Here is a 144,179-nt window from a genome sequence, read left to right as displayed (position 1 = left end):
TCTGCAGATTAACATATTATCATGCCTGAAAAGCACAAGACGATCACAACTGGGGCGCATTAGAACACTGACGTCGCTGGTGAGACTGTCCAAATTCCATATCTTTGTTCTGATGGTGAGAAAGATGCGTCATTCACTGTCAAAAACACTAGACAGGGTTGTGTCAGATGGCTGGGCAGGTGCAGTCATAGTGTGGTGTAAAAGCAGAACAGAGCAGTAGATGAGCCAGAGGCAGGACTGTTTCAAACAGGGCCATGGCACTTCTGGCTACCCCGGAGAAACATACTTGACCTATATGGCGAGCTGGATTTTTCATCAAATGGAAGCTGAACTATAACATGCTAACAGTACATACCATCACAAAGAGTAGGCCTACTTTCATTGTATCCATGACAATAATTTATGGATACTTTCCTTGAGTAGGGATGTGACAAATGGACAATTTTGCCAAACGTAAAAAAATATATATTTTTTTAAAATGCTTTTTTTTTGGTTCTATTAAAACGTTAAGACAATATTTACATTGTCAATTTACAATGCAGAATGATGGTCCTATTACACAGTGCCTAAAGAAAGCATCCAGACCCCTTGACTTATTCCACAGTTACAGCCTAAATTCTAAATGGATTAAATAGATGTCTTCCCCTCACCCATCTACACACAAAACCCCAGAATGACGAAGTGAGAACATTTGAGATTTTTTTAGTGAAATATCTAAATTTACATAAGTATTCACACCCGAGTCAATACACCTTAGAATCCCCTCTGGCAGTGATTCCAGCTTTCAGTCTTTCTGGGTAAGATTTGCACACCTGGATTGTATAATACTTGCACAATTTTTTTTAAATTCTTCAAGCCCTTTTAAAAATTGGTTGTTGATTATTGCTAGACAGCCATTTAAGTCTTGCCATAGATGAGGGTTCCTCAACTGGTGGCCCACAGGCAAAATTTGTCCCGCGGGTAGTTTTATTTGGCACCCCAAGTTTAAGCAAATCAATAAAAAAAAACATGTAATTTTTTTTATAAAATCGGCTTGCGGCTGAATCTAGTTGATGATCCCTGCCATAGATTTTCATGCCGATTTAAGTCAAAACTGTAACTAGGCCACTCAGGAACATTCAATGTCATCTTGGTAAGCAACTCGTGTATATCTGGCCTTGTATTGTAAGTTAAAGTCCTGCTGAAAGGTGAATTTCTATCCCAGTGTCTGTTGGAAAGCAGTCTGAAATCGGTTTTCCTCTAGGATTGTCTGTGCAGTTTCTTTCCATCCTAAAAAAAAAAAAAACTCCCTTGTCCTTGCCGATGACAAGCATACCCATAACATGATTCAGCCACCACCATGCTTGAAAATATGAAGAGTGGTACTCAGTAATGGGTTTTGAATTTGCCCCTAACATTTGGTGTATTCAAAACAACTTCATTTTTTGCAGTTTTACTTTAGTGCCTTATCCCGTGGCAATTTCCTTCCTCTCCGAGAACTACGTTAGGATGGATGGTCTTTGTGGTTGAATCCGTGTTTGAAATTCACTGGTCGACTGAGAGACATTACAGATAATTGTATGTGTGTGTGGTACAGAGATAAGGTAGTCAAAAAAAACAAAAAAACATGTTAAACACTATTGCAGAGTGATGTGCAATAGACAATTACTAGGCAATTAGCAGGCAATGCCTACCACAATTGGTCAAAATCACATGATGCACACAGATGTCATTGGAAACACTTATCTTCCTCCATCGTTTTTATTACAAAACATAGCAATGCACCATTTTCACTCATGTTGATGTTGGGGTGGTGCTGGAGATTAATATGAAGTTTAGTGTTACGTTTCCCACATTTTTACTTAACTTATTTAGGCTTGCCATAACTAAGCGGTTGAATACTTGACTCAAGACAAAAAAACAGCTTTCATTTTTAATTATTTAGTTAATTTCTAAAAACATAATTCCACTTTTACATTATTCGGTATTGTGTGTAGGCCAGTGACACAATCAATTGAATGTGCAAACAAAATGTGGAAAAAGTCAAGGGGTGTGAATACTTTCTAAAAGCACTATGGATGACCTCTAGGGCCGGGGAACGAAGTTATATGTACCGTGACCCTTTACAGACAGAACGCAGCGACAGTAAAATGTCGATAGCGACAATTGATAACTTTTCAGAGAATTAAAATGGAGTGCCGTACAAGAGTCTGTACCTTTTCAGACAGTAGAACTCCGCTCCGGCATAGAACGTTTTGTCTTGTTTCCCTGAAAATGTTGCTGATTGATGTGCTGCTGTGTTTTTTTTTTTAACACCGTTTTTTTTCTGGTACGGTAGCTAGATGGGTTTTCTTTTCCTAGATGTCTTGGTAAGTCACAGAATTTAATTAACTTTAAAGTACTTTTTTTTTAGGACAGAGTCCCGCTTCAGAAGCAGCATTCCTTTACAGACAAGTAAAATGCCTGTTCATATCTCCTGAGGTAGAGTGTCAGCACTTAAAAAGCAGTAGTGTAGCGTAACCTAACAGACAAACATGCCGTAGCAGAGGGGCATTCAAGGGGCCACATTCCATTACATCTGAAACGGGTAATCGATACAAGCTACCAGTAGCCTTCTGTAATTTCATATTAGACAAAAACACACCAACCCGCTCAGCAACAAAGAGTACCCAGTGCTCACAAGACAGGCCCGAAAATAACCGTGTGGCGCAAACGTCGGTGCCATGAATAGGCTAGGATCTACACACAACAGACTGAAACCACACTTGCATCATTAGCAAAGAAAAAGAGCAGGCAGGCCAGTGCGAGGAAGAGACCAGCAGAACCGTGCGCATAAATCTTGGTCATCGGCATTGAGCAATGTCTTGTCTTGTATGCCTGGCAAATTCACCAGTAGCCTGAAGTTCGACCTCTTCCTCTCTGGTTTTATTTAAATGACACAACTTTCCCCATTATAGCCTATCGCCTAGTTAGGCTATAACACAGAAAATAATGTGTTAACTGCACTGTGATTTTAATTATGTAGGGGAGGGGGCTGTTTTCTGTTTATGGATTTTTCTTCATGTTAAGGATCCAACTTCGTTTAAACGTTTAAAAATGTTCACACCCTTACTTGAGAGATTGTATTATTTGCTTAAAGCTATTATTCCTCTAATAAAGGCATAGAAACTCGCTTCCTAGGAATTCCAAACTAAACGTTCCTCTTTTCAGTAACTGGTTTAAACACAGGAACAGACAAGCAGCAGGGCCCTCAACAAAGCATGCCACCCGCTGCCAGAAATTCCCAAATTTGTCATAACACTGCCTGGGAATTGGAATTGGGGGCGTGGGGGGTTGCTGAATTGAAAAATCGACAGGCCTGTTTTGCACGGACCAAAGCTTACTAACATCTGCCAGTTGTGCCTCCAAAGCTGGATTAAACTGCTGTGAGTTGGGGGGGGGGGGGGTTCTCTCTCACCGTAGCAACAGACTGATGAGTCATGGAAGGGTCAAACCCAGGGGCTGAAAGGCCTTCACCTTTTATTTTTTTAATTCATTTCACCCACAGAAGGGACGCAGCTTTTCTTTACTACCACGGCGTAACACATGTTGGCATGCAATGCCACAAATTAAAACGCACACAAGGCACACATTCAGATCAAGAGGGAAACAAAATCCACCGTTGTCGTAGAACAAAAAAAGCAGGAGCGTTTCTAAGTCATCCCCATAATCAGTGGCGGTTCTAGTTTGTATGGCTCCCTGGGTGAAACCCCCTTCAGCCATTTGGAAGCACACAAATAAATAATAACATTTTAAACTATATACAAAAATAAGACTCAAATATTTTTTTATTTTTTTTAAACGCTCTAACCACTAGGCTACCTGCCCCCCTAACCATAAGACACCACAAATACTCAATATATCACAAAAGATACAAAATATCAGCATAATATAGACGTCTTTAAGTAGCTGCATACCTTTATCTTTTGCGCGTTTCTCTTTTCCTCTTTTTCCAAACCTGATGGCTTAGACCTTTTCTTATCTGTTTGTGTCGATTTGGCACTTGAGCATCAATACATTACCCATCCCCCAACTCTGTCAACCAAGAGTCAAGACTAAACCAATTCACCTTGGTGGTGTGCAGACTGGTTTTAGATTATTCTTAAACGATTCCGCACAAACCAGAAGAAGAAAAAAAAATGCAACAATGTCTGAATATATAGTTTCACACAGTATTATCAATGAATTGTGGATTATTTGGTAGCATTTCATAGTGACTGATTTTACTAATTGCATTAGTACTGTACAAAGTTAGAGGCGCTCTATTTGATAGATTCCCCCACTCCCCCAAATTTGTGTACAAATCGGGCTTCCAGTGGGGAGACCTGAGGTCAACCTACATCCTACCCATCTCGTACTTCTTATGGCTTACTGCCCATAAGCCATGTAGGCTAGTCCACAGATATCAGAAACACTGCCTGTGTCCCCCCCAAAAAAACTGCTCCAAGTACAAACTCGAGCGTGCATCTCATCCCATAGGAGCTCCTATGGCAGGGATCATCAACTATACTGAACAAAAATATAAAAACGCAACATGCAACAATTTCTAAGATTTTGCTGAGTTACAGTTTATATAAGGAAATCTGTCAATTGAAATAAATTCATTAGGCCCTAATCTACAGATTTCACATGGCTGGGCAGGGTCACAGCAAAGGATGGGCCTGGGAGGGCATATGCCCACCCACTTGGGAGCCAGGCCCACTCACTGGTGAGCCAGGCCCAGACAATCAAAATGAGTTTCCCCACAAAAGGGCTTTATGAAAGACAGAAATACTTCTGTTTCATAAGCTGTCCGGGTGGCTGGTCTCAGATGATCCCGCTGGTGAAGAAGCTGCATGAGGAGGTCCTGGGCTGGCGTGGTTACACATGGTCTGAGGTTGCAAGGCCGGTTGGACGTACTCTGAAAACAGCTCTGGTGGACATTCCTTCAGTCAGCATGTCAAAACTTGAGGCATCTGTGGCATTGTGTTGCATGACAAAAAGGCCTGATTGTCCCCAGCACAAGGTGCACCTGTGTAATGATCATGCTGTTGAATCGGTTTCTTGATATGCCAAACCTGTCAGGTGGATGGATTATCTTAATGTGTAAAATGCTCACTAACTGGGATGTAAACAAATTTGTGTACAAAATGAGCTAAATAAGCTTTGGGATTATGGAACATATCTGGGAACTTTAATTTATTTTTTACTTTTATTGCTTACATTTGTATATGATCACGTGGCTATTATACGAGGAAACACTTGGGAACCGATTTCCCAAATTAAAATCACAGAGGGGATTTTCTGAAGTTTCCCCCTTTTCTGGTGTTTTCCATCAGAAAACATAGGGGGGGGTCCAAATAAACACACACACCACCCCGCGGGCCACCAGTTGGGGAACCTTATGGGATGCGGGCAGGTAAGGCCTGGGTGAAGTGTGTTCAGACCATAGAAAGACTAGAGAGCCCATCGATCTAGACAAAGGCCTCTTCTGTGACCGCATGGGCTGTGTGCCATTGAGGGCCATCTCCATTTTAAAGTAGTAATTTTAAAGTATTTCTTCTCAATCCATCGCTATGATTCTGAGCCAGAGTCAAATGTTGATACTAGGAAACCACTGTGCGCACAGCAACACTGCATGGCTGGCTGAGAGTGAACAGCACTGTGGTGGGAAGGGTTGGTGATTTCTAGATATACTGGGTAAACAGAACTCCCAGCTCACTGAATCCCCAGGAAGGTCCCCATTAATGTAACATCTCCCTGGAGACCAGCGTTTGGATAGGAGGGAAGGAAGAGACGCAGCCAGCAACATCCATGACTGGACTGAGATCTGACAGACTATGGCTTAAACTGGGGGGCTGACTGAGTGAGTATGGATGGATGACTCTTTCCTCCAGTATGACCAAGCTTATCTAGGACATATGATAACATGCAGCTGCCTGTATGAAAGTGGAAACCATTACTGGCTAGTCTATGCAGATATGCTATGATCTGGCATTGAAGCTTTGACCCCAATGACCCTCATTTGCATACTTACAGCGCATTCGGAAAGTATTCAGACCCCTCAACCTTTTCCACATTTTGTTACGTTACAGCCTTACTCTAAAATGTATTGGGAAAAATATATATTTCCTCCATCTACACACAATACCTCATAATGAAAAAGTAAACGGGTTTAGACATTTTTGGAATTAAAAAATATATATTTTTCATAGGTAGTCAGATCTTTTGCTATGAGACTCGAAATTGTCAGGAGCATCCTGTTTCCATTGATCATCCTTCAGATGTTTCTACAAATTGATTGGAGTCCACCTGTGGCAAATTCAATTGATAGTTTTTTTTAAATATTTTTTTTAATACATTTGCAACATTTTCTTAAAATCTGTTTTTGCTTTGTCATTACAGTGTGTAGATTAAAAGTGATTAAATATTTTTTTCCCCTCAGACGAAGGCTGTAAAAGGAACAAAATGTGGAAAAAGTCAAGGGTCTGAATACTTTCCAAATGCACTATGTGATTGTGAATTGACCCCTTTGTAAATGGGTGAGGCCAGAGCAAATCAGGTCCATGAAACGATGTAACACCATTGAGTAAAGGTAGAAACACTGACAGCACAGTGGTGGTTCAACTAAGGATGAAGTGAAACCCCATTAATTGCTATTATGATGACGATATAATTACAGGAGTAGTGGCTCCACACCCCTCATGAGCAGATCACTGCCAGGAAGGGCTTACGTCATCCCACTCGTGTGTCTTTGTCTGTGGGTCAGGGTTTGGCTTCATTTTTTTAATTGACTCCCATTCAACTCATGAGTTGAAATTTGAGTTGAACAAACCCCAGGAGGATGTAGAATTTGAGTGACCGGAAGTCGAATTTAATTATGTGCAATTCAAAGAAATTCAACTCACGAGTTTCATTGAATCTGACAGGTCAAACATCAAGATTCATCACTTTCCTCTGGAAACAATGTTCATATACTCTAAACCTTAGTGCTTAGAATACCCAATTATACAGAGCATTCAGAAAGTATTCAGGCCCTTTCCTTTTCCCACATTGTTACGTTACAGCCCGATTCTAAAATCGGATGAAATAAAAGTCCTCGTCAAGCTACACACAATACCCCATAATGATAAGCAAAAATAAGTTTAGAAAATGTTAATAAAAAATTAAAAAAAACACTATTTACATAAGTATTCAGATCCTGTTTCGAGTGATCGATTTGTAGAAACATCAAGGATGATTGCAGTCAACTTGTGGTAAATTCAATTGATTGGACATGATTTGGAAAGGCACACACCTGTCTATATAAGGTCCAACAGTTAACAGTGCATCAGAGCAAAAACCAAGCCATGAGGTCAAAGGAATTGTCTGTAGATCTTCGAAACAGGATTGCGTTGAGATACAGATTCGAGGAACGGTACCAAAAACGTCTGCACCATTGAAGGTCCAAGAACACAGTGGCCTCCATTCTTAAGTGACAGAAGTTTTGAACCACCAAGACTCTTCCTAGACCTGGCCACCCGGCCAAACTGAGCAATCGGGGCAGAAAGGCCTTGGTCAGGGAGGTGACCAAGAACCCAATGGTCACTCTGACAGAGTTTCTCTGTGGAGATGGGAGAACCTCCCAGAAGGACAAGCATCTCCGCAGCATTCCACCAATCAGGCCTTCATGGTAGAGTGGCCAGATGCAAGGCACTCATCAGGAAAAGGCACATGACAGCCCGCTTGGTTTGCCAAAAGGCACCTAAAGACTCTCAGACCATGAGAAACAAGATTCTCTGGTCTGATGAAACCAAGATTGAACTCTTTGGCCTGAATGCCAAGAGTCACGTCTGGAGGAAACCTGGCACCATCCCTACGGTGAAGCATAGTGGCGGCAGCATCATGCTGTGGGGATGTTTTTCCAGCAGAAGGGACCGGGAGAATAGTCAGGATCGAGGGAAAGATGAACAGAGCAAAGTACAGAGACATCCTTGACGAAACCTGCTCCAGAGCGCTCAGAACCTCAGACTGGAGCAAGGTTCACCTTCCAACAAGACAACGACCCTAAGCACACAGCCAAGACAACGCAGGTGTGGCTTCGGGACAAGTCTCTGAATGTCCTGAAGTGGCCCAGGCAGAGCCCAGACTTGAACCCGATCTAACATCTCTGGAGAAACCTGAAAATAGCTGTTTAGCAACTCCCCATCCAACCTGACAGAGCTTGAGAGGATCTGCAGAGAAAAATGGGAGAAACTCCCCAAATAAAGGTGTGCCAAGCTTGTAGCGTCATACCCAAGAAGACTCGAGGCTGTAATTGCTGCCAAAGGTGCTTCAAACTACTGAGTAAAGGGTCTGAATACTTATGTAAATCTGTATTTAAGTTTTTATTTTTAATAAATTCTACTAACCTGTTTTTGCCTATTCATTGATAGAAATAGCAGTCGATGGAAATACATTTAACTGTTCATACTTACCGTTCCATAGGTTAATTTGCATAATTTTGTAGAATTAATTTGGCACGTGTACTGTATATTTGTTATGCATCTTATTTATCACACTCAGCATACAGATAGAGCCTTCGTGTGGAAAATCTGCCAGACAGCACAAGAGCAGCAGCTGCATGTTGTGGTGATTTCAAGACAACTGGGAACTCTGAAACATACGAGGTCAAATCATGACGTCAGTGATCTTCTGGTCGGATGACCGTTCAAAAATGTTTTCCCCAGTCGGAGAAAACAAATTTGTGCCCAACATTTGAGAAAAAGAAGCGTGGTGTGTATGGACAGTTTCTGTGATCTTCATTTCTGTTCATGGGACCAACACTTTACATGTGGCGTTTACATATTTATTCATTCATTTGATTATAGAATAGAAGAGACATTTGAATGTCATTGAATTCAATTGTATTTCCTGTAATTCAAATTAGAATTACAATTCTGTATCCTATTTACTACAATTCAAATTCAAGAACTGAATTGGAATTTATGAGGCCTTCTCAATTCAATTGAGACTAACCCTGGTGTGTGTTTAGTCTAATGAAGGCATACCGTAGCCTCGATGCAGACATATCCTTGACCTCTCTCAAGTTCCAACGCCCCAGTAATTCAGCTGTGACACCGTACTCTGCCACGCCACTGTGCCCGTCTCCCCATCTGCCACCGTGCCCGTCTCCCCATCTGCCACGCCACCGTGCCTGCATGGCTCCTGCAGAATACCTCTGATACCGCCCAGTGGTGATTTTAGCATGTACATCTTGGTGGGGTAAACTCAACCAAATGTTTTAATGCATGCCAGCAAAGTTACTACTCAACATTGTATTATGCCTATGTGGTCTAAAAAGGAAGGAAAATACAATAACTGGTATCCCCTTTTACAGACAATATAACACACAGACAGTGCATTGCGCAAACAAAACGACCTTCACAATATCAACTGGAATAACTTGGGTCTACTACTGAACTTTTTGTTGAAACAAATATTTGAATGGGAAGACACTGTCTCTGGCAAACATGGTTACAGACCCAACAACATATAATATCCCCTCCTCGTGAAGAAAAGCACGAGGTAATTATAATACACGACGTAAGCAAAGACCTATATAAAGAAATATAACAATTGAGATGTACAAACTATTGCATAAGGGAACCATGAGCGGATAAGATGCAAGCCGTAATTTTGATTAAGACATTAATGAGCGTGTAGTCAATATAACTATTTGCTCAGCACTTTTGAAATGGACAGCGACAGAATTCAGAACATGGTTAATTCTTACAGTATTCTCCCTGTATACCAAGTCAGAACTGCAGGATAAATAACGAGGGCATATAAGCAGACAATGAAAGCTCTTACAATATTCAATGATAACATCTCTAAAACAAGTGATAGCCCAATGTTCTGATTTGGTGGTGCTAATGCAGCCTAAGTTCTGAGGGGAGAGGGACCAAATTCTTAGGGTGAGACACATGGGCTACTAACAACTTACTACACAACATACACATAGTTTTACTTTCTTGGCTACAGTATACATATCACATTTATGCAGTGTTACAGTATAGCTTCCATCCCTCTCCTCGCCCCAACCTTGAACCAGGGACCCTCTGCACACAACAACTGACACCCACGAAGCATCGTTACCCATCGCGCCACAAAAGCTGCGGCCCTTGCAGAGCATGGGGAACAACTACTTCAGGTCTCAGAGCGAGTGACATCACCCGATTGAAACGCTATTAGCGCGCACCACCGCTAACTAGCCATTTCACATCGGTTACAGCAGCAGTATACAAGATCGTTGTTGTGCTCACTTGAACGTGGCACGGTGCTCCTTCTTGTGGGCAAACCTTGCCATCAATCTTTGTCATCAAAGTCTGGCATTCTCTGGATTTATGGTGCTTTCCAGACAACTAGGAACTAAAAAAAACACGGAGTCGAATCGGTGATCTTCAGGTTGGAGCTCTAGAAAGAGGCCAGAGTTCCCGACTTGGAATTCCCAGTTGCATGACCATTAAAAATGTATTTTCCCAGTCCAAGCTCATTTAAGAATTCCCACTTGTCCTGAACGCACTGAAGTCAGATTTCCCAGTTATGAACACGGCAGCAGTCATGCTGGATTGACAGTATGGCCAATGCATTCAACCTTTTCTGGCCCATGGTGTTGCATGTGTAGGTTTATCCTTTTAAGCTTGGAAAAGAGACCCTTTCAGACAGATGTTTTAAATCCTTAAACCCAGACTTGGACCACACACACTCAATCTCCACCAAATAGCAAGTAAAACAGTGAATGCTTTGCGGCCACTGATTCTTTCCAAACCACTCATTGTTGAATTTGCAATTTCCGACTTGTAATGATTATGTCCAATGGCCGATGAGCACCGATATGTTTTATCTATAATTTCTCTTCATATGACAAGGATGAAAAGGATTTGCCAGTAGATTGTGAAGGTGATTCATGATGACCGATGTCTAGCTAGCTTGCTAGCTAAGATTGTGAAAGTATGATGTTGACATGATCAGTCCAATCAAAGCTAAGGTAGATACAACGTGATGTGATGTCATCGTTTGTGGCCAATGACCTTGAGCTTTCTTGGACAGGCACTTATGGCAGCACCCAAGGGGGCTTGAATTGCCTAGCTCACCCTGTAGATTCTGCGGTGACGTAGTGTCCCCATGAACAACAGAATACTGAGCCAATCACAGCGCAACTAAAGATGACCAAAGCCTACGCTCTGCATTTTCCCTGGCTGCCCCTCCACCAAAGATAGCACTGAGCTAGGCTGAAACACCTGCTTTTTGGAGCTGCCTTAAGGAGAATAAATCTAAATCAAATTTGATTTGTCACATACGCATGTTTGGAGTGTGTAGCAAAATGCTTGTATGCGGCTTTTAAAAAAATATTTATTTAACATTTATTTAACCAGGTAGGCCAGTTGAAAACAAGTTCTCATTTACAACTGCGACCTGGCCAAGATAAAGCAAAGCAGTGCGACATAAACAGAGTTACACATGGAATAAACTAAAGTACAGTCAATAACACAATAGAAAAATCTATATACAGTGTGTGCAAATGAAGTAAGGAGGTAAAGCAATAAATAGGCAAATAGTAGCGAAGTAATTACAATTTAGCAAATTAACACTGGAGTGATAGATGTGCAAGTAGAAATACTGGTGTGCAAAAGAGCAAAAAAGGTAAATAAAAACAATACGGGGATGAGGTAAGGTAGTTGGATGGGCTTTTTACAGATGGGCTGTGTACAGCTGCTGCTATCGGTAAGCTGCTCAGATAGCTGATGCTTAAAGTTTATGAGGGAGATATAAGTCTCCAACTTCAGCGATTTTAGGAATTTGTTCCAGTCATTGGCAGCAGAGAACTGGAAGGTAAGGCGGCCAAAGGAGGTATTGGCTTTGGAGATGACTAGTGAGATATACCTGCTGGAGCACGTGCTACGGGTGGGTGTTGTTATGGTGACCAGTGAGCTGAGATAAGGCGGAGCTTTACCTAGAAGAGACTTCTAGATGACCTGGAGCCAGTGGGTCTGACAACGAATATGTAGCGAGGGCCAGCCGACGAGAGTATACAGGTCACAGTGGTGGGTGGTATATGGGGCTTTGGTGACAAAACGGATGGCACTGTGATAGACTGCATCCAGTTTACCGAGTAGAGTGTTGGAGGCTGTTTTGTAAATGACATCGCCGAAGTTGAGGATCGGTAGGATAGTCAGTTTTACGAGGGTGTTGGCAGCGTGAGTGAAGGAGGCTTTTTTGCGAAATGGGAAGCCGATTCTAGATTTAATTTTGGATTGGAGATGGTTAATGTAAGTCTGGAAGGAGAGTTTACAGTCTAACCAGACACCGAGATATTTGTAGTTGTCCACATATTCTAAGTCAGAACCGTCCAGAGTAGTGATGCTAGTTAGCCGGGCAGCGATCGGTTGAAAAGCATGCATTAGTTTTACTAGTGTTTAAGAGCAATTGGAGGTCACAGAAGGAGTGTAGTATGGCATTGAAGCTCATTTGGAGGTTCGTTAGTACAGTGTCCAAAGAAGGGACAGATGTATACAGAATGGTGTCGTCTGCGTAGAGGTGGATCAAGGAATCACCCGCAGCAAGAGCGACATCATTGATATATACAGAGAAGAGTCGGCCCGAGAATTGAACCCTGTGATACCCCCATAGAAACTGCCAGAGATCTGGATAACAGGCCCTCCGATTTGATACACTGAACGCTATCTGAGAAGTAGTTGGTGAACCAGGCGAGGCAGTCATTTGAGAAACCAAGGCTGTTGAGTCTGCCGATAAGAATACGATGCTTGACAGAGTCAAAAGCCTTGGCCAGGTCGAAGACGGCTTGCACAGTACTGTCTTTTATCGATGGCGGTTATGATATCGTTTAGTACCTTGAGCGTGGCTGAGGTGCACCCGTGAACAGCTCAGAAACTGGATTGCACAGCGGAGAAGGTACGATGGGATTCGAAATGGTCAGTGATCTGTTTGTTAACTTGGCTTTCAAAGACTTTAGAAGGCAGGGCAGGATGGATATAGGTCTGTAAGAGTTTGGTCGAGTGTCTCCCCCTTTGAAGAGGGGGATGACCGCAGCAGCTTTCCAATCTTTCGGAATCTCGGACGATACGAAAGCGGTTTAACAGAGGTTGCATTCATTTTAGAAAGAGAGGGTCCATATTGTCTAGCCCAGCTGATTTGTACAGGTCCAGGTTTTGCAGCTCTTTCAGAACATCTGCTATCTGGATTTGGGTGAAGGAGAAGCTGGGGAGGCTTGGGCAAGTAGCTGCGGGGGGTGCGGAGCTGTTGGCCGGGGTAGCCAGGAGGAAAGCATGGCCAGCCGTAGAGAAATGCTTATTGAAATGCTCGATTATGGTGGATTTATCAGTGGTGACAGTGTTTCCTAGCCTCAGTGCAGTGGGCAGCTGCTCTTATTCTCCATGGACTTTACAGTGTTTATTGTAACGAGGATATACATACTCAAGGATATATATATAAAAAAAAAAAAATAACATTGTTTGCAAACTGATGTGACACTAATGACAAAATAGCATGCAAAACTGGCACTGCCTCAGAGAAATGGGAAGTAGGGGGAAGTTGCCCCAAGGAACTGATCTTGGTTAAATTTTGCATTCCCTCCCCCCAAATGGTTAAAGACTGGGGGAATGGGAAGCTGATCCTAGATCTGTACCTAGGGGAAACTTCAACCTGTAGAGGGAAGTGGAGAGAAGAATGAGGAACAAGAGAGCATCAAAGTCTATGTGCCTGAAAACACCGCAGGGGTGCACATACTTTATCATCATTATCATCCATTTTCTTTGTCAGCCCAGCATCGCAAGGGTGAGTGTTGCCGGGAGGTGGTGACAGCGAGAAGAGGAGAGGTAAGGTGCTAGCTGGGGGTCAAGCACAGTCAGTGCTTGCCTCAGTAGGGTAGGTTAACTAATGCACTTTACTGCAGTGGCTGCCAGAGCTCCATGTCAGGGGCTTCCAGCAGCTGTCCTGTCCAGGAGTGACAGGGTGGGACCAGGGCAGTGGCTGAAAGCTGGAGTTCACAAGGAAGATTGGAGTGAGAGAGAAGCACTCTGGACAAACAATACACCGGTTTCTAAACACAGATTAGGTGGTGAACTCACATTTAATCTAAAAAACAGATAGTCGCATTATTCCCACACACCTGCAACAAGATCTCAAATATGCGAGTGCTTTTCTGAAATGAGAAACTATCCTCGTTACAATAAACTAGCAAAATCTGCAAAAATGCATTTCAGGTAAAACTTCAACATTATTGAAACACCATGCGTGTATATCTGGAGTATTGACAGCCTTACTGCATCATTTCAAAAGCATAATGTGTAGGCTGAGCAGTCTTCCATGTTGGGCAGGATTACTTGAATAAGACCAGGGCTCTCTGTAAAACCCATCTCATTACCAAACAGGGCTTTTTAAACCATGCAGCTCTTTGAACTGCTCTGTCTAAATGTCTCCTACATTCTTCCAGCTCCTTACCCAGGCTCAGGTTGTGTGAAACCCGCTGGGGTATAGAGGACGGCTTAAATAAATAAGAGAATTAGAGCACGTTTAATACTGCCGACATGAAAGTCAACTTTGATTAGTTGAAGTACAATGTGCCTCGGATGAACATTTTCGGAGCATGTGTGTGCGAATGTAGCTTTTCTGTGTTTGTCCATGTGTGATTGCATCTATGTAAACCTGTGTGTGTGGGTCTTAGTAGCGGTTTAACTACTAAGTTTGTGTGCGCATGTAGCGTGTCTGTGTGTGGCCCCTTCAGCAAGGAATTTCGACTAGCTGGGATCAGTGTGGATGGGGGATGGCTGAGGCTCCAGTCATGCCTTCCTTTCCCCTCGCCTGCATCACGTGCTAGGGCACTCAGACGCCCACGGTGAGTTAATTATTCACAGTACACACATTCAGAAAGATACAATGCATTCAAATTGGTCACTCACAAGTCTGGCATAAGCTACCTCCCAAACAGAGAAGAGGGAGAAAAACAATAGTTAACTTTGGCAAACACTCATTTTTTAATTTTTTTATATTTTTTTAGAAAACACAATCGAAGAGCTTGATTGAGAGAAAATGTATACACTAGTGATGGGGGGGGGGTCAATACAGTTACATGTCGGGATATTATTCTTGACGATATAGCATATCGTTTCGCCACGTCGCTATACTGGGCGGTAACCAGATTGTCATATCGACCTTGTGCCATACCGGGATATTCAGTAATCGCTGCACTGAACACGAGGGGTGCTACTGCAATCCGTAGGTTAGCAATGCTAACAGGTACATCTAAAGTCCCATAGGAGAATGCTAACGAGCACGTCGGGAACATTTTATAGTCTCTGACCTAAAGTATTTGCAGGACAGACATCCCAGCTCATAAAGTTGTACAAGTAACTCAAAAATGCTACTCACAATTTGCTGGAAACACAAAACAAATTAGGCAGCAAGGATCTTGATTCAGGAGGGGATTCTCTGCTGTTACCAATCAAAATATTATTTTGGAAGGTGCTAACCACTTAGTCAACTAGCTACTAAATTATCAAACCAAATGCACAACTGCAGTGCATTTAGCACATTTTACACAGTTAACTTAATAGTAATAAGCTATCTAGCTGGCAAACATTTAATTGTGAATTCCATACTGTAACTAGATCACCTGGCTGCACAACTGTGTGCTTGTAAACAAAGTTTCATAATTTCACCTGTCACATCATTTTACATTAACCTGTTGGGTCTAGGGGGCAGCATTTGCACGTCTGGATAAAAAAAATGTACCCGATTTAATCTGGTTACTAATCCTACCCAGTAACTAGAATATGCATATACTTATTATATATGGATAGAAAACACTAAAGTTTCCAAAACTGTTTGAATGGTGTCTGTGAGTATAACAGAACTCATTTGGCAGGCAAAACCCTGAGACATTTTCTGACAGGAAGTGGATACCTGATGTGTTGTATTGACTTTAAACCTATCCCATTGAAAAACACAGGGGCTGAGGAATATTTTGGCACTTCCTATTGCTTCCACTAGATGTCACCAGCCTTTACAAAGTGTTTTGAGTCTTCTGGAGGGAGATCTGACCGAACAAGAGCCATGGAACGATGATGTCCCATTAGACACCTGGCGCGCGAGTTCATGTTGGGTACCCTCGTTCCAATACGTTATAAAAGAGTATGCATTCGTCCACCTTGAATATTATTCATGTTCTGGTTAAAAAGGCCCTAATGATTTATGCTATACAACGTTTGACATGTTTGAACGAACGGAAATATATTTTTTCCCCTCGTTCATGACGAGAAGTCCGGCTGGCTTACATCATGTGCTAACGAGACGGAGATTTTTGGACATAAATGATGAGCTTTTTTGAACAAAACTACATTCGTTATGGACCTGTGATACCTGGAAGTGACATCTGATGAAGAGAATCAAAGGTAATGGATTATTTACATAGTATTTTCGATTTTAGATCTCCCCAACATGACGTCTAGTCTGTATCGCAACGCGTATTTTTCTGGGCGCAGTGCTCAGATTATTGCAAAGTGTGATTTCCCAGTAAGGTTATTTTTAAATCTGGCAAGTTGATTGCGTTCAAGAGATGTAAATCTATAATTCTTTAAATGACAATATAATATTTTACCAATGTTTTCTAATTTTAATTATTTAATTTGTTACGCTGACTTGACTGCCGGTTATTGGAGGGAAACGATTTCCTCAACATCAATGCCATAGTAAAACGCTGTTTTTGGATATAAATATGAACTTGATAGAACTAAAAATGCATGCATTGTCTAACAATGTCCTAGGAGTGTCATCTGATGGAGATTGTAAAAGGTTAGTGCATCATTTTAGCTGGTTTTATGGTTTTGGTGACCCTGTCTTTGACTTGACAAAACATTACACACAACTCTTGTAAATGTACTGTCCTAACATACTCTAAATTTATGCTTTCGCCGTAAAACCTTTTTGAAATCGTAAAACGTGGTTAGATTAAGGAGATGTTTATCTTTCAAATGGTGTAAAATAGTTGTATTTTTGAAAAATTTGAATTTTGACATTTATTTGGATTCAAATTTGCCGCTCTTGAAATGCACCTGCTGTTGATGGAGTGCACCACGGGTGGCACGCTAGCGTCCCACCTAGCCCCAAGAGGTTAAGAATGCAATCTTTGCCTCTTAATGTATTGCAGAAGTTCACCGCAGGTATTTACTTAAAGTTGTGACTAATATTCACATTTCCAAAAAAAACGTACTAAATAACTGGTTAACGGTATATTGAAAAACCATCCCGTGGCCATTTCCAAATATGGTATACCGCCCAAGCCCATCTTGATCAAAACTGGTTCTCATGGCGCCCTTGTCCCTCTGCAGCAGACACAATTGAAGTCGGAAGTTTACATACACCTTAGCCAAATACATTTAAACCCAGTGTCACAATTCCTGACATTTAATCCTAGTAAACAGTCCATGTCTTAGGTCAGTTTAGGATCACCACTTTATTTTAAGAATGTGAAATGTCAAAATTGTAGAGAATGATGCATTTCAGCTTTTATTTTGTTCATCACACTCCCAGTGGGACAGAAGTTTACATACACTCAATTAGTATTTGGTACCATTGCCTTTAAATTGTTTAACTTGGGTCAAACATTTCGGTTAGCCTTCCACAAGCTTCCCACAATAAGTTGGGTGAATTTTGGCTCATTCCTCCTGACAGAGCTGGTGTAACTGAGTCAGGTTTGTAGGCCTCCTTGCTCGCACACGCTTTTTCAGTTCTGCCCACACATTTTCTATAGGATTGAGGTCAGGGCTTTGTGATGGCCACTCCAATACCTTGACTTTGTTGTCCTTAAGCCATTTGCCACAACTTTGGAAGTATGCTTGTGGTCATTGTCCATTTGGAAGACCTATTTGCAACTAAGCTTTAACTTCCTGACTGATAGAGAGGTTGCTTCAATATATCCACTTAATTTGTTCTTCATGGTGCCATCTATTTTGTGAAGGGCACCAGTCCGTCCTGCAGCAAAGCAACCCCACAACATGATGCTGCCACCCCCGTGCTTCACGGTTGGGATGGTGTTCTTCGGCTTGCAAGCCTCCTTTTTCCTCCAAACATAACGATGGCCATATTTCATCAGACCAGAGGACGTTTCTCCAAAAAGTACAATCTTTGTCCCCATGTGCAGTAGTCTGGCTTTTTTATGGCGGTTTTGGAGCAGTGGCTTCTTCCTTGCTGAGCGGCCTTTAAGGTTATGTCGATATAGGACTCGTTTTACTGTGGATATAGATACATTTGTACCTGTATCCTCCAGCATCTTCACAAGGTCCTTTGCTGTTGTTCTGGGATTGATTTGCACTTTTCGCACTAAAGTACGTTCATCTCTAGGAGACAGAACGCGTCTCCTTCCTGAGCGGTATGACAGCTGCGTGGTCCCATGGTGTTTATACTTGCATACTATTGTTTGTACAGATGAACGTGGTACCTTCAGGCATTTGGAAATTGCTCCCAAGGATGAACCAGACTTTGTCTACAATTTTTTTTCTGAGGTCCTGGCTGATTTCCCCATGTCGTCAAGCAAAGAGGCACTGAGTTTGAAGGTAGGCCTTGAAATACATCCACAGGTACACCGCCAGTTGACTGAATTAGCCTATCAGAAGCTTCTAAAGCCATGTCATTGACTGGAATTTTCCAAGTTGTTTAAAGGCACAGTCAACTTACTGTATGTAAACTTCTGACCCACTGGAATTGTGATACAGTGAAATAATGTGTCTGTAAACAATTGTTGGAAAAATGACTTGTGTCATGCACAAAGTAGACGTCCTAACCGACTTGCCAAAACTAGTTTGTTAACAAGAAATTTGTGGAGTGGTTGAAAAACAAGTTAATGACTCCAACCTAAGTGTAAACTTCAGACTTCAACTGTATATGGTGAGCAATATGTTTGGAACATCGAGTCGCAATACATATTGTATCGGCACATGGTATCGAGAGGTCCCTGGCAATTCCAAGCCTTACCTCAGCCTAGTGGTTAGAGCGTTGGGCCAGTAACCCAAAGGTTGCTGCATCGAATCCCCAAGCTGACAAGGTAAAAATCTGTCTGCCCCTGAGCAAGGCAGTTAACCCACTGTTCCCAGGGCGCCGAAGACATGGATGTTGATTAAGGCAGCCCCCCCACACCTCTCTGAATCAGAGGAGTTGGGCTAAATGCGTCAGACACATTTCAGTTGAATACATTCAGTTGTACAACTGACCAGGTATCCCCCTTTCCCTTTCTAAACAGTGTTGCTTTGTGTATTATGCTAGATAACATTTTAAGCATACAAATAACTGCAGCATTACACAAAAAAACTAAAAACAATGCCATAGCCCCTTTGGGGTCAACCCTTAGAAAATAACTTTGGCTACCCTCTCCGAACAACTTCCTAGGTACCCAAGGGAGATACCGTGTCATGGTGGGACACAGACCGTACGCAAAGGGTTAACTGCGCCGAGCAACACACTTTTGGTGCAAAATTGAGCAGACAATTGGAGCGTTCTTGCTATGTTGAAGGATGAAAAGATGTGCTTGGGGGCGGGGGAAGAGACGCTGGTGGGGCTCAATGGCTCCCTTTGTCAAGCCTGTAGCCAAACACACAAGAAGTATGGGTGCGCTCTAGTGTGCCCATCTCATTAGTTGACACTTGTTATTCATGGCGGCATGTAAGCTATATGACACATACACACGTGTTGTTACCAGCTCACAGTTTGCCATTGTGCATTCTAGTTGTCACTCAAAAATACCCCATTACCGTCACAATGCTTTAATGTTCGTGGGGCCCGCTATTTAATCTAGGCCTACGTCCCTTTAAATTCAGACAACAGCCTCTACAGAAGAGAGACTGGGATTATGCAAGTGCCTATCTGACAATCTGAACTGCAAAAGAAAATATTTAAAAAGATGATCTGAGATAACTGGGAGGCACAGCATGTAGCATAAAGAGCACTTGAGTAGTGTAAACATAGTCCTCTACATACTAAACACTGCTGTCACCACCACCGTAAAACATTCGTTTTATCTCCACCAGGGGCCCCCAGACTTATCAGAAGCCCTACGAGTCAGTGAGTGAGTGAGTGAGTGTGTGAGTGAGTGTGTGCACATAGGCTAATGTAAGAGGCACTGTTAGGTAAACGCGAATGAGTGATACCAAGAAAAGATTAAGAAAAACAGACAGGATGAAACTGAGCTATCATGAGTCAGTGTGTCATACTATGCTGGGTTCTGAGCCTGTGTGTCCCTCTGCTCACAACAAGGCCCAGTGTGTCTACAGCCTAAATGAGCGATGATGTACTCACAGCAGCTAGCGCCTCCCCCAAAACAAAAACAACGCATTCCACTGCTCACTCGATTATTCATTCACACTTCCTGCTCGCCGAGGCACTCCCAACAAAAAGGAATCGAGAAGAAAAACACGGACGTCAACATATCAGCGGCCCGGGCCCAGAACCTCCACACCAACAGACAAAGTCCCCCCCCGGGGAAACAAACCAGTGCTTTGTGTGGACTCAAGACAATGGGACTGACAGTCTGGGCAAAAGAGTTTAGTATCAGCTGGGCTCACTGCACTGTAGATGTAGAGACACATTGTTCTACTGTTGGCCACTGGAGGATAACTACTCAGGCTAATAAACTGGTGATGAGAACAGTCCATAGACTGACCGAGAGAGAAAGGGCTTACAGCACACTGAGATCACTGTATATGGAGAGGATGCATCAGTTCTATAAGGCTTTGAAAATACTAAGTAGGAGAGTGCAGATACAGAACACTAATGATGGTAGTACAGTCAAATGGAACCCAGAGAATCCACTGCCACAGAACACCACCTAACAAGAGGAGAGGTGGTGTTGGGTTTCTGCGAGACAGACTCTGGATGACTGTATGAAGCAGGCAGTCTTTAAGGCCAGCATTTGCATTTGTTTGTGGTCAGTACTAGTGGTGCCATCCTGGTCAATATGGTCCCTGGAGGGTGGGGGGTGATCAGTAGTCTGATGGAGGGCCCTCTAAGGAACTATCACGTGGCAATGCAGCAGCAGTACCAGAGCTCCGGTGGAGATCAAAGGTCCCAAAACAGCCAAAGAAATGTCAGGGCAGTATTTGAACACCTCCACCTCAGAGGCTCACGAGCAGCGGGTGAATTGCTTTTGAGGCTTTAAATAGGATCAGATGGGTTATACCAAAGAGAGTTCCACCACCTCTTAGGTTGGGATAACGAAAATATTTTCAGTGTTCGTGTTTTTACAACAAATAACGCACGTCTACTGTATGATAAATGTCTTGGTTTGTCTATTCATGGAGCAAAACCATGTTGGTGACTGGTATTGAATCTATAACGTTGCAAGCCTAAGGCAGGCAGGCAGGCAGATGTGGAGGCATTTTGTCAGAAAGCATCCTGTCAGGACATGACTCTCAGCCATCTAAGATCGGCAGGTCAGCGCACTTGACCGGTGAGGCTCCAGACCGACTTTAAATACCAAAACCAACACACAGAGAAAGAGAGCGTGAGAGAATGGTGTGACATTACGAGTGGCACATCAGTCCTATCACAGCGCACCAGCCTTGCACACAGACACTCTCGAGCCACCTCCCACCACTGCAGCTTCAATTATTCTGCTGCCTCCGCTCATTGTTTACCTTGGACGCTGGTGACTGCGTGCAGAGTGCAAGCGGGAGAGCTGAGAGACTCACCTCAGGAACACAAAAGAGCCTGTTTATGGTTGACACTACCCTGATAGGAGCAATGACCATCACCATCAGGCGTCATCTGTGTTTACCAGAAAGCAAGGCATGACCTTCTCTGTGGTCTTGCGTGCGTGTGTCACACAGAATGGCTGCTGATCCAGCAGCAGTATCTCCCTAGGGCTTGCAAGGCTCTTAGCTCCACGACAGTCTCCCTGGCTGGCTGTTTTTCCACCTAGAAATATAATTCTATGGTTTTCCACCGGACACCCTCGCTTAGCCTGCCTGGCTGCTCTGTGGTCAGAGATGAAGCGCTCTTCTCTCCCTAAGGACTGGGGATCAGTGGGGCTGAGTGCACCTACCTACCCTGCTCACTTCTGAGGCACCCAGGATCACTTCCTCCTCTGGGGGGGGGGGCTCCTGTTAATCCATCTCCGATGGGGGGACTGAAGGGGGAGCAGGATGTGAGACCAGCTGGTCATCAGCTCCGTCAAAGGAACCTGATGAATAGTGCTTCTGCATTAACAGAGACCTCGAAACAACGTTCTCCATTAGCTCATCACTTCTGGTTACCTCTCACCTAACACGGTCTTCTCAAAAGTGGGACTGAGCACTATGACGAGACAGATCCATAAAACAAAATTGCATCAGAGACGCAGACTAGAGGAAGTGTCCTTTGGTGTAGTTTCCCATGCTACTGAACCACTGCGCCACAGCTTCCTTGCAGAGAGAGAACAAGCAAAAAAGAGAACAGTGGCGTGACATGAAGGTAGAGCAGGGGGAACTAATGTGGTTTTTCAGAGAGAGGCCGGTGGCAGGTGTGATTTATCACCAGTCCTGGCCTAGTTCAGCCAGCAGAGTCGCAGGGGAGGCCCCTACCCTCCCAGAGAGATGGCTAGAATAGAGGAAGACAGTATACAAAGCAGTACAGCACTTTATGGAAACAGGGTCCGTACAGTGTGTATGTCCTAGATTCTGGCTGCAAACAACTTCCTATACCTGGCCAGACATTAGGCTACACTTTTTTAGTGCATAATTTGTGGGAAAAAATACATTTAAAAGTGGTGGCGAGTTTGTATTTTTGAGGGGAGCTCCTGTGGGCCATTAAATATGGGGCTTTCAAGGAGAAGGCTAGGTCACGAGTGGTCTCATTGAGGGCAGGTTCCTCCTGAAATATTAACAGGACGTTTTACACCTCCTTACAGGTTATTTTCTGGATAAAAAGGGGCTTAGGTGTGCCAGGGGGCGTGGCAATGAGCGGGGTTGGCTACATTTTTAGCAACATTTTTAGAGGCCCCCAGAGAAATGTTTGCATTTAAGCTAATTTCTTACGATTCTACATATTCTGATATGGAGCTGAGAAAAAAATATGTTGCCGTTTTAAAGCTAGTTTCCTGCAATTCTACACATTTTGCCAAGGATTATGCCGTGTTCTTTTGCTCCAACATAAAGACAATTATTATTATTATTTTAATATATGTCAACCATCTTTTCTAATTATAGGGTAGTCTACATTGCTACTGTACCCATAGGAGCAAAGCAGGAAGTGTACCCATCATACTTTATATCTATACCGAACAACAAAAAAATTAAAACGCAACAATTAACAATTTTACGGAGTTACAGTTCATAAGCAAATCAGTCAATTTAAATAAATACATTAGGCCGTAATCTATGGATTTCACATGACTGGGTAGGGGTGCAGCCATGGGTGGCCAGGCCCAGCCAATCAGATTGAGTTTCCCCCCCATAAAAAGGGCTTTAAAGACAGAAATGCTCCTTAGTTTCATCAGCTGTCCGGGTGGCTTGTCTCAGACGATCCCGCAGGTGAAGAAGCCAGATGTGGAGGTCCTGGGCTGGCGTAGTTACACATGGTCTGCGGTTGTGAGGACGGTTGGACATACTGCCAAATTCTCTAAAAATACATTGGAGGTGGCTTATGGTAGAGAAATTAACATTCAAAACGTCTAGTAACAGCTCTGGTGGACGTTCCTGCAGTCAGCATGCCAATTGCATGCTCCCACAAAATTGGAGACATCTGTGGCATTGTGTTATGACAAAAGTTCACATTTTAGTTACCTTTTATTTTCCCCAGCAGAAGGTGCACCTGTGTAATGTCCATGCAGTTTAAATCAGCTTCTTGATATGCCACACCATCCACAGGTGGATGGATTAAGTTCACTTTAAAAAATTGTGGGTAAAACTTAACTTAATTATATTTGGTGACTTAGACGAAAAAACTAAAAAATTGCCAGCCCGACCAAGGATTACAATGAAAGAAAAATCCCTGCATTAGGTTAAAGAGTGGGACAGGGGGTGAATGTGTTATTTGGATCTCACATCTCCAAACAAAAACACAATGCTGACTTGTGAAAGAGAGACCGCTTAAAACAAATGATTCATCTATAAATACAAAAATGGAAGCGGTTACAGGGCATTCAGTATTAGCAACGCGGTCCCAAATTGCCCTTTCCTTTGGACTACAATTATGACCCAAGGCTGAACAAACATACACAAGAGACTGGAGAGAGAAAAATAAACACTCCAATATCATCTGTCCATTTGTGCTCAAAAAGAGTGAACGGAATTAAAGAGGTCCCAGAGGAAACTCTCGCTCGGGCGTATTAGCCTGGTTGGCCTGTGCTTGTGTACGGGAGGGCAGACAGAAGGGGGGGAACTGAGGGCCGTCTTCACGGCCGGGTGAAGCCCTTAGCACAAATAATATAATCATCAATTATTTTGCTCTTTATTTTAGCCAGCTTACATATAAAACATTATTAGTTCATCGAAAATTGTGAATAACTCCCCACAGATTAATGAGAAGGGTGTGCTTGACAGGATGCACATAACTCTGCAATGTTGGGTTGTATTAGAGAGTCTCAAATCATTTCCCACAGTCTGTGCCTGTATTTAATTTTCATGCTAGTGAGGGCCCGAGAATCCACTCTTACATAGGGACGTGGTTGCAAAGGGCATCAGTGTCTTAACAGCTCGATTTGCCAAGGCAGGATACTCTGAGCGCAGCCCTATCCAGAAATCTGGCGGTGGCTTCTGATTAAATTCAATTTTCAGAACTGCTTGTTGCAATTTCAATGAGGATCTCTTGTTCAGATATCGGTAAGTGGACTGGAGGCAGGGCATGAAAGGGATAACTAATACAGTTGTTTATGTCGTCCGTTTCAGGAAAGTACCCGTGTAATTGTGCACCCAGCTCACTCAGGTGCGTCGCAATATCACATTTGACATTGTCTAATGTAAGCTTGAGTTCATTAGCACACAAAAAAAAAAATCATACAATGATGGAAAGATCTGTGTTGTCATCCTTGTTAATGCAGACAGAGAAGAGCTCCAACTTCTTAATCCTACATTCAGATCATTCAGGCGAGAAAAAACATCACCCAGATAGGCCAGTTGTGTGAGAAACTCATCATGCAAGTGGTCAGACAAATTAAAATTATGGTCAGTAAAGAAAACTAAGCTCGTCTCTCAATTTAAAAAAAATTCAATACTTTGCCCCTTGATAACCAGCACACCAGTATGTTGTAAAAGCGTTACATGGTCACTGCCCATATCATTGCATAGTGCAGAAAATACACAAGAGTTCAGGGGTAGTTCTATAACAAATGTAACAATTTTCACTGTAGCGCCCAAAACGTCTTTCAAGCCGTCAGGGATTCCCTTGGCAGCAAGAGCCTCTCGGTGAATGCTGCAGTGTACCCAAGTGGCGTCGGGAGCAACTGCTTGCACGCGCGTTACCACTCCACTATGTCTCCCTGTCATGGCTTTTGAGCCATCAGTACAGATACCAACCCATCTTGACCATCAAAGCCCATTTGACGTCACAATGCTGTCCAGTACTTTAAAAATATCCTCTCCTGTTGTCCTGGTTTGCAGAAGAGGATGTCTTCCTTAATTGACCCCCCATAAACGTAACGGATATATAGCAGGAGCTGTGCCAGGCCCGCCACGTCTGTTGACTCATCCAGCTGTAACGCATAGAATTTACTGGCTTGTATGCGAATCAGTAATTGTTTCAAAACATCCCCTGCCATGTCACTGATGCGTCGTGAAATAGTGTTGTTTGATGACGGCATTGTCTATGTTTATTTTGGCCTTTTCCCCCAGCATTGTCCCAGCCATATCCTTGGCAGCTGGAAGAATTCAGTCCTCCACAATAGTATGGGGCTCACCATATAAGACGCTTCTCGCCCCTTCTTAATGGTATCTGTTGCTTTTATACATGTCTTACTACCCGAAAGTAGTCTTAATTCTCTCAAAAAACTCCCGCGGCAATTTTTCAAATTGGCATGTTTTGTTTCTGAATGTCTGCGCAAGAGTGAAGGTTTCATTGAGTTTTGAGATTCTGCACATACACACTGTGGCTGAGGAAAGGCACTACCCCCAATATAAGTGAACCCCAAATCAATGTTGTTCTCATATTTGCACCTCTTCGATGGTCCAACGTCCCTGTCTGTTGTTCGGTGCTTTCCTGGGTAAGGGGGCAGTAGCTCTTCGGCTGCATCAGATTCACAACTGTCAGCGTCCATGCTAGCTGGGCTAACAACAAATGTAGAATTACTGATGCTAGCATTGGATGTGCTCGTGGAAGCAGTACTACCAGTAGAGCTGATAGTAGCAGTATTACTTACTAGTAGAGCTGGTATGTGTCTCCATGGACGCGGGCCTTACTTTTTAAAAACATTTATCTATTTTCAAGCAAATGAAACGCACAGCAGCTACGTTTGGCTTCATACGGACCATTAGTGGAATTCCCGCGAGAGTGTAACGGTTAATGTGATTGGATGTTAATTATTTGACAAGGCTACCTGTATTTGACATACTGTTGTTATTTTGCTGAACACTAGATAGTTTAATTCTATTTTTGGCAGTTAAATGAGGCTACTCAGGTGAGAGAAAAAACCTCACCCAAATGTATAGCACCGTTGGAAAATATAAATGGACTGTTTGAAAATGTGAATTCACATTTTTATTTGGCATACCCCTGACGGTATTGTGCGTACCCCAGTTTGGGAATACCTGCTCTACACAGTTCAAATAAAATACTTTGGTCTTCAAATCTTTAGATTTGGTCTAGTTGATGGACAGCTTAAGGTCAGGCAACAGCCTACATACACCATGATGTATCACCTTGCTAAAGTTGGCTACTTAGCTCCCTCCCTAATAAATGTAGGCCAACTGGTTACTGTTCTGCACTAATCCCCTGAACCAGGATAAATGTGTCGAAACATGATTCTTAGCTCAGCATTTCCACACACACCTGCAAATGTCCTCAAAACAACCCACAGTTTAGATTTATCCTAGAGACATGAAACCGCACTGAGAATGAGAGTAGGTATGGTCCCCTACAGAAGACCACGTGTAACCACGCCAGTACAGGACGTCCACATCCGGCTTCTTCACCTGCAGGATCCTCTGAGGGGGAGGGTGGGGGGGATGACTATTTCTGTCTGTTATAAATCCCTTTTGATTGCCTGGGCCTGGCTCCCAAGTGGGCGGGCCTATGCCTTCCCATGCCCACACATGGCAGCACCCCTGCCCAGTCATGTGAAATCCATAGATTAGGGGCGAATGAATTATTTCCAAAATCCTGATATGAACTGTAACTCAGTAAAATCAATGAAAATTGTTGTATTTCTTATTTTTGTTCAGTATAGAATTAGAACGGCCATCCCAATTCAAGTAAATTATGGCATAATGAGCGGACTGGCAGCCATTGCGACTGTACCCATGCGAGCAAAACATGAAGTAAAAGGAGGAAGTGTACCCATCAATATGTGCTGTGATTTGTTGATTCAACTCAACTGACATTACAAAAAAAATTATTCCATTGCATGACCCACATCAGTTAACATAATGTGAACATTCTACATTACCATGGAAATTACTGCATCACAATACCAGGCAGCCAATGCGAGTTTAACCATGAGTTTACCAGTCAAACTGCCAGGGTTAGAGGTTCCAATCCCATTGTATTCATCGTTTGCTACAACACCTTCCTTGTTTCGGAAAGGGGCAACAAAGTTCCATCACGTTGTTAGGAACCCATGTTAAATCGCAGAAACAGACTCAACCGCACGAATGCCCGGCCATTCCATCTTCAGTCAACGGTTCGTTTAAAAATAAATACAAATATTGTTTTAAACGGTTATGGTGGTTCTTCGATTTTCATGCCCATGAGTGTTCATCCATAAGCATCAGTTACATGGTTACACAGTAATTGTGCCAGGCCTAGATGTGAGTGACACTTGTGTTGATAACGCAGATTTACCTTAAACTGCAGCCACCTCATTAACTAACCAGCTCCTCAGATCTCTACCTGCAGTTGGTTTTCACGTGTTTGTTTACTAGCAGGATACCGAGGGTAACTGATCCAAAAACAGTAATAATACAGGGAGAGACCTTCAAACCTGTTCTGCAGACATCATCCACCACACACACCACACACACCATCCACCACACCCACCAAGCATTTGAACCAGTCATTACGTACAGGACAAAGGGAGACCAATGGAAGACCAAGCAGATATATTCTAGACGCAATGTAGCACTAGCAAGCCTGCAGCGCCGATTGCATTCTGACAAATGCATCTTTGTTTCAAACCAGAAACGCAGGGAACTGGGAAAGTGCAGCTGCAAGTGTAGCTGTAAATTCTGACGGGGGCCACTGGGCCAAGTTACTGACAAGTTTATTGGGAGATGCTTTTGACAGTGACCTTGCCTTTCTTCATTAAAAAAAAACACAAAAATACTATGTCCTCGTGTGCTTTACTGAAGGCCTGCCCTGTTCTGCGGCCAACCTTCGATTTGTGCAAATGTCTGTTTCTGACTGGTGTGTTTTGAGTGTAAATGCCAAGCCAAGGGCAGGACAGAACATAGAGGGCTGGGACAAAAGGCAGTGATATTGGATATGAGTGGCTAGGTAGAGGGTGTCAGGAGAGGCTGAATGGGCTACTATGTAACCTGTCACAAGACTTCAAGACTGTTAAAAGATACTTCCACCGGCCTCCTCAGCTTGATCCTCCAGAGCGGGCTGGGGAGCACCCACATCCATTTCCTGACAAGTGCCTGGGCCGGCGCATTCGCGAAATGCGTCGCTGGAGCAAGAGGGAACCGCAGATAAAGCTTTTCCCAACAAGGACCTTGATCCATGAGCGATCCATCTCTAGTCAGTTACAGATCTAGGAGAGACGTAGCCCTCTGCTTCTCAGAGACACACTTGATGGAGATGGAAATGGGTCCGTTTCAGCACTCCTCCGTGTCGTCGTCACTGGCATTACGAGGCAGTGGTATTTGTGAAAACCACCGAGGAACCCTACTTAGCAGCAACACAAAAGACGCATTAAGGAATAGCGAGGATTAGGCATTGCGTTATGAGAAAACAAAGCTTGATGTTAAGAGCTCAGAACATACTGGGCGTGAGGGGAAATTCCTGACCGCGTGCTCTCTCCAAGGGTCCTTTTGGGTTCTGTTCTGTGTAGTAGTACAGAGCTTCTTTTTTTGGCCAGCCTTACAGGTAAGCCGGTTCTGTTTGAGATGATAGGGTTGCTCAATTTCGTTCTTCCAGTGCAATACAACGGCTCAGTAATATTTCTAAAGGAAACAAACTTATAAGGAAAAACAACCTGGACCGGAGCCATTCGACAAAATGAGTCCCACAGCACAGAAAAGGTGAATAGCCAAGCCGACACAGTAAAAAATCTGTCAACGTACCCTTGACCAAAGCCCTTAACCTCATTTGCTCCAGGTGTGCCGTGCTACTATTGCTGACCATGTAAACCAACACATTTCACTGCACCTATCCGATGTATGGGACAATAAAACATTTGTATGTACTTTTTTTTTACCATGCAAGGCTAACCAGATATAGGCAATACAGCACACATAAGCCAGGGTCGCCAGGTGGAGCTCAAGTAACCCGCAGTGAACCTAAGACCCTGTCAGAGCATCTGACTCTCCATCTGTTCACACTTAAATCCCCCCCTCCCCAAACCCAATGAAGCAAATCTATCCCTCTACATCCCCCCCAGCCCAACCCCCATTATAGTACTAATTTGCCTTCGTCGCATACATTAAATTTACCTTCTTGACTGAATGGTGAAAATGAATGCCTCATGGGTTGTGTGTGCCAGGTGTCATTGAGCATTGCTCAAGCAGACTTCGGTACAGATATTGGGTCCGTGTAGTGGTGATGGCCTTAGGCCAGCCTGCAGCTCACTGCTCTCCACAGTGAAACTTTGTGAAGGTGGTGCGAGATTATTATTTTCAATGACACCTGGCACACACGGTGGCGCATTAGATGGAGAAGACCGAGTCGTTCCAAGTCATTTTCATTGAACCTTTATTTAACTAGGCAAGTCAGTTAAGAACAAATTCTTATTTACAACGACTGCCTACCCCGGCCAAACCCTAACGACGATGGGCATATTGTGCACCGCCCTACGGAACTCCCAATCACGGCCGGTTGTGATACAGCCTGGAATCGAACCAGGGTCTGTAGTGACGCCTCTAGCACTGAGAAGCAGTGTCTTAGACCGCAGCGCCACTCGGGAGCCCAATGTCAGCAAGCCATGACACCCACCATCTCAGATTGTTCCGAAATAGTTTCTGTAGTTAGAAACATAAGATTAGCATTCCTATAACATTATTTGGCTGAAATTTTATTAAGCTAATTGACTGCATCCAAATTGGCCCTTTAATTTATAGGCTTAACATAATATTAAGTAAATACAGCCCCCTACATCCGACCATTTGAACAAAACGTATTCCGACCATTGAGTAACGCTTGAGGAATCCAATAAAAGGTAAAAAAATCCCACCGCAGTACACAATATACAACCAGCATACAGTATCAGTTCTCTATGTCTGTAATATGGAGTGGAGGCTTGGAGTACTGCTGTTTTTGCAACTTCCACAACCTTTTATAAAATGTTGCTGTTTATTAAATGAAACACGTTATCATCTTTGCAACTTTGGGTAGAAAACAAATTACTTTTACTCATGATAAAAATACATTATGCTGTCATTCTCACAAGTTAAGCCTGTCCTCAATGAACGCAATTCCGTTTGCCCTCTTTTAGCAACCTAACGCTTCAGCCCAACTCACATTGAATAGTCAAACAAATGACAACTCTGAGGGCTATTCATATGGTGCAATTCTCATATGAAGACTATTCCTACAAGCCCAAAACTGAGATGGAGAATTGGGCTAGTTTTTCAATAAAACGATTAGAAAACATCTCTATATGTAGTTACCATTAAACCCAACACCATTAACATTGCAAAACACTATATCGTGTGTGTTCGGGACTTTTACAATTAGAAACCATAACATGGAAACCATTAGAACTGCTGTTGCCTAATGGTTTGCTTGTTCACCAGGAAATGGACCAATTAATACAGACCTTTTTGGAAGGGAATAAACCACAGAGGGGACGTTTCCTGATTAAGCCTAAAAGAAGTAACAGATGATATGCCCTGATTATTATTTTTGAGACATCTGAATAACAAACAAGCACGCCAGGCAACAGGGGCAAAATACGCCCCAGAAGGGCCAGTCCTACTGTCCATTTGTTAACAAAAAAAATTGGTGCTGTAGAGAGCTAGAAAACCCATAAATAGCTGTCGTCGCAGGACACGGAGAGGCCAAATGAGAACAGGGGATCATTTTATGTTTGAACGTTCTTTTATAGCTGGGTTTTCTCCACATTCATGACCCTGAATGGACCTTTGATGGCCCCCTCTCTCCGAAGCCCTCCTAGGACTGCAGGCAAGGGGACCATATGCTTTGTGTCTGTACGCAACACGGCCACAGACATGCGCTAGAGCTGCTCTGTCACACCATATTTGTCTCTCGGCTTAAGCCGGCGCTGTGACCAGGGGTCTATCGGTGTGCGTTAGCGGTCCTGATTGTATGCCTTCTGCCAGCCTCACGGCCCCCTGCACCACCAGGCTCATGGTGGCTGGGCTGAGTCAAGCAGGCCAGGCAATGCACCCTTGGGTACAGCCTACCCCAGCAGCTTCGATCTGTGTCAGGAAACCCCAGTCTGCATCTAGCCAGCCTAACTAGCAGCCAGATTAAATATTAAAACAACTAGATGTCTGTGTGCTTTTGTGAGTCTTAGAGCTATACTGAGCTGCTCCCCCAAACCACTCCCTCCTTGTCCGTCTTAGTCCCTCCTCCAGTGAACATAACCGCATGTTTAGTAACAGTCGTCCCTTGGCAAAGTCGGCACAAACAACCACACACACGCTCTCTCATCAACGTTACGTCTGGGTACAAACTAAAAGACAAAGCGTGAGTGACACTAAGACCGCGAGGTCTAGGGTGACAAACCAGATTGTAAGCACAATCCAGTAAAATCATTGCTAAAACAGAATGGCCTGGGACTCAGAGCATGACTCAAGTGGGCTCAACAGAATGGCCTACAACTTAGGCCTACAAGTGACTATTTACACTGTTGTTCAAACTCTTGCTAGGGATTTTGCATACTTCTGTTGTCTTACTGTAGCTCCTTATGACCTGGGATTGTGGACAGACACTACTGGTGCCTGTGCAACTTGCTACTCTCCTCACCACCACTGTGCAACATTAGCCATGTCAGAGCCTGACTCAGAACTTCTGAGCAGAAGCCAATGACTAAAAAGAATGGACAAAGCCGTCCATCACAAGATACCATTCGTTCCTGTGAAGACTCAATAGTGCATTGAAGCCAAATGAAGTCGATTAAGATGGCGTCTCATGGAGACATAACATGAGCAGTTTGAGCTAGTCCAGGAAGTGACGTTGCAAGCTCTCAGTGATACCCCCTCTCAATAAGTAACTCAAGTTGAAGGCCGACCGGGCTTCTGCATGCTGCCATTAGCGACTAAATTATCCTTAGAACTTCTTCTGTGTGCGATTTTAAAATACATTGGTTCAAGGACATGCATCTGGTGTATTAGAAGAATATTGACATTTCCCCATTCACTATAATGGGGGATCCTATTTTCTGCAAACAATGCCTGCAGTACCACGGTTGGCCTTGAATTTCTGTAGTTTCAATGAGAGGGGGAAGTTGTTATCCCCATGGCAGCAGCACATCTCACTCACTCGTCGCTCGTCCAGGTCTCACTTCACCAGCCCGGCAGCACACTAAAAACTATGGGTGACAGGGCTTTCAGTTGCAGGGCTCCAGAACGCACTTCCAGACCAGTGGAGGCTGCTGAGGGGGGCTCATAATAATGGCTGGAACTGAGTAAATGGAATGGCATCCCATGTGTTTGATGTTGATACCTTTCCACCTATTCCGCTCCAGCCATTACCACGTGCCTGTCCCCCCCAATTAAGGTGCCACCAACCTCCTGTGTTCCAGACACTATTAGGGCTGCAGAGTCTGTCCTCCAGCTCAAGACCGTGCTTTTCAGAAAAGCTTTCAAAGACCTCTGCTAATTCTGTTCTCATGTCCCCTGGATCTGGCGACACCTGTATATAGCTTTGATTGTTGTCTGTGTTCTGGATTGTATTTATTTTTTGGTGTGACTTGGGTCTGATAAACGTGCTTCACAACTTAAATGCATTATAATTAGTATTAAGTCTAGAGGGCCATTATCTTCCACAGCCATTCCCTTATACTGGAGCAGGACAATGAACACAGCTGCAAATTGAGACGAGAGTCAGGCAATTTGTTCCGCCCCAGTGCTCTGGTGTAAATGAGTATGTTGCATGGCCAGATAACCATCCAGCTCCCCTAAAATAAACAAGGGACATGCAAGCAAAGCCTTGGTGATTTCTCATGTAGGAGGAGTGTGGGTGGGTGGAGGAGGGAGACTCATTCCACAAACGCCTCCTCCCTCTGTGTTACCAATCGGTCCATGCTAACCGGTTTCCTTAGGACAAGTTGAAATGTAAAATGGTTAGGGCTATGGTAAGGGTTTAGGGTAAGGACATCCCAAGGATTCCGGATAGCACTGACCGTTTCCAATCCCACTGGACCATGCAGTTATTGCAGGCAACATAGTGAGGTGCCAGCCAGCTCCTTTCATCTGCTGAGTCCGTCTACACATTTGATATCATGCAGCACGCCCACTCCACTGCAGCATGAGCCTCCTCTGCCTGTGACTCCAACAGCAAGCATCCAAAGGCAGGCCCCGTTTCTCCTCTGATTCCTACTCTCTGCTGTCATCAATGTTAATCTGAGCAGAGAACAGGAAGCCTCCTATCCCAGTTGCTTTGATTCCCATTGCCAATGGTTATCCAATGCAAGAATAGGACATACAGGTAACATCATACCTTTCTGTGTACACCGTTGTAACCCCCCCAGAATATTAAAGTAGCTACAACATTCACCTAAGACAGTGTTAGGAATATGAACGAATGACATTTAAACCACTTTCCAAATAAACAATGTCCTTCCTGCATTAGTTAGTTACTATGCTCAATTGATTAAATACTGATGAAGTTGACATGTTTACAGATGCGTGACAGGCAGACAATCAAAACATCAGCCACCTGTCCCTTGGGAGTTTCTCATGGTTGCATGCCTTGATTTGACCGTGCATGATAATGATTTGGACGGCCAATATAGGCCACAATGTGTGCTTAATTATAACCACTGGTTGCTTACCTTGGGTAAATCTCTGAGTTGGTTGGCGTCGAGGAGAAGCTCTTCCAGACTGCGGCTGTAGCGGAATATCTCGTCGGGGACATTTTGCAAATTGCAATGTCGCTTGTCCACCGACTCGACGTGGCGGTTACAGCGCCACAAAGGGATACACTTCAGCATGTCCGGCTGCCGTATTGATTTGGTTGCCGGTGCTACTCAACAATCCGCATCGGAGAGAGAAACGGGGATCGGTTGTGGGGGTGGAGGGAGAGGGAAAAATATCGACAGTGACAGATAAGAGTGGACGTCGAAATCCCGCTGCTCCCACGTCGATCCAAAGAGGCCAAAAATCCGGTTAACACCAGGGACAGAATTAATTCCGATCGTCAATTGATATCCCAACTCCAGTCCTTTTCGTTGGCTCTCAGCGACTCAAATCAAACTAAAATGTGATTGAGACATTCACATATAATAACTTCAGCCATCTTCCTTGATTGTTAGCTTAAAGTAAATTCTCATTAAAATACCACCATACTGATAATCTAAAAGAAACTACTAAATGAAATTAACGTTTTTAATTTCCTTACTTGTGTGACAATATTAAAGCAGCTCAGTCAGCGTTAGCTAACACTAGCCCATTTGTTATTCGATACAAGGAGGCTGGCCTGTCCAGCAAGAAAGCCAACTAACTAGGCAAATAGTATTTGGTTCCCCGTTACAAAATGTGTGTTCTGCTGCTTAATGCGAATAGTCTCGTGTAAACACACCGAACGACCTCTCGAAGTTTCGTACGGAGACGGGACTCGTTTGTGTCGCGAGCTAGTCGCTAACATTAGCCACCTTTGTGATCTCTCGTGCCTCTTTAGGCTACGGAAACAAACTGCAATATAAACGACCGTAGGACTTCAAAACAGACAACTGGCAGTCTTTCAATAACTATCTGCACTGAAAATAATAACCAGAAGTCATATGAGGCGTTTAAACCAACAAATGTTGAACCCACAATATCAGCAACAGGATTATGTTCACTAAACCGGAGGTACCGCCGCTTTGTGGCAAGCTGCGCTCGTCTGGAGGGCCACGCAGGAGTCTGGGGGGATGCGGGAAACCTGTGTGGGTCTTCGGGCTTTTGTCTCAGTCTTCATTTAGCGAACAAACATAAGCTATTTGACCAAACACCGGTCTGAAGGAAACCTCTGTAGTTAAATAATCCGCTGGGGAGTTTCCTCACTCTCCGGCCGGGTGTGTGGTGCTGTTGTAAAAATGTGGTGGGGAGTGCTAACCACGACCTTCCAGCTCTTCCCAGTGGCTCCTCCTTATTGTTGTTGTGGCTGGGTGTGCACGATTTACACCCCCTTTCAACTGACACCTCCCAAAGGTGCAAAGACGCACTTTCTACGCCGCTCATCTCATGGCGCACACATGTCTACCAAGTGCATACTCAACATTTACTTCATAGTAATAGACATCAAACTAGAGATAATATTGCACTATTTTTTTATAATTGTGGATTATTGGTTTTTGGAGGACAACTACCGCCCTCCACGCGGGTATGACTGCATACGCCGGCCAGTGCGAACACACATATACAGGAAAATAAAATCAAGTGCATCCATTCATTCCTTCTCCCTCCCTCGGCAAGCACCCATGACTGCACATAGGTAATAGCGACCCCAAGGGGCTAGGAGGTCTTAATTGTGCCTTTTAGAAGATGGTTGCCTTTAGGTTCGTGGCGAAAGTGCTCTGCTTTTGTTGCTTATCAAATTACCCCATCTAGCGGTAATGAAAGCGAAGTAGACTTAAACTCTGCCGAATTCAGCAAATGCGTAGGCCTATCGTAGATTGTCAAGAGTGGGACCGCTGACAGGTAGACATGTGACCTCATTCATGCTTGCTGAGGAACACTCAACTCAGTTCTCTTATATGGAGGTGGAGTTGAGTATTGACAACTGTCCGCACGATTTGCTAGTAACATTGAAACCCCATCAGTCGATACTTGTAAAAATGTCAATTCTGAAAATGCTTACCTGTACCCATGTTTGTCTTGTACAACTACGATCCTTCAGCAGGGTGATACAATTCATACTTTTAATACAACTTTTATATACTGAATGCTTCACAAGGTGAAATAAAAGATCGCAGAAATGTTCCATATGCATAAAAAGCTTATTTCTCTAAAATGTTGTGCACACATTTGTTTACATCCCTGTTAGTGGCCATTTCTCATTTGCCAAGATAACCCTGAGAGCTGTGGCATATCAAGAAACTGATTAACCTGCATGATCATTACACAGGTGTACCTTGTGCTTGGTGACAAAAGGCCACTAAAATTCACAGGACCTCCACATCCAGCTTCTTCACCTGCGGGATCGTCTGAGACCAGCGACTGGGACAGCAGATGAAACAGAAATATTTCTGTCTGTAATAAGCCCTTTTGTGGGGAAAAACTCATTCCGATTGGCTGGGCCCGGTTCCCCAGTGGGTGGGCCTCGCTCCCAAGTCAGTGGGCCTATGCCCTCCAAGGCCCACCCATGGCTGCACCCCTGCCCAGTCATGTAAAAGCCATAGATTAGGGCCTAATGAATTTATTTCAATTGACTGATTTCCTTATATGAACTGTAACTGAATAAAATCATTGAAATTGTTCCATGTTCCGTTTATACTTGTGTTCAGTATAGAATACAACCAACTTTTTCCTAATTTGTCTCGCTCATCTGGAGAAGGAGTGGCCTTGACATATTACAAACTGAGATTCAATTGGCACAAGCACACTTGTGCTGAGTTGAGCAACACAAATTAGGAAGTCTGTTTTCGATCAAAGTTTTGATTGAAAATATGAATTTCAGCAACCCGCGGTTCTACAGGACAAACATTGGTACAGGTAGAAGTTTGGTGACTCAATTACCAACACATATTCATGCAACACTTGCAAAGATATTGTATAATTAAGCCTATTATAGGCTACAACCAGTCAATTATTCAACCTTGTAAAAAAAGCATCCAGAATCTAAAGTTTTATAAAATAAGCTTTATGAAACTGGGAATTCCACAATCAGAAACATTTTAACAAAATAACAGATCTCATTCAAATGTGTTCAGTATCCATTTTCAATGCATCTAATTGATTGAAACTCAATTTATAAAAACGTGAAAAAAAATTGTCCCAAACCCCAGTGATGATAAAAAAAATAAAAATAAGATTAGTGGTCTTCACAGCCAAGGTCAATAATTGCTGTCAGACCGTTTTGAAATAGCTACTGTATATTAAATCATTTTAGTTAACTGAAATGACTGTTCTATTGAAATGTCAAGAAATGTATTAGTATTTGAAATTTGATTTTTCCTTCCCAAACCCATAAGAAATTCACAACAGACATTCACATAGTTGAAGAATTTATTTTTGGGGGTAAATGGGAACCAATAGCTCTAAAACGATTTTAAAGAGTCCAGACAACTTAAAAATGGGGGTAACCTAATGACTTCTCAATTTGATAACAAAAAAAACTGCAAATAATACAAAAGAAATCAAGTCTTCACAGTAGGTGACAAAACAAAATTCATGAGGTGCAAATATTATTTTCTTAACCAATCCCTCAAAAGAGACCATTAATAATATTAACATCAATAAAAAAAAAAATACAATTTAAAAAGAGGCCCAAATCTCTAGCAGCAGTGATAGTGGCTGAAGTGAGTTTGAGCAACGGGTATGGGATGGGTTTGGGCAACCATTTCAGACAGTTTATGCGGAGAGGTCGCTACTGTTAAAGCGCTCTTGGTCGTAGACCTCCGCGATGACCTTGCGACCCCCAAACCAGCGGTCGTTGAGTGCCTGGATGGCCTTGTTCATCTCCGAGACCATGGAGAACTCCACAAAGATCTTGACGATGATCTCAGCATCCTCCTCCTCCCCCTGCTTCTCCTGGTAGATGATGACCCGGTTGACGGCACCAAACTTGCCGCACTCCTCTGTCACCTCGCCCTCCAGGTCGTCATCGATGTCCTCTGGCCCCACCATATTCCGTAACACCATCACCGTAGACTGGGGAGGGGAAGACAAGTCAATATGTATTCCTACCTAAATCGTATTAGATTAAAATAATATCTACTTTTCAGTGAAAGTACCACAACTTTTGTACATTTTGAACAATTAAACAAGGCAAATACAGTGCATTCGGAAAGTATTGAGACGTTAACTTTCCAAATGTTGTTACATTACAGCCTTATTCTAAAATGGATAAAATAAAAGTCCTCCATCTATACACAATAACCCATAATGACGAAGCAAAAAAAGAAATGTCACATTTACATAAGTATTCAGACCCTTTACTCAGTACTTTCTTGAAGCACCATTGGCAGTGATTACAGCCTCGAGTCTTCTTGGGTACGACGCTACAAGCTTGGCACACCTGTATTTGGGGAGTTTCTCCCCTTTTTCTCTGCAGATGTGTGGTGCCAGGACAACAACCTCACCCCCAATGTGATCAAGACAAAGGAGATGATTGTGGACTACAGGAAAAGGAGGACCGAGCACACCCCAATTCTCATTGACAGGGCTGTAGTGGAACAGGTTGAGAGCGTCAACTTCCTTGGTGTCCATATTAACAAACTATTTTATATTTCACCTTTATTTAACCAGGTAGGCCAGTTGAAAACAAGTTCTCATTTACAACTGCGACCTGGCCAAGATAAAGCAAAGCAGTGCGGCAAACAGAGATACACATGGGAAAAAAACGTACAGTCAATAACGCAATAGAAAAGGTCTGTATACAGTGTGTGCAAATGGCGTGAGGTGGTAAGGTAATAAATAGGCCATAGTAGCGAAGTAATTACAATTCAGCAAATGAACACTGGAGTGATAGATGTGCAAGTAGAAATACTGGTGTGCAAAAGAGCAAAACAAGTAAATAAAAACAATACGGCGATGAGGAAGGTAGTTGGATGGGCTTTTTACAGATGGGCTGTGTACAGCTGCAGCGATCGGTAAGCTGCTCAGATAGCTGAAGCTTAAAGTTAGCGAGGAAAATATAAGTCTCCAACTGCAGCGATTTTTGCAATTTGTTCCAGTCACTGGCAGCAGAGAACTGGAAGGAAAGGCAGCCAAAGAGGTGTTGGCTTTGGAGATGACCAGTGAGATATATCTGCTGGAGCGTGTGCTACGGGTGGGTGTTATGGTGACTAGTGATTGGGGATAATGTGGAGGTTTACATAGCAAAGACTTATAGATGACCTGGAGCCAATGGGTCTGGCACGATTATGTAGCGAGGGCCAGGCGACGAGAGCATACAGGTCGCAGTGGTGGGTGGTATATGGGGCTTTGGTGACAAAACGGATGGCACTGTGATAGACTGCATCCAGTTTGCTGAGTAGAGAGTTGGAGGCTATTTTGTAAATGACATAGCCGAAGTCGAGGATCGGAAGGATAGTCAGTTTTACGAGGGTATGTTTGGCAGCGTGAGTGAAAGAGGCTTTGTTGCGAAATAGGAAGCCGATTCTAGATTTAATTTAGGATTGGAGATGTTTAATATGAGTCTGGAAGGAGAGGTTAGTCTAACCAGACACCTAGGTATTTGTAGTTGTCCACATATTCTAAGTCAGAACCGTCCAGAGTAGGGATGCTAGGCGGGCGGGCGGGTGCGGGCAGTGATCGGTTGAAAAGCATGCATTCGTTTTTACTAGCGTTTAAGAGCAGTTGGAAGCCATGGAAGAGTGTTGTATGGCATTGACGCTCGTTTGGAGGTTTGTTAATACAGTGTCCAAAGAAGGGCCAGATGTATACAGAATGGTGTCGTCTGCGTAGAGGTGGATCAGGGAATCACCCGCAGCAAGAGACATCGTTGATATACATACAGAGAAAAGAGTCGGCCCGAGAATTGAACCCTGTGGTACCCCCATAGAGACTGCCAGAGGTCCGGACAACAGGCCCTCCGATTTGACACACTGAACGCTATCTGAGAAGTAGTTGGTGAACCAGGCAAGGCAGTCATTTGTGAAATCAAGACTGTTGAGTTTGCAGATAAGAATACGGTGATTGACAGTCGAAAGCCTTGGCCAGGTCGATGAAGACGGCTGCACAGTAATGTCTTTTATCGATGGCGGTTATGATATCGTTTAGTACTTGAGTATGGCTGATGTGCACCCGTGACCAGCTCGGAAACCGGACTGCACAGCGGAGAAGGTACAGTGGGATTCGAAACATCTGCTATCTGAATTTGGGTGAAGGAGAAGCTGAGGAGGCTTGGGCAAGTAGCTGTGGGGGGTGCGGAGCTGTTGGCCGGGGTTGGGGTTGCCAGGAGGAAAGCAAGGCCAGCCGTAGAGAAATGCTTATTGAAATTGTCGATTATCGTGGATTTAGCGGTGGTGACAGTGTTTCCTAGCCTCAGTGCAGTGGGCAGCTGGGAGGAGGTTCTTATTCTCCATGGAGTTCACAGTGTCCCAAAACATTTTGGAGTTATAGCAACAGGATGCAAATTTCTGTTTGAAAAAGCTAGCCTTAGCTTTCCTAACTCACAGTGTGTATTGGTTCCTGACTTCCCTGAAAAGTTGCATATCGCTTCAGGTCTGATCATCAACAAAAAGCTTTGCTTTCCACTACACACAATAACAAACTACTATATTCAAACTAAAATCAAACACTATTGTTCTTAACTGCATTTTCATTGGACGACGAGTGAACAGTAGAACAGAGCTGCCATATTCGATGCTAGTGCAGTCCGCCACAGGAAGTTTTTGTGCTGGTCGAGGGCAGTCAGGTCTGGAGTGAACCAAGGGCTATATCTGTTCTTAGTTCTCCATTTTTTGAAAGGGGCATGCTTATTTAAGATGGTGAGGAAATTATTTTTAAAGAACGACCAGGCATCCTCTACTGACGGGATGAGGTCAATATCCTTCCAGGATACCCGGGCCAGGTCGATTAGAAAGGCCTGCTCGCTGAAGTGTTTTAGGGAGCGTTTGACAGTGATGAGGGGTGGTCGTTTGACCGCGGACCCATAGGATCCTAATTGAAAACAGCAGAGGTGTATTTGGAAGGCCAGTTGGTAAGGATAATATCTATGAGGGTGCCCAAGTTCACGGATTTAGGGATGTACCTGGTGGGTTCCTTGAGAATTTGTGTGAGATTGAGGGCATCTAGCTTAGATTGTAGGACGGCCGGGGTGTTAAGCATGTCCAAGTTTAGGTCACCTAACAGTACCAACTCTGAAGATAGATCGGGAGGCGATCAATTCACATATGGTGTCCAGGGAACAACTGGGGGCTGAGGGGGGGTCTATAACAAGCGGCAACAGTGTGAGACTTGTTGCTGGAAAGGTGGATTTTTAAAAGTAGGAACTAATTGTTTGGGCACAGACTTGGATAGTATGACTGAACTTCGCAGGCTCTCTCTGCAGTAGATTTCAACTCCTCCCCCTTTGGCAGTTCTATCTTGACGGAAAATGTTGTAGTTGGGGATGGAAATCTCCGAATTTTTAGTGGCCTTCCTAAGCCAGGATTCAGACACGACAAGAACATCAGGGTTGGCGGAGTGTGCTAAAGCAGTGAGTAAAACAAACTTAGGGAGGAGGCTTCTGATGTTAACATGCATGAAACCAAGGCTTTTACGGTTACAGAAGTCAACAAATGAGAGCGCCCGGGAACACGCAGGGCCTGGGTTAACCTCCACATCACCCGAGGAACAGAGGAGTAGGATGAGGATACGGCGAAAGGCTAATCAAAACTGGTTGTCTAGTGCGTTGGGGACAGAGAATAAAAGGAGCAGATTTCTGGGCGTGGTAGGATAGACTCAGGGCATAATGTACAGATGGGTATGGTAGGGCGCGGGTACAGTGGAGTTAAACCTAGGCATTGAGTGATGATAAGAGAGGTTGCATCTCTGGACGCACTAGTTATGCTGGGTGAGGTCACCGCATGTGTGGGAGGTGGGACAAAAGAGGTATCTGAGGCATGTTGAGTGGGACTAGGGGCTCTGCAGTTAACTAAAACAATGATAACTATCCTAAACAGTATACAAGGCATATTGACATTAGAAAGAGACAAAACGAGGCATAAAGCAATCACAGGTGTTGATTGGGAGAGCTAGCTAAGACAACGGGTAAGACAACAGCTAATCAGCTAAGACAACAGGTAAAATGGCGATGAATGGGCAGAGAGGGTCAGTTAACTACACACAGGGCCTGAGTTCGAGGCTGGGGCCGGCAGATAAACAAAAATAAACAAAATGGAGTACCGTGATTAATGAACAGCCCAGCAGGCATCAGTTATGTAGCCAAGTGATCATAGGGTCCAGTGAACAACAATAGATGAAACAGGGAAGCCACTAGGTAGTGGTTACTACGCTAGCAAGCGGGAGAAGTTAGCAGGCCGGGGCTAGTAGAAGCGTCTGCTCTGACATCTGGCAAAGGCCGGTTGAGGGCACAACGGATGGAATTACGTTGGCAGACCAGTCGTGATGGAACGGCGGGCCTCCGTGTCGACAAAGGGTCCAGGCCAGTTGGCAAAAGAAGTATTGTAGCTGGAGTATTTTCGTTTGCTGGCCAGGAGATGCGCCTGGCTCGCGGCTAACTGGTGCTAGCTTCGGGACAAGGGCGTTAGCCACTAGGTAGCAGCGATGATCCGATGCAAAGGTCCAGAGCTTACGGCAAGAATCCGGTGGTGTAGTGGATTCTAGTCGTGTTAGTGAAGAGTCCGGGAGGCATCAGCGGTGTAGCCGAGTGATCAAATGGTCCACTGAGCAGGCCGGGAGATGGGCCTGGCTCAAGGCTAGCTTTGGAGCTGGGCCACTCGGTAGCAGCTAGCTAGCTGTGATGATCAGGAGTAATGGTCCATGGCTTACGACAGGAATCCGGTGTTGTAGTGGAGAAAAACAGTCGATGTGCACAGGGTTGGTAATGCGCTGTGCAGACTGGCAAGTATTAACCAGGCTAAAAGCGGCTGGTGTCTGTGCTACAGGTAAAGGCCGCTAGCAGTGGCTAACAATGACTAAATAGCTAGTAGCTAATTAGCTTCTGATGGCTAGCTTCTGGTGGAGGTTCTGGCTATAAGGTCTAGCAGACCCGTATCACATTGGGTGAGGCGGGTTGCCGGAAGGTATATTTTTAATTTAAAAATGGAAAAAGATAGAACATATATAGAAATTTACTGAAAAATAATATATACAAAAAATATGAAAAATACAAAATTTACACTGCTACGCCATCTTGGAATCAGACTATCATGGTCCAAACACACTTAGACAGTCGTGAAGAGGGCACGACAAAGCCCATTCCCCCTCAGGAGCCTGAAAAGATTTGTCATGGGTCCTCAGATACTCAAAAAGTTCTACAGCTGCACCATCGAGAGCATCCTGACTGGTTGCATCACTGCCTGGTACGGCAACTGCTCGGCCTCAGACCGTAAGGCACTCCAGAGGGTAGAGCGCACAGCCCAGTACATCACTGTAACCAAGCTTCCTGCCATCCAGGACCACTATACCAGGCGGTGTCAGAGGAAGGCCCTTAAAGACTCCAGTTACCCTAGTCATACTGTTCTCACGGATACCGCACGGCAAGCGGTACCGGAGCGCCAAGTCTTGGTCCAAAAGGCTTCTTAACAGCTGCTACCCCCAAGCCATAAGACTCCTGAACAGCTAATCAAAGGGTTACCCAGACCCCTCTTTTACACTGCTGCTACTCTGTTTATAATCTATGCATAGTCACTTGAGCTCTACCTACATGTACATATTACCTCAATTACCTTGACTAACCGATGTCCCCGCACATTGTATATAGACTCGCTTGTTATTTTACTGCTGCTGTTTAATTATGTTACTTTTATTTTCAATTTTCTACTTTTTTTTCCTTCTTTCATAAAACTTCTTGAAAGCATTGTTGGTTAAGGTAAGGGCTTGTAAGTAAGCATTTCACTGTCAGGTCTATACTGGTTGTAATCGGCGCATGTAACAAATACAACTTTTGAGATTTGAGATCCTCTCAAGCTCTGTCAGGTTGGATGGGGAGCGTCGCTGCACAGCAATTGTCAGGTCTCTCCAGAGATGTTAGATCGGGTTCAAGTCCGGGCTCTGGATGGGCCACTCAAGGACATTGAGACTTGCCGAAGCCACTCCTGCGTTGTCCTGGCTGTGCGATTAGGGTCATTGTCCTGTTGGGAGGTGAATCTTAGCCCCAGTCAGGTCCTGAGCGCTCTGGAGCAGTTTTTCGTCAAGGATCTCTTTACATCGCTCCGTTCAACTTTCCCTCGATCCTGACGTCTCCCAGTCCCTGCTGCTGAAAAACATCCCCACAGCATGGGCTCCCTAGTGGCGCAGCAGTCTAAGGCACTGCATCTCAGTGCTAGAGGAGTCATTACAGACCCTGGTTCGATTCCAGAACGTATCACAACCGGAGTCCCATAGGGTGGCGCAGAATTGGCCCAGTGTCATCCGGATTAGGGTTTGGCCGTCATCGTAAATAAGAATTTGTTCTTAACTGACTTGCCGAGTTAAAGGTTTCCTCCAGACGTGACGCTTGGCATTCAGGCCAAAGAGTTCAATCTTGATTTCATCAGACCAGAGAATCTTGTTTCTCATGGTCAGAGTCTTCAGGTGCCTTTTTGCAAACTCCAAGCTGGCTGTTATGTGCCTTTAACTGAAGAGTGGCTTCCGTCAGGCCACTACCATAAAAAGGTCTGATTGGTGGACTGCTGCAGAGATAGTTGTCTTACTGGAAAGTTCTCCACAGAGGCACTCTGGTGCTCTGTCAGTGACCATCAGGTTCTTGGTCACCCTGACCAAGGCCCTTGTCCCCCGATTGCTCAGTTTGGCCGGGTGTCAGCTCTAGGAAGAGTCTTGGTGGTTCCAAACTTCTTCCAGTTAAGTGATACAGACCACTGTGTTCTTGGGGTCCATCAATGCTGCAGAAATGTTTTGGTACCCTTCCCCAGAGCTGTGCCTTGACACAATCCTGTCTTGGAGATCGACAGACAATTCCTTCGACTTCATGGCTTGGTTTTTGCTCTGACATGCACTGTCAACTGTGTGACATTAGACAGATGCATACCTTTCCAAATCATGTCCAATCAATTGAATTTACCACAGGTGGTCCAATTAAGTTGTAGAAACATCAAGGATGATTTTTTATTTTACCTTTATTTAACTAGGCAAGTCAGCTAAGAACAAATTCTTATTTTCAATGACGGCCTAGGTTAACTCTGCCTTGTTCAGGGGCAGAACGACAGATTTTTACCTTGTCAGCTCGGGGATTCGATCTTGCAACCGCTCGGTTACTAGTCCAACGCTCTAACCACTGGGGCGGCAGGATACACCCGAGACTCGAAATTGAGCTCATAGCAAAGGGTCTGAATACTTACGTAAAAATGTATTAATAGTATAATAGTAGATACAGTGCATTCAGAAAGTATTCAGAACCCTTGACATTTTGTTTACATTTCAACCTTACTCTAAAATTGATTAAATACAAATGTGTTTTTCTTCATCAATCTACACACACAATACCCCATAATGGCAACGAGAACAGGTTTAGAAATGTTTGCAAATGTACTCAAAAAAAAAAAAATGGATACCTTATTTACACATCCCCACAGCATCATGCTGTGGGATGTTTTTCAGCGGCAGGGACTGGGAGACTAGTCAGGATCAAGGGAAAGATGAACAGAGCAAAGTACAGAGAGATCCTTGAGGAAAACCTGCTACAGAGCACTCAGAACCTCAGACTGGGGCGAAGGTTCACCTTCCAACAGGACAACGACCCTAAGCACACAGCCAAGACAACGCAGGAGTGGCTTCGGGACAAATCTCTGAAACCGATCTAACATCTCTGGAGAGAGCTGAAAATAGCTGTGCAGTGATGCCCCCCATCCAACCTGACAGAGCTTGAGAGGATCTGCAGAGAAGAATGGAGGAACTCCCCAAATACAGGTGTGCCAAGCTTGTAGATACATATCCAAGAAGACTTGAGGCTGTAATCACTGCCAAAGTTGCTTCAACAAAGTACTGAGTAAAGGGTCTGAATAATTATAAATGTACAAACATTTATAAAAACCTGTTACACACACATCTTCATGTCTGATCTTACCTCTGATTTCCTAAGCAGTTTCTGCATGACCATGTGCCTGGCACTGCTTCCTGAAATGCTCATGTGTTCTTGGTCGCTCAACATCTCCTGGCCGGTCCCATCCTGCAGCATCTCTTTCTCCTCCTGCTTCTTCTTCTGAAGCTCTTGTAGAGAGGGGTTGAGTTGGGCTGGGTTGGTGATCACAGGCGGTGAGGCCAGCACAGGGTTGACCAGGCCCACCTGGGGCAGCACTGGCAGGTTAGGACGCACTGGTGTCACACCTACAGGGACATTCACACACATCAGCCATACATAAATACATCTTCATTGATATGGTTTCTCCGAGAGAACATGGCCATTCATAGGAGTCAAAACCTCTGTTGAAATTTTGTTTCTCTAATTGGTTGCATGTGAACCAACTGTCAAGCTTTTTATGACACATTCTCAAATGAGCAGGATCAGATGGAAAAACTACAAAACCTGGCTGACCAGATAATCCCACTCAACACTGTGGCATTGAGTAGATAAGATACACACTTGAAATCATTTAAAACGATCCTCTAACCCTCTAAAAAGATTCAAAACAGACCTAAGTGAGTGCATAGGTCAGTGGACAATACTCTTTGTACTCACACATGTCTCGATACACACCTGTGATCATTCCGGGGGCCTGGGCAGCCATGACTGCCTGAGGGATGCCCATGGAGCCCATGGAACCCATTTGTCCCATTTGTCCCATCTGTCCCATCTGTCCCATTTGGCCCATCTGGTTCGCCCCGGCCATCGCCCCCAAGATGGACGCCCCGGTCACAGCCTCCTTGAGAGAGGGGCGGGACGCATTAGCAGGAAAACACAGTGAGGTTGCACAGTCAGACTTCATACAGCATGTATAGTGCTCTACTCTGCATTAGGGTTGGGGGATGTCCACCTTTGTCCTATCGTGATTAAGTACCCTTAAAACATTGTGATATTCGATGATATTAACCCACCATTGGCCAACCCCCAAAAGACTTAAAGTTTTTAAAAAAGACAGCTAAAAAAGGACCACTAGCGCGAGCTCGCAGGACAGTCGGAGGCAAAGTCATTAATATACTTGAGTCAAGTCAGGTGACTGGTTGAGCCTTCTTGGGTGAGTGACGTCACAAGTGTTTAGCTTGTTCGCCAGCATGAGCACTAAGCACTTAACTTGGGAAACCCAGCTTCAGCTTAATTAAGAAATAAATTAAAGCCTTACCAGCGAGCTAACCAATCCATTTCACTGTCTGATCCTTCATAAAACGAGTCCACTAATTGTTCTTTTTTTACCTTTGCGCAAGCCGTCTGTTGCTTGATATGAGCAAGTTCTCCCAAATGTATCTAATAATAGGTCATCCACGATTAGTTGGCTAGTAACATTTGTGGCTATTGGCTGGCCAGTTTGCTAGCCAGCTACATTTCAGTCAGTAACTATCCTTCTAAAAACTATACTGAACAAAACTATAAAACGCAACATGTAAAGTGTTGGTCCCATGTTTCATGAGCAGTAATAAAAAGATCCCAGAGATGTTCCAAATGCACAAAAAGCTTGTCAAATTTTGGGCATAAATTTGTTTACGTCCCTGTTAGTGAGCATTTCTCCTTTGCCAAGATAATCCATCCACCTGACAGGTGTGGCATATCAAGAAGCTGATTAACAGCATGATCATTACACAGGTGTACCTTGTGCTGGGGACAATATAAGGCCACTCAAATGTGCAGTTGTGTCAACACAATGCCAGAGAATTTCATGTTCATTTCTCTACCACAAGCTGCCCCTGTTTTAGAAAACTTGCCAGTACCTCGAACCGACCTCACAACCGCAGATCATGTGTATAGCATTGTGTGGGCAAGCAGTTTGCTGATGTCAACGTTGTGAACAGAGTGCCACATGGTGGCTGTGGGGTTATGGTATGGGCAGGCATAAGCTACGGACAATGAACACAATTGCATTTTAAATCGATGGCAACTTGAATGCACAGAGATACTGTGATGAGATCCTGAAGCTCATTGTCAGGCCATTCATCCGCCGCCATCACCTCATGTTTCAGCATGATAACGCACAGCCCCATGTTGCAAGAATCTGTACACAATACCCGGAAGCTGAAAATGTCCAAGTTGTTCCATGGCCTGCATATTCTCCAGACATGTCACCGATTGAGAACGTTTGGGATGCTCTGGATCGACATGTTCCAGTTCCCTCCAATACCCAGCAACTTCACACAGCCATTGAGGAGGAGTGGGACAACATTCCACAGGCCACAATCAACGCCCTGAATAATTCAATGCGAAGCAGATGTGGCGCGCTGCATGAGGCAAGTGGTGGTCACACCAGATACTGACTGGTTCTGATCCACACCTCTATTTAAAAAATATATATTTAAGGCATCTGTGACCAACATGCATATCTGCATTACCAGTCATGTGAAATCCATAGATTAGGGCCAAGTGATATGCATTTTAAGAACCATCATTGAAGTTGGTGGTTCCTACTGGTTTTAGATCAGAGGCGAGATAAGTTATCAGCCATGTTTTGGGCTCGGGGTGATGTCACGCAAACAAGAAGGCTCAACCAATCATCCAACGGATAATGATGACTTTGCCTCCGGCTATCCTCCGAAAGGAAATTTTGCCAACGGGAGGGACGAGAGGAATCATGACAAAATCTATTTTGGAGCCAAATCAAATTAATTTTTTTATTTTTTGAAGATTTTTATTCCTCACGCTTGGAGCTGTGGCACGAAAGAGGTGTGTGTGTGCGCCGACGCAAAAGTGACAGTCAGGAGCCTCGCTGGCTGTTCGTCGTGTGATGGGCCCGGGTGCAGAACACGCAACTCTGATGTGATAGAGAATCGCCTATAGACGGACTTTCATAAATGTTACTATTTGAAAGCTGCAACTTTAGGACATTAAACTCTATTAGAATAGCCTATATGGGAAATACTCATACATTTAACTTGTCTTAATGCTTTTGATATGCTATTTTAATTGGGAGGATTTGGACTTTGGCCGTTTGGTTGGCAACAAGGAAGGATACATGCATGATTTCTTTTAGAATAAGCTTTTCGCAACTATAAGGTTTCTTCAAACTACTCGTTCGATGTTTCAATCTTGCTATTGTTTGTTCTACCTCATTATCTTAGGCCCATCAGGATATTCAAATTACCCAACTTTGAGAACTCCTTTCAATAATGCCTAGAATTCAGTCAGATCAATTCATTGTTTAATCATGAATAACGCGGCGGGAGAAAGTCTGAAAATAATTAGACACCAGCTGTAAAAAATGAAGTAGGCTTCAACTATATTAGCCTCTATGGGCTAGGTGGGACGCAGGCGTCCCACCCGTGGTGCACTCCATCAACAGCAGGTGCATTTCAAGAGCGGCAAATTTGAATCCAAATAAATGTCAAAATTCAAATTTTTCAAACATACAACTATTTTACACCCTTTGAAAGATAAACATCTCCTTAATCTAACCACGTTTTACGATTTCAAAAAGGTTTTACGGCGAAAGCATAAATTTAGAGTATGTTAGGACAGTACATTTACAAGAGTTGTGTGTAATGTTTTGTCAATTCAAAGACAGGGTCACCAAAACCATAAAACCAGCTAAAATGATGCACTAACCTTTTACAATCTCCATCAGATGACACTCCTAGGACATTATGTTAGACAATGCATGCATTTTTAGTTCTATCAAGTTCATATTTATATCCAAAAACAGCGTTTTACTATGGCATTGATGTTGAGGAAATCGTTTCCCTCCAATAACCGGCAGTCAAGTCAGCATCACAAATTAAATAATTAAAATTAGAAAACATTGGTAAAATATTATATTGTCATTTAAAGAATTATAGATTTACATCTCTTGAACGCAATCAACTTTCCAGATTTAAAAATAACCTTACTGGGAAAATCACACTTTGCAATAATCTGAGCACTGCGGCCAGAAAAATACGCGTTGCGATACAGACTAGTCGTCATGTTGGGGAGATCTAAAATCGAAAATACTATGTAAATAATCCATTACCTTTGATTCTCTTCATCAGATGTCACTTCCAGGTATCACAGGTCCATAACGAATGTAGTTTTGTTCAAAAAAGCTCATCATTTATGTCCAAAAATCTCCGTCTTGTTAGCACATGATCTAAGCCCGCCGGACTTCACTTCATGAACGAGGGGAAAAAATATATTTACGTTCGTTCAAACATGTCAAACGTTGTATAGCATAAATCATTAGGGCCTTTTTAACCAGAACATGAATAATATTCAAGGTGGACGAATGCATACTCTTTTATAACGTATTGGAACGAGGGTACCCAACATGAACTCGCGCGCCAGGTGTCTAATGGGCCATCATTGTTCCATGGCTCTTGTTCGGTCAGATCTCCCTCCAGAAGACTCAAAACACTTTGTAAAGGCTGGTGACATCTAGTGGAAGCAATAGGAAGTGCCAAAATATTCCTCAGCCCCTGTGTTTTTCAATGGCATAGGTTTAAAGGTAATACAACACATCAGGTATCCACTTCCTGTCAGAAAATGTCTCAGGGTTTTGCCTGCCAAATGAGTTCTGTTATACTCACAGACACCATTCAAACAGTTTTAGAAACTTTAGGGTGTTTTCTATCCATATATAATAAGTATATGCATATTCTAGTTACTGGGTAGGATTAGTAACCAGATTAAATCGGGTAATTTTTTTTTATCCAGCCGTGCAAATACTGCCCCCTAGCCCTAACAGGTTAGAGGTCGACCGATTAAATCAGCACAGCCGATTACAAGTTTTGATAACAATCGGTAATCAGCATTTTTGGACGCCGATTATGGTCGATGACATTGCATTCCACGAGGAAACCGCGTGGCAGGCTGACCACCTGTTACGCGAGTGCAGCAAGGAGCCAAGGTAAGTTGCTAGCTAGCATTAAACTTAACTTATAGAAAACAATCTTCACATAATCACTAGTTAACTACACATGGTTGATGATATTACTAGGTTAACTAGCTTGTCCTGCGGTGCATATAATCAACTGTATATATAAATAATTCTGAATGGACATTTTGTGCTGCTTTGTTGAAAATCTTAGCTCCGTCTACATTGCTCTTTCATTCTGTAAATTGTTTAACATTTATTGATACTGCTATAGCCTGCATAACCTAAGGAATAGGCAACTTGGCGTGGCCGTGCTGCCCAGTCAGCTTTTTACTGCCTGGTGTCAGTCAGGTTGAAAGAAACATATATATCGTCTGTCACAATCAACGATGGCTGTTAATCACCTTCAATATCCGATACTGTAAAATAGCCCAACCCTACTGTCCTCAAGGCTCATGTCAGTTTAATGTCAAGCCAATATACAATATTCTACAACTACAAATGGTCAATATAAAACATCCACTAAACTCATAACACTATTTATTACTAAACAGAACTATGACCACTGTTAACAGTGCCAGATATAGCAGTGAGGGTGTGTGCTTGCTTAAAACCTGTTGGGGCTAGGGGGCAGTATTTGCACGGCCGGATAAAAAAACGTACCCAATTTAATCTGGTTACTACTCCTGCCCAGTAACTAGAATATGCATATAATTAGTAGATTTGGATAGAAAACACTCGAAAGTTTCTAAAACTGTTTGAATGGTGTCTGAGTATAACAGAACTCATATGGCAGGCAAAAACCTGAGAAGATTCCATGCAGGAAGTGGAAATCTGATTTGTGGAATCACCTTCAACAAATTGCCTATGAAACACACCGTGAGTTAGGATTCATTTAGCACTTCCTAAGGCTTCCACTAGATGTCAACAGTCTTTACAAAGTGGTTTGAGTCTTCTCCGGTAAAAACTGACCGAACGAGAGGCCTGGAAAGTTGGTCATAGGGGGAGGGCCATTACTACTATGACGCGGGCGCCCGTGGGTACCCTTTCGTTCCGAAACGTTTAGTAAGACAATGCAATCGTCCGCCTTGAATATTATTGAAGCTCTGATTGAAAAAGGCCCTAAAGATTTATGTTATACAACGTTTGACATGTTTGATCGAACGTAAATATATATTTTTTGCACATTCGTGACGACAAGTCCTGCGCACCTCGTACATTTTGAGTAGCCTTCGGAACGCACTAACAGGAAGGAGCTATTGGGACATAAATTATTAACTTTTTCGAACAAAACTACATTTGTTATGGACCTGGGATTCCTGGAAGTGCCTTCTGATGAAGATAATCAAAGGTAAGTGAATATTTACAATAGTATATTTCATTTTAGATGACTCCAAGATGGCGCTAACCTGTATCGCCTAGCCTATTTTTCTGAGCATAGCACCTCGTTTATTGCAAAGTGTGATTCCCAAGTTATTTTTAAAATCTGGCAATGCGGTTGCATTCACGAGATGTTAATCTATAATTCTTTGAATGACAATATTATATTTGACCAATGTTTTCGAATAGTAATTTTGTAAATTGTAGCGCTGATTCACCGGAAGCATTTGAGGGAAAATATTTTCTGAACGTCACGCGCCGATGTAAAATGCTGTTTTTATATATAAATATGAACTTTATCGAACAAAAAATGCATGTATTGTGTAACATGATGTCCTAGGAGTGTCATCTGATGAAGATTGTCAAAGCTTAGTGCTGCATTTAGCTGTGTTTTGGGTATTTGTGATGCATGCTAGTTGCTTTGAAAATGGCAGTGTGATTATTTTTGGCAGGGTACTCTCCTAACATAATCTAATGTTTTGCTTTTGCTGTAAAGCCTTTTTGAAAATCGGACAGCGTGGTTCGATTCAGGAGAGGTGTATCTATAAAATGGTGTAAAATAGTCATATGTTTGAGAAATTGAAGTTATAGCATTTATGAGGCATTTATGAGGCATTTGTGAGGCATTTGTGAGGCATTTGTATTTCGCGCGACGCGATTCCACTGGCTGTTGACTAGGTGGGACGCAAACGTCCCAGGTTGCCAGACAGGTTAAGCAGTGAGACTCCAGGGAGTAATTAGCTTCCACACCCAAAAGCACAGAACAAAAATAAACACAAGTGTTGTCCCATGTTTCATGGGCTGAAAAAATAAATCACATAAATGTTCCATACGCACAAAAAGCTTATTTCTCAAATTGTTAACAAATTTGTTTATATCCATGTTAGTTAGCATTTCTCCTTTGCCAAGATAATTCATCCACCTGACAGGTGTGGCATATCAAGAAGCTGATTAAAAACGCATGGTCATTACACAAGGGCACCTTGTGCTGGGGAAAATAACATTTTTGCAGTTGTCACAACGCCGCAGATGTTTCAAGTTGAGGGAGAGTTCATTTGGCATGCTGACTGTAGGAATGTCCACCAGAGCTGTTGCCAGAGAATTGAATGTTCATTTCTCTACAATAAGCTGCCGCCAATGTCAGACCACACGTAACCTTTTGTGGGGGGAAAAAACTGATTCTGATTGGCCTATACCCTCCAAGGCACCCATGGCTGCGCCCCTGCCCAGTCATGTGAAATCCATAGATTAGGGCCTAATGAGTGCATTTCATCTGACTGATTTCCTTATATGAACAATAACCCAGTAAAATCTTTGCATGTTGCGTCAACATTTATGTTCAGTATATTTTACAGGAGCTTTGCTTCTTAGTATTATAGTACTTAGAATTACAAGGGAAGAGGGCCAGCCCTCTTTTCACAGGGGATAAACTTTTGCAACTGTGGGTTGAGCTCACATCACAACAAGAAGACATGGCACAGCACATGTTGTTAGCAAACACAGAGCAGTGTACATAGAAGACTTTATATTGCCCTGCACGGGTTCTGCATCATCAATTCATCAAATACTCTATCAAATTCTACAACGGCAGGTCACATCAAAATATATGTTAATGGGCACAGAAAATACAATATTCAGCTTTATATAGACATACATTACATTTCTATCTTTAGTATATTAATTATAGTTAGTACATTTTACTAAAAGATCACACCTAGCTACCTACAGTGAGCTCCAAAAGTAGTGGGACAGTGACAAATGTTTTGTTGTTTTGGCTCTGTACTCCAGCACTTTGGATTTGAAACGATACAGTAACTGAGGTTAAAGTGAGGTTAAAGTGCAGACTTTCAAACTTAATTTCAGGGTATTTTGATATCGGGTGAACCGTTTAGAAATTACAGCACTTTTTGTACATAGTTCCCCCCCCATTTTTAGGGGACGAAAAGTACTGGGACAAATTCACTTGTGTATTATATTAAAAAGGTTTAGTATTTGGTCCTATATTCATAGCACGCAATGACTACATCAAGCTTGTGACTCCACAAATTTTTTTGATGTATTTACTGTTTGTTTTGGTTGCGTTTCAGATTATTTTGTGCCCAACGGAAATTAATGGTAAATAATGTATAGTCCTTTTGGAGTCACTTTTATTGTAAATAAGAACAGAATGTTACTAAACATGTCAACATTAATGTGGATGCTACTGTGATTATGGATAATCCTGGATAATGAATCATGAGTAATGATTAGTGAGAAAGTTAGAGGCACAAATATATATATTTCTCTCCCCAAAGTCTTGTCCCATCGCTGCAACTCCTGTACGGACTCGGGAGAGAGCCATGCGTCTTCCAAAACGCGACCCCGTGTGCCGCCTCATGGGTCTCCCGGTCGGCTTCAACGCAGCCTGGGATTGAACCCGGGCCTGTAGTGACACCTCAAGCATTGCGATGCAGTGCCTTAAACTGCTGCGTCACTCATGAGGCTAGCACAAATATTTGTACTACTTTAATACACAAGTGGATTTGTCACAATATGTTTGGTCCCCAGTGTACAAAAAGTGCTGTAATTTCTAAATGGGTCACCCGATACGGATAAGAATACGACAAAATTAAAGCTGACAGTCAGCACTTTACACTCAGTCATTGTATCATTTCAAATCCGAAATGCCAAAGTACAGAGCCAAAATAACAAAATGTGTCGCTGTCCCAATACTTTTGGAGCTCACTGTATATCAGAGGTATATTTACCTGGAAGGCCAATAGATCCCTTTGGAAGGGAATCATACTTGCCTGGGCCGTTATCTTAGCGGTGGCTGCTGCAGCAGCCACGGCTGCAGCGGGCGGCAGGCCACCAGGCTGGGTGGGGGTCAGCATGGGCATGGGCGGGGTGACGGCCTTGCCCACCCGCAAGTACTGGCCCCCCAGGTCAAACAGGTTCATGGAGGACACTGCATCCAGGGACGACTGGGGCTTGTCATACTCTGCCAAGGAGAGAGGGGGGAAAAGGAGGAGTTAGGCGGACAAACACACAGCAACAGCACATCCTGAGGGCCGCCAAACGCCTCTCTGCTCACCGATGAAGCCAAAGCTCTTGTGTCTTCCCGTGGTGGGGTCCCTGGCTAACGTGCAGGACTTGATCCTCCCGAAGGCCTCAAAGACGCTCTTGATGTCCTCGTCTGAGAGGTCGGGGTGGACGGAAGCCACGAAGATCCGGTTGTAGGCGCGCGCCTCCTCTGCCAGCTGGTCGATGATGGGTTGCGCCTGACCAATGTTACCTGGCCGCCCCACCTACAGCACAGATACCAGCACAGGGCCAATGAGTGGGGTGTCACAGCCCACTGACCGAGCAACGCAACACCTCAAGCTCCAAAACCACCTAACGCCTTCAACTGGAACAATGCAATTAGAGATCGAAGGAGACCATTTATCTTTGCAATTGGTCCCGTGTGGCTCAGTTGGTAGAGCATGGCGCTTGCAACACCAGGGTTGTGGGTTCGATTCCCACGGGGACCAGTACAAAAATGTACCAAAAAAGAAATGTATGCACTCACTACTGTAAGTCGCCCCGGATAAGAGCATCTGCTAAATAACTAAAATGTAATCGCAGCCCAATGTATTCTTTGCCAAGTTTCCACTAGCCTTGCTAAACAGCATCTTTCCACCAGGGCTTTCTGCAAAGGCTTAGGTAATACGAGTGATGTGAAACGTGACAATCTGCACTGTAGCCTAGAGACAACGCCGTCTATTGACACTTTTCTCACACTCTCCCTTTTCTTTCTGGATTATGGAAACTGACAACATACCAACAACTCAGATAGTCACTTTAAAATCATCACCTGGAAATGAACTAGAGCAAAGATCACGGCAAAATTGTATTTATTTTTTTTAAATACGAAAAGGAGATCAAGAAAATAGCCTGTCTAGAACTCACGAAGATAATTCTACTGTAAGAGCTGCTTCACTCACTCAGGCAGTTTCAAACAACACTAAAAGGCCTGTTCAGAATGCCTCAGCCAGAGCTGCGGCTGAGGATCAACGATTGGAAATGCGTATAAAATTAACAAGATAAAACTGCACGTGTGGCTAGCACTACCCTTTCTAGGACCGAGCAGTCGGAGGTATCTCCTCTAACTGTCCATCTATAGGTTAGTGTTTGGAGCGTCTCTATTAGCGGCTATGTAGTATATGATCTGTGCTGCAGGTGGGGCGGCCAAGCGACACCAACCAGGCGCAGCCCATCATCAGCACATCTCGGACACAGAGCAACACATCATCGTACGCTGCCCGGGCATCCTAGAGGAACTGGTCACTAAAACAATGTGGTGATGACATCATGGAAGCAGAACACAGCACAGACATTCACAAAAAAAAAAAAACACACCCGCGCACACACAGACATGCGCGCACACACACAAAACACACACACCCAAACACACACACGCATACCTGTAAATGAATTGACATACATACAAGCAAAGAAAGACAAAGAAATGAGTGGCTTTAGATACACTTCCATACAGAATTTAGAGAGACTACCAATTAGTGATTCACACAGAAATAATAGTTCAGTTACACGGAAAGAGCGAAATGAGGATTTCGAACTGGCTCCATGCGTTCTCGATAGAAATGAAAAGAAAACAAAAAGGTTAAAAAGGTAATAGCAGGAGCACCCCTCTTTCCAGGGGTATAGAGGGGGTTCTGAGAGGTCCACTTCCACTGGGCCGGACAGGCTGACTCTCCAGGCCACTCACCTTGATGTTCCTGCCCCCAAGCATGACTGAGTTCATCTGCTCCAAAGCCAGCTGTGCCGCCTCCGGGATCTCATACTCCACAAAGGCAAAGCCCTGCACAGACAGACACAACCATGGGACAACAGTCCACCGCATTACAGACATGTGCATGCCACATTCTCCTGTTGTGCCTCAATTTTCCCCCTCACATGATTTATTTCAGATCTAATTCTAATCACATTGCAACGCTGTGTGATGTGGTTTAAGGGTGCTCTATACACGGACCTTGTGCTTCATTGTAACGGAGTCCCATGACATGTCAATGCTCTTGATGGGGCCAAAAGGGGCAAAGGCCTGTCTGATGGTGTCCTCCCCGAGCTCATAGTATATGGAGCCCACATACACCCGGCACATGATGGCTAGAGCACGCTGCCGCTGAGCCGCCACCTGGTAACCCCGGAGAAAAACACACCATGATGTTTAGGGGGTCTAAGAAAGCAAGAACACACAAAAATGTAAAATAAATCTATCTAGATGTGTATGGGCAAATGGTGAATTTTTATTTATTTATTTTTACATTGAAATGTCATTTATTTGTTTAATTCTGTATGGTGTTTGCTTATCCCAACAATAGACGTACAGGCCAATGTCAGGGAAAGACGCAATCTGAGCATACGCAACATAGAGTCCCGGACAACGATTTTGCAACTATCTACAAAAAGATTAACAATTTGGGGAATGCAGGCACCCAAACAGCTACGTAATTAAAAAAAAAGATATATGTTTCTCATTACTGCATTAATATGGGTGAAAGCACTGAAGGTGACAACGTGGATGTCCTTCGTTAATATTTGGCTCCTGAAACTGACCTGTAGTCCAGGGCTGCATATACTGTATATTGTGACATTTCAACATGGCGAACAAATGAAATAAACACCTATATCAGTTGAATAGCATCCAATAAAAGCCTAAGGAAAACATTTTACACTTACGTCTCTAAGGGGAGTGAGGGATGGTTAACCACTGAAAGCAGAGTTTACTGGGTCCTTTACTCAAGTATAGCTGCTTTTACTATCACCCACAGGCACAACTAACAGCCTAATCTATTAGAGAAAAGGGATTTCCCCTATTACAACATAACATTTGAGATTACCAAAAATTCCTGTTTGAGCAGTTCTCTCATCTTTGGTTATTGAAAGAGACTGCTAACCCTCTTTAGCCCCAACACCAAAGCTGGCTTTTTCAGCTTCAATCAATGCAAAGTACCAGCATATTTACAAAGAAGACATGGACTTCCCCATGTTAATTTTCTCAACCACCCTTGGATAGCCATTTCAGGCTAGTGTAAAAAGACATCATACTGCTAAAATGCCCTGATGAAGTTTGTATTGTGCTCAAATGTATGAATTCATACATAAAGTCCTAATATAAATCACTTTCAGTGTAAAAAAAAAAAAAATAACAAAAAAAAACATCAACTAACAGCTGTTGCCACTAGTGGAAGTACTTCAAGGCATTTCTTCTGAAATGGGGCAGTGGGCATACAAACACATGGCTTCATTAACCAGACTGAATTAAGCAGAAACAGAGTCCCTCATAATTATAATATTAAAAACCATGTCTTCTTTTGAAATATGAGTTCTTTGGTCAGCTGCTATGGTTAGGACTGAGGCCAGAGTGGCCGATCAAAGAAGGGTAACCGTCCCTTTTAACAGGAATGCGAACAGAGAAAAAAAGTTTAATAATCTATTGACCGATTGTAAAGGTGAGAGAGGATCTCCAAAGCCCATTGTCACTGCTGCCATCTGAAAGACAGTAAAGATGAAAAAGGTGCTGAAAAGTAGGTTAGATATATATTTAAGCTTTGCTTTTTCAAAATGTCATTGCTTTGATATACATCAGCTAGACACACATCCCCTAAAAGACTTTCAGGACTGATTTGACTTTCCCTCCGCAGTCCCCACCCACTCCAATCTGCCCCAAAGCATTTCACAATATTACCCCACATTCAAGACATTCAAAAGCCCTATGTGGGACCAAGTGCAAAGCAATCAACATGTTTAACTAAGTCTTCATGTTGATCTTCTCCAGCTGAAAAAGAAGAGGCAGAAGCAAGAGGACAAACATTCCTATCCAATCATTGTACGCAGAGAAACACACTTGTATATGCTGTGCTGCAGTTGTGAAGGATGTTACTATTTTTTTGTGCTACTGAACAATCAAGTAATGTTTGTAACTACAAAGTTACTAGGGCAGATGCTTTTACCTGTATATGTGATAGTCCAAGTTACTCTCAGAAATAAGGCAAAAACTGCATGCATGTGGTTGGTGTTAAGAGATAAGAACATATGGTCAAGAGGATGAGAGTTTAGCTGCAGGAGTACAGAATTCAGCACGCCTCACCTGCAAGTTGGTGAGCTGCTGTTGCTGATGGGCAATGGTCTGCTTCACCAAGACACTCTTAATGCTCTGCTCCATGGCATATTTCTTTGCCTGAAGAAAAGTCAGTGTGAGAGAATAGTGGAACCGCAGGCAAATTGACTGATCTTGAGTCATTACATATACACCTGTATTTAGTCATGTTTATGTAGTAGGCTCACCCTTTGTAGAGCCTCCTGCTGCTCCGGGGTGAGAGGTGGCAGGCCAAGCTTCCCACCTGTGCCCTGTCCATTCTCCATCATCAGAGCTGTCCCTCCCTGAAGAACCACAGCAGGAAAGAAATGAATACCCATCTGAGCATCCTCAGAGACACTTATTCTTTGGAGAAATTAATAACATTTGCTGTGCCATGGACTGCACATTTGGTACGCTGCATCTGTGTTCTACTATGACCATCTTTAAGAGATTTGAGGTATAGAGATTGAGAATCCTCACAGTGCATATATCTTACTGGAGAAGGGGAAGCAGTTAATGTTGATTTGGATAGCTATAGGCCTAAAAACACAGAATCAGACCAGTCACTGGAACGCACAATGGGTGCGTAGATGATTTCCTTACCTACAACCTGATAAACGCTGGGACCACCAGAGGCAGGATAACCCCAAGGGGAAGAGTGATGGGGAAGCCTTAACAATTCAAAAAGTCTGAGAGAGAGAAAATGCTTTCAGACTAATATGTTAGCAGCTGCAAGGCGGTAAACTTGGTATCCTCCATTTGCACCGAGTGTTTTCCTAGCTAATTTCCTACCAATTTAGCTAGATAACTATGTAGCGAGTTAGTTAGCATATAATGCATAGTGTTCGTATAGAAGCAAGTACAAAGTTAGCTAAGTTCGTTGACTAACTTGATACACTTCAGTAGAGCTCAATATAACGTTGGTTGGGCTAGCGTTAGGCGAGCTCAAGTCAGTTAACTAGCTAACGTAGCAATCTAGCTAAGCTGGTCGTTGCATCGTTAGGCTAAATAGCATTTCGCATCATGACTCATGCATTGTAATTCCAACAACAGTCTGGCACACTAGCAGCTCTATCTGTGATTAGTTGGCTACAAATACGACACATTCAGCGATTGCTTTATTTGTGTAGCTAAATAGCATTAGCCAGGAGCAAATTGTCGCAGTAGATAGCAAGCTAGCTAGCTAAAAGGCCTCATGCCTAAATTCAGGTTTTGTAAATTAAACATGGTTAATGGGAATAAACCAGTAATTCCCACAAGAGATGTATACGCACAACTATTAAACAAACAGAACAAAGAAAATAATAACTGAGTTCATATTTAACTTATTTAGCAAGCTATTTACCGCAATCTCCGTCACCGCCATAAGCACACCTTCTTGAATAGGCCCCGCCGTTCTTCTTCTTCTTTAAATTGTATTGGTGGATTGTGTCAAACTGTGAGGTGCATACACCGCCACCTCCTGTACTGGAGTGCGAGGCCGGTCACGGGCCACTGACTGTATCCCCTATACAGCTATACAAAAATGGAAGGGAAAAGCACGGGGAAAAGGGAAGAAATATTGCCCTATAAACAACAACAACTCAACAGTATTACGCTACTTGGCCCTATCTGATCCTACACCAGGCCGGCAGCTTGGGAGAACGGCAAACCATCTTGTACACCCAAGTACTTCTCTGCAGCTGCCACCACAGCATCTATTTGATGTGATTTACATTCCATTTCTGCGGTACAGTTGATAACCATGGCTTTGAATGCTAAGAAGCCAACTTTAATGAAGCGCATGGTATTCCTATTGCTCTCTATTGGCCTTGACCTACTCACATGGAGCCTCTTAGGATGCCTTGCCCTGGACCCATCTTCCTCTACTACTCTCTTCACTGCCTCAGAATATGACACCTTCTGTACTACCCTGACCCTGGCAACCTCGACCTGTCTTTCTCTAACCGGACACTTCTGATCTCCAGCAACATGGGTATCCCTCAATTATGTATATAAGAATAAGGTGTTTTATTGTCACATACACTGGATAGGTGCAGTGAAATGTGTTGTTTTACAGGGTCAGCCATAGAAGTACAGTGCCACTTGAGCAAATTATGGTTAAGTGCCATGCTCAAGGGCACGTTGACAGATTTTTTTATTTGTCAGATCGGGTGTTCAAACCAGCGACCTGTTCAGTTACTGGTCCAACTCTCCAACCGTTAGGCTACTTGCCAGCTTGGATTGCTGATGTTATATATTAGCCAATGAGAAGCCATATTGACACTACTCAGAAAAGCAGTCCTCCATAAGAATGAATGAAATTCTACAGCCAGGCAACAAACCCTAATAGGATTTCCCCCCCCCCTTAATAATGTCATAATCAACCTTTACCAGTTGAATGTAGACACAAATATAATACTTTTTTGTTTAAAAAATATTCAGAAATATTGTATTTAAATATGCAAATGAGGCAACAACTCATTAAATATAAACATATTTGCATATCCTGCAAATATGTTTTTCTGGACACTGGATTAAGTCAGCCTAAATATTTGGGTTTCATATTGTTAAGGATGTTTTCACATATAGTCCTCTTTAAGGGTGTTTTCACCCATTTCTGTGAACTCAGTGCGGTTCGCTTTATTTCTTGTGCAGTGTTAACACTCCAAAGAAACTCAGACACCTTCAAAGAGCCCCCCGAAGCATAGCACCTCTTTAAAGTGAACTCTCGGGTAAAAAAAAAAAAAGCTATAGAACTCAGGTCTCTTTGTATTCACACTGCCCTTGCCTTTGAATGTGGACTCTTTTGCCAGTTCACTTCACCTATTTTGTGGTCTGTGTCATCTTTGCATTCACATTGCTATGTTTAGAAAATAACCAAGATCATTTTCCAACATTCACTCAATGCACTCTGGGTTTTTACAAAGTGCAGGACAAGCCATTATATCAGAACGTGTTATTGGACAGCTAGATATACTACTTACATTTTGGAAGTTGAAAGATTGCATTTAGTTGAAAGATGAGACATAATACATATAATCAGAAGATAATATTAACATGTACATGATATTGGTAACAGAATAAATAGCAGAAAATTGTACACCCAATGTAGGCTTCTGCCCCTTTATGAGCTAGCATTGATTTTGTACCCGATGTTGTGATTCTCACCAAATATTGTTGTTTTCTCACACTATTCAAACCAATGATTCATATATACACTAGATGACAGGTAGGGGTGCGTGGGGCGCTATGTTGAAGCCATCTTGGCATTCCCCCACTGTTGTAAAAAATAGGTTGTAGGCTATAGAAATGCATTTATTAATGTCTACATTAGTTTTTGCCCCATTTATTCTATTACAGACACATTAATGCATACTTTTAAATTATATTATGTAAGCTAAACATGATCAAATCTAAAAACATTTTTAAGAGATTATTAATATTACTGTCCCCACTACAATAACAAAAAACACTTAAATACATGTAATTTGTCCTTGAAACATTTAACTGAAATACTGTAGAATTCCATTCATTCCTATGGAGGACTGCTCCTACTGGGGAGTACCAATATGGCCGACCGAGGGTTTCAAAGCCTCTCAATGGCAAATGCGTAGCAATTAGCAATCAAGGGTTTATATACATCATTGATTCAAACCCACATCTGAATAAACAGCTTATGAAGGTCTCATAGCCTATAGATCACATACAGTGTCACATACAGTATTTCCTAGCCACCGTGCTTCTACACCTGCATTGCTTGCTGTTTGGGGTTTTAGGCTGGGTTTCTGTACAGCACTTTGAGATATCAGCTGATGTAAGAAGGGCTATATAAATAAATTTGATTTGATATTTCAAACAAATAATCTGAACATTGTGTCGGTACAAAACTTCATACTTGACAATCACTAATCAATGTCCAAAAACAGCACAGGGCTCATTTGAGGGCTCATTTGAGGGGTCTGAGTTCAATTGGAGCATTCACACTGCAGAAACAATTATGTGAACAGCACTGACTTCACAAAAATAGTCTGAAAGGGGCCAAGTGTGAAAACACCCTTCCAGTATGGAAGACCAAACCTGCCGTAATTAGAATGAAATTAATAAATAAATGCACACAGAAATAGATAAATACATCCGCACATAATTAAATAAATGAGCAAGGAAATACTAAAATGCTGACTAAAATGTATATATTTTCTCTACATATCTGTATGTATTTAATTATTCATGTATGTATTATCTAATTATTCAAACTTTAATTAATTTTATTCATTTATATATTTATTCATTTATTTATGTATTTTTTCCTCCAATATGATAATGAGGGTGAGTCAGTCAAATGTCTGATACATTGATCAAATCATTGGTCGATCAATGTCACAGCGCGTTGCTTGATCCATAGGTATCAGCCTACTAAGTGACACCCACAGAACATAACTGTGAAGAGTTTACACAAATATTAAGGTCACAACTCCTATTGCAGAACTTTGACACCCCTGTGAAATTAGCCACATTAGCTCACCAGTCAATAGGCTGAATAGTGAGGTGAGTTCCCACACTCAAAGTCCTGAGAGCTACAACACCAATATTTGTGTACACTATTCACATGTGTTCTGTGGGTGTCACTGAGTAGGCTCATACCCAATTTCATGGACCCAACATCCCTAGGTAAGACTGTACATTGCAATTTGAATGTTCAATACACATAGTAGGTTGACTGGTGAGCTAATGTGGCTCATTTCACAGGGGTGTCAAAGTCCTGCAAAAGGAGCTACAACACTAATATTTGTGTGAACTTTTCACAGTTGTGTTTTGTGGCTGTCACTGAGTAGGCTGATACCTATGGATCTTGAGTCCATGAAATGGGGTAAGGCTGTACGTTGCAATATAAATGTGCAATACGCACAATAGACTTATTGGGCAGGTGATTTCCCACACTCAATGTCCTGCAATAAGAGCTATTACACTAATATGTGTAAACTCTTCCCAGTTGTGTTCTCTGGAGGTCACTGAGTAGGCTGATACCTCATTTGCATGGACCCAAGATCCATAGGTAAGGCTGTACATTACAATATGAAAGTTCAATATGCACAATAGGCTGAATAGTGAGGTGATTTCCCACAAAGTCCTGCAATAAGAGCTATGAGGTTAATAAGTGTGTAAACTCTTCACAGATGTGTTCTGTGGGTGTCGCTGAATCGGCTGATACCCAATTCCATTGATCCACAATGCAGGTAGCCTAGTGGTTAGAGTGTTGGGCCAGTAACTGAAAGGTTGCTGGATCGAATCCCAGAGCTGACAAGGTAAAAATCTGTTGTTCTACCCCTGAGCAAAGCAATTAACCCACTATTCCCTGGGTGCTGTGGATGTTGATTATGGCAGCCCCCTGCACCTCTCTGATTCAGATGGGTGAAATGTGGAAGACACATTTCAGTTGAAGGTATTCAGTTGTTCAGGTTTCTAGAAAAAAAACATTTAGCTATGTACTTGGTAGCAATATTTTAAAGACTAGCTAGTTACTGACTATTTGAATAGTTTTTGTCAAACTACATGATGTATTTGTGAGCTAAAGTTGTCAAGAAAAATGCCTCTAATTTTACTACACAAAAACGTAATTGAACGTTCAATTGAACGGAAACAGTGCTGTACTGAACGACCAGTTGAAAAACGTGGATGGGGTGGGTTGTGTTTTAAAAAAACAATTTTTTAAATATTTTTTTATTAACAAATATCAACAAACAAAAGAGGAATAGTCACATGCAAACAAGCATACATACAAACTATTTACATTGGCAGGAATCCTAAACAAACAAATCATATTCATTAATAATACAAGTTTTAATTGCCTTTTTGTTTTTCATTTTAGTTAAAGTAGTGCCATATTGTTTTAAATTCATTTATAAAGTGAAAAAAGTTAGGTAGAAAAAAGTTAGGTATTGAATTGCATTTGGAAATATGAAATTTACCTAGTATTACCTAGTATTATTAGCAGTTGAATTAAATATACTACATCTTTATCTATGTCAGAATTTCTGAAATAAATCATTATATCAAAACCATTATATAGTACAACCGGTCCTATTTTTTTTGTAACAAAATTCTGTATGTCAATCCAAAAAATTATACTATAAATACAGGCAAAAAACAAATGCAAAATGGTCTCCTTCTCCATTCCACAGAAATCACATTTATAGTCAATATTCAGCTTGAATCTTTCCAAAACATGTTTCACAGGATAAATTCTATGTAACATTTTAAATGACACTTCCTTTATCTTGTTACTGATAAAAAATTTGTTAGCAATTTTCCATGCTTTCCTCCATTGTATATCACCATGGATTATTGACCAAAATAATCCTGCTGAGAGAATTGTAGTATTACAAACAATATTCCTAATCTGTTTGTTACTACATTTATCTTTGATGTTAATATTGCCAATTCATATATTTTCATGTAAATCTATGTTACTTACATCAACCACAGAGGAATTTAAAAGAGATACAACCCCCCTTGGAATCGCATCAAAAACAATTGCATATTCTTTTGGGTTATTTGAATTTTAAACTTATCAAGAAATTCCCTATATTAGAGTAGATATCCATCCTCATTCAGTAACTGACCAACCAAAATAATTTTATTCTCAAACCAGTTACGAAAAAAAAGAGACTTATTTTTAAATCGTATATCTTAGTTGTTTCATATAAAGTATCTGTGAGGGGAAAACATGTGTTTATACACTAACATCCAAGCTAAAATTGCCTGCTTATGGAATTTGGCCAACTTTACTGGGATTTTATCAACATCAAAATGACATCGAAGCAAAAATCCTAAACCACCAACAGAGTCAAATAAATACTTAGGGAAGACATTCCAAATACTGTTCTGGTTCTTAACATACTTCAGATCCAATTTATTTTGAAATAATTATTTAGAGTATTGAAATCTAAAACCTCAAGACCTCCTTGTTCTTGGGGATTAGTGAGAATATATTTTAGTAGATAGTGAGGCTTGTTCCTCCAAATAAAATTATAAAGAATCTTATCTAAGTCCTTTACAATTTTAGGGGATAATTCAAGTGATAACGAGACATAAACTGATCTGGATAACCCTTCAGCTTTGGACAATAAAACCCGACCGTATAACGAAATATCTCTCAGCAACCAGAGGTTCAATTTCTTCTTTGTTTTCTCAATAATGGGGTTAAAGTTTAATTCACTCCTTTGTTTTTCATCCTTGCATATAACAATTCCAAGATAAGTAACCTTATCTTTAATTGGGATACCATATACTTCCTGTAAAACACAATCCTTGAGTGGAAATAAGACTGATTTATTGATATTAATTTTCAAACCTGAAACTAAGGAAAAGTCTTCAATACAGGAAACTGCTTTAGAAACCTCATTCCCGTCTCTTAAAAATATGGTGGTATCATCAGTCAGTTGACATAGTTTAAATTCATTGTCAAGTGCTGAAACACCTTGAAAATTCCCTTTCTTGATATGAAGAGCCATAATTTGAGTTACCAATAAAAATAAAAATGGACTAATTGGGCAGCCCTGCCTAATGCCACGGCCACTATCAAATCTTTGGGATGTCCCGTGAGCTAATTTTACAGAGCTAGTACAACCACTATATAAAGTTTGGACGGCTTTCAAAAAAAAGTCACCAAACCCCCAAAAACGTATTGCTTTGAACATAAACTCATGTCCTACAGTGTCAAAAGCTTTATAAAAATCAACAAACATAAGAAAACTATCATCAAGGATGAGGTCATTATAGTTAATCATATCTAAGATCAACCTGATGTTATTACTAATCTGTCGACCATGCATAAAACCAGATTGTTCTTCATCAATTATATGATGCAAGCCTTGTTTCAACCTCTTAGCAAATACAAGGGTAAATAATTGTCCATCATTATTCAATGGGCTAATGGGTCTCCAGTTGTCTATATAAAGAGTATCCTTATTAGGTTTGGGAATCAAAGTAATTACACCTTGCTTTAAGGAAGCCGGTAACTACCCTTTTTCTATTGATTCTTGAAACATAGCAAGAATGAAAGGAATCAATTTATCATTGAATGCTTTATAAAACTCGCTTATTAAACCATCATTTCCATGGGACCAATTGTCCTTAAGGCTTTTAATACAGTCTTTTATCTCAATTTCATATAACTCAACATCACAAAAATCATTATCTATCTTCTTAGCAATGTTTGGATTTTCATTGGGAGTATTACTAATCATTAATTTACATATGGAAGTCTTTTCGCCTGCCCTTTTTTCTAAATTAAAGAAATATTTTGTATTTTTCTCTTCCTCTTCCATCCATTTGTGTCTTGATCTTACAAACGCTCCCCAGGCCTTTTCCTCGTAGATTCAGTCTAACTGCATTTGCAATGACGACAGCTCCAGTAATTCCTGATTAGATAGTTCAGTTTTTTTAGTATAATCCATTATTCCTTTTATGATGTCATATTCTTTCTCTCTCTTGGCACGAGCAATTTCTTTCCCCATTGAAATAGCCAAAAGCCTTATATCAAATTTCATTAGCTCCCAGTAACTTCCAAACGTATTCATAAAACAGGCACAATTCCAGTATTTATCAATAATTCCTGCTACTTCCTTCTTAAATACTTCATTCTCTAGTAAAGTCTTGTTCATGTTCCAGTAACCTTTACAAACTTTTTTGTTGACAAACCATGCATATTTATCGAGATCCCTTTGTGGTCTGTTAGAATCAATGGTTCAATCGAGACTGTATTACATTTACATTTTAGTCATTTAGCAGACGCTCTTATCCAGAGCGACTTACAGTAGTGAATGCATACATTTCATACATTTTTTCCCCGTACTGGTCCCCCATGGGAATTGAACCCACAACACTGGCTTTGCAAACACCATGCTCTACCAACTGAGCCACACAGGGTTTGTATCATTTGATTTACACAACATGCCTACCACTTTGAAGATGCAAAATATTTTTTTATCGTGAAACAAACAAGAAATAAGACCAAAAAACTGAAAACTTGAGCGTGCATAACTATTCACCTAATACTTTGTAGAGCCACCTTTTGCAGCAATTACAGCTGCAAGTCTCTTGGGGTATGTCTCAATAAGCTTGGCACATCTAGCCACTGGGATTTTTGGCCATTCTTCAGGGCAAAACTGCTCCAGCTCCTTCAAGTTGGATGGGTTCCGCTGGTGTACAGCAATCTTTAAGTCATACCACAGATTCTCAATTGGATTGAGGTCTGGGCTTTGACTAGGCTATTCCAAGACATTTCAATGTTTCCCGTTAAACCATTCGAGTGTTGCTTTAGCAGTATGCTTAGGGTCATTGTCCTGCTGGAAGGTGAACCTCTGTCCCAGTCTCAAATCTCTGGAACACTGAAACAGGTTTCCCTCAAGAATTTCCCTGTATTTAGTGCCATCCATCATTTCTTCAATTCTGACCAGTTTCCCAGTCCCTGCCGGTGAAAAACATCCACCCAGCATGATGCTGCCACCACCACGCTTCACTGTGGGGATGGTGTTCTCGGGGTGATGAGAGGTGTTGGGTTTGAGCCAGAAAGTGTTTTCCTTGATGGCCCAAAAAAGTAATTTTAGTCTCATCTGAACAGAGTACCTTCTTCCATATGTTTGGGGAGTCTCCCACATGCCTTTTGGCTTATTCTTTTCTTTAAGCGATGGCTTTTTTTCTGGCCACTCTTCCGTAAAGCCCAGCTCTGTGGAGTGTACGGCTTAAAGTGGTCCTATGGACAGATACTCCAATCTCCACTGTGGAGCTTTGCAGCTCCTTCAGGGTTATCTTTGGTCTCTTTTTTGCCTCTCTGATTAATGCCCTCCTTGCCTGGTCCGTGAGTTTTGGTGGGCAGCCCTCTCTTGGCAGGTTTGTTGTGGTGCTATATTCTTTACATTTTTTAATAATGGATTGAATGGTGCTTCGTGGGATGTTCAAAGTTTCCGCTATTTTTTTTATAACCCAACCCACAACTTTGTCCCTGACCTGTTTGGAGAGCTCCTTGGTCTTCAGGGTGTCGCTTGCTTGGTGGTGCCCCTTGCTTAGTGGTGTTGCAGACTCTGGGGCCTTTTAGAACAGGTGTATATGTATATACTGAGATCATGTGACAGATCATGTGACACTTAGATTGTACAGAGATGGACTTTATTTAACTAATTATGTGACTTCTGAAGGTAATTTGTTGCACCAAATCTTGTTTAGGGGCTTCATAGCAAAGGGGTGAGTACTTATGCACGCACCACTTTTCTGTTTATTTTTTTGAATTTTTTGAAACAAGTAATTTTTTTCCATTTCACTTCACCAATTTAAACTAAATAAAAATAAAAATCTATTTAAATTACAGGTTGTAATGCAACAAAATAGGAAAAACGCCAAGGGGATGAATACTTTTGCAAGGCACTGTACATAGCCCATCTGTAAATAGCCCACCCAATTTACCTACCACATCCCCATATTGTTTTTATTTACTTTTCTGCTCTTTTGCACACCAGTATTTCTACTTGCACATCACCATCTGCTCATCTATCACCCCAGTGTTAATTTGCTAAATTGTAATTACTTCGCTACTATGGCCTATTTATTGCCTAACCTCTTCACGCCATTTGCACACACTGTATATAGACTTTCTTTTTTTTCTATTGTGTTATTGACTGTACGCTTGTTTATTCCATGTGTAACTCTGTGTTTTTGTTTGTGTCGCACTGCTTTGCTTTATCTTGGCCAAGTCGCAGTTGTAAATGAGAACTTGTTCTCAACTAGCCTACCTGGTTAAATAAAGGTGAAATAAAAAATTATAATAATAAAAAACCCACTGGGAGTATTGGTCAACAATGATGGCAACCCTTTTTCACAATAGCTAAATTGTGAATAAATGACTGATCTACAAAATATAAATGAGTGCTTATTTATGATGCAAGGTTTTTTGTAGATCAGTCAATCGGCAGTTGCCTGCGCTGTCATTGGCTGCAATGAGTACAATTGAACTATGCTCCTATAAAGGTTCTAACAATAAACTAAAGCGCTTTTCAGACAGCCAGCGGAATATCGCCATGTACAGTACACCACTTGTCCCTCTAATCAAAGCGGCTAGTGCCTTCACACACAAGAGTGACAGCCACTGAGGTATAATAAGAATTGGAGATTGCATTCAAGATGTCCGACTGTTGTTTTCAAGGTAATCTACTCAAGTTCGCATATGACGATTCATGGACCTTCTATATCTGGGTTGCATCCAGTTTATACGGACCAACATCACATGTGCACTAGCACTCAGTAAGCGTAGAGAGCAGAGCGAGTAGTGACTATGTCATCACGTCATCCAAAAACATGGCAGACTTTAACTTCGGAAAGTATTCGGACCCCTTGACTTTTTCCACATTTTGTTACATTACAGCCTTATTCTAAAATGTATTAAAAAAATCCTCAGCAATCTGCACACAATACCCCATAATGACAAAGCAAAAACTGTTTTTTAGAAATGTTTGCAAATTGATTAAAATATGAAAACGTAATATAACATTTACATACGTTTTCAGACCCTTTGCTATGAGACTCAAAATTGAGCTCAGGTGCATCTTGTTTCCATTGATCATCCTTGAGATGTTTCTACAACCTGATTGGAGTGCACCTGTGGTAGATTCAATTGATTGGATATGATTTGGAAAGGCACATACCTGTCTATATAAGGTCCCACAGTTGACAGTGCATGTCAGAGCAAAAACCAAGCCATGAGGTCGAAGGAATTGTCCGTAGAGCTTTGAGACAGGATGTTGTCGAGGCACAGATCTGGGGAAGGGTACCAAAACATTTCTGCAGCATTCCCCATGAACACAGTGGCCTCCATCATTCTTAAATGGAAGTTTGGAACCACCAAGACTCTTCCTAGAAATGGGGCTGTGAGACTAGTCAGGATCGAGGCAAAGATGAATGAGGCAAAGATGAATGGAGCAAAGTACAGAGAGATCCTTGATGAAAACCTGCTCCAGAGCGCTCAGGACCTCAGACTGGGGCCAAGGTTCACCTTCCAACAGGACAACGACCCTAAGCACACAGCCAAGACAACGTAGGAGTGGCTTCGGGACAAGTCTCTGAATGTCCTTAAGTGGCCCAGCCAGAGCCCGGACTTGAACCCAACCGAACATCTCTGAAAATAGCTGTGCAGCAACGCTCCCCATCCAACCTGACAGAGCTTGAGAGGATCTGCAGAGAAGAATGGGAGAAACTCCCCAAATAAAGGTGTGCTAAGCTTGTAGCGTCATACCCAAGAAGGGTTGAGGCTATAATTGCTACCAAAGGTTCTTCAACAAAGTACTGAGTAAAGGGTCTGAATAACCTAACAAAATGTGGAAAAAGTCAAAAATTGTATGTCTTCGGCTGTGATTAAGGATTTTTTTTGGGCTTCTGACATATTTGAATAAATCAATAGATGTTTTGTGCACAAAGGTGATAACTAAAGTGTCTAATTAGGAATTTTCAAATCTGACTTCTCTATGTGGTCATGTATGGAAATTGTCTTTCTGGGCGGGGCGTCAGTTAAAACTGCAGTACCGAAGCAAAACTGTAGGAGCAGTAGAAACCGTGCTTCTCAACCGGAACCCTGGCCCCTTGGTGAAAGCCCACAGTCAATGTGACAGCCACTGGTGAGCATAGCAACGAAATTAACAAACATTATCGACGTGCGAAAAAATAGTCGATAGCATGCATAAAAATGTGTTTACATGGAACAGAATTTTTTTAATCCAAAAATTGATTCGAAAACAATGATTTTTATGGTTAAATGTGACTGTAAACTGATAGGGTTAGCCATTAGGCAGTGGTGAAAAGTACTTAAGTAAAAATACTTTAAAGTACTACTTAAGTCGTTTTTTGGGGTATCTGTACTTTACTATTTATATTTTTGACAACTTTTACTTCACTACATTCCTAAAAAAACAATGTACTTTTTACCTCATACATTTTCCTTGACACCCAAAAGTACTTGTTACATTTTGAATGCTTAGCAGGACAGGAAAATGGTCCAATTCATGCACTTATCAAGAGAACATGTGGTCATCCCTACTGCCTCTGATCTGGTGAATTAACTAAACACGTGCATCATTTGTAAATGATGTCTGAGTGCTGGAGTGTGCCCCTGGCTATCCATACATATTCAAAACAAGAAAATGGTGCCGTCTGCTTTGCTTAATAGAAGGAATTTGAAATGATTTCTACTTTTACTTTTGATACTTAAGTATATTTTAGCAATTACATTTACTTTTCATAAGTATATTTAGAACCAAATACTTTAAGACTTTTACTCAAGTAGTATTTTCCTGGGTTACTTTCACTTTTACTTGAGAAACTTTCTATTAAGGTATCTAGACTTTTAATCAAGTATGACATTTGGGTACTTTTTTCCACCACTGCCACTAGGCATATGAAATGTCAGTTTTCTAGTTCCGACTAGTACTTGAACGTGGCATAAGTTCCTAGGCTAGTGGGCAAGTTAGCTGGTCCTGCTGTTGGACATACGTTCTGATGTCTCACCATGCAGGCTACGTTTTCTAATATGATTGGTCAACAACGGGCTTGAAAAATAGAGCAGAATCCTATTTTCTCTGCCTCGGCTGGCTGAGCAGCTTCCACTGAGCACCACTGATCATCCCGCCTGAATAGAGGCCTAAGCTTCATTGAAAATGAATGGGCCACCCTGTCCGCAGGCACTGTCTGTCAGAGGGTTTAGCCTTAAGATGCTTTTGGGAAACCGGGCCAAGGATGTTCATGCACAGTTTAGGGTAGCCAGGTTTTGTTTCATGTTTTTTTGCCCATTTTCTTTGACAAAAGTAGCCAGGTGCTTTGAATTACACAGTGTAGTGCTGCTGATTTTTTTTGTCATATTCAGGACAGATTAAAGCTAGAATCTGTAGTTGAAACAATGACAAAGCATTGACCCCACCTCAGTTTTGCTAAAATGCTGAGGGATGGGCCTGGAAAAATGTTAACTCTCAAATTCGACAGAGGTATGGATGCCTCTGTCTGACCATCCATGATATAAAAAATGTGAGTTTTAACCGGAGCAAAATATATATGGCTATGGTTTTAACCATGTTTTGAGGCTATACAGTGTTTGTTTACATTTACATTGTTTATTAATATTGGAGTAAAATACGCTTATATTTTGGGTTCTGATGGGGTACGACAGTTGAACTAAGCTCACACGGCATTTAAGTTATATTCTTCAAGAATCAATGTGTATATATCATTAATTTATAAGTCCAAAAATTGAGCAACAAGGATTCTAACTTTAAGTGAAACTGTTTTAATAAGTCAGGACCCCAAGATTCAATAACGTAAAAAAAAAAACACTCTGTAAACCCAGTCTCACCATGATGTGACATCACATTGTTTTATTGTCATTCATTGCAGTACAATATTTTACAGAAGGATGAGTAGAACACGTCCAGTACAATACAGAGCCGACATACAACAGAATCCAGACTCGGGAGAAAGAAGTGATAGCTACGGAAAAAGACTAATGGATGAATGGGCTTTGCTTAGTCTGAACATTCATTTTTCTTGATCCCTCAAGTCAGTCAATATGGAGCTCCGTCAATGACTAAGGCAATCTTGGAAAAGAAGTGTCTGAACAGTTTGGAGCTACTATTAAGACATGCATTGCAGACTACTAGACAACAGTAGCGCCACTCCGAGCATTCATACTTCTGTTCAAGGGAAACCCCTTTGAACAGACACAGACATATCTATGTACACCATATCCTACAGATAAATGACTGGGAGAAGCGCTTTCCCCAAGAGACTAGCTGATAAAAGGCTTGACATTTTAAGAGCAATGAGCATATTATGCAACATCTATACAGGAGTGTAATTGAAATAGGACCAGAGATTTACAGATAGCATAAGAACCAAAACGTCATATTGTTAACAGATGAAGATACACTGAGTGTACGAAACAATAGGAACACCATGACAGACTGACTAGGTGAATCCAGATGAAAGTTATGATCCTTTATTGATGTCACCTGTTAAATCCACTTCAATCAGTGTAGTTGAAGGTGAGGAAACAGGTTAAAGAAGGATTTTTAAGCCTTGAGACAACTGAGACATGGATTGTGTACGTGGGCCATTCAGGAGGTGAATGGGCAAGAGAAAATATTTAAGTGCCTTTGAACAGGGTATGGTAGTAGGTGACAGGTGCACTGGTTTAAGTGTGTTAAGAACTGCAACACTGCTGCGTTTTTCATGCTCAACAGTTTCCCATGTGTATCAAGAATGGTCCACCACCCAAAGGAGATCCAGCCAACTTGACACAACTGTGGGAAGCATTAGAGTCAACATGGGCCAGCATCCCTGTAGAATGCTTTCAACACCTTGTTGAATCTATGCCCCAACGAATTGAGGCAGTTCTAAGGGGCAAAAGGGGGTGCAACTCAATATTAGGAAGGTGCTCCTATTGTTTTGTACACTGTGTATACTGTTCAAGATTGATTAAGAAAAGTTGTTTTTCATATTTTTTTTAAACTTTAAAGCAATCAATAAATTACTAAATCCCACTGCAATAGATCTATTATTGACTTTTGCTTGCTTTAGAATGCATCGGACATCTGTGGACACTAACGCACAATTCAGCTTCAACCTCCAGAAGTATATAATGCTTTTTTTGTGTTGTGTACTATAGTAGTTATATCGTTCAGTAGAACAGTAATTAATTGCTTTCCCCAAAAAATATTCTGGGCTTTATTTATTTGAAACCCTTCACTATTCAACAAAACCCTCCATTCATAATCGCGTTCTCAAATGGCTCAATCGGAGTGGACTATATTCTATGTGTTTAGCTGATTTAGACATTCCTAGGGTACAAGCTGTGGCCCCTCAACACATTCACAAGCTGGTTTTCAGAATAAATGAGAAGTCTAGCATTCTGTTGACACCAACCCAATAGACTGAATCGTTGACTGTCAGGAGTTTTTGTCATTTCTGAAGTTGCGTTATGTTGCTGTGGCGTTATGTATTATGGGTTTTGTACATAGTGGGTTGCCATCACAGGCACTTTGCAAGTCTTTGGCTTACAGAACACTTTCACAGGGAAAACCCTTAAGAGCACTACAGGCTAAAAGAGAGGCATCATCTCATTGCTCGTTACTACTAATGCACGGAGAGTCATTCAGGCTAGCAAAGCACTGTTAGAATGCACTGCGAGTGTGTTTTGGAGACCATTATACACCATTAAAACGTCAACAGAACAAGGTCTGTTCAACGCTAATGCTGTTCATAGAACTAAGCAAAAATAATGAAGTTAACTTAAGTGTTAGCATGTTAACCATGGATGTTGGACGATTCTCATCTTTGTCACCAGATTTGCTCTCTAAGAGCTAGACATTTCTATGGTAGATATTGCTTGGGCTTATAAAACTAGGGAGCCTTTTTATTAAAAAAAAAAAAAAACGTTTTATAGATTATTTTCCAAAAACAACTTCCAAATGTACATTTCTGGAGTTATCAACTATTAATTAAAAGACTGTAAAATAACGTAAAAACATAGCTGTTTTATTGGTTCATCTTGAATGCACTACATCCATCCATTATTGGAAACACCTCTACTGGCAGTACAGTATAGTAGTGGCATTATGGATGATTACATCTTAAGGCATTACAGCCCTTTTAGGCAGGGGACTTATCAATCTTCCACTGCATTGTGGGAAGCTGAACACAGCCGGGTAAATCCATTTGAATTCAATCACTTTTTGACAGCATCTCTTTTGATTTAAACAAAACTTTCCATAAATGTTTGCCCATGGAAGAAGTGGTCAGAAAGAACAGATTTTCAGAAAGATTTAAAACAACAAATATTCCCATTCAAGTCAACATTCTCTGATGATCTTTGAAAGTTGACATTTTCACTTTATTCCCATTTTAGTACATTTTTCTGCCAAAACATAACACTCATCCTGTATGTAACCCTGTACCTTAGAGGCTGCTGCCCTATGTACATAGACATGGAATCACTGGTCACTTTAATAATGGCACACTAGTCACTTTAATCATGTTTACATATGTATATACTGTATTCTCTTATACTGTATTTTAGTTAATGCCACTCCGTCATTGCTCGTCCTAATATTTATATATTACTTAATTCCATTCTTTTACTTTTAGATTTGTGTGCATTGTTGTGAATTGTTAGATACTACTGCACTGTTGGAGCTAGGAACACAAGCATTTCACTACACCCGCAATAACATCTGCTAAATATGTGTATATGATTTTGATTTATTCAAGAGCATGTTGTGTCTCAACCGATGGCAGGCATAACACAAAACCTTAGATGATATAAAATAGGGTCTAAGTTACAACATATGCGAAAAGATAATTGACGTTAAAGGTAAAAAAAAAAAAGAAAAGACATTTGTATGTTTTTAGATTTTTGCCAGAAATGATAAAATATTTGACAACCCTGTTTGTATGCATTTAAATTATTTAAATTTCAACTGATAATTTTTTCCAGTGATGAAGACATGGATGTCTCATGGTATGGTGGAGTTTTCAAAATCAGTCAACTTTGAGCACCTTTATCACTTGAATGTCACTTTCTGAGCACTTCTACAATGGGCAAATATGTATGGCAGATTTTGTTCAAATCAAAAGGGGTGCTGTCAAAAAGTGATTGAATTCAAATGGATTTAACAAGCCATGATGCCTCTGTCATCCAACCGGGGATGCTTTCAGTCCCTCTCAGTCCTGGCCTATCCTAGCCCTCTTTGGGATGATCCACCAATCATCAGGCCCAGTCCCAATCACCACTCATCAGGCTCAATCCTTCAAACCCTCACTGGAGCCAGCCCCTCTGATCCTGGCTGAGTCATCCTGCCTTCTAGCCCCTGTCTTGCTCTGTTTGAGTGGTCAATGCCCGAGGCCCCTCTCTGTGGGCCAGCTTCCGTAGCGGCCCCTTCTCACTGTGTAATCCCAGAGGCCAGCGCTTTGCCCTTGTGTCTGGTGAGCGCGTCCTCAAGGAATCCTGCCAGCTTCCCACAGTCCTCCTGCATGGGGTTGGTTACACAGGGTTTGAGGTTAGAGGTTAGATCATTACAGGTTATTGCAAATGACTATGTCCGTTTGCAATAACATTAGGCGACAAGGATACCTACCTCACTTATGAAGGCGTAGTGAACAAGTTCATTGGCAAGGTCTTTGGAGCTGTCAGCTGAAAGATTCATACAAAATAGTTCAGCCTCATACCACGATATGTAACAAAAACATAATAATGGATATGAAAGTGTCCATTAGAACTCACTCGGAAGGATGTCACAGCTAAGTTGTCGATGGAGCTTGTCTTCCATCTTAAGAAACAGAGAGAGCTAAGGAGAGGACAGGATAGAGGAATATATTTTATCTACACAGAATATACTTATCCCCCAAATGCAATGAGGATCAGAATGGATAAAAAATAAAAGTTGCGATGTAATGTCATGTTATGGCAACTCCAAAAGGCCACGTGACATGGGGGGGGGGGGTTGTACACATTGACACCATTATTTAAATGAAGACGATAGTCAAACTCACATGAGTTTTGGTCCCTTCTTCATTTGACTCCAAGTTACAGTGCATTTGAATCACCTGCAACACACCATCAGACCAACCATCAGTTAGAGTGATACGCGTACTTTAACATGCACTATTCTCTTTAAAGCCCCCTTTGGACAGGACTAGTATTATTACAGACGTCGGTTATGTAATCATTATCTCAGCATGTGCATTATTTCAGAGGAAAATTGCACAGGATTCTTTTTTCATTTTTTTTCATTCAATTTAGTCTACGACGGCAGCCTGGAGTGGAGGTTTTTATATTCTAGACATGAAGATATTTCAACATCATGTCTAGACGATAATAAACTACAATTATAACTTGTGCTTAGCTGCCAAATATATACAGTAACAGTCAAAAGTTTGGACAAACCCACTCATACCAGGGAACATAGTAAAAATAAATAAAAACTCTTGAATGAGTAGGTGAGTCCAAACTTTTGAACGGTACTGTAGGTGTCTCCATAATATTTAAAGTGTAATTATAAGGATTATTTTAGCGATCCACGGTACACGTTCCTCCTAATAAAAACTTGAGCATCGGGACAGTATTTGCTTGAGATGATTGTATGGATGATAAACTTGCTATTTCCTAAAAGTTTAGCTCAGTGGGGAATCTGGGAATGCTCTGCTTTGTCATCTGTTGCCTAATTCATCAACAGCCAGGGTGTCACACCCTGACCTTAGAGATCCTTTTAATTATCTATTTGGTTAGGTCAGGGTGTGACTAGGGTGGGTAATCTATGTTTTCTATTTCTTTTTTGGCCGGGTATGGTTCCCAATCAGAGGCAGCTGTCTATCGTTGTCTCTGATTGGGGATCATACTTAGGCAGCTTTTTCCCACCTGTAGTTTGTGGGATCTTGTTTTGGTAGTGTGCTGTTTAGCCCTACTAAACGTTACGTTTCGTTTGTATTTTTTCGGTGTTCATTTATTAAAGTAAGATGTACGCCTACCACGCTGCACCTTGATCCAATCCTTCCAACAACGAGCGTAACACAGGGTTTAATTAAATAAGATTATAGGCACAAACATTTTTTACCCCAGAACGTCCATTATTCCAGAGTACGATTCAGACAGGATTCGTTTTGTCCAAACATGCCCCCTGTAATTCGTTATTTTTTTCCTAGGCGTGATAATATTTCAACAAGTCCAGGCGATAACGGTCTACACTGACAACTCAAACCATATCAAACCATCTTTGAAATCGTGTCTGCATAATATTTGAATTGAGGAAGTGTGATCATAAATGAATTCCACAATAGACGTCCTAAATGCCCCCCATCCTTCAGATGTGAGCTAAACAGTGCACTTGCACTTGAGATGTGTTTTAAGGCGTTGAATGAGAAAGTGAACTTATCATTTCCAAAAGTTTAGGTAAGCTGTATGCTGCTTTGCCATCTATTAACAGCAAGGGTTACATAAAATTGTAACTTTTTTTTTTTACTTCGGCAATATGAAATTAATACGCACAAAACATATAAATAAAAGCATTCACTGTGAAAGTTGATACATGTAGGGCCTTCATATATAGGCTATGCGCAGCACTTTGTTCAATTTATTGAATCACATTGTTTTCCTGCTAAAATCATGAGCAACACCTTTTTTGTAATTATTACGTTATTACATAATTACGTTACCCGACTTCCACCAGTAAAATTAATCCTGTCCAAATAGGGCTTAACACACACAAACAAATAGACAGACAGACAGACACCTAACCCTCACCTTTCTGCTCTCTGTCTCTTGGGGCTCAGGGGTGGGGGACTTCGCCGTCTCCACCTGTTCGTGGGACAGGGATAGGGCACGGGGTACAGGGTGGGGGCGCGACGACGCAAAGTTCATGAGGGGGTATATTCCATTCCTGAAGAGGGATGAGTCAGAACGATGTCAGGGGCCACAAGGCCATCTCTTAATGACACCCTACACAAAGTCCATAAGAGGCAATGACCAAGGCAGCTCTTTAAGGCTGCATCCTAAATTGCACCGTATTCCCTATATAGTGCACTACTTTTGACCAGAGCCCAATGGGTGAATGGAATTAGCCCTTACTTGACGTCCTCCAGGAACTTGTCCAGCTCCAAAGGAGACACATGGGAATACTTGAGCTGAACGCCAGGCCGGTTGCCATGTTTGATTTCTGCCATTAGACCGTTGGGGTCAAAGGACTTGGTCTTCTCCTCCACACAGTTCTCTGGCAGCAGGTCTGCAAAGAAAGATGGGTAAGGGAGTGTTACATGGATGCCACACCAGTTTGGCATATAGCAAATCAAATCAAAAAACGTTTCCACTTCCATTGTAACAACAGACGTTCAAAGAAATCCCACAAAATCCAATAAAGGATTTCAGTATTTTTCAGTTGTCCCATAACAAAAAGGAAATAACACGTGGAAACATTTTCTCTCTCCCACACAAATGGCTAGCCTGGGTTGCATTTTGTTTGTGCCATCATGCCACTCCTTGTCATGCCAAACAGACTGGTGCCCAGGCAAAGAATTGGCAGTTGTCACTCCACAGATTGCATGCCATGTGCATTGGGGGCTTCAGAGATGGAGACACTCACACTGGTTGCTGATGAGGCAGTGGGCAGCCAGTAGCTTGAGGGAGTGAACCTCAAACAGCACGCGGTGGAAGAGGAGGTCATGGGCTGTGGGACGCTGCTTGGCCTCGTGACGCACACACGACTGGGTAAACTCCTGCAAGAGGGAGTGGAGGTCAAAGGTCAAAGCTATGTAGTGTATTAGTTAGGGTTTAATTAGTGTGTTGGTATCCTTTAAAATGTACATTCAATAAACTTGATTTCATAAGGTGTGGGTTTTAATCAAATGTGTTTTTGCACATTGGCCCACTCTGATGCTTTGCTATATTTGGGCCATGGATGGAAACATGAGTGAGACTGACTCTCATGAGGGGATCCTCCAGAGACTGGCCTGCGTTGGTGATGGCCTCCTTGGACACAACAGCATCTCCATTAGCCTGTATTTCCAGGACAGCCATCTATAAATAAATAAAGAGATTCCATTAAGAAATGAGCATGGGTGTATTATTGTGGTCTCATTGGTGTGATGGCCTCTGGGTGTGTGCTGGTATACAGTCTGTGTGATCTATTAGACTGAGATAGGACATGTGAACATATGAACACAACTCGAACGGCAATTTTTTTAAACTTTCGTTTATTTAGTAAATCTTTTTCTTAACTCTTATTTTTCTTAAAACTGCATTGTTGGTTAAGGGCTTGTAAGTAAGCATTTCACTGTAAGGTCTACACCTGTTGTATTCGGCGCATGTGACAAATACATTTTGATTTGATTTGATACAAAGAGGACAATGTAATCAGGGCTGTGGCGGTCATGAAATGTCAGCTGGTTATTGTCACGCAAAAGACTGCCGGTCTCATGGTAATTGGCCGTTAATTAACATAAACACGTTAAGCATCTCCAGCCCTCCACACATTCATGTGTGCCTGATGTGTCCCTTTGGAACATCTATATTTAAAAAAGTTGAATAAATCAATTTAATATACACCATCACAATAAATTCATTATTTATTTTAGGCAGGTATATAGAAACATTATGATATTAGTATTTATTATGCATTCCCATTCGCTGCTGCCAAGGCAGCAGCTACTCTTCCTGGGGTCCAGCAAAATGAAGGCAGTTATACAATTTATAAAACACTACAATACATTCACAACGGATTTCCCAACACATTAAGTGTGTGCCCTCAGGCCACTACTCTACTACCACATATCTACACCACAAAATTAATGTGTATGTGTGTGTATAGTGCGTATGTTATCGTGTGTGTGTATGCATGTGTCTGTGCCTGTGTCTCTTCACAGTCCCCGCTGTTCCATAAGGTGTATTTTATCAGTTTTTTAAATATAATTTTAAAGCTTGCATGAGTTACTTGATGTGGAATAGAGTTCCATGTAGTCGTGGCTCCCATAGTGTGACTCCCATTGTCTGTTCTGGACTTGGGGACTGTGAAGAGACCACTGGTGGCATATCTCGTGGGGTATGCATGGGTGCCAGAGCTGTGTGCCAGTAGTTCAAACAGACAGCTCGGTGCAACATTTCAATACCTCTCACAAATACAAGTAGTGATGAAGTCAATCTGTCCTCCACTTTAAGCCAGGAGAGATTGACATGGATATTATTAATGTTAGCGCTCTGTGTACATCCAAGGGCCAGCCGCGCTGCCCTGTTCTGAGCCAATTGCAATTTTTCTAATCCCCTCTTTGTGGCACCTGGCACATGACTGACTGAACAGTAGTCCAGGTCCGACAAAACTATGGCCTGTAGGACCTGCCTTGTTGATAGTGCTGTTAAGGCAGAGCAACACTTTATTATGGACAGACTTCTCCCCATTTTAGCTACCGAGTGGCGCAGCGCTCTAAGGCACTGCATCTCAGTGCAAGAGGCGTCACTGCAGTCCCTGGTTCGTATGCAGGCTGCATCACATTCGGCCGTGATTGGGAGTTCCATAGAGCGGCGCACAATTGGCCCAGCGTTGTACGGGTTTGGCCCGGGTTAGGCCGTCATTGTAAATAAGAATTTGTTCTTAACTGACTTGCACAGTTAAATAAAGGCTAAATAAAAATAGAAAATACTGTTGTATCAATATGTTTTGACCATGACAGTTTACAATCCAGGGTTACTCCAAGCAGTTTAGTCACCTCAAATATCATCCGTATGCACTCGGATAGCGAATGGAGGCTGCTTTCCCTCTGGTTGTTTTTCAATCTGGCTGGTTGGCTTCTCCGGTTATTTCACTCCATGCATAAACCACTGTTTGAGGAGCATGCAGCCTCTCACTGCATGACAGGTGATATTCTGCCCAAACTCTGTATGCCATGGCCTCTCCAACTCTGTTCCTGCAGCTACCCAGTGCTTAATTTGGAAAACCAAGCGAAATCTGTTCGGGAACATTGATAGTAACATGTTTTCACAATGAAACATATTTCATTAAACTGTTGACCTCCCCTCTCTCTGCACGCTGGAGAAAGGAATGAAGGAGAGAGAGAGGAGATGGAAACGCATGGTGGTGAGATATTTTGTAGCTAAAGGTCATTTCTCCGCCTATTAATTATGAAAATATTTAAAGAACGCCCTATTAGGCCCTACTATACTTTTAAAATGAAGTGCTTTGTAACACCAAAACTAGTGGCAACTGAGCTGCCACCAACTTAAAGGAGATGAAACCTTAACTTTCCTGGAGTATTGAAACACATCATCCTGAGATGTTTTGAAACATTACATGGTGTGTTGTAACACCACTTAATCAATTGTTGTGTGCCAGGAACTGGGAGCACTACCCAAAAAGATTGAAAACACTATTATGGTGTTTCAAATCCTGTCTAGTTGTAATGTCTGCTTCCAATTCACACACTCAAACATCCCCTGAACGCAGCTCACTCTCCAGATCCCAATCACCTGAACTCTGATCACCTGTTCACACACCTGTATGTCATTATCATACACTATTAAGTTCAGTTCTTTGCACCCCATCATTGTGAGGTATTGTTTGTTTTGTGACACACTTCTATTCGGAGCTCTGTTTTGCCCATAATATACTCCTCCCTTGTATGATAGTTTTTGCCTACCTCACTAACGACGCCTTTTGCCTATTCCCTGCCTGTACTTTAGCCTATCAGATTTCCTGTTATCAACCTATTGCCTGATCTCCCGGATGACGTTACTAGCCTTTTCCCTGCCTGTACTATTGCCTTTTTGGACCCCTGTGTATGACCTTCTGCCTGCCCCTGGATCCAGCTACATGCCTCCTCTTGTGGTCCTCTACAATAAACACCTGCTGCGCCCTGCGCTTCAAACCAGATCTCTGTCTCCCATCGTGTTCATTACACTTGTGCAGAATTAAATCACTTCTTCTGGAGTATTTTCATTGGTTCATGTATCTGATCATTTGCCAGTTTCACCCATTTTGGCAGGCATTGTTGAGCACAGTGCTCAAACCACCAGCAGTAACTGGAGGTTTTACAGTGTTGGGTTGTGAGAATATGAAATATACTTATTCATGTCACTGAGGGAGAGAGGGGAATGTATAACGTTTACATTCTGTCCGGATATGTTATTGTTAGCCATCAGGGATGCTATGGGAGGAGGAAAGACACCGTCTGGTACGAGTCAACATGACAGCCGTGAGTTGGGGAGGTCAGGTCAGATGAAGTGAGGAAGAACAGGTATCACTAAGGTTCTGTCTAGCAACAGAGATGCATTGGCTGTTCAGATGTGTAGGAGGAGGCTCAGCATAGGAGAAAGGTTAAATATCAGTGCTGGTGTGAATGTCTGTCTGACGCAGCTGTATTGACCTAATGGCCGAATAAACTTGGTTTAAGCTTTACTAATCGTCCGTGAGTTGTACTAGGTTAATTTAGAACCTAACAGTTGGCACTGCGAGCAGGGTTGCACCATGATTTATAGTCAAACCAGAGTCCAGATCAGTGGAGCAGGAGCTGGCAACAAACAAGGAAGGCACAGTTCCTACACCTGTTTCCACACATTTTGACATCTTGGGGAGATGAGATTCGTAGGCTGAACAATTATAGGATACAGACCTAGAAAGCCTGAGTTTATTCAGTAGGCCCATTGAGTTGTGACCGGTCGTAGCTTTAAAGAGAGTAAGTCCCGAGCAGGATAGATCCTGTGGAGGGTAAGTCTCGTAGCTTTAAAGATAGATCATGCGGAGGGCAAGTCTCGTAGCTTTTAAGAGAGTAAGTCCCAAGCAGGATAGATCCTGTGGAGGGTAAGTCTCGTAGCTTTAAAGAGAGTAAGTCCCGAGCAGGATAGATCCTGTGGAGGGTAAGTCCCGAGCAGGATAGTTCCTGTGGAGGGTAAGACTCGTAGCTTTAAAGAGAGGAAGTCCCGAGCAGGATAAATCCTGTGTAAGGTAAGTCTTGTAGGTAAAGGGTAAGTCCAAAGCAAGATAGTTCCTTTGGAGGGTAAATCTCTTAGAACCAGGGTAAGTCCCGAGCAGGATAGTTCCTGTGGAGGGTAAATCTCTTAGAACCAGGGTAAGTCCCGAGCAGGATAGTTCCTGTGGAGGGTAAATCTCTTAGAACCAGGGTAAGTCCCGAGCAGGATAGTTCCTGTGGAGGGTACATCTCTTAGAACCAGGGTAAGTCCCGAGCAGGATAGTTCCTGTGGAGTGTAAATCTCATAGAGAGAGGGTAAGTCCTGAACAGGGTGGTCCTTTGGAGGGTAAATCCCTCATTTAGTGGTTTATCAGCCAGACCTTGAAGGTCTCAGCCGGCAGTGGCCATGAGGCAGTATAGTGTGTGTGTGTGTGTGTGTGTGTGTGTGTGTGTGTGTGTGTGTGTGTGTGTGTGTGTGTGTGTGTGTGTGTGTGTGTGTGTGTGTGTGTGTGTGTGTGTGGATGGATAAAGTGACATGCTTGTGTACTAGGATAAAAGGTTGTCATTTAGGGTTAGAAGAAAATAAATAAGATATCCTTAACGCTGTTGGATTTGGGTGTATTAGCAGTAGCAATAAAGCGAGGTTGGTTTCATGCCCTGTTGGGGTGGGGAACCATGACAGATTATGTGGAAATAGGAAGACAAATGTGAATAATTTTGGTAATGTGTGTTATCAACAACAGTGATATTTGAGGCGCAATACTGAAATAAGACATAAGGTAATATGTATTCTCCAGTAATACATTTGCAGACACTATAGTATTGGTTCTAATACAAAGTATTAACTGCCATGACCAATTAATAGGCACAAATACCTTAACTATTCTTCGGTGGAAGGTGGTAGCGCTACCTTGGAAAAATAGTTAAAGAAGGTGTGTATTAGAGACGGGAGTGAAGAAATCTAAACACCCTGGACACCGTCGGGAGAGGTTTCAGAATAATAACTATTGATATGGCGACATACGGCCCAGATTCTCCCTGGAAAGAGGAGCTAGAGGATTTTAATAAAGCCATGGAGGCGCTGAAAGAAGCGCACAAGCATTCAACCAATTTGGCTCGAATATGGGAAAAATGTAGCAAACTGGATAAAATTGGTCAGCGTTTCCCGGCTAACGGGAAATTCCAATCTGATAGAGAATTCAGGGAGGCAATTATGACTTGGCACAATGACATAAAACCAGAATCAAAAGCACAATATACCAGCGTTTTGATGTCTGCCTTCTATCAACAAAAAATACAAACCGATAAACCCGGAATTAGTAGATGTACTCAGCTACAGAAAGACTGGGTACGGGAGTACATTGATAGCATTTGTACTTTGGCTTTGATGGCAGGTTTCAAACCTGTGAACAAAATGGCAATTGTGGGGGTAGTGGATAAAATAGAGCAGGATGCTTTGAGAGTGGAATATAACACCGCTCACTTCGCAGTGAAAGTCACTAACAGTGGTTTCAATAGCCAAGGTAAGACAAAGAAACGTAGTGAAAAAACATCAAAGCGTAGGGAGATAGATCCCTGTTTTAGATGTGGGGCCGTTGGCCATTGGAAGAATGAGAGTAGAGTGGGAATGGAACCTGAATTCGGAGGAAATGCTGCCATGCAAGCGTTTGGCTCTTTTTCAAAATTTAGCAACAAATCCCCCTTGAAAGTTGTGGGACAGGAAACTTTCACATAGCGGTGTATGGCCTCGGTTCGATCGATAGTGGTTCATTGAGATTACAGTTTCTATGTGAAGGAAGACGTTCACGTCTTATACAACTTTTTAATAAATGCCAGGGATCAAATATCCTTATGATGAGAAACTGGCTAAATTTGACACAGGAAAAAGTATTTTGGATTGAAGAATCTAGGCGAAACGCCAGGGGGATGTATTCTGAAGAGGTAACAAATTAAAATTATCTTGCCAAACACTCCTTGCAACTCAGAAAACCTTGGGGGGTTTTTAATCCCACTAAACATTTTATGTGGTTTTATTATGAAATAGATTTACATTTTATATCGTTTGATCTGTCCTCTCTTGAGGTTATCATGGATGGTGACGTCAGATGGTGTCTTAATACATGGTAGGAATAATTTGACCACAGACAGTGTATGTGAACTTCAAAACCCTCCCTAACCGGCTGAAGAAAGAGCGACAAAGGCGTTCAATGCGACAGTGACTTGTAACACTCCTATCTGAGTCCGAGCCATCAACCTGGGTACGGGCAGCAGGAATGCGCCATGAGTCCTGAGACCGCGCATATGGAGAGAGATAACATTCAAACTTCTCTCATGCTCCTGGTGTACTGGTGGGAGAAATGGACCAGACAGAATGGTGGTAGCGGCTCAGGTGAGAGACTTGTGTACGTGGGAAAACGGATTACTTTATATTGAAATCGGGACATTATCAAGGGCTATCAAATGTAACGAGCAAGAGTTTCATATGTGCCGTTGGGAAGATGAACCGTAACGCTATAAGGAAGTGCCGGGAAAAGGGGATGGTATTGAAAAGATTTGGCATGGGTCCTCATATCCTCAAAATGTTCTACAGCTGCGCCATCGAGAGCATCCTGACTGGTTGCATCACTGCCTGGTATGGCAACTTCTCGGCCTCTGACCGCAAGGCACTACAGAGTGTAGTGCGTACGGCCCAGTACATCACTGGGGCCAAGCTTCCTGCCATCCAGGACCTCTATACCAGGTGGTGTCAGAGGAAGGCCCTAAAAATTGTCAAAGACCCCAGCCACCCTGGTCATAGACTGTTCTCTCTGCTACCGCACGGCAAGCGGTACCTGAGCGCCAAGTCTAGGTCCAAGAGGCTTCTAAACAGCTTCTACCCCCAAGCCATAAGACTCCTGAACAGCTAATCAAATGGCTACCCAGACTATTTGCTTTGCCCCCCCCCCCTTACAACACTGCTACTCTCTGTTATTATCTGTGCATTACCACTTTAATAACTCTACTTACATGTACATATTACCTCAATTACCTCGACTGGCCGGTGCCCCCGCCCATTGGCTCTGTACTAGTACCCCCTGTATATAGTCTCGCTATTGTTATTTTACTGCAGCTCTTTAACTACTTGTTACTTTTATTTCTTATTCTTATTCGTATTTTTTAAACTGCATTGTTGGTTAGGGGCTTGTAAGTAAGAATTTTACTGTAAGGTCTACAACTGTTGTATTCGGCACATGTGACAAATACAATTTCATTTGATTTGATTGAGGAAGTTCTACACACTGCGAACAATTTCATTACCATGCCACTCGCGACAGTAAAAAAAGGACAAAGGAGGGTTGTAATGAGAAGAGTTATTACCGGCAATAAAAGGTCCGTGTTTATAAATGTACATTCTAACGGTGATGACGTGCTCTAGGTTGAGAAGCTCGAATTTGAGTGATAGACTCAAAGTAAAGCACTAAGGACTGTCATTCTAAATATGGGTTGGGTAATTTATAAAATGTTTAAGTTATGATTTGGATACAGCGAGAGAGAGTTGTTCTGAAACTGTGAGGGGTGGGGGCACTGATCAAATGTATTGGGCCTAGGGAGCCTCTAGAAACCTTATCTTTACGTGTCCTCCGACAGGGAGGTTATTAGAGAACTCACTGGAGGTTAGCTTGGGTCAATCGTTACGTTTTTCCGTTTTTACCATGTCATCAGAATTTTTATGTTAAATCGCATGAATACATATAGATTGCTGGATGATACGGTACAATTAATTGCATACAAGGCTCATAGTCTGTGTCTTGCGTTAACACCCAAGGATGAAAATGAAGGAGACGGGCATGGAGACCAGCATCACATGGGCATGGAACGTAACGGCTGAACGGTTCTGTCCCCAGTCCTAGTTTCATCGAGGGTGCTGTGAAATTATGAAACATGTATTTTCTCTTTTCCCTGTTTAAGTCAATATGTTTTTAGGTTTGGTGGAACATAAGAGTGATCATTGTTCCAGAGGAGGGACTGATGTATATTGACTAATTGATTTGAGAATGTTTTAGTATGTTTATAACTTTATGAATTGCATTAGGAGTAGTGACCATTGTGTTAAGGGTTAGATGGAATGATATATGTGCAAATATATCTGTAGCTGTAATGAATACGATGGGAGACAGAGAGCTGGTTTCAAGTGCAAGGTGCAGCAGGTGTTTACTGTAAAGGACCACAGGAGGAGGCAGGTAGCTGGGTCCAGGGGCAGGCAGAAGGTCATACAAAGAGGGTCCAAAAGGGCAACAGTACAGGCAGGGGAAAAGGCTAGTAACGTATTCCGGGAAATCAGGCAAGAGGTTGATGACAGGAAATCCGGCAAAAGTACAGCCAGGGAATAGGTAAAAAGGCATCGTTAGTGAGGGTGGCCAAAACTATGATACACAGGAGGACTAATATGGGGAAAAAACAGAGCTCCGAATAGAAATATGTATCAAAACAAACAATACCTCACAATGATGGGGTGCAAAGAACTGAACTAAATAGAGTGTGTAAATGACATACAGGTGTGTGAACAGGTGATCAGAATTCAGGTAATTGGGATCTGGAGAGTGAGCTGCGTTCTGGGGATCTATGTGTTTGAGAGTGTGAGCTGAAAAGTGAGCTGCGTTCAGGGGATCTATGTGTTTGAGAGTGTGAGCTGAAAAGTGAGCTGCGTTCAGGGGATCTATGTGTTTGAGAGTGTGAGCTGAAAAGTGAGCTGCGTTCAGGGGATCTACGTGTTTGAGAGTGTGAGTTGGAAGCAGACGTTACAGTAGCAGGAGGCGAGGTATACATGAGGCCTGCGTTTGAGACAGAATGTTTACATAAGGCTGTTAAGTGGGATAGAATGTGACAGGGGTGGAGATCTGTGGGGGGGTCATAAATTAAGGTTGTGGTGATAGAGGGGTATCATTCCCAGAGACTATATATATTGTTACAGGAGATAGCTCGTAGGAGAGGGAGGACAGCTAACTGTGCACAATATAGGGACTATTATGAAGTTAAATTGAACGTTACACATACCCAGATCATGGTGAGAGTAGCAGAGATAGTGTTGGCATTTCAGACACTATTGTCAACTTTCAAGAAACCTGTGACTCAGAGTTTTGTTAGGTTGGATATTCTTCCAACATCATTCATCTCTTCCCCATTTATAACAGCCAGCGAACACTTGACAGATTCCATGCAGTAGTTATTCTCACGGCAGTCGCTGTAGGGACAGTAATTAAAGGAGGCTAAAGTAACAGCATGGAATTGAACTACGGCGCAAATGAGGGAGTTTGAGATATGCATCATTGGCAGTGTCAGTAGTAGCAGGGGTTACTTTAGTAGCATTGTTGGGATATCATGAGATAAGGACTCCTGACACATGGCCTGGTACCTGGTAACTGGCAGACCGATGCGAGTACCGGGGGCTGTTATTCACACGTCACAAATGAGTGATCTGGCCATAAGAGGAGAGTCTACGTTGTCCTGTTGTCAGGAAATGACCCACGCGTTGCAGTGTGTATATTCCCGGGTGAAAGCGGCACATGAAGAGCAGGAGATAACCGAGGGCACGGGCTGAACTCTGGAGATTGAGTGTACATGATTATACACCAGGCGGGGGTGTTGGGACAGCGTTGGTCTGGTCCACACACACTACTCCTTACAGCACCTGCAGCGGTAAAGATCGTCATGTCTCTCCACGGTGGGATCACACTTCTCACGTGAAGTGAGGTCCAGCTGCATAATGGGTGAGCTTCAAGACGCCATGACGGAGGAAGCGGAGCTAAAGAGAGAAAAAGACTATATTCCACTGTAGACATACAGATGGGTTGGGTCTGGGAGCTACTTTAACCGCCATAGTTGGGTATGGGTTAGTTGCTTTATTGGTCGACGCATCATATAAAAGGATAGATGTTGGGGTAATTGTACACCGAACAACATTCTGAAGGCATTGATGTGAAAGCATACAGTGCTGAGTTACCTCAAGAGGATGTAGCGTTGATTAGGGCTGCGCACTTGCCTATCAGGTGACGTGCCTATCAGGTGGCAATGGAGGAAGAAGACGGGGAACAAAGTGAAAATGACATGGCTTGGGAACACCTCCCGGAGCCTGTGGCCAGAAAGGGGAAGACTGGGTGAAAGCTTGAGGAGGTTCTCTAGGGCCTTCATTTTTGTGGAATCCATCAGAAAAGTATCCTGGAGGCATAGAGTCAGGCAAAGAGAGAGTGGGAATTGTCACGTTATCAGATTTTGGATTTCTTTCCATATAGAATTATGCATAGTTTACCACCTTGTTAATACTGTTATGTTTTGTGTTTCTCGTTGCTTTTCAAGTCTTGTGCTATCAGGAGAAAGTTGAACTGGAAGAAGTCAACAGCTCCATCGGACTCGTTATTAGGTCAGATGAAGTGAGGAAGAACAGGTATCACTAAGGTTCTGTCTAGCAACAGAGATGCAATTCAGATATGGAGGCGAAGATTCAGCAAAGGAGAAAGGGTTAAATATCAGTGCTGGTGTGAATATGTCTTGTCTGATGCAGCTGTATTGACCCAATGGGCGAATAAACTTGGTTTAAGCTTTACTAATCATCCGTGAGTTTTACTAGGTTCATTTAGAACCTAACAACAACAAGCATGGCAGGATACTGCATTTGCCTCTACATTAAAAGTTGGCAATGTGGGAATGGGTGGTCTCATCCATGAACGCCATTTTCCCTGATGGTTTACATATCCGTTCATCATGATCCATTGCACCTCGTAACACAACAAGCTTCTTAATACTAATATAGAAGTATACTTTTCTTTCTTCATACATGCATACAACATTGTGTAAAATAATCATAGTCTAAAAATAAATAATTACCCACAATCCTCCAAAATCAGAGCAAGATAGGAAGTGTAAGGTGCTTAAAACCAAAGACTTCCAATGAGTTAAATCACTCAATTGTCTCTCGCTTTGGTTATTCTTATGAAAAAGATCCTTACATTTTGAGAAACATATTAAATTGGATTTATTCTTAAATGTTTTGGTAAAATGAAATGAACAAATCATTGAAACGACTTGCATTCATTTTTATTAAGTACATGTTGGCTGTTTCTTTTATCAATTTCAATTCACCCCAGAAATGTATTTTTTTTGCTGTGTGGTTGAGTGTGTAAAGCTCAGATTAAATTACAATTAAATATACCATTTTACTGCCCCAGAAGTAGGGGGTTCAATTCATGCTTCCGCCTGTCCCACTTTCACTCATTCTCTGTCTCCTCCTGTTTCTAATTTGTCTAAATAAAGCTATAACAAAATGAAGGTGTAATTTCACAAGAAAATATTCTCCATAGGCCCTTATCATCAATCAATATTTAGGCCATAAATCATTTGCATTTCTTAACAATTTGATTGTATGAGAGACACAGTCTGCAAAATAATATTTTGTGTGTTTTGATGCTGCCTTTTACATGTACTGAAAACCCCAAAAGGTGTTTTTTGTTTTCACAATACTTAAAAACACCAATATTCAGATTGAAGAACCAATTTGGGTGTTTGAGAGTACTTCTATTTTGTTTTAAAACCCTTTCTGTGTATCGTAACATTTATATTGGGTTTACATTCAAACACCCTCCAAACAAGTTCTCAGGTTAGAATTAATTATCACCTTCGAAAGCGCTGCCCATTTAGTTATGTTAGGCTTTGAAACAACATTTCAAGCTGTTGTTGAACTTCTTTCTTCAAATTGATCTATCACAGTGACGTGAGTTTTAAAAGTACGTTATTGTTTGACGATAAGTGTTTGATGTGCTTTTCGATTGGATTTCTATTGATGTCAGAGTGGTTTGAGGGACAATAGAGCCCTGAGTACCAGGCCATTAGGGTAGTTAGCGAGTTGGGTACTGCCAACGCATGTACAGAGTAGGGCTGTTGCGGTGACCGTATTACCGCCACACTGGCGGTCACTAGTCATGACGGCAGTCAAATTCCACATGACCGTTTAGTCACGGTAGTTAGGCTGCTCCAAGCTCTGATGCTGCTGATAGTCATTACTAGCCTACCAAACTTACTGCCTGGTACTCAGCACTCTATTGTCCCTCTAAACACTCTGAGATCAATGCGAATGTAATTGAAAATCTAATCAAGCACTTCATGAGAGCCCATGAGCTCATGTTGCGCTACATTTCTATATGCTATGCAATTGCGCAAGAAAGTTTGATGGCCTCTATTAAAAAGAGGAGGATCCCATCAGCTTTCTATAGGCTAGGCCTACTATATTTATTTCTCAACTTCCTAATATTAAGCACATTGCTTATCTTTACAAGAGCAGTATAGCCTACCTGGCTGGCATGAAAACTAACCATGGGAAAAGCGTCCTCCATTCGCTATTTAAGTGTATAGATGACATGTATTATTTCCCGCTGCTCCTGTTTCGAGACAGATGCATGATAATGGTCCATTCTAAATCAAAACAAATTTCACACATATATTATTTAGTATATGTAAAGACAAGATTAAATCAAGAATAGTCTGATGGGTGATAATATTAGCCTATCTCTTGTGAATGATATATTATCACTTGTGAATGGGGTCCAGCATAAGGCAAGAAACAATGCCTTTTTTTGCGACTTTTTCAAATCATAGTCACACCTCATGTAGCCTAGCCCATGTAGCCTAGCCTATATTTGGATAAGATTTGTATCACAACTAAATTGGCCAAATAACTTCTTAAAATGAAGCACATTAATCCGCTTTACAAGGGGTTTACAGCCTAACTGGCATACATAAGGAGCGATTGAGTTTCAAGTTTGGAGAAGATAATTTTCAACATAAAAATGCACCTTTATAATAAAATCATTACATGCATAATCACATTCGCGGTCACTTTTGATAATGGTGTTTTTCTGCTAATGGAACATTCTTGCTTATAACCTACTGCCATGTGCGCATTGCTACAGTTATAATGTGAAGAAATAGCCTAATAGTTTGTCAACATTTAAAACTAAATGTTTTTGGGATGCTAGTAGTTGTATTAATTTGGGATCTATCGCATCCTACAACTGTCCCAGACTATGTTTGGAATATTTATTTCTCGCACAGAATAGGTCTATTTATGTACTATGGACGATGGTAGATTGACATAGGCTAGCGCTTTTGCTGTTCGTTTGGCTGATGAAAAGTAAATGTGGACAGTTCTTCCAATATCTTCAATAAGCACCTCGGAATTGGATAAGGACGCACGCAGTTGCGTCCCCGATATGTCGGTCTTCACTTGTAGCCTGTGAGAAAGACCCGATCACGTTATGGAGAGCCATGTGAGTGAGAGGTGCTTCGGAGCACGCAGCACTCAGGGAGAAGGGCACAACGTAACACTCCGGGCCAAGGGCACAACGGTCACTGGTCGCAAAAGGCATGGATTTTTTTAGGGTGCATTATGGCCACACAAAGGGGATGCCAATTAAGCATATAGGAGTACCTTTTTTTTTTTACCGTTCAACACAGAATAGCCGCATGTGCGCAGTCCCTCAAATCGTTTGGAGAAAATATCCATTCAATTTTATTCATCTTTGTTCAATTGTATTCTTCATAATATAAAATAATGCCACGGAATTCTAAGTTATTTCGTGACCGCCACAGCCCTAGTCCAGAGTGCATAAAGGGAGATTACCGTAACTCAACGGTCACGTGGAATTTTACTGTGGTCATGACTCATGACTGCATGTGTGGCGGTAATACGGTCACCGCAACAGCCCTAAATGCAACACATAATGTTCATAACACATTTATAAACCATGGCAGCTGGATTCTCACCTCCAGAGCACAGATCCCGAAGGAGAAGATGTCAATAGCATAGTCATCCTCAGCCACTAGACATAAGAGAACAGTTGGAATCAATATGTAAGATAATGACTGTCTAGTCACAGCATGTTGAGAAATTCCATAGATGCGGTAAAGAGGTCAATGGAACGCAGACCATGGGGGATAGAAGGATGCTGTATTAGCACACATTCAACAAATCTGATCGAGGAAAGTGGATATTCGTCAAATCCGTCATGATTAATGTATTGTAACAGGTCCACAAATGGGGTTACTAAAGTCTGATTTGGATATATTTGGCTGTTTTCGCTGCATAACATTTACAAGTTGTATGCTAAATGCTAACTCCCGTTCCTATTAGCTGTTAGCATTGCTAGCATACAGAAATCGGTGGTCAATGTCTTTTTTTACCTGTAATGCAGTTGATTGATGACGATGACATGAACATGTATTGGGGTTGACATCCATACAAGCATTATACACAGATTTTCACCTCAACATAGTGTGAAATACACATATGTAACCTTTATTTAACTAGGCAAGTAACCTAAATGTAGGCTTAACTATAAACAATAGCTTAAATGTAGGCGTATTTTGCTGGGGGGCAATGAGGAGATTTGGGATCTTTCCCCAACGTGTTTCCATGGCATTTCTAAAGTTTTGGAGTTCCAATGACCTCTTTTCCCGCATCTATAGTGAAACTGGCAACCCATAAAAGCAAGAAAGGCCCATATTCATTCAAGCGTCTAGGATCAGTTTAGCCTCTTAGATCATAATGAATAAGATTACATGAATAAAAAGGACCTGATCCTAGAACAGCACCCCTACTCTGAGATGCTTTATGAATACGGGCCCAGACATAATAGATATAGAAATAGAGGAAGGCTCAGTAAAACACTCACAGCCATATTCAGGAGAGAAGAAGTGCAGGTTCCTCTGTTCGTCTCGGTTGGGGCGGACTTTACCATGAACACTGGCCTCCGGAAACACTAGGAGGGCAAGATAAGAAAATTTAACCCAGACACCAGACCACACAGAATATTGTGACATTCACTGAGAATAAGACATGCAGCACGTTATATGGTTTTTACCATTCACAAACAGCCGGTGCCATACTGTGGATAGAAAAGAGCAGAGTATCCAGTATTAACTTCAGTGGCATAGAACGACAACAACAATGACAATACACCTTCGGGTTTATTGTATTACACACCATGTATAGGAGTTTGCTAGCATGCAATGCTAACTGTTATTGCTACCATTTATTCAGATAAAGCTGTCAAGTCACAATTGAGTTGTTCCTAAAGGCCATGCCACGACAGGGTTAGATATATGTTAGGGTTAGGTTAAGGTTAGGTAGAAAGTCTTCACTGTATCAGACCTGAGCCAATCTTGATGAGGCCATTGTGTTGGATAAAGATGGTGTCACAGGTCAGGTTGCCATGGATAATGGGCGGTTCACAGGAGTGCAGGTAACTGGTGGTAAATAACACGGCAATCAAGTGACTGAACACTTTGGGTCTTCAATTCCAACTCTTGCCCCCCGGAAAACTACGGGACCATGATTAGTAGAATCCCGGGGCCACCCATATGTAAAATGTATGCACGCATGACTGTAAGTCACTTTGGCTAAAAGTGTCTGCTAAATGGTATGTATTATTATTATTATTATTATATTAATCAGATGTGTTACTGCTGGACTGGAACAAAAGCCTGCATAAACATTAGCTCTCCACGACAAGCGATGAAGCCCCCAGTCCTAGAGTAACAGTTCACACTGCCACTGAAAATAATAGTGGGGACGAGAATGTTATCAGTCTTACCTGAGGGCAGAGAGAATTTGGGTACACCATCGCTTCCAAGCCTGGAATACATAACAGAGGGAACTGCAGACACTTAAAAAGTGGGATATGATTGAAGTTTGCGAGGATAGAAAACGACTTCAGTATAATCCCCTAACGTCTGACCAGGGACGGGTTCAGTACAAGGTAGCAAAACATTTTGAAATGTACAAAGAAAATGTGTGTTTTTATTGGAAATATAGTGTTCATGTTGTACCTCCATGTTTTAAGTGTTTGAAAACGTATAACTCACTGACTCGTGTCACAGCCAGCGGTCAGAAGTTATTTCCCCAATAGGAGAAAGACACTGACCTTGACATTCATGGTCTTATGGTTTTTCTTGGTTTTCTTGAGAAACTGCTTGAGGCTGCCTGAGGACATGTACTCTGTGATAAAGATGACCTGTCCAGCAGATAGCAGAAAGAGATACTATCAGGGTGCAGACCAAAGCAATCGATCCCAGTTCAGAGATACTGTCAGTGTGCAGACCAAACCAATAGATTCGGGTTTCAGAGATAAAGAGAGAGAGACATTTCCTAAGAGAATGAGTGAGAATGACAGGCCATAGAGATTGATCTAGATAGCAGACTTACCCGAGCGCCACTCTCTTTCATGTCCAGCCAGTACTTATGGAACTTGACTATATTTGGGTGCTCAACTTGCATCAGGTTCTCAAACATCTCTTTAATCTTCTCCTGAAAAAGAGATGGAGTGGGGAGAGGTTTAAGTACTTACGAGTAGCACAGATGGTTCGCCAAAATATGCACTTTTAAACCATTGGACTCGTACTTCCATTTGTGTGCTCGCTCTGGAGAATGGAAGTACATCGAATGGAACATACAGCCAGTGACAATAGAAACTCGCTCCGTGTCCCAAATGGCACCCTATTCCCTATATACACTGAGTATACCAAACATTAGGACCACCTTCCTAATATTGAGGTGCACCGCCCTTTGGGTGGTGGACCATTCTTGATACACGCGGGAAACTGTTGAGCGTGAAAAACCCAGAAGCGTTGCAGTTCTTGACACAAACCGGGTGCGCCTGGCACCTACTACCATACCCTGAATGGCAAACATACACAATCCATGTCTCATTTGTCTCAAGACTTAAAAATCCTTCTTTAACCTGTCTCCTCACCTTCATCTATACTGACTGAAGTAACAAGTGACATCAATAAGGGATCATAGCTTTCACCGAGATACACCTGGTCAGTCTATGTGATGGAAAGGCAGTGTTCTTAATGTCTTGAATACTCAGTGTAGTGCACTACTTTGACCAGAATCCTATGAGCCCTGGTCAAAAGTAGTGCACTATGTAGGGAATAGGGTGCTATTTGTGACAACCCCCCTGTCCAACTTTGACGTACCTCCTGTGCCTTGAAGACCTTCCTGTCAATGAAGAGCACCTCATTCCACACCACCTCGACTCCCTCCTCTGTGTCCATGGCCAGCGACGCGCTCTCAACACCGGGGACATTACCTTGACTGATCTGCAGGGGGAGACAAACACACATGAGAGATCTCACAAGCACCGCAGACGCTATAACTGAAGAGGAACAACCATAAATATGGCATGTGGGTTGTTGCAGACACAATTTACTACATGTAGCCGCTATCATGAATAATTGAGATGTTTCCGAATCAGCTCTGTATGGCCTCAAAAAACCTCACAGGAGATCTAGAATGACCCTGCATGGGTAAGATTCCCATCTATTTTGAAAAGCTATAGATCCCGATTTCAAATCCTAAATGGAGACCGGTTTTCATTCATTAAATGGACGGATATGGATCTTATGTAAAAAGCACTGATAACGTCTGACTACTAAAAACCTTATGCCCTGACCATCTGTGTCAGGATGATGTAAAAAGACAAGGGGGTGAGGATCAGAGATTCTGTCAGAGTGAAGAGATGGGATTAATGAAAGAGCGAGACAAGGGGGGGGATGGGACAAAGAGCAAAAGGCAGAGATTGGGAGTAGGGGATTGGGAGATGAGCGATGGAGAGAAAGAGAAATTGGGAGTGAGGGATTGGGAGAGGGTGAGCCAGAGGATGAGATAAAGACAGATGCAGAGCGTGAGGGAGGGAAAGATTTGTGAGAGATGGAGGGGGAGGGGGAGCCGGCTGCCGGGAGCATGTGCTGCTATCAGACTTATGAGGACACCGAGTCAGGGAAAAGGCCAGACTGACTCGGAGCGGAAACAGCGGCAGCACTTTTTTTGCGTCTGTGTTCCAGAGTCTGGCAGAGCTGACAGAGACAGACAAGCCCTGGGCTCCCATTCATTCCCCCTCAGATTAGCAGGAAGAATGCATTGACACAGCACTGAGATGACTGCTCAACCCAGAATACAACCAAAGAACAGTCAGTCACACACTGCAGCTCAACGCCTGAGCTAAACACACACAAGCTAACTTATCCCAATCTCTTTTCCCCTGATGGACAGATAACACCTAAAAGGCAAAAGAGCAACACATAGGTCAAACCTGTTCTTTACAGATACTGGTGGGCATCCTGCTCGTCTCTATGGAGACCGAAGAATTCTGAGCAGTAGAAAGAACATCCGTTACTATGACACCGTCACAAACAGCTACACATCTGGTGCAACATGCTTTTTCGTTTTGGGTGTCCTGTATTAAAGTTACTCGTTAAGTGTTCATAAGCAGTCAAGTTATGATTGAATTAACTATTAACGTATTGTTAAATAGTAATTACATAGAAGTAGCGCATTAGACATTTTCATAGGCGCCATTCACGAAATGAAAAAACTCACACAGTTATAAATGGACTAAAAATGGCCTCTTTCACCACGGTTAGTCAACAAGCCAACACCCAATCAACTGCCATAAATATACAGCCCAGATGACAGCAGCCTGCCACATTGGTATCCTACCAGGCTGCTTTGGCCCAAGTGAGGTTGCAACACGATGTGACCACACAATACGCTTTTAATATCACTGTTATGCCCCTGGCTAGAGCAAACCATTATCTGAGGTGTACACAGTACACACCCTATCCATTTCATAGTTAAAACATTATTGTAAACACTGTTGGCTTTGTCCACAACACAACCAGCTGTGAGGTTCCAATACTCTCCTACTCGAAGTACGGAGAGGCCTAATCGAGAGGGGCTGCAGTGGGGAGATCTCTCTCTCTCGCTCTCTTTGTTCTACTCCTACTCAGTGAGGTATGATAAACTGATTATGGGGCAATACAGGGCAGGAAGTAGGAACACAATGCTCTGACATAGTGACCCTAATGGAGAGCCAGGGCTGGCTGGGAATTCCCAGCTAAAGCATGTCTACTGGGGCTACACAGGGACTCATGTTTGGGTGCTGTTGTATATTTTCTCTGGGTGTTACGAAACAGTCAGGCCCCTGTGCTGGACTTGGCTCCCGGAGTGTTTGGTGGGGTGGAGGGGTAGGGTGCTCAGTCAGGGTAGGGTGAAACTAGTAAACAGCCTGTGATTGGCTGCCGAAGGGAGGTGGGTTAAGCGTGAGGAAGAGGTCGGTGGGTTCACGTCAAAACAACACAAACATCTACGTGAATGTTTTGCTGATCGGACAGATTATCAGATAACAGAGGTCATTTCGGTAAATCTGTCCGGAAGGCTTTCTGTTGTTTGGAAAATCTATTTAGTTTGATAGATTTACTACATGCTTGTTTATTTACATTAACTGTACCAGTCCATTTCCTGATTCTAATAAACAAGGAAACTGGTCAGCTACATTTTAGACAGCTTTGAGTTACGTTAGTATGGATAAAAAATTATGATCATGATCTCTCGGAAGTTGATTAAAAAAAAGACGATCTCGATAACATGAATTTTCATATTGTGCAGTTCAGGAGTAGGTCCTACCTCTATGTACAGGAATCCACAGACAGTCAGCCACAAGTAAGCCTTGGCGTGTGACTGTCTGAGCTCAAGTGATCAGCACAGATTACCCGCAATCCTCCGGCCCGGGGCGTTACCCCTAGGCCACACCGTTAATACACACTGTCCGTATGAGGTCAGGGGCTGTGCGTCCCCCGCGGACGTTGGTCTCCGAACCGCAGAGCTATGTCACAACGGGACACAGACTATCGCATCTCAGGGCTATGATTTATATATTATAGTAGGCATAAATAGGCTTGTGGAGGCCCATCTCTGGCTCCACTCCAAACCCTACATTAGGGCTGCCTCCCAAATGACAATCTAGTCCCTATAGCGCATTACTTTTGACCAGAACCATATGGCTACGGGCCCTGGTCAATAGTAGTGCACCAAAAGGGAAAGCGGGTGCCATTTGGGACGAAGTCCGGTTGACTAAAGATCTGATCTCAGACCTCCCTGGACATAGCCTGATTACAGATACACTCCTGGGAAACCCACCATTAGAGCCATCCTCAGTACACACAGAATGAGGAGGAGTAAAAGCTCATTCACACGTGGCACAAGGCCAGCATATTGTCTCTGTGTGTGTGTTAGAGACAGGGTGCTAGAATTAGTGCGGTGAGTCAGACAGAGAGGAGATAATGGAGGGAGGATTAGGGGAGAGGTGGAAGGGAGGATGTTAAAGGCCCTCTACAATGTGTCAGCTCGTCACTATCTATGGCCCTGCAGTGGGCATCTCTGTCTCTGTACTGACCTGTAGTCTCACTGTAGCAGAGAACAAATGAAAGAGTGCCGTTGTCTGAGGGAGAAACAATGTAAGCGTGTGGGTCCTGACAATAACAAAGCACTCAGTCTCCCCACTCTACCATGTTTCTCTAGCTCTCCGCCTCCTCCTACAACAATTTGAATACCAGATGACGAATCAGAGTAGGCCTACTGCACGACTACATTTAGTTACGTCAACTTAACATTAATAGTAGACTTGATACAGACCATTGAGACTGCTGCAGCCAGAAAATCTGCTTTACACCACACTGTGCGGTGCTGCCGTACAGTAGAGTATGTACATGAGGGAGTCTGTTTCCATGGTTTTCTGCCTTCTCTCTCTCTGAGGGTTGGCTGGGACCAAAGCAGAGCACGCATCAAAGAAGTGCCTCGACTCCTTTGCTACGAAGATGACTGTTGATGTGTGGCACACAGAACAGTGATTCCCAACGCCCTGGCAATGCAGATATAGAAGAATGGGTGGAGAGGTAGAGGAAGTTTGGCGCTCTTTTTGTTCTGCGATTCACTGCTTTTCCAACGAACAATTCCAGTGACATTCTTTACTTTGACAAATATAAAATAGTTTGTAATAATACTAAATGACTTCCATCACAACACTGCAAACCAAGGAATAACTTGAATGATATATGGAAAGTAAAACCATTTCCTAACATTGAATTTGTCATCGCTTAGCTCAGTCTCATTGTAAAGCTCATGTCCCTTCAGGAGGATTGGCCCATTGCCAGGACCTACTACCAATTACCAAGACCCACTACCAATTACCAAGACCCCCTGCCTTACTCGGTGACCTCACAATCTGGACAGGTCACTGCGAATTTAGTCTAATGGCCCATCCAAATAGAAGACTCTGTCCCTGTCAACTTCACGAAGAAATGGTATGGAGATAAGCTGACATCAAGTTTCACTTGTTAATTTCCTTAGAGGCCATGTCAAGAATGGAATGTAGGAGAGCAAGGCAGGCTGGGAGATCTTAAGTCCTGAGTCAGTAGTACCAAAGCTGTAACAAAACACTGAGCTGTTATTACACTCAAAACACACTGCATGATGGAGGAAGCCTTGCTGATGTTGCCTTGAGAGCTTGAGTGGGAAGTGGAGACCGCAAGATTCCTAATCATTCCCCAAATGGAAAACGGTCTATTTGTAACACCACTCAAATCAACTATTTGAAAACACACAACTTCTTAAGTGCTTGGACTTGCAATAACATGTTGCAAGAATGTTGACAGAACAGCCTTTCTGAGTTCTTTAAAAGGTTCCCAGAACATTTCATTAAGTTGTGGGTACATTACAAGAGATAGGTTCCCATAACACAAAATATGCACAGTTGTGAAGACATTCATACAATGTTTACATTAGGTTGCACAGGACATTCCCTTAATGTTGTAAGAATTAAATATGTCAGTTTATGACAGTGAGAGACAGAATAACAACCAAAAAATCCAGAAAAACACATGTCAAAAATGTTATAAATCTCAGTTTGTTACCTGTATAAAAGACACCTGTCCACAGAAGCAATCAATCAATCAGATTCAAAACTCTCCACCATGGCCAAGACCAAAGAGCTCTCCAAGGATGTCAGGGACAAGATTGTAGACCTACACAGGGCTGGAATGGGCTACAAGACCATCGCCAAGCAGCTTGGTGAGAAGGTGACAACAGTTGGTGCGATTATTCGCAAATGGAAGAAACACAAAAGAACTGTCAATCTCCCTCGGCCTGGGGCTCCATGCAAGATCTCACCTCGTGGAGTTGCAATGATCATGAGAACGGTGAGGATTCAGCCCAGAACTACACGGGAGGATCTTGGCAATGATCTCAAGGCAGCTGGGACCATAGTCACCAAGAAAACAATTGGTAACACACTACACCGTGAAGGACTGAAATCCTGCAGCGCCCACAAGGTCCCCCTGCTCAAGAAAGCACATATACATGCCTGTCTGAAGTTTGCCAATGAACATCTGAATGATTCAGAGGACAACTGGGTGAAAGTGTTGTGGTCAGATGAGACCAAAATGGAGCTCTTTGGCATCAACTCAACTCGCCGTGTTTGGAGGAGGAGGAATGCTGCCTATGACCCCAAGAACACCATCCCCACCGTCAAACATGGAGGTGGAAACATTATGCTTTGGGGGTGTTTTTCTGCTAAGGGGACAGGACAACTTCACCGCATCAAAGGGACGCTGGACGGGGCCATGTACCGTCAAATCTTGGGTGAGAACCTCCTTCCCTCAGCCAGGGAATTGAAAATGGGTCGTGGATGGGTATTCCAGCATGACAATGACCCAAAACACACGGCCAAGGCAACAAAGGAGTGGCTCAAGAAGAAGCACATTAAGGTCCTGGAGTGGCCTAGCCAGTCTCCAGACCTTAATCCCATAGAAAATCTGTGGAGGGAGCTGAAGGTTTGAGTTGCCAAACGTCAGCCTCGAAACCTTATTGACTTGGAGAAGATCTGCAAAGAGGAGTGGGACAAAATCCCTCCTGAGATGTGTGCAAACCTGGTGGCCAACTACAAGAAACGTCTGACCTCTGATTGCCAACAAGGGTTTTGCCACCAAGTACTAAGTCATGTTTTGTAGAGGGGTCAAATACTTATTTCCCTCATTAAAATGCAAATCATTTTATAACATTTTTGACATGCGTTTTTCTGGATTTTTTTGTTGTTATTCTGTCTCTCACTGTTCAAATAAACCTACCATTAAAATTATAAACTGACCATTTCTTTGTCAGTGGGCAAACTCAGCAGGGGATCAAATACTTTTTTCCCTCACTGTACATTTTAACTTGTCTTGGAGGTCTTCAGAACAAAATATATTTAACAACATTTTCAGCATGCAAATTTGTAGTTCTTTAAAGTATAAGAAAGCAGATCGGAAAACACCCCCGTTATGTTTCTCTCAAGATTTGAGGACTGTATTGTAGGTGATATAGAGACACAATGCATTTTTATTTCATTCACAGGACATTTGAACAGCATTTAATCATACAAACACAAGCATAATTTTGACACGTCATTTGTTGACTATCTGCACGTGGGGTTTGAACCTGCAATATTTGGTTCCCAAGCCAAGTCTTTGGTTCCCAAGCACCACTAGGGAAGCTCTCGTATATCTTCTTTTTTCAGTATATAGCCATGGCAGTATGGTCAATCAAGAATTCCATGCTTCCTTTTTTAACCTTCTTAGACATAAGTAACCCAGGACAATACTGGTAACTGGGTTATTCACCATCACTTCCCCCATCCTCTTTATATGCTGCATACTTCCGGGTCCATATTTACAAAGTATCCAAGACTATGAGTGCTGATCTAATTTTTGCTTTTCTGATCATGACCATATAAAGTGTCTCAAAGTAAGAATTATATTGGGAACGTTTGACAGTCGACAGTTTTTGCGTTTTGGGAACATATCTTTTGTGATGTCCCCACAATGTTCCCACCAGACTCTTCCCAAAACCCTAATGAAACATTCTGGGAACCATTAAAGAACAGACGAAATGTGCTATGGGAACGTTCTTGGAACATCAGGTGAATGTTTTTTGCACCCTTAAAGAAACATAGCAGAATCATCCGCATCATTCCCTCTCTTTGTCCGCTGTCTCCAGTGTGTTGTGCTTCCTTTAGTACCAGAGTTACAAGATTACACTAGCCACATTGTCCTTGTTCCCCTTGTCTGCCTTGTGACAAAGCTCTGTATTTAGAGCGCCGGTGGGGGAGAGAGATGACTAAAACACAATCACATTCTAGAAGTTAAAAGTCATCTGGTCTACGATGTGATAAGCATTAGAACGAGTGTTGAACAGCCACTTTATATAAGCCAATCTGCTCAGTCTGGCGAAAAGGAGTCTTTGATCTCATCTCCACCTCTAAAAGAGATGTGGGTGTCTTCGTTTTCGCATATGATGTGTGTGCTTGTGTGTGTGTGTCTGAACATACCCGTGTGCGTGTGCTATTGTCTCTCACCTCTGGTTTATTCATGCGAAGGCCTTCCTTTCCATTCTAACACCTCAGTGCTCTACTGCTCACTAGACACATCCAGAACAGAGCACACCAATCTACGCAGCTTTTACTGCGGCCAAGAGGAAAATACTAAAGAAAAAGAAGGGTAGTATCTAGTTGATTCCTTTAAAGGGTAGACCTCTTGAGTTTGGACCGAAGAGATCAGGTGCTCTTAATTGATTGCAATCATCTAGGCCGACAAAAAGAGCACGGACCTAAACACAAACACTCTCGCACTCACAAACAGTCTGGCTAGAGCAGACTGCCGGTACAGTATGTGGATTAGCAAATAATGTTCACTATTGATGATTGTGTCTGATGTGGCATACACATTAAGCCCTTATCTGATTAAGTTATTAGAATATTTTGATTTATAGTCTCTACGTTGCTCTGAGATCCATCCTTCCCTGTGACTCGACCATATTAGGGATGATGAATTGGTGGTACCAGATAAGCACATTAGTCACCAGCACCAGGGCATGTGACAGAAACACAACTGTCGTCAAGAGACAATTTACAGAGAATAGGCTATAGGCATAACCTACTACAGACAGAAAACACCCTGCCTTATCACAGAGAAAAACCTAGAACCATGCTTGGCTTTCTTTGTGGAAGGCCATCGTGACAGGGACATTGCTCTTTTGTATAAGGGAGAGATACCGTATCAGATGTTGGCGTATGTACTATTAAGACTAAACTCGGTGTTGATAACGAGGCCTAGGCTCGAGAGGGATAACTGGGCCCAAAATCTGTCTTCTCCAGCAAGTGGCGTTAATTTATTTATTTTTCACTCACCAAACGAGGAGTTTTTGTACGGAGGTCAATGAGAGAGTGTCGAATTTGGTCAACAAAAAAATGTAATGGCTTATTTGCTACGTGTGATTTATTTGATCGAATAGAAGTTTTGGAATGCTTAGGTTGTTACGAGCCACCTGACATCCCTGCAACTTTTACAAAAAACACTTTATATCGAAAATTGTGCCTGTTGTTCACACGCGTATCTGCCCTCTCATTGGCTAGAATGGTCCCACCTGATCTTGCCTCCTCCCGACTGCCTTCCATTTTTTAAAGCGGCCACTTGAGTATCTGGTCAATTTAATGGATAATCTGTGGTGCTCGTCAAGATTCCAAAATTGAGGTTTAGGTTGTCCTATGTGCTTTAATCAAGGATTCCATTTAGATTCCACAGACAAAACTAGGTGTTGATGATGATTAGGCTTCTGTTTGTGCTCATCAAGTCAAAAAAATGGAGGTTTAGATTGTTGCTCCTGCTGTGACAACTCAAGGGTAATGAGCTCTTTGAGCATATGTCGTTTTGAATGAAGCAAAAATTTCCCGAATCAAAGGGGTTTCATCGTTCCAGCCCCCACAGGATTCCCATATACCAAGTAATAGTGATAGGCATTCCGAGTCTTTTCGGTGAGCCGGATCTTTTGGCTCTGTTCACCTAAAAGAGACGTTTATTAGGCTCCCAAATGACACTTTGTTCAGAAGTCCTTCAATGTATGAAAAGTACAGTGTAACGCCGAAAAAAGTTGTCTATCATTATGAAGGATTGTGAAATGTGGACAACAAAAAAAACATGTCCCTGACGAAATTAGATTGCTTGCAAAAAAAAAAAATCAGATTTTGTTTTTACACATCGCAAAAAAGCGTGGATAGAATGAGGCTCTCTCCCCACTACCTACTGTTCCCGCAGTGAAGAATTACCATCTCCAGGGAATCTTTTAGAACTGATCTACAGATAATCGTTATCTGGAGCAACAAAAAAAGCTGTATGCAAATCAGGGTGCCAAATGAAAGGCTCTTTCACAGATTCAGTTCTCGATGTTCACCAAAAAGATCTGTTCAAAAAGAGCTGTTCGCGAACGACCCATCACTTCCAAGCACAATGGGAGATCTAAATATAAGAAGTCTGGAGTGGATTATTGCACACAAAATAAAAGTTTATTGGTCGCATACACAGATTTGCAGATTTTATCGCAGGTGCAGCGAAATGCTTACATTTCTGTGTTACCAGAGGACTTTAGCTCCACAGATAAATTATTAGACTGTATTAGTGATTTAAATACTTGGATGGCTCACAACTTCCTCCAGCTAAAGAGAGAAAATCGAGGTACTTATTATTGGAACCAAAGCACAGAGAGAGAATCGGGCAGTACATTTTAATTCACGGTTAAAGATAAAACACCAGGTAAAAAACCTAGGTGTCATTTTAGATTCTGAACTCAATTTCGAATCACCCATTAGGAATGTGACCAAAATAGCTTTTTACCAGCTGAGGAACATTAACAAGGTTTCTATCTCAGGCTGATACAGAGACTCTCATCCATGCTTTTATTACAATCAGGCTTGGTTACTGTAATGCTCTCCTGTCTGGTCTACCCAAGGAAGCCATTGGTCAACTGCAAAACATACAGAATGCTGCAGCACGGGTACTGACCAAGACCAGACAGAGAGTATATATTATACCGGTTTTAATGTCTCTGCACTGGCTGCCTGTGAGTTTTAGAATACATTTTAAGGTTCTTCTATTGGTTTTTAAATCAATCCACGATTGTGCACCCCAATACATGTCAGACATGCTTTTAAGTTATGTACCCAGTAAGTCCCTCAGGTCCTCTGGCACTGGCCTTTTAACTATCCCAAAGCCTAGAACCAAGAGGCATGGAGAGGCAGCCTTTAGTTATTATGCCTCCTGCCTCTGGAATAGACCGAGAGAATCTCAGGGGGGCCGAAAAACACCTTTTTAGCTTTGCTGTTCCTTAGGGTGCTTTTAAATGTTTTTTATCCTCTAATGTCTCTTGTGCAGTAAATATTCCTGTTTTTATTTTCGCCGTTTTTTATTTATGTTTTTTCATGTAATTCATGTCTAAAATGTGTTATATAAACAAAGCTGGATTTGAACAGTGCAGTAATACCAATACAAAACACTATCCCAAAATATAAAAAAAAATAAAGAAATATCAGAACGAGCAATGTCAGAAACGTCCCTTTTTCAGGACCCTGTCTTTCAATGATAATTTGTAAAAATCCAAATACCTTCACAGATCTTCATTGTAAAGGGGTTAAACACTGTTTCCCATGCTTGTTCAATGAACCATAAACAATTAATGAACATGCACCTGCGGAACGGTCGTTAAGACACTAACAGCTTACAGCACACCTGTAATTGGGTAGGCAACTACGGTCACAGTTATGAAAACACTAAAGAGGCCTTTCTACTGACTCTGAAAAACACCAAAAGAAAGATGCAGAGGGTCCCTGCTCATCTTCGTGAACGTGCCTTAGGCGTGCTGCAAGGAGGCATGAGGACTGCAGATGTGGCCAGGGAAATAAATTACAACGCCCGTACTGTGAGACGCCTAAGACAGCGCTACAGGGAGACAGGACGGACAGCTGATCGTCCTCGCAGTGGCAGACCACGTGTACCTGCGGGACAGGTACAGGATGGCAACAACAACTGCCCGAGTTACACCAGGAACACACAATCCTTCCATCAGTGCTCAGACTGTCCGTAATAGGCTGAGAGAGGCTGGACTGAGGGCTTGTAGGCCTGTTGTAAGGCATGTCCTCACCAGACATCACAGGCAACAACGTCGCCTATGGGCACAAACCCACCGTCGCTGGACCAGACAGGACTGGCAAAAATCGGACTGAGCTTGTTGTCATTGCAGGCAATCTCATGTGGTACCCTTCCTGCAGGCTCATCCTGACATGACCCTCCAGCATGACAATGCCACCAGCCATACTGCTCGTTCTGTGCTTGATTTCCTGCAAGATAGGAATGTCAGTGTTCTGCCATGGCCAGCGAAGAGCCCGGATCTCAATCCTATTTAGCACGTCTGGGACCTGTTGGATCGGAGGGTGAGGGCTAGGGCCATTCCCCCGAGAAATGTCCGGGAACTTGCAGGTGCCTTGGTGGAAGAGTGGGGTAACATCTCACAGCAATAACTGGCAAATCGGGTGCAGTGCATGAGGAGGAGATGCACTGCAGTACTTAATGCAGCTGGTGGCCACACCAGATACTGACTATTACGTTTGATTTTGACCACCCCCCCCTTTTCAGGGACATGATTCCATTTCTGTTAGTCGCATTTCTGTGGAACTTGTTCAGTTTATGTCTCAGTTGTTGAATCTTATGTTCATTCAAATATTTGCACATGTTAAGTTTGCACTGTATATATATATATATATATCTATACAGTGCAATCGGAAAGTATTCAGACCCCTTGACCTTTTCCCCAAAAATGTACGTTACAGCTTTATTCTAAAACTGATTAAATTGTTTATTTCCCTCAATCTACACACAATACCCCATGATGACAAAGCAAAAACAGGTTTTTAGAAATTTTAGCAAATGTATTCAAAATTAAAAACAGAAATATAAAAGGCACAAATACAACATGTACATATGTATTCAGACTCTTTACTCAGTACTTTGTTGAAGCACCTTTGGCAGTGATTACAGCTTGAGTCTTCTTGGGTATGACGCTACAAGCTTGGCACACCTGTAATTGGGGAGTTTCTCACATTTTTCTCTGCAGATCCTCTTAAGTTCTGTCAGGTTGGCTGGGGAGCGTCGCTTCACAATGATTTTCCGGTCTCTCCAGAGATGTTCAATTGGGTTCAAGTCCAGGCTCTGGCCGGGACACTCTAGGACATTCCCGGATTTGTCCCGAAGCCACTCCTGCGTTGTCTTTTTATTTTATTTATGTATCCGTTATTTTACCAGGTAAGTTGACTGAGAACACGTTCTAATTTGCAGCAACGACCTGGGGAATAGTTACAGTGGAGAGGATGGGGATGAATGAGCCAATTGGAAACTGGAGATTATTAGGTGACCATGATGGTTTGAGGGCCAGATTGAGAATTTAGCCAGGACACCTGGCTGTGTGCTTAGGGTTGTTGTCCTGTTGGAAGGTGAACCTTTGCCCCAGTCTGAGGTCCTGAGCGCTCTGGAGCAGGTTTTCATCAAGGATCTCTCTGTACTTTGCTCCATTCATCTTTCCCTCGATCCTGACTAGTCTCCCAGTCCCTGCCACTGAAGAAAATCCCCACTGCATGATGCTGCCATCACCATGCTTCACCGTAGGGATGGTACCAGGTTTCCTCCAGACATGACGCTTGGCATTCAGGCATTCAATCTTGGTTTCATCAGACCAGAGAATCTTGTTTCTCATGGTGTGAGAGTCCTTTAGGTGCCTTTTGGCAAACTCCAAGCAGGCTGTCATGTGCCTTTTACTGAGGAGTGGCTTCCATCTGGTCACTCTACCATAAAGGCCTGAGTGCTGCCGAGATGGCTGTCCTTCTGGAAGGTTCTCCCATCTCCACAGAGGAACTCTGAAGCTCTGTCAAAGTCACTATTGGGTTCTTGGTCACCTCCCTGACCAAGGCCCTTCTCCCCTGATTGCTAAGTTTTGCCGGGCGGCCAGCTCTAGGAAGAGTCTTGATGGTTCCAAACTTCTTTAATTTAAGAATGATGGAGGCCATTGTGTTCTTGGGGACTTTCAAAGCTGCTGCCATTTTTTGGTACCCTTCCCCAGATCTTTGCAGACATTTTTTGGTACCCTTCCCCAGATCTGTGCCTCAACACAATCCTGTCTCGGAGCTCTACGGACAATTCCTTCAACCTCATGGCTTGGTTTTGCTCTGACATGCACTGTCAACTATACACTACCGTTCAAAAGTTTGGGGTCACTTAGATATGTCCTTGTTTTTGAAAGAAAAGCAAATTTTCTGTCCATTAAAATAACATCAAATTGATCCGAAATACAGCGTAGATATTGTTAATGTTGTAAATGACTATTGTAGCTGGAAACCTCTTTTTATGGAATATCTACATAGGTGTACAAACCATCCTTTCAAAGCACTTCATGGCTACAGACGTGTAGTCATTTAGGCAGGTTATCTTGGTGTTCAGGGACTATGGTGGTCTGACCCTTTTTGATGGTTCATCTGAGGGCATAGCGGGATTTCTTATAAGCGTCTGGGATAGAGTCCCGCTCCTTGAAAGCAGCAGGTCAACCCTTAGCTCAGTGCAGATGTTGCTTGTAATCCATGGCTCCTCGGGATGAGCATTTTCTTGTTTGCTTATGGCTTTATACAGCTCGTTGAGTGCGGTCTTGGTGCCAGCATTGATTTGTGTTGGTCAATAGACAGCTACGAAAAATATAGATGATAACTCTCTTGGTAAATAGTGTGGTCTATAGCTTATCATGAGATACTCTACCTCAGGTGAGCAAAACCTCGAGACTTCCTTAATATTTGATTTTGCGCACCAGCTGCTATTGACAAATAGACACAGACCACCATTCCTTGTCTTGAACGGAGCTCATAGTCTTGAACGGAGCTTATCCATTTTATTCTCCAGCGATTAGACGTTGGCCAATAGGACGGATGGTAGAGGCGGGTTACCCACTCGCCGACGAATTCTCACAAGGCAACCGGACCTGCGTCCCCTGTATCGGCATATTTTCTTCATGCGAACGATGGGGATTTGGGCCCGGTCTAGTATATGGAGTAAATCCTTTGTGTCCGACTCGTTAAAAAAAATCTTTGCCCAGTTCGAGGTGAGTAATCGCTGTTCTGATATCCAGAAGTTATTTTCGGTCATAAGAGACGGTGGCAGAAACATGGTGGCAGAAACAACACGATAAAACACACAATAGCACAATTGGTTAGGAGCGCGTAAAACGGCAGCCATCTCCTCCGGCACCATTCTTCTCATGGTCAGTCTATGTCAGGGTGCACTTTCATTTCTTGGCCCTATCACTACACAGCTGATTCAAATAACAACTCATCATCAAGCTTTGATGATTTGAATCAGCTGTGTAGTGCTAGGGCAAAAACCAAAATGTGCACCCAGTGGGGTCCCAGGAAAGAGTTTGGGAAACCCTGGTCTATGTCATGGAAAGAGCAGGTGCTCTTAATGGTTTCCATACTCAGCCTATATTTAAGCAATAAGGCCCGAGGCGGTGTGGTGCTGTGATGTGATGTGGTTGGACTCAGTTGCAGAGAAGAGACCAGAGAAGGAATCAGTGGTTAAGGATAAACATAAATACTTTACTGATAAACAGTAGCCGCAGGATCACAGTACACTGGGGAAAAACAACAAACAATAAGTCTCAAAAACTCACTCAGGAACACAGACACACAATTCAAGCTTCTGCAAAGGAAACCAGAAAACACACCTTTTAACAGGGAAATCATAATGGGTGAATAGGACACACCTGAGTGTCATTCATTTCTCTCGGACGGTCTATGCCGCCCTCTGGTGACAGGTGGAACCATGACAGGTACAGTATATGGCCAATATACCACGGCTAAGGGCTGTTCTTAGGCAATATGCGGTGTACCTGGATACAGCCCTTAGCTGTGGTATATTGGCAATATACCACAGACACCCGAGGTGCCTTATTGCTGTCATAAACTGGTTATCAATGTAATGAGAGCAGTAAAAATAAATGTTTTGTCATACCCATGGTTTACGGTCTGATATATAACGGCTTCCGGCCAATCAACATTCAGGGCTCGAACCACCCAGCTTGTTTCACACATTCTTCAACTTCAACGAGCATGACTCCAATGATTAAAGAATGTCATGCATAGGGGATTTATGAAGATCAATGTGACTGTCATCCTCTAACAGGCCAGTTGCAACGCAACATTATGGAGATCATGGGTACGGCATACCACTTTTAGCTGTATTCCCAAATCACCACTCAGAGTGAGGAACTAGATCTTCCACTAATGCAGACAACAATACTAAATCAAATGGATGTTTATACTTTCCAAGACATCATTTCATGGGAGAATCCGAAGCAGGGCCTCCATTTTAATTATTATCTTTGGGTGGAAATCTGGTCCTTTCAGGCAAATACATTAATTTGCACCTCTACAATGCTGGCAGCAGCCAGTCGTGAGAATAAAAAACATTAAAATGGCAGGTTTACAAAACAAAGATGGAGAGTGTTAAAAAATGTGTCATTTTTGGTGAACAAAAACAGTCCAATTCCAGGAAGAAGGATTGGAACTGGGTGAGACTTTTTCACAACACAGTCAGTCAGTCAGTCGGTCGGGCAGCTGGGCTAACGGGATGTGTGTTTGCTTTGACCTGAATCTGGCACCTGTCCCACTCCTTCAAAACATCTGGGATTGACTTGGTTCCCGGAGATGCTTATTAGAGCCTGGCAAAGTCCACCCATGTATTAAAGTTCTCCATAAAGAGGGGTAATTGCTGCCCACTGGATTACCCAATTCATGCTTGTAATCACACATTCTGCTTGTTTAAAGGGCTACGGCAGAACCAGAGAGGAGGAACAACAGGGTCTCAGTCTGAACCTCCTGCAAAACCTCAGATGTCGAACAAGTTCAGCACTGTGCCAGGAAGAGTAAGTAAGAGGTAACACGGGGTGAAAGCTAACAGCTTGGCTTGATTTGGCCAGTTTAGCAAAGACATAGTTTGCTCTATTTGACACATAAAGGCTTCTGCATGTTTCGGTTTGGCTAGCGCCTAGCCAAAAGAGTGTGCTCGCATACTCCCTTGAAAGACCTTTGCCTGAAAAATGAGAAAAAGCCGCAATAGTGCTGTTTGTCCATCTTAAGATGCCATAGGCAGTATACATTTCAACAAAATAGTCAGAACTGAATGTCGGACACATCCAATGTGCATTATCTCACACCTAGAGAAGATTGTAAAAGGTCGGCACAATATCTGGTAAGGGATGGAATGTGCTTAACTCTTATTCTCTTAATCTATTAAATTAAAGATGAACAAAAGGTGAGCACTCAATTTCTCTTAACACGTCTTTAAATAGACCACAAATATCTGAGTGTGTCTAGGGCAATAGTTAACTTTACATATTGTTCTTTTTCATAAGGTTGTAATTAGTTAAGTGGTTGGTGTTGAGCTTGTTAAGTTGACCCCATGCAGAGAAAGAGGGAGAAGAAAAGGGAAGGGGAAAACGAGGGAGCGAAAGAGAGACACAGTGAAGGGAGAGAGTGTCCTTTGGCAGTGTAGTGTTCGTGCTCATGATTGACAGGTATCTGTTGTATCTCTCTTACCCAGGGACTCCAGGGTGGCAGTGTGATGACTGAGTGACACACTGGACTGACAGCTGGGAGTCTGACTGGCTCTTTGGCAACGACTTCAGATTGTGTGATAGAGGAATGTCCATTCAATTAGGATAATGAGAAGACAAAGCAGGATCGAAGTGTCTGTGCAAGCACGGGCCAAGGTACACCACATGACCAAAAGTATGTTGACACCTGCTCGTCGAACATCTCATTCCAAAATCATGGCCATTAAAATGGAGTTGGTCCCCACTTTGCTGCTATAACAGCCTCCACTCTTTTGGGAAGACTTTCCACTAGATGGCCAGAAACAAATACCTTTCTTCTGAAACTCGTCAGTCTATTATTGTTCTGAGAAATGAAAGCTATTCCATGTGAGAAATTGCCAAGAAACTGAAGATCTCGTACAATGCTGTGTACTACTCCCTTCACAGAACAGTGCAAACTGGCTCTAACCAGAATAGAAAGAGGAGTGGGAAGACCCAATGCACAACTGAGCAAGATGACAAGAACATTACAGTGTCTAGTTTGAGAAACAGACGACTCACAAGTCCTCAACTGGCAGTTTCATTAAATAGTATCCGCAAAACACCAATCTCAAACTCAACAGTGAAAAGGCGACTCCGGGATTCTGGCCTTCTAGGCAGAGTTGCAAAGAAAAAGACATATCTCAGACTGGCCAATAAAAATAAAAGATTAAGATGGGCAAAAGAACACAGACACTGGACAGAGAACTCTGCCTAGAGGGCCGATGACTAGGGTGGCTGGAGTTTTTGGCAAATTTTAGGGCCTTCCTCTGAGACCGCCTGGTATAGAGGTCCTGGATGGCAGGAAGCTCGACCCCAGTGATGTACTGGGCCGTACACACTACCCTCTGTAGTGCCTTGCGGTCGGAGGCCGAGCAGTTTCCATACCAGGCGGTGATGCAACCAGTCAGGATGCTCTCGATGGTGCAGCTGTAGAACTTTTTGAGGATCTGAGGATCCATGTCAAATCTTTTCAGTCTCCTGAGGGGGAATAGGCATTGTCGTGCCCTCTTCACGACTGTCTTGGTGTGTTTGGACCATAATAGTTTGTTGGTGATGTGGACACCAAGGAACTTGAAGCTCTCAACATGCTCCACTGCAGCCCCATTGATGAGAATGGGGGTGTGCTCTGCCCTCCTTTTCCTGTAGTCCACGATCATCTCCTTTGTCTTGATCACATTAACCTGTTGAGGACAGACGTTCCGCTAGCGGACAGCCAATGGCATCGCACGGGGCGAAATACAAAACCAACTAAAATACCACAATTCAATTTTCTCAAACAATCAACTATTTTACACCATTTTAAAGATAAGACTCTCGTTAATCTAACCACATTGTCCGATTTCAAAAAGGCTTTACAGCGAAAGCAAAACATTACATTATGTTAGGAGAGTACATAGACACAAATAATCACACAGCCATTTTCCAAGCAAGCATATATGTCACATAAACCCAAACCACAGCTAAATGCAGCACTAACCTTTGATGATCTTAATCAGATGACACTCCTAGGACATTATGTTATACAATACATGCATGTTTTGTTCAATCAAGTTCATATTTATATCAAAAAACAGCTTTTTACATTAGCATGTGATGTTAAGAACTAGCATACCCACCGAAAACTTCCGGTGAATTTACTAAATTACTCATGATAAACGTTGACAAAATACATAACAATTATTTTAAGAATTATAGATACAGAACTCCTTTATGCAATCGCTATGTCCGATTTTAAAATAGCTTTTCGGCGAAAGCACATTTTGCAATATTCTGAGTACATAGCTCGGCCATCACGGCTAGCTATTTTGACATCCGCCAACTTCGGGGTCACCTAAACTCAGAATTACTATTAGAAAAATTGGATTACCTTTGCTGTTCTTCGTCAGAATGCACTCCCAGGACTTCTACTTCAACAACAAATGTTGTTTTGGTTCCAAATAATCCATAGTTATATCCAAATACCTCCGTTTTGTTTGTGCGTTCAGGTCACTATCCGAAGGGTAACGCGCGAGCACATTTCGTGACAAAAAAATTCAAAATATTCCATTACCGTACTTAGAAGCACGTCAAATGCTGTTTAAAATCAATTTTTATGCTATTTTTCTTGTAAAATAGCGATAATATTCCAACCGGACAATGTTGTATTCATTCAAAGAGAGAAAGAAAAACATGGAGAGTTCTCGTGACCGCGCATCTCCAGTCTCACTGTCCCCAGGCTGACCACTTACAAACTCTGCTCCTATACTTTGCCCAGAGACAGCAGACACCCCATTCCACTTTCTGGCGGCTTTAGAGAGCCAATGGAAGCCTTAGAAAGTGTCACGTAACAGCACAGATGCTGTAATGTCGATTGAGATGCAACAGAAGGACAACAAATTGTCAGACAGGGCACTTCCTGCATGGAATCTTCTCAGGTTTTGGCCTGCCATATGAGTTCTGTTATACTCACAGACACCATTCAAACAGTTTTCGAAACTTTAGAGTGTTTTCTATCCAAATCTACTAATTATATGCATATTCTAGTTTCTGGGCAGGGGTAGTAACCAGATTAAATTGGGTACGTTTTTTATCCGGCCGTGAAAATACTGCCCCCTATCCCAAAGAAGTTAAGGGAGAGGTTGTTGTCCTGGCACCATACTACCAGGTCTCTGACCTCCTCCCTATAAGTTCTCTCATCGTTGTCGGTGATCAGGCCTACCACAGTTTTGTCGTCGGCAAACTTAATGGTGGTGTTGGAGTTGTGCTTGGCCAAGCAGTAATGGGTGAACAGGGAGTACAGGAGGGGACTAAGCACACACACCTGAGGGGCCCCAGTGTTGAGGATCAGCGTTGCAGATGTGTTGTTGCCTACCCTTACCAGCTGGGTGCGGCCCGTCAGTAAGTCCAGGATCCAGTTGCAGAGGGAGGTGTTTAGTACTAGGGTCCTTAGCTTAGTGATAAGCTTTGAGGGCACTCTGGTGTTGAACGCTGAGCTATAGACAATGAACAACATTCTCATGTTGGTGTTCCTTTTGTCCAGGTGGGAAAGGGCAGTGTTGAGTGCAATAGAGATTGCGTCATCTGTGGATCTGTTGGGGAGGTATGTAAATTGTAGTGGGTCTAGGGTTTCTGGGATGATGTTGTTGATGTGAGACATGACCATCCTTTCAAATCACTTCATGGCTACAGACGTGTAGTCATTTAGGCAGGTTATCTTGGTGTTCTTGGGCACAGGGACTGTGGTGGTCTGCTTGAAACATGTAGGTATTACAGACTCGGCCAGGGACAGGTAGAAAATGTCAGTGAAGACACTTGCCAGTTTGTCAGTGCAAGCTCGGAGTACACGTCCTGGTAATCCGTCTGGCCCTGCGGCCTTGTGAATGTTGACCTGCTTAAATGTCTTACTCACATCGGCTACGGCGAGCGTGATCACACAGTCATCCGGAACAGCTGGTGCTCTCATGCATGCTTCAGTGTTGCTTGCCTCGAAGAGCACATAGAAGTAATTTAGCTCGCCTGGTAGGCTTGTGTCATTGGGCAGCTCGCGGCTGGGCTTCCCTTTGTAGTCTGTAATAGTTTGCAAGCCCTGCAAACATTGGAACATTGCTGTGGAACATTGGAACATTGCTGTGAGGACTTGCTTCTATTCAGCCACAAGAGCATTAGTGAGGTCGGGCACTGATGTTGGGCGATTAGGCCTGGCTTGCAGTCGGCGTTCCAATTCATCCCAAAGGTGTTCGATGGGGTTGAGGTCAGGGCGACTGTGCAGGCCAGTCAAGTTCTTCCACACCGATCTCAACAAACAATTTCTGTATGGACCTCGCTTTGTGCACAGGGGCATTGTCATGCTGAAACAGCAAAGGGCCTTCTCCAAACTGTTGCCACAAAGTTGGAAGCACAGAATTTTCTAGAACGTCATTGTATGCTGTAGCGTTAAGATTTCCCTTCACTAGAACTAAGGGGCTTAGCTCGAACCATGAAAAACAGCCCCAGAGAATGCTTTTCCACTGCTCCAGTGTCCAATGGCGGCGAGCATTACACCACTCCAGCCGAAGCTTGGCATTGCACATGGTGATCTTAGGCTTGTGTGTGGCTACTCGGCCATGGAAACTCATTTCATGAAGTCCCAAAAAACAGTTACTGTGCTGACCTTGCTTCCAGAGGCAGTTTGGAACTCAGTAGTGAGTGTTGCAATTGAGGTTCAGACGATTTTCACGTGCTCCTCGCTTCAGCACTCAGCGGTCCCATTCTGTGAGCTTGTGTGGCCTACCACTTCATGGCGGAGCCGTTGTTGCTCCTAGACGTTTCGACTTCACAGCACTTACTGTTGACCGGGGCAGCTCTAGCAGGGCAGAAATTTGATGAACTGACTTGTTGGAAAGGTCGCATCCTATGACTGTGCCACGTTGAAAGCCACTGAGCTCTTCACTATGGCCATTTTATTGCCAATGTTTGTATATGGAGATTGCATGACCATGTGCTCCAAATAGCCGAATCCACTAATTTGACGGTGTCCACATACTTTTGTATATATAGTGTATTTACTACAATCACTCTTTAATACATATCCAATGCCACTTCCCCTGAGCTGTCCACAAAGACAGCCTACTGCACTAGTAAAGCTATGTCTCATAAGCTCATAGCAGGAGGCCATTCACAGAAGCCAGAGCCATGTTAAATTCATGAAGAGTCGATCGGTGTTGAGTCACATTTTATTTTTCTCTGGCCCCTGCATGCAAAAGACCTGCTTACTTCTCGCCAGGCTGCTGAAACAAGAATGAGATGCATTCAAATTTGTAAATGCAAATCTCCTATAATCCCTTAAGCATGGAGGACAGGAGTTATTTTTATTGAGGCGGTGGTGAGATTTCTTCCGCCATGGTAATGATTATGCACAATAATGCGAGAGAGCATATGAACTTGGGAGGGTTCTGAGGGATTGACAGGTAAATAATAAGGTTAGATGTTCATTGATCACATCCCTGACCTAAAACTCTTCTGGTAGTTTCACATTTGCCTTGCTTTGGGTTTAGGTAAAGAAGCCTAAACCTCTAACAAAATGCCTCTTGGGCTAAGGTTGCATGACATCTCTAGTTTTTGGAAAGTCTGGTTTTAGTCTGAGGAAAAAAGTATTTGAAGTAGGAATGTTAATGTTTTGTTGGCCTCATGACCTTGCTCCTTCCTGTAGGCCCCTTAATCCTCTCATGCTGCTGGTTGGGGGGAGGAGGATGACCTTTGGGTTCAATAATGAGACCGCAAGGCTGTTATTCTTCGGGCTTGTAATAGTTTTGACCCCGTTGCTATGCTTTGAGGCATCTTGGCTACACAATTGCACATACTGTATCTTCAGTCTATAGAGCACTTATAGGCGAATACAGTATATCCTAGACTGTCACCACACCACTATACGTCAAATGCGACTGAGAGCTTCCAACACAGCGAAGCAGAACACATCGAGCACTTATCCTCGCGTTTGCCCAACACTGTGAGTCAAAACCTGAATTTGACAAAGAGACTCATACAGCTGTGAATCAGCTGCGAGCTGTTGCTCAAAACCAGAATTCCTCATAAAACTACAGGAGCAAATGCCTTACATGAGTCATGGCATTTATTCTCTCAGACACTGCGCAAATGACTAAAAGCAACTTTTAAAGAGAGAGGCGCCATTTCCTTTGCATCGAACAAGATGGATATTAATATTTAATGCAGAATAGGAAAATGGAGGCCAATTGAAAAAGCTCTACTTCTCCCTACTCTCAATGAGAAACGCATCATGCTTTAAATTATGCAAATCTTAACGGCTCTGTCAGTAGTACTATGCACTTTCCAGATGTATCTCTAGTACTCAACATGAACATGTCAGAATGAATGAAGAAGTAGGGAGAATGCTAATCAAATCAGCCATACAAAACAGGGCTAAAATCAACATTTCGCCACTCAGACGGCTATAGGCCAAAGAGTAACGCTTGAGTTTTGACATTGAGAATTGTTACACACCGGTGGCACTCTCAAACTGCGTAGTGACACTGTGGCATGGATCCAAGGTGGCAGGGAAGTCATGACATTTAGACAACGGTAACATCTACGGAGGAGGCGTGCAGGAGGCGTCAGCCATTCCTCAAAGATTTCTTCCCACGCCAGATCCCTTGTCAGAGGGAGCGCGAGAATGAGAAGACTCAAGAGGAAAACGGTGACGGATACCGCACTGTATACGATGGCCCTAAAGGACCTCATCAATGAACGCTCTCACATGTTGTCAATGGCTTAATAAAGTCCTCTGTTACCATACAGATGTCCATACTCATGACCTACCAAGGTAATATAGGCCTAATCAGTTCAGACATTTACACTAGCACAAAAGTAGTATCCATCAGTGCAACATATCAAGCATTACAAGTGAAAACAGTTGAAAATTGCAGCATTTTTTTCAAACAAGAGGATCACCGCCCCTGTTAACGACAGACTCGAATTGGTTGTGTTGGACACCATCTGGTCTGTTGTTTGCTTTCACGGAGCTCCTGCCTCGTTCAGATCTCGGCCCCATGACACTGGGCGATATGGGTTCACACCGTGTCCTGGCAACATGATCTATCCACACTACTGCACCTGACAGACACTATTCTTAGCCCAGGCCAGGAAGACCTTTCTCTTTCTCCCGTTGCACTCCTCTTGGTACTCCAGGGTCATGTTCATTCGGCAACCAACGGGGGGGAAAGACTGAACCAGGGTGGGACTACATGGACTTGTCTAATGAGAAATGCTCATTTGCGTTTTCCATTGCAAAACATTTTACATTGTGTGCCCTAATGTACACAACCCAGGCTGCAGTGGAGAGAGACTGGGCTGGGGCCGTTAGTGGACTTGGTTTAGGCACAGCAGGCAGCCAGCCACTCCAAGTCTTCCCTACCAGGTGGCCAGAGGGTAAATAATACCTGGAAATGCCATGCGCTGTGCTGTGTGCAAGGCTGACAGCCTATTGTAGACACTTACTGGCAGTTGTTTGGATTACATCTTTTGTTTCTGCTACCTGACATCAGACAGTAATAGGGCCACTTAAGAAGATTGATCACCAATGTCAGTTATTTCATGAACGCTTTTTTAGCGTTAATTAGCACCTCTGAACTATCCATCTGTGTTTGCTAGAGTATGAATGTGCATGTCAGCATATCTTCTATATGTTTGTTTCAAAGGCAAACACTCCGTCACTTCGTGAAAGTTTATGACCAAAGGCTGAGATAAACTGATTTGTGTGGCAACAATGTTTAATTATTAGTTAGGAGAATGTTTAAAAGCCACCGACAGATCAATTCGATACTGTATCTGGAGTGATGTGAATATTAACTAGTGTGGTAAAATGCAGAGTTGGAAATAGGATTACTGTACAATCGTACTAGCATACTAGCTGCTGGTGTAACAAACTACTCTCATGTCTGGCAGACCCATAAAAGGAGGGCCATAAAACACGGTCTTCACAACCAACAAAGGTAAATTACAGTGGGGGTGTGAAATTATTGACACCCTTAATAAAGATGAGCAAAAATGACTATATAAAATAAATAATTCAATTACTGAGCTATATTGTATGCTCCAAAGAATTAGGAAATTATATTATTTTATACTAATACAATTGCTCAGAGGAAGAGATTTTGTTTAACAAGTACTACATTTTTTCTTTCATTTAGGGTAGGGGTCAAAATGATTGACACCCCTGTATTCAATACCTCACCGTGCGAGGATTGGACTGAGATTGAGACTAATGTTGATTTTGTGGCCAATTAACCCTTTATTTGTGGATTTTGATGTGTGCTTGGAGTTATTATCTCGCTTTAAGATCCTGTTATGGTCAAGTTTCAGCCTCATGGCAGAGGCAACCAGGTTTTTGGCAAAAATATCCTGGTACTGGGTAAAGTTCATGATGCCGTCGACCTTAACAAAGACCCCAGGACCAGTAGGTATGGGGTTCTTTTCTGCTTATGCCATCTCATTTCGACGCCAAACCCACCACTAGTGTATGTGGCCAAAGAGCTCTATTTTCATGGCATCTGACCAAAGCACCGGTTCCAATCCAAGTGCCAATGCCATTTAACACACTCTGCCCAAGCCTCAACAGGGCTGTCAATCATTTTGACCCCTACTTTTTTGAGAGAAAAAAAGTATTACATGTTGAACAAAATCTCTTTCTCTGAGCAATTGTATTCGTTTAAAATAATACACTGCTCAAAAAAATAAAGGGAACACTTAAACAACACAATGTAACTCGAAGTCAATCACACTTCTGTGAAATCAAACTGTCCACTTAGGAAGCAACACTGATTGACGATAAATTTCACATGCTGTTGTGAAAATGGAATAGACAACAGGTGGAAATTATAGGCAATTAGCAAGACACCCCCAATAAAGGAGTGGTTCTGCAGGTGGGGACCACAGACCACTTCTCAGTTCCTATGCTTCCTGGCTGATGTTTTGGTCACTTTTGAATGCTGGCAGTGCTTTCACTCTAGTGGTAGCATGAGACGGAGTCTACAACCCACACAAGTGGCTCAGGTAGTGCAGCTCATCCAGGATGGCACATCAATGCGAGCTGTGGCAAGAAGGTTTGCTGTGTCTGTCAGCGTAGTGTCCAGAGCATGGAGGCGCTACCAGGAGACAGGCCAGTACATCAGGAGACGTGGAGGAGGCCGTAGGAGGGCAACAACCCAGCAGCAGGACCGCTACCTCCGCCTTTGTGCAAGGAGGAGCAGGAGGAGCACTGCCAGAGCCCTGCAAAATGACCTCCAGCAGGCCACAAATGTGCATGTGTCTGCTCAAACGGTCAGAAACAGACTCCATGAGGGTGGTATGAGGGCCCGACGTCCACAGGTGGGGGTTGTGCTTACAGCCCAACACCGTGCAGGACGTTTGGCATTTGCCAGAGAACACCAAGATTGGCAAATTCGCCACTGGCGCTGTGTGCTCTTCTCAGATGAAAGCAGGTTCACACTGAGCATGTGACAGACGTGACAGTCTGGAGACGCCGTGGAGAACGTTCTGCTGCCTGCAACATCCTCCAGCATGACCGGTTTGGCGGTGGGTCAGTCATGGTGTGGGGTGGCATTTCTTTGGGCGGCCGCACAGCCCTCCATGTGCTCGCCAGAGGTAGCCTGACTGCCATTAGGTAACGAGATGAGATCCTCAGACCCCTTGTGAGACCATATGCTGGTGCGGTTGGCCCTGGGTTCCTCCTAATGCAAGACAATGCTAGACCTCATGTGGCTGGAGTGTGTCAGCAGTTCCTGCAAGAGGAAGGCATTGATGCTATGGACTGGCCCACCCGTTCCCCACACCTGAATCCAATTGAGCACATCTGGGACATCATGTCTCGCTCCATCCACCAACGCCACGTTCCACCACAGACTGTCCAGGAGTTGGCGGATGCTTTAGTCCAGGTCTGGGAGGAGATCCCTCAGGAGACCATCCGCCACCTCATCAGGAGCATGCCCAGGCGTTGTAGGGAGGTCATACAGGCACGTGGAGGCCACACACACTACTGAGCCTCATTTTGACTTGTTTTAAGGACATTACATCAAAGTTGGATCAGCCTGTAGAGTGGTTTTCCACTTGAATTTTGAGTGTGACTCCAAATCCAGACCTCCATGGGTTGATAAATTGGATTTCCATTGATTATTTTTGTGTGATTTTGTTGTCAGCACATTCAACTATGTAAAGAAAAAAGTATTTAATAAGATTATTTCATTCATTCAGATCTAGGATGTGTTATTTTAGTGTTCCCTTTATTTTTTTGAGCAGTATATAATTTCCCAATTTTTTGGGAGCATATAATAAACTCAGTATTTTAATTATTTATTTTATACAGTAATTTTTGCTAATCTTTATCAAGGGTGTCAATCATTTCAGACCCCACTGTACATTTGTAGAGGATGAGAAAGTACAGTACGCCTTCGGTGTGGACTGTGGAGTATCAAATGAGGAGTACACTGTACATTATGCCCAAGGCGAGATTCCCGTGCCATCTGAACTCCTCTGCTTTTCAGTGAGACAGGACACTGTCTGCCTGCCGCAATGCCATAAAACCATTCATTCATAAATCTCCCGATGCGCCCAAAGGGGAGGGACATTATATCACTACTTCATACAAACAGTGGCCATCATTCCAGGTGAGAAAACCTCCTGTCGACGCACAGATATGAAGCCAATTCTGAGACCAGGTCTTGTGGTAGCGGTAGCCAGGCGTGCTACACTTTAGTAATGTATGTTGGGTCAATGGGTTGTTATGATGGATCAGGTTTAACTGCAGTCTTATTCTATATCTTCATTAAGGAGGTCCTCCCTTAAAGGCAAGATATTCCAACACGAACATCGGCCATGCGCAGAGGGTGCCCATCCTATAGCCTCTGGCCACAGAACATCGGCCGTAATTTCCCAACGATTCTACATTGAATCGTTATCATTTGTCGACACCCAGCAGATGATCTACCACGCATGGCTGATGTTCGTGTGGGTCTGTCTTGTTTTTTGGAATTCTATCCAACAGGCCTAACCAGATAGATTCGTAAGCAATTCTTGAAGACTAACGTAATACTTTTTTGGTATTTTCATCTTGATGCTTGCTTTTTTTTTGTTGTCTGAAGTCTATGTGTTCCACAATGACAGATAATCCAACACTCTCCATGAAAGTGTACATGTAATTCAATCTGATTGGATATCATCCATGGCCATTGCTATATCTTAACACCCCTGGACTCCCAACGATGTGATGAGGGGGGGATTCATTTCTGTTAAGTGCTTTTGCATAACAGCGAGTGTTTATGTAAGACATGACATGACTTGCCCGTTTTCCATGCAGGGGACATCGCAGTGGGTGTCATTCCACATGGAGCAGCTGTTACCCAGGCCCGAAAGTCTGCATTGGATCATCAGGAAGCGGCGGTCATTAGAGAGATCTCTTAAAGCAAGGCAGCACTTATAGCCAGCCAGGACATGACAGGGGCTTACAAGGGCTAGCTATGCCTGTGGCTTGGACTGAGCTGAGGGTTTTGGTGGCCATTAGGATCATTGTTTGCTTGAGGACGTGTCAGTTACAGTAACCACATCAATTTGATCACTGTAATATCATGTAGGCCTACTGTAAAGTACTGTAACTGTAAAGTTCAACTATTCTTGTTAGTTAAGATACATCAACTTTCTCCATGACAGGCATCTCCATGACAGCCGTAGGTGCACGTTGTTGTCCCCTGTTCCCCCCTTCCGTCTCACAACAAAGACTTGGAAGTGCAACATTGAGCAGTGACGCCTGTACAAAACTATGCAAATATATGTGCCTGTCAATCATCATTCTCACACAGTCCCTCAACAGTCATGAATTTACATTGAAACAAGAAGAGATAAGATGTACTTTATTGTCCATTAATTTACAGAGAACGGAAATGTGTCTTTATGCTCACAACCCCACCCCCCGAGATACACACCCACATACCTCGAGGGGCTGGAAGCAATGGGTCAGCCGCAGTGCAGTGCCCCTGGAGCAATTATAGGGGGTTAAGTGCCTTGCTCATGGGCACAACGACAGGCGATGCTATCTAGCATGATGCCAGCAACCCTCTGGTTGCCGGCTCACTTCGCACAAGATTATCTGGTCTGAGCTGGGATTGAAACCAGCAACCCTCCAGTTACTTTCCCGCTTGTCTAACTACTGGGTCATTCCATCACTGTAGTCCCATCCTCACCGCTATTACTATTGCTGTAATAGTGGATACGAGCATGGTATGATGGAAAATGTGTGTCTCTCTAGGGAGGATTATTTTGGCAAAGATCTCTTCCCTGCCCCCCTGGGGTTAAGTGGTGAAGGGGAGTTGGGCTGCAGGGGGCGGAGGGCTCACTCATCGATGGGCCTCTTTCATTATCCACTGCTCCCTGGACTAGTGATTATCTCCCCAGCTAGGCAACAGATAAAGGTCCCACTCTTACAGGTCGGGGTAGAGTAGAGTCGCTCCACCAGGGCCCTTGGGGAAGAATAGAACTCCAAAGGGCATGGAATGGAATGTACACTCCTTCCGAATAGGATGATAAGAAACCAAGGATGGGCAAGAGTATTCATTTTTTTTTGGGGGGGGGGCTTTGTCTCAATTAAATAAAATGATCTATGTGGCATTGCTACACACAAGGATATACCACGACATTTGAAATTCTTAATTTCATAAAACAACAAACTTTTGAATGTAGTTTTTATGATGTACACACGTTTCACGCTTGTTGATTGTTGTTATCTTCTGCCAATAAAAGTAGTGCGCACTATAGTCAGAGTCTCCATGTGTAGCAATGTGAAGTGGGAGATCTCTAATCAATGGAAAATGTCAATCAAATTACGTAATTAAGTTAGCTAAAAGTGAAGGAGTAGGCTACAATGAGCAACTGACAGGTAGGCTGTTGTTTAATCTGAATGGAGTTAGCTAGCTGGCTAGTTAACATAGCTAGCTGGATATCTTAGCTAGCTTCTTTACATCAATTTGATCCAGTAACGACCGGCACTGTCAGATGGGATGACAGATAACATATGGTATTTACATGTTTGTCTAACTAGCGCGAATCAGTGGCTTCTCTCTCTCTCTCTTTCTCTCTCTCTCTCATGCACACCAGCCCCTGCCCATCACCCGCCCTGCTGCAACGCACACGTCTCTCCAGAGTCGCGCAGGCTGTGCAGCAAGTAATTGTCTAAGTTTAAACAAAAGTTACCAAAGAATACATGTATTTCAACTGTTTTTCAAAACATTCATGAGATTATTTGAATAGTGAAATTATTTCAAATGCCTATCCGTGTTTTATCTTAAAAAGGGATGGAATTTTGTGATGACTAAACACATTGCTTTTGTCATGCTTTCTGAGGTCCATCTAGCTGTCCTCGTGTAAGGGCTGCACAAACACCCAAACCAGAAACTAAGATTGCCCCAAATAAGCAGTGCACTAGAAAGCTTTGAAATCAAGTAGCCGAGTTGGCGACTACTTAGCCTGGGTGCCAGTCTGTTTCTGCTTTCTTGCCAACTCCTTATGGAATTGTCGTGTTTGGCATGACAATGAGTGACAAGGAGTTGGCAAAGTAAGATAACACAAACAGACCTGGGACCAGGCTAGTCACTGCTAGCTAGGGTTTTGCAATGATGTATAAATTGACAGCGATTGCTAATACAAACATGACACACAATTGACAAAGAGGAAACAAGGCCTGGAAAAACCAACATGAGCCAACTTAGTACAAATCTGCTCCTCGTTCACTCAGCCTATACCCATTACACAGAACTACCCTACGCCTTGACCTCTTTCTCCCCTCTCTATCCATATGAAATCCTGCGACTAGTGAGGACCGGCCGCCTGACAACTTGCCCGCTCGACTCCATCCCCTCATCCCTTCTCCTGACCATCTCTAGAGACCTTTCCCATTCCTCACTTCCCTCATCAACTCATCCCCGATCACTGGCTGCGTCCCGTCTGACTTCAAAATGGTCCGAGTCGCTCCCCTCCTCAAGAAACCAACACTAGACTCGTCTGACGTCAAAAACTACAGACCAGTATCCCTTCTTTATTATCTTTCCAAAACACTTGAGCGTGCTGTCTCTGACCAACTCTCTCGCTATCTCTCTCATAACGATCTTCTTGACCCTAACCAGTCAGGCTTCAAGACGGGTCACTCAACCGAGGCTGCTCTTCTCTGTGTCACAGAGGCTCTCCACACTGTCAAAGCTGACTCTCTCTCCTTTGTTCTCATCCTCCTAGATCTATCCGCTGCAGTCGACACCGTGAACCATAAGATCCTCCTCTCCACCCATTCAGGGCTGGGCGTCTCAGGCGCTGCACACTCTTGGATTGCATCCTACCTAGCAGGCCGCTCTGACCAGGAGATGTAGAGAGGATCTGTGTCTGCACCACGTACTCTCACTACTGGTGTCCCCCAGGGCTCGGTTCTAGGCCCTCTCCTCTTCTCTCTATACACCAAGACATTCCGCTCCATCATATCCTCACATGGTCTTGCCTATCATTGCTATGCGGATGGCACTTAACTACTTTCTCCAGGTGGTGACACGCATCTCTGCGTGCCTGGCAGATATCTCAGCTTGGATGTCGGCCCACCACCTCAAGAACAACCTCGACAAGACTGAGCTGCTCTTCCCCCCGGGGAAGGCCTGCCCACTCCAAGACCTCTCCGTCACGGTTGACAACTCCACAGTGTCCCCCTTCCAGAGTTCAAAGAACATTGACGTGACCCTGGACAACACCATGTTGTTCTCTGCAAACATCAAAGCAGAGACTCGCTCCTGCAGGTTCATGCTCTACAACACTCTTAGAGTACGACCCTACCTCACACAGGTGAGGTAGGGTCCTAATCCAGGCACTTGTCTTCTCCCGTCTGGACTACTGCAACTCGCTGTTGGCTGGGCTCCCCGCTTGTGCCGTCAAACCCCTACAACTTATCCAGAACGCTGCAGCCCGCCTGGTGTTCAACCTTCCCAAGTTCTCCCATATCACCCCGCTCCTCCACACACTACACTGGCTTCCAGTTGAAGCTCGCATCCACTACAACACCATAGTACTTGCCTAAAGAGCAACAAGAGGAACTGCCCCTCCCTACCTTCAGGCTATGCTCAAACCCTACATCCCAACCCGAGCACTCCGCTCTGCCACCTCTGTTTTGGCTCTCCCACCCCTATGGGAGGGCAGCTCCCGCTCAGCCCAGTCCAAGCTCTTCTCTGTCCTGGCACCCCATGGTGGAACCAGCTTCCTGCTGAAGATAGGAAAGCAAAGTCCCTGCCCATCTTCAGAAAACATCTGAAACCCTATCTCTTCAAAAAAGTATCTTAAATAACCCCCCGTGATATGTGGTTGTCCCACCTAGCTATCTTCAGATGAATGCACTAACTGTAATTCACTCTGGATAAGAGCGTCTGCTAAATGACTCAAATGTAAATGTAAAATAGATTACATCAAAAGCGTGTCTCTGCCTGCCACAGAATTACTATCTTCCTAATGCCCACATTGATTTCTTCCCATATCTAGGTGAAGGGACGGGGTAGGTTTAACCTAATCAGTCACTCCAACAAGCAGGATTGATCTGGCTTCTGACAGACACCAAATTGTTTCTGCCTGCTTGAGACACATGACAAAGGCTTTGGCTTAACGTCTTGTTTTGCCTTTCACATGGATGTCAATGGAAAACAACACATGGATATCGGTTGTAATTGTTGACAGAAAATGTCTTCCTTTGGCTAGTATTTCAACCTCTGGAGCCCTGCTTAGCTAGTCTGTGTCTGAAAGCAATCAAACCACTGTCTGATAAGGTCTGAGGAGTAATATCGGCCAACTAACTCATAAGGATATAAAACCAATATACTTAACATTGCCTATAGCTTGTTCTGCTTAGGACAGAAACAAACTCTTATAAGCATTTGGTTCACCATGAGTAAAGACAACAATAATACCATGTGCTGGAATAGAAAGATGTGTGTCCAGCCAAACTAACCTTTCCCCTATTGACTTCTTTATTGAACATCTAAATGCACTCAGTATGCTGCCAGCCTGGACACACCTAGGGCTGCAGAATGTTGCAACAGGAATTCTAAACAATGTGACTCAGTGGACTGCACTGAGCACTTACTCAAAACAGTCCCGTTTTTTTATTGTATCAATGAGCTCATTGTCCTATAATTTATGATTCAGCTCGAGCTCATAAGAATGACACAATAGAACAAAAGCACTCATCATGTAGCTTGATAAGTGTTCTGTATTACAACCATGTAATAGGCCAATCATCATTCATACATATTAGAGAAGCAGTCAACAGTAAAGGTAATAGCGTGATTCCAAGGAAAGGTCAACCTGAGTATGTACAGATAAAGTTAGTCATTTCTAAATGAAACCACGTTCTTAAGGTTTACACACTGTATGTGTGCCATTTAGAGGTTGAATGTAAAAGACAAAAGATTTAAGTGCCTTTGAATGGGTATGGGAGTAGGTGTCGGTTTGTGTCAAGAACTGCAACGCTGCTGGGTTTTTCACACTCAACAGTTTCCCCTGTGTATCAAGAACGGTCCACCACCCAAAGGACATACAGCCAACTTGACACAACTGTGGGAAGCTGTGGAGTCAACATGGGACAGCATCCCTGTGGAACACTTTCGACACCTTGTAGAGTCCATGCCCCAACAAATTGGGGCTGTTCTGAGCGCAAAGGGGGAGGGGGGGTACAACTAAATATTATGAAGGTGATCCTAATGTTTGGTATACTCAGTGTATGTTGGAGTTCAGGCTTTATTTGACCAGTTTAATTAGGAAATTGCATTCATTTGGACAATTACAGAGTGGGAGGCCAAGTCTCAAAAAAAGGTTTATCAGACAACCAAATGTTATGGCTTTTAGAAAGGGGCTCACAGCTGTCCCACGGTGTTAGATATGACGATGAGATGTTATGAAGCAATACAGACCAAATTGAAGTGTCTTGAGTTTTGTTTGCATGTTCTGCTATCTTGTAAAGATAGGGGGGTGACTGGGACAGGCAATGTAACATCCATAATGTTTTTTAGGAAAGGGTTTTGTAAAACAATCACCTTACATGTTACACCTTAAACCTCACTTTGCACCTTATTTTTCTGGATTATGTGTGTATTGTTTTGAGTTTTTATTGATCGGTATTACTGCACTTTTGGAGCTAGAAACACAAGCATTTTGCTGCACCTGCGAAAACATCTGCAAATCTATGTACGTGACCAATAAACTTTGATTTGATTTTACATTGGATCATCTTGAAACGTCCTATAATTGGTATGGTCTATAATTGGTTTCTCTCTTTTCATTGTCAGTATCCTTGTGCAGCGGTATGATATGCATAACATTCATAAAGGTTGCGGACGTGACGGATTTTGATGTATCACGTCTTAGCTTCAGAAGCTTGTGCATCGACAGAATTTTGTTCTGAGAAGTATTCTTCAGACTTTTCCTGAAGCAATTGTTGATATCTCTAAAATCATGTGTTCTAGCGGAGATTCTCTTGGAAAATATATGCTGAAACGCATGTGTCATACATGGCAGTACTGTTTTTTTTAGATAGAAAGATGAGAAGCGTATTTTATCGACAATCTGTGAATAGATGGTGTTTATTAAGTCACATGCACAGGGTCACAGATGTAGTTGCAGTGTATAGTGAAATACAGTGCAGGTGTGAATGAAACATTAATACAAAATTAAATAATATATAAATATTTACAACTGTGATTGATAAATAGTCCTGGAGTGTATATTTTAAATGAAAAGCCTCCCAAAATATACTGACTTCATTCAGTGTCCAGAAAAGTGGATTGGCAGTAAAGGCACATGTATAGTCTAATTTACATATTTTGTTACAATATTTCAGAAAAATGTTGATACATCTCATATTTGTGTCTACATTCAACTGGTAAAGGTTATTTGTTATATACACTACCGGTCAAAAGTTTTAGAACACATTCAAGGGTTTTTCTTTATTTTTTAAATGTTCTACATTGTAGAATAATAGTGAAGACGTCAAAACTAAGAAATAACACATATGGAATCATGTAGTATCCAAAAAAGTGTTAAACAAATCAAAATATATTTTAGATTTGAGATTCTTCAAATAGCCACCCTTTGCCTTGATGACAGCTTTGCACAGACTTACAAACTCACGGACTTTTGCTAATATGTTCAGTCCCCCCAAAAAGCTTGTCCATTTCATGTACAATCCATATCTTTATTTCTCCAACATGCCAATATTTAGAGGTTCAGTTTTTGGGGGTACTATAGACACACACATCTATATTTTCTTGTTCTATTCTGTGAGACATTAAAGTTGTGATTTTGCATGCAAATGTAATGTCCATAACGCTGGAATCGCCCAGTAAAAGGTGAGATGCTACACATGAATGAAAGTCTCATTCATGAATTGTTGCATCCTATCGATGTGCCCTCCCTCTCCTCTCCTAGAAGCATTAGTACCATTTTGAAATGGGAACATCGTAAGAGTGTCACTGGCGGGTTTATGGTAATGTGTGACAGACAAAGTGACCCAGAAACCAGCAAACATACTGATGTGTAATCAATGAGCGGAAAAACACTGGGAGCGACGGTGGGAGGCGGTGTGTGTATGCGAGTGTTGTTGGCCAACCGTGTCTGTCATGCGAAGTACGCTGTGTTGGAGAGAGATAGGAGGGAGGTCAGGCAGTTGTGGGAAGCACGGCGGAAGCCACGGGTGTCCCACAGAGATAACCTTCAGTTTCAATGCTGAAGCCTTATCTTCTCTAGAACTATAGAAGCAGCACTTGCTACTCACTAGGCAGGGCCATTCTGTTCTGATGCAGTTGTTGATGATGGAGTTGGTTTTTCTAACTGTCTTCCAGACAGGTCTGATGAACTACATTGTATTGTATTAACCATATTGGGCACACCATTGTGGTCAGCATTGCCTCTGTGGTGCCCTTATCATTAGTGAGGCAGGTTGTATCTGCAATGTGGCTAAATATCATATTCATACAATTTTATTACTGTGTAATACAGCCAGTGCAATTTCTTAATAGTCTAAAAATCATAAATCAACACAGATAATTTGGAGAAAGATAATAATTGTCAAACCATTGCCGGTATAAGCTCTTAATGATATGAGGGTTCGGTTCAATAAGTAGTCCATCACTCCACAATAATTGTGTGTTCCATGCAATTAATTTGATAAGCGCCCACGCCCTTTTCTGTTAAAGAATAGAACTGAGGGGCGGTTTAAAGACTACTGTAGGGGTTGCACCTGCTGCTGCTACAACAATACAGACATCCAGGCACCACCATCCATCCCCCAATAATAGGTTATTAGATACATTACGACGGATAGGCCAAGCAGACGTCTCATGTTCCAAACGGACTGATGTTTTTTTCTTGTCTCCCCTTTAGCTGTTAATATGTGTAGCCTACAAGGCAGCAATGGAAACGCCTGCAGCAGTTGATTCACCGGCGTAACCAAATAGATAAACCAACCTGCTCCTTTCGCTTTTGCCAGCGACCGCATGGGCTTTCTTCGAGGATTTCACTCTCATCTTCACTCTCCTCCTCCTTCCCCTCGGACCCTGAATTCCTCTCCGGGACGGACATAGTCATTGTATTCCGTGTTTTATGTTATTCCCCGTTGGTTTCACTCGAATGTAGCGCAGACGTCGCGCGCGAATAAAGGTTTCACAAAACACCTTAGAAATGTACGCCGTATAAAGTTCAAATAAAAAGCTTCAATAAATTATGTAATATTCATGTTATTATGTTAAACAAGGAAAAAGGTTCCAGTCTAGTGTGCGCACTCAACCGTATGCAAAATAGATTGCGAAATGTTGCCCCTACTATCCGTATTCACAGATGAAGAGCAAAACCACTCGTATGGAAAAAGCCTGTATGGGGAAGACGAAGTTGTTTTCCGATGCCTCCCTTTGTTTCGTTATTTACGTTTACCATTTACGGTATGAAGTATTTGTTTTTTACATATATCACCACCATGCGTCATGTCGGTGTTGTTGGTTCATTTGCTTCACCTATGTGAAGCTAGACACTAACGATTAGCCACAAAAGTGGAATTGGTGGTTCGCCTTCAAAATAAAAGTCCCTAATTGAAAGTGCTGCAAACGGATATAAATCAGTCTACTCAGTGACACCCACACAGAACACAACCGCGAAGAGTTTACACAAATATTAGCGTCATAGTTCTTATTGTGGAACTTTAACTATAGGGAATCAACTCACTATCCAGGATATTGGACCATGAACATCTACCCCCAAGCCATAAAACTGCTAAATAGTTAGTCCAGCTCGCTATTTGGTTAACTGCGCATTGACCCACCTTTGCACTCTCTTTAGACTCATCACATGCAGTGCATTCGGGAAGTATTCAGACCCCTTCACTTTTTCCATATTTTGTTATGTTACAGCCATATTCTAAAATGTATTAAATAGTTCCCCCCCTCAATACCCCATAATGACAAAGCAAAAACAGTACAGCACATTTATTTTTTATTTTTTACCCGGAAATATCACATTTACATAAGTATTCAGACTCTTTACTCAGTACTTTGTTGAAGAACCTTTGGCAGCAATTACCGCCTCAAATCTTCTTGGGTATGACGCTACAAACTTGGCACACCTGTATTTGGAGAGATTCTTCCATTCTTCTCTGCAGATCCTCTCAAGCTCTGTCAGGTTGGATGGGCAGCGTTGCTGCACAGCTATTCTCAGGTCTCTCCAGAGATGTTCGATCGGGTTCAAGTCCAGCTCTGGCTAGGCCACTCAAGGATATTCAGAGACTTGTCCTGAAACCACCCCTGCGTTGTCTTGACTGTGTGCTTAGGTTCATTGTCCTGTTGGAAGGTGAACTTTCGCCCCAGTCTGAGGTCCTGAGCGCTCTGGAGCAGGTTTCCATTAAGGATCTCTCTGTACTTTGCTCCGTTCATCTTTGCCTCAATCCAGACTAGCCTCCCAGTCCCTGCCGCTTAAAAACATCCCCACAGCATGATGCTGGCACCACCATGCTTCACCGTAGGGATGGTGCCAGGTTTCCTCCAGACGTGACACTTGGCCCTTTCCTTTTACCAAGATGGCGTAGCAGTTAGGATGTCTGTTTTGATTGTCTTGTCCCATCCCTTGTATATATAATTTTTCTTCGTATATATTTAGTATATATTTGTATTATTTTTTAAATCTCATTTTCCATCTACGGACTGAACATACTCTCCTGCAACCCACCTCACCCAATGTGGTATGGATCTTCTATTTTTACACTTTTGAACCGGAACCCCGTTCAGAAGCTAGCCAGCTAACTAGCTACTAGCTAGTAGTCAGTTAGCCACTGCTAGTGGTCATCACCGTTAACCCGGACTGACAGCCTCAGCCCAGGCAACACCTGCCAGCCTGTACAGCGCAATATCTACCCAGAGCATATCGGACTGTTTTTCTCTACCACATCCCCGGATTCCTACCGCAAGCTCTGAACCTTTACTCCGGATCATCACAGCTAGCTAGCTGCTATCCGAGTGGCTACTCCTGTCTAACGTCTCTGTCCCGAAGCAACCACCAGTTAGCCTGGAGCTAGCCTCGAACTAGGCCCATCTCCCGGCTAGCCGATGAGATTCCATCAAGCAATCCCCGGACTTCAATTACCTCTTTTGCCAATTGACCTGGACCCTTTGCTGCCAATAGAGCCCTGCCGATCCATCACGACTGGTCTGCCTACGTAACCGTCCGAGGGGGTTTCTGTCCCGAAGCAAGCACCAGTTAGCCTTGAGCTAGCCTCGAGCTAGGCCCTTCTCCCGGCTAGCCGAAGAATCCCATCAGATAATTCCTGGGCTTCAATACCTCTTCTGCCAATTGGCCTGGACCCTTTGCTGCCGCACGGAGCCCCGCTGATCCATCACGACTGGTCTGCCTACATAACCGTCCGATGGAGTTTCAACAGACTCTCCCGTTGTAACGTTCCCCTGAGGCCCATCTGCTAGCCTGCTGCTAGCCCCGGCCTGCTAGCTGTCTGAATCGCAGTGCCTCCAGCTCACCTAGCTACTCACTGGACCCTATGATCACTCGGCTACACATGCCTCTCCTTAATGTCAATATGCCTTGTCTATTGCTGTTTTGGTTAGTAATTTTTGTCTTATTTCACTGTAGAGCCTCCAGCCTTGCTCAATATGCCTTAGCTAGCCCTTATTTTCCACCCCACACACATGCGGTGACTGCACCTGGCTTAAATGGTGCATCAAGTGACAAAACCTCTCTCATCGTCACCCAATGCCTAGGCTTACCTCCACTGTACTCACATCCTACCATACCCTTGTCTGTACATTATGCCTTGAATCTATTATTCCGCGCCCAGAAACCAGCTCCTTTTACTCTCTGTTCCGAACGCACTAGATGACCAAATCTTTAGCCGTACTCTTATCCTACTCCTCTTTTGTTCCTCTGGTGATGTAGAGGTTAACCCAGGCCCTGCAGCCCCCAGCATCCCTCCCATTCCCCAGGCGCTCTCATTTGTTGACTTTTGTAACCGTAAAAGCATTGGTTTCATGCATATTAACATTAGAAGCCTCCTCCCTAAGTTTGTTTTATTCACTGCTTTAGCACAGTCCGCCAACCCGAATGTCCTAGCCGTGTCTGAATCCTGGCTTAGGAAGGCCACCAAAAATCCTGAAATTTCCATCCCTAACTATACCATTTTCCGCCAAGATAGAACTACCAAAGGGGGTGGAGTTGCAATCTACTGCAGAGATAGCTTGCAGAGTTCTGTCATACTATCCAGGTCTGTGCCCAAATAATTTGAGCTCCAACTTTTAAAAATCCGTCTTTCCAGAAACAAGTCTCTCACCGTTGCCGCTTGTTATAGACACTCCTCGGCCCCCAGCTGTGCCCTGGACACCATATGTGAATTGATCTCCTCCCATCTATCTTCAGAGTTTGTACTGTTAGGTGACCTAAACTGGGACATGCTTAACACCCCGGCCGTCCTACAATCTAGGCTAGATGTCCTAAATCTCACACAAATCATTAATCCGTAACCATGGGCACCCTCTTAGATATCATCCTGACCAACCTGCCCTCTAAATACATCTCTGCTGTCTTCAACCAGGATCTCAGCGATCACTGCCTCATTGCCTGCATGCGTATTGGGTCCGCGGTCAAACGACCACCCCTCATCACTGTCAAGCTCTCCCTAAAACACTTCAGCGAGCAGGCCTTTCTAATCGACCTGGCCCGGGTAGATGATGCCTGGTTGCTCTTCAAAAGTGGTTTCCTCTCCATCTTAAATAAGCATACCCCATTCAAAAAATGTAGAACTAAGAACAGATATAGCTCTTGGTTCACCCCAGACTTGACTGCCCTTGACCAGCACAAAAACATCCTGTGGCGTTCTGCATTAGCATCGAATAGCCCCCGTGATATGCAACTTTTCAGGGAAGTCAGGAACCAATATACTCAGCCAGTTACCAAAGCTAAGGCTAGCTTTTTCAAACAGAAAATTGTTTCCTGTAGCACTAATTCCAAAAAGTTTTGGGACACTGTAAAGTCCATGAAGAATAAAACCACTTCCTTCAAGCTGCCCACTGCACTGAGGATAGGAAACACTGTCACCACCGATAAATCTACGATAATCAATCATTTCAATAAGCATTTTTACACAGCTGGCCATTCTTTCCACCTGGCTACACCTACCCTCGCCAACAACTCAGCAATCTGGATCCCTACAAATCAGCTGGGCTAGACAATCTGGACACACTCTTTCTAAAATTATGAGCTGAAATTGTTGCAACCCCTATTACTAGACTATTCAACCTCTCTTTCGTATCATCTGAGATCCCCAAAGATTGGAAAGCTGCCACGGTCATCCCCCTCTTCAAAGGGGGAGACACTCTAGACCCAAACTCAATTAGTACTTGGTAGCATTGCCTTTAAATTGTTTAACTTGGGTCAAACGTTTTGGGTAGCCTTCCACAAGCGTCCCACAATAAGCCCATTCCTCCTGACAGAGCTGGTGTAACTGAGTCAGGTTTGTAGGCCTCCTTGCTCGCACACGCTTTATCAGTTCTGCCCACAAATGTTCTATAGGATTGAGGTCAGGGCTTTGTGATGGCCACTCCAATACCTTGACTGTTGTCCTTAAGCCATTTTGCCACAACTTTGGAAGTAGGCTTGGGGTCATTGTTCATTTTGAAGCTTTAACTTCCTGACTGAGATGTTGACTTGAGATGTTGCCTCAATACATCCACATAATTTTCCTCCTCATGATGCCATCTATTTTGTGAAGTGCACCAGCCCCTCCTGCAGCAAAGAAGCCCCACAACATGATGCTGCCACCCCCGTGTTTCACGGGTGGAATGATGTTCTTCGGCTTGCAAGCCTCCCCCTTTTTCCTCCAAACATAAAGATGGTTCTATTTTTGTTTCATCAGACCAGAGGACATTTCTCCAAAAAGTACGATCTTTGTCCCCATGTGCAGTTGCAAACCGTAGTCTGGCTTTTTTATGGCGGTTTTGGAGCAGTGGCTTTTTCCTTGCTGAGCGGCCTTTCAGGTTATGTCGATATAGGACTCGTTTTACTGTGGATATTGATACTTTTGTATCTGTTTCCTCCAGCATCTTCACAAGGTCCTTTGCTGTTGCTCTGGGATTGATTTGCACTTTTTGCACCAAAGTATGTTCATCTCTAGGAGACAGAAAGCGTCTTCTTCCTGAGCTGCATGACGGCTGCGTGGTCCCGTGGTGTTTATATTTGCGTACTATTGTTTGTACAGATGAACATGGTACCTTCAGGCGCTTGGAAATTGCTCCCAAGGACGAACCAGACTTGTGGAGGTCTACAATTTTTTTTCTGAGGTCTTGGCTGATTTCTTTTGATTTTCCCATGATGTCAAGCAAAGAGGCACTGAGTTTGAAGGTAGGCCTTGAAATTAGCCTATCAGAAGCTTCTAAAGCCATGACATCATTTTCTGGAATTTTCCAAGCTGTTTAAAGGCACAGTCAACTTAGTGTATGTAAACTTCTGACCCACTGTTGGAAAAATGACTTGTGTCACGTTCTGTAGGCACATAAAGCAATACAAAAATAAGATCCCACAAACACAGGTGGAAAAAAGGCTGCCTAAGTATGGCTCCCAATCAGAGACAACGATAGACAGCTGCCTCTGATTGGAAACCATACCCGGCCAAAACATAGAAATAAAACACATAGAATGCCCACCCCATATCACACCCTGACCTAACTGAACAGAGAAAAACGGCTCTCTCAGGTCAGGGCGTGACAGTACCCCCCCCCCCAAAGGTGCGGACTCCCGGCCGCAAACCTGAACCTATAGGGGAGGGTCCGGGTGGGCATCTATACCTGGCGGCAGCTCTGGTTCGGGGTGTAGCCCCCACACCGCCCGCTGATCCCCCCGCTTCTGTGTCGCCGGAGGAACCAGACCGTGGATCATCTCCGGAGGCTCCGGAATCTCCGGAAACGCCGACCGCCGCTGAAGACTCTGGGCTGCAGGCCGCCGCTGAAGACTCCGGGCTGCGGACCGCCGCTGAAGACTCCGGACCGCGGACCGTTGCTGGAGGCTCCGGACTGGGGAGCGTCGCTGGAGGCTCCGGACTGGGGAGCGTCGCTGGAGGCTTCGGACTGTGGCGCGTCGCTGGAGGCTCCGGACTGGGGAGCGTCGCTGGAGGCTCCGGACTGGGGAGCGTCGCTGGAGGCTCTGGACTGGGGAGCGTCGCTGGAGGCTCTGGACTGGGGAGCGTCGCTGGAGGCTCCGGACTGGGGAGCGTCGCTGGAGGCTCCGGACTGGGGAGCGTCTCTGTAGGTTCCGTGCCATGGATCATCACTGGAGGCTCCGGGCCATGAATTATCACAGGAGGCTTCGTGCCATGGATCATCCCTACAGGCTCCGGGCCATGGATCATCACTGGAGGCTTCGTGCCATGGATTATCACTGGAGGCTTCGGACCATTGATCATCACTGGAGGCTTCCTACGTGGAGCTGGAACCGGTCTCACCGGACTGGGGAGACGCACAGGAGACTGGATGCGCAGAGCAGGCACAAGGTATACTGGGCAGTGGAGGCGCACTGGAGGTCTGGAGCTTAGGGCTGGCTCACCCCGTCCTGGCTGGATGTTTATTTGAGCCCAGCAAGGGCGGAGCACTGGTACAGGACGAACTGGGCTGTGCTGGTGAACGAGGGGTACCGTGCGTAGAGCAGGCATAGGATTACCTGGGCCGAAGAGACGCACTGGAGACCAGATTCGCTGAGCCGGCGCACTTCTTCCTGTCTGACGGCCAACTCTAGCACGGCAACGGTGAGGAGCTTGCACCGAGCGCACAGGGCTGTGAGTGCGCACTGGCAACAGTGCGCATCACCGCACAACACGGCGCTTGCTCAGTCACTCGCTCCCCACGAAAAGCACGGGGAGTTGGCTCAGGTCTTAAAACCGCCTTAGCCAATCTACCCGTGTGCCCCCCAACATTTTTGGGGGGCACTGCCTCTCGGGCCTCCGTTGTTGCCTTGCTTGTCGATCTCGTCGCTGTACCTCCCTCGCTGCTTCCACCTGTTCCCATGGGAGGCAATCCCTTCAGGCCTGAATCTCCTCCCAGGTCCAGTCATCCTGCCCACGCTGCTTGGTCTTTTTGTGGTGAGATCTTCTGTAACGTTCGTCAAAAGGAGTCGACCAAGGTGCAGCGTGGAATATGTTCATCCCACAAACACAGGTGGAAAAAAGGCTGCCTAAGTATGGCTCCCAATCAGAGACAACGATAGACAGCTGCCTCTGATTGGAAACCATACCCCGCCAAAACATAGAAATAAAACACATAGAATGCCCACCCCATATCACACCCTGACCTAACTAAACAGAGAAAAACGTCTCTCTCAGGTCAGGGCGTGACATCTGGCCCTTCTTTGGACACTGTGCTAACAAACCTGAAAATGAGCTTCAACGCCCTACAACACTCCTTCCATGGCCTCCAACTGCTTTTAAATGCTAGTAAAACTAAGTGCATGCTCTTCAACCGATTGCTGCCCGCACCCGCCCGACTAGCATCACTACTCTTGACGGTTCTGACCTAGAATATGTGGACAACTACAAATACCTAGGTGTCTGGTTAGACTGTAAACTCTCCTTCCAGACTCACATTAAGCATCTCCAATCCAAAATTAAATCTATTAAATTCCTATTTCACAACAAAGCATCCTTCACTCATGCCGCCAAACTTACCCTCGTAAAACTGACTATCCTACCGATCCTTGACTTCGGCGATGTAATTTACAAAATAGCCTCCAACACTCTACTCAGCAAACTGAATGTAGTCTATCACAGTGCCATCCGTTTTATCACCAAAGCCCCATATACTTCCCACCACTGCGACCTGTATGCTCTCGTTGGCTGGCCCTCACTACATATCCGTCGCCAGACCCACTGGCTCCAGGTCATCTATAAGTCTTTGCTTGGTAAAGCCCCGCCTTATCTCAGTTTTCTGGTCACCATAGCAACACCCACCCGTATCACGCGCTCCAGCAGGTATATTGCACTGGTCATCCCCAAAGCCAACACTTCCTTTGGCCGCCTTTCCTTCCTTTGGCCGCCTTTCCTTTGGCCGCCTTTCCTTCCAATGACTGGAACGAATTGCAAAAATCTCTGAAGCTGGAGTCTTATATCTCCCTGTCTAACTTTAAGCATCAGCTGTCTGAGCAGCTTACCGATCACTGTACCTGTACACAGCCAATCTGTAAATAGCACACCCGACTACCTCATCCCCATATTATTACTTATCCTCTTGCTCTTTCGCACCCCAGTATCTCTACTTGCACATCATCATCTTCACATCTATCACTCCAGTATTAATGCTAAATTGTAATTATTTTCACCTCTTGGGCCTATTTTTTACCTACCTCCCTACTCTTCTACATTTGCACACACTGTACATAGATTTTTCTATTTGTATTTTATTTTGTGTTATTGACTGTACGTTTGTTTATGTGTAACTCTGTGTTGTTGTTTTTGTCGGACTGCTTTGCTCTATCTTGGCCAGGTCGCATTTGTCAATGAGAACTTGTTCTCAACTGGCCTACCTGGTTAAATAAAGGTGAAATAAAAAAATAAAAACAATTCAGGCCAAAGAGTTCAATCTTGGTTTCATCAGACCAGAGAATCTTGTTTCTCATGGTCTTAGAGTCTTTAGGTGCCTTTTGGCAAACTCCAAGCAGGCTGTCATGTGCCTTTTACTGAGCAATGGCTCCATCTGGCCACTCTACCATAAAGGCCTGATTGGTGGAGTGCTGCAGAGATGATTGTCCTTCTGGAAGGTTCTCCCACCTCCACAAAGGAACTCTAGAGCTCTGTCAGAGTGACCATTGGGTTCTTGGTCACCTCCCTGACCATGGCCCTTCTCCCCCGATTGCTCAGTTTGGCCGGGCGGCCAGCTGTAGGAAGAGTCTTGGTGGTTCCAAACTTCTTCCATTTATGAATGATGTAGGCCACCGTGTTCTTGGGGACCTTCAATGCTGCAGAATTGTATTTGTACCCTTCCCCAGATCTGTGCCTCGACACAACCCTGTCTGAAAGCTCTACGGACAATTCCTTCAACCTCATGGCTTGGTCAACCTCATGCACTGTCAACTGTGGGACCTTATGTAGACAGGTGTGTGCATTTCCAAATCATGTCCAATCAATTGAATTTACCACAGGTGGACTCCAATCAAGTTGTAGAACCATCTCAAGGATTATCAATGGAAATAGGATGCAGTTGGGCTCAATTTTTGAGTCTCATAGCAAAGGGTTTGATTACCTATGTAAATAAGGTATTTCTGTTTTTTAATCAGCAAAAATTTCGAAAAGCTGTTTTCGCTTTGTCATTATGGGGTATTGTGTGAGTATGGCTGAAGATTTTTTTTATTTAATCCATTTTCGAATAAGGCTGTAACATAACAAAATGTGGAAAAGCTCAAGGGGTCTGAATACTTTCCAAAGGCACTATATGCTGCTGCTACTGTTAATTATCTATTCCGTTGCCTAGGCACTTTACTCCTCCCTGTACTGTATGTATATCAACCTCAATTACCTCATACCCCTGCACATCAACTAAATACTGGTCCCACGTGTATATAGCCAAGTTATCGTTACTCATTGTGTTTTTATTCCTTGCATTATTATCTTACCATTATTTTTATGTCTCTCTCTGCATTGTTGGGAAGGGCCTGTAAGTAAGCAATTCACTGTTAGTCTACACCTGTGACAAATACAATTTGATTAGATGTTTTATTAGATTGAATATTGTGCACATTGACATTCATGTTGCAATGTACAGCCTTAAATATGGATTGTGGACCCATATAATGGGATATCAGTCGGCTCCGTGACACCCACAGAACACAACTGTCAAGAGTTTACACAAGTATTAGCATTGTAGCTGTTATTGCAGGACTTTGACTATGGGAAATCACCTTCCCAGTTAGCCTATTGTGCGTTTGTACAGTCTTACCTATGGATTGTGGATCCATGAAATTGGGTATCAGCCTACTCATTGTCACCCAAAGAACACAACTATGTAGAGTGAGGTGTTTTCAACAATTATTTAGGGCAAATATAACATGACTCCATTATTTGTAGCTGTTCAATGAAGGACTTTTATTTGGAAATTAAACCCACAAATTGCACTATTGTGGCTAATCGTTATTGTGGCTAGCTTCACATAGGTATCTGCTTTAACCATACATGGGCTTCAGCATTGTGAACCTAACAGCAATAAAGGTCACATAAACATAATTTTTTTAATATAAGTCCCCCTGTAAAACCTTTTTACTTAACCGTTACAGAACATTTGTCTGATTTAAAATCAGAAAAATTATAGTTTAAAGTTACTGAAACATACATTTATCAAAAAATACAAAAATATTACATTTACATAATTTAGCAGAGTTCTTATCCAGAGTGATTTACAAGAGCAATTAAGATTAAGTGGCTCGGGGATTCAAATTAGCGACCTTTCATTTAGCTCGCCCAACGCTCTTACTTGCTGACTGCATATTATTGAAATCAAAGACCGATTTACTGTTCTTTTTTTTTACTATTATGATGTTTT

At 43.1% G+C, this 144,179-nt stretch overlaps 3 protein-coding genes across 8 annotated transcripts in view; all 3 read right to left on the bottom strand.

Moving 5' to 3' along the window:
- LOC106590179 (protein scribble homolog) overlaps positions 1–35,631 on the bottom strand; it is a 103,889-nt gene extending 68,258 nt beyond the window's left edge. The window contains 1 exon segment of the mRNA XM_045710627.1: positions 34,328–35,631. Within this exon segment, the coding sequence (XP_045566583.1) occupies positions 34,328–34,486 (159 nt within the window). The 5' untranslated portion in view covers positions 34,487–35,631.
- Positions 35,632–37,686: 2,055 nt separating this feature from the next.
- LOC106590178 (poly(U)-binding-splicing factor PUF60) lies at positions 37,687–61,200 on the bottom strand. 6 transcript variants are annotated; one of them, XM_014180875.2, is made up of 12 exons: positions 61,081–61,200; positions 60,339–60,424; positions 59,942–60,037; positions 59,745–59,834; positions 59,096–59,146; positions 57,627–57,788; positions 57,363–57,455; positions 55,686–55,899; positions 55,360–55,592; positions 46,981–47,164; positions 46,369–46,628; positions 37,687–38,345 (listed from the first exon to the last, which is right to left on the bottom strand). In XM_014180875.2, exons 3-12 carry the CDS (start codon positions 60,020–60,022, stop codon positions 38,046–38,048), a joined length of 1,668 nt encoding a protein of 555 aa, XP_014036350.1. In that variant the 5' UTR covers positions 60,023–60,037; positions 60,339–60,424; positions 61,081–61,200; the 3' UTR covers positions 37,687–38,045. The 6 variants fall into 6 exon arrangements, with proteins under 6 accessions (XP_014036350.1, XP_014036351.1, XP_014036352.1 ...); XM_014180876.2 differs by having other exon boundaries at positions 46,999–47,164; XM_014180877.2 differs by having other exon boundaries at positions 55,402–55,592.
- Positions 61,201–74,099: 12,899 nt separating this feature from the next.
- On the bottom strand, positions 74,100–134,154 carry LOC106590177 (nuclear receptor-binding protein 2). Its single transcript, XM_014180874.2, has 17 exons — positions 133,585–134,154; positions 98,199–98,321; positions 97,423–97,524; positions 97,142–97,231; positions 96,812–96,852; positions 96,370–96,464; positions 96,080–96,103; positions 95,891–95,977; positions 94,983–95,038; positions 81,217–81,312; positions 80,879–81,011; positions 80,368–80,521; positions 80,044–80,179; positions 78,297–78,350; positions 78,028–78,091; positions 77,882–77,937; positions 74,100–77,773 (listed from the first exon to the last, which is right to left on the bottom strand). Exons 1-17 carry the CDS (start codon positions 133,702–133,704, stop codon positions 77,687–77,689), a joined length of 1,518 nt encoding a protein of 505 aa, XP_014036349.1. The 5' UTR covers positions 133,705–134,154; the 3' UTR covers positions 74,100–77,686.
- Between the last annotated feature and the right edge of the window lie 10,025 nt (positions 134,155–144,179).

This window comes from Salmo salar, chromosome ssa29 (genome assembly GCF_905237065.1).
Source record: "Salmo salar chromosome ssa29, Ssal_v3.1, whole genome shotgun sequence".
Classification (NCBI taxonomy): Eukaryota; Metazoa; Chordata; class Actinopteri; order Salmoniformes; family Salmonidae; genus Salmo; species Salmo salar.
This window is presented reverse-complemented; position numbering and strand designations above follow the sequence as displayed.

Coding starts and splice junctions, on each gene's coding strand:
- LOC106590178 (XM_014180875.2), bottom strand. CDS start 60,022: ATGATGGAGAATGGACAGGGCACAGGTGGGAAGCTTGGCCTGCCACCT. Junction 59,147..59,744: donor AGCAGCTCACCAACTTGCAG/GTGAGGCGTGCT, acceptor ACTGTCTTTCAG/ATGGCAGCAGTGACAATGGG. Junction 57,456..57,626: donor CCGTTACAATGAAGCACAAG/GTCCGTGTATAG, acceptor CTGTCTGTGCAG/GGCTTTGCCTTTGTGGAGTA.
- LOC106590177 (XM_014180874.2), bottom strand. CDS start 133,704: ATGACTATGTCCGTCCCGGAGAGGAATTCAGGGTCCGAGGGGAAGGAG. Junction 97,232..97,422: donor TGAAAGAGAGTGGCGCTCGG/GTAAGTCTGCTA, acceptor TCTGCTGGACAG/GTCATCTTTATCACAGAGTA. Junction 96,465..96,811: donor CAAATTCTCTCTGCCCTCAG/GTAAGACTGATA, acceptor ATTTACCACCAG/TTACCTGCACTCCTGTGAAC.